Genomic DNA, 144,179 nt, shown 5'->3' with positions numbered 1-144,179 from the left:
ACAGCGACACAAGAAAAGCGAGGGTGCATGAAAGGCAGCCAAAGAGGCTGTGCTGGGTCCCTGGAGCCCTGTGACGGCCACACTGCAGTTCCTGGGTCCGTGCTCCGCTCCGGCCTCATACGCTCTTCTCCCCTTCCATGTGCTCCTTGGCTGGAGAGGGCTGCTTGTCCTGGCTGCCCTCGGGGCCGGCTTTGGCAGGAGGAGTGGGGCTGCTGGCGGCGGGCAGGAGGTTGGCGGACTGCAGCACGGCCTCCGAGTGCTCGCGCGCCTTCATGCGCAGCGCCGCCACGCTGGCCGTGCGGTTGCTTTGGCAGCCGTAGGTGGGCAGGAAGGACAGGCCCATGGGGTCTGGAACGCAGCACGAGCACAGAGGGCTCCCTGGGGAGGAAGCAGAGAAGGCACCGTCACTGCTGGGGAAGGTCTGTTCCCTCCATGGTCAGTCTGAAGAGGACAGGGATGGGGGTGACCTTTAGCGGTACATTGGCCTTTAGTGAGTACACAGGTGTCCTCTGGATCACTGGGGCTAGAAAACCTGTATCCTGATCTGCTGATCCTTCTGTCTGAAGGATCTTACACCCTGAGTCATCCAGGGTGACAAACAGTGCAAGAGGGAAGTAGAGGAAGAAGTGAGCAGTGAAGTTCAGATCACATATGAGATTTCCTCATAAGCAAGGCTCAGCTCATTCCCTCCTCTCATATCAAGCTGCTGTTCTGTGGCTGCCATCAGCCCCATGCTGGAGATGTCCCCTGCCCTCCACCTGCACACTGAGCTTGACCAATGTGGGCAGCAGCATCTGCTGAGTGAGCGTAGGGATTCTGTCACTTATCTTTGCCTGAAACATTACAGCAGAGAGAAGGGTGAAAACATTCCTCTTGTTATGATGAATCTTCTCCCATCTCACTGTAAAATGAGATGCCTTTCCTTGGCCAGGCCCCTGCCAACTACTGAAACCATGTCTACAAGGCCAGAGTCTGTTCTGCTTTTACCCATTCAATGTCTGTGCTGCTTAAGGGTGACACTCCATAGAGAACAGCCTCCAGAGGTGAGCCAAGGCTACCTAAAGTTGTTGCTGTGATACTGATTAAGAGTCCCATCAGGACAGATGGTCCAGAGCATCTCTGCTCCATCATCTGAGATACATGGCTGTTCCAAGCAGCCAAGAAAACACTGGAGAGAGAATGATGTGATTCCTCTCTCCAAAATCTTCTCTGCAACCCATTGGCAGAGGCAGTCCTCACTCCACCAGCTGCCTTCCTGAGATGGAACACTGCATCTTCCTCTGGTTTCTCTTTGATAATGCTGGAGCTTGGGCCAGTTCCCAAATAAGCACACCTGAAGTGTAGGTTGATCAAAAAAGCCACAACTTAAAGGCATCTATTGAATGATGGAAAATGTGTCAGAGGAGTAGGATGGGGAGGCAGGGTGGGATGGCTGAGCTGCTTCTTGAATTTACTCTCTGGTTAAAAAACCAGACACCATTAGTCACCATTTTTCCAGGGGTCTTAGAGGCCACACCAACTCCACATCCTCATGTACACCCCTGGCAGAAGCCTGTCATTTGCTGATATACTACCTTTCAACAAGAAACAGCCCAGCCACACACATCCTGACACAATGCAGTATCTTCCCCTGATCTTTCCAAGCCAAGGACTTGCTTTAATTTCTGCAGTTAATATTTGAGTTAAATGGCTCATGACTAAGTGATGGAACTAATAACCTACAGAGTTTTACACTTCTGTTCTTGGTAGCAACGGGTCAGCACCCATCTGCTAGGAATGAAGGCAGCCAGTTGTTTTTAAGATGTTGGCGAGACTTCTCCACAGCGATTGTCAGATTTGTGGTTGCCAGTCACATTCAGGAAAATATATTCTTTGCATTTCAGAAAACAGCATCTACAGAGAACAACTTATTAATATAAATAGAAAGAACCCTTTTCTCTTGCAATGCTTCTCTGATAAAGCACATGATCAGCAGACCAACATTTCCATGGGTCCAGGTATTTAAGCACAAAAAAGTTTCAACACTTGACTAAAATCCCTGCTTCTTTTGCTTTTAGCTCTAGGAAGCTCATTCTTGAATTCTGTGGCTGTTTTGAGCATGTCAGAAGGAGGGTTTATAATAATATCTACTCAGTAACACAACTTACAGTTTTTGACATCACCAGCCATGCTCATAAAGTAATTTTTTGCCCTGTAGAATCACAACCACTGTTTTAATGAGAGGGAGGAGAGGCCCTTCAGTGCCCCTGCAGTTTTCAGCAGGTCTTTTGCACCAAGTCCTGCATCTTCAGGTTCTGCTCAGAGACGGGGGAGACAGGAGGGCAGTGGGAGCATCAGCTGCGTTTGCACTGCTGCTTTTCAGCACAAACTGGATGAGACTTTCAAACACAGCTGTTCAGCTCCCAGGCTGAGGGGAGGGCTGGCCTGCAGTGCCTAATGCAGGACGGCACAGACACTGCTCAGTGGGAGGTGTGGAGGAGTGGAAAGCAGTCTCCCCCTTTTCAAAAAAGCAGGAATTGACTCCGTCCCCTAAGAATAATTTTCATTCCGTTGTTAGAGGAATAAAATATTTATCAGTATTCAGTACCAGCCTAAGCTCTTTTCTTAATAATTAGCCCTGATATTACCTAGTGGCTCTGCAACCTGAGGGTGCAGTTACCTGTGGTGGGAACTAAGCTATCTCTAGCAATAATTCACCCATAAACCATTCCTTTCATTTCCACTGAGGTTAAAATACTTGCAAACAGCTCACACATGGAAAAAACGTAAAGTAGAAAGCATCATTTGCTTCAGGGTCCAGCTAGAATAGAGGAGAATAGGATTTAGCCCTGTTCCTTTTTAATGTATGTTGTAAAGAAGGTTGACTCTACCTTACAATCATCTGAATCATCTGAAATGCACTGGACTTTGCCAGCACAAAGCCAAGACCAACAATGGGACACTCAGAAGCCCAGGGTCTGCATCTGCCCCTCACTCAGCTCACCATCTCCAGAAAAGTGATGCTGACCACGAAAGAGGCATCCATATATAGCAGGCAGCAGAGGTTTTTAACATCTTACTGCAGTAGCCCTGAGCCCACAGTGGGAAAGGAAGAAATTGTTCCTACTTATTTCGAATCTTCAGAGCACTTCAGGCATGCAGGTCCCATCAAAATCAGTGAGGGTTCAGCAGTTAGCCCTAGATCTTGATCCAGCTCCCACCAACATCTGTGACAATCTGAGATTAGTTTAACAGAATGTGTATCAAGTTGCTGCAGTACAGACAGGGTACTGTTTGCTTTCTTTCAGGAACTTACTGCCTCCTGTACACAAAATTAAAATACACAATTAGATTTCCATTAACTTACAGCAAATTCTGCTGGATTGATCTGAACCTCCTTCTATTCCTATATGAGATCATACTTTAAATGCCCAGCCTGAACATAAATACTTAATGTAATAAATACAGTCTGAAATATTTGATCCACTTGGCAGTTTAATTGATCTCTACTACAGAGACTGACAGGAAAAATTAAATTAGTTTTGTCTTGTCTCTGCCAACATCACATTTAAATTGTAACAATATTTGATCTACATTTTTCGTTGTGGACTCTTTTGTGCAGTTCCATGGTTCAGTTTCAAGTGAGAAGAGAGGGATAGGAGCGGGGCAGATGCTGATACATAAATATCAATATAAATTTTTAAACATGTATTTTGTATTTCAAGTCAAGGGCTTAAAGAATTTAATAGGTAGTCTTTCTAAAAAGAAAAACCCACATTCCTTTCCTTTTTTATTATTTGTGCATTTGATATGGGCACCTGAATCACGACCTGACATAGAGGGAAGGAGAGAAAAAAATCCCATTTAAAATCCTTATATATCAATGCATGCTGTTTAGTTTTCAGAGAAAATATTATGTTTGATTTAATTATCGTTATCTTCTCATAGCAGTCACATTGGTTTTCTTCAGTTCTAATCCCTTTCATAAGGATTGGAAGGTCAACAGCAACCTCAAGTTCATAGTGTTGATTACCAGTGGGAGCTGATTCAAAGGGAGCTCCCTCTTGAACTTCACAGATGACACCAACATTCTGTCTATTAAAGCCTAAGTCAAAAGCAGGAAACACAAAAGTGGCTTATCCAAATCTTCTTGAGCTCTGAATCAGGAAGTTCAGAACAAGAAAGGCATTAACTCAATGCCTGAAAAGGAGAAGCATCAGATGGTCCCAGTTTAATTTGGGGTAGCCTCAAGCCTATTAGAATTATACTAGACGGTTTCTCCTTCTACTGAGAAACTAGTGAAATTTGGGAGGTACCCTGTGCTGCCCAGAGGCTGGAAAAGCACTTCAGAGGTGACATCAGAGTCCAAATGTTATAATTTTACATCTCCTTGGCTATGACCCCTATATGTCCAGTGGAAACAGCAAAGAGCTGATGATCTGGTTCAGTTGCTCTGTCATCAGGACCCCCTTTGTCTAAATAACTCAACACTGGAACTGGAGGATCTCATCCTCCTTTATTTGTGCCAACCGTACTCTTCAAAAATAAAAAACAAATTCAGAAGCCAGGACTTGCCTGTTAGGGCAGGAAGCTGGCAGCAAAGCCCACAAAAAAGCTGGGAGGATAGAACCAGTCCTTTAAATACTGCCAGTTTGGCAATGTCATCAACAGGAACCCCTGCCCTTCTAAGGTCCACTAACCTAATCAAGATTTGTCCTGGAGGAACAAGACAGCACCCATTTCCTAACCATGGCTCTTAGGGCTCCAAGTACCTGTGTATTTCCTAGTACTTGTGAAAAAGACCAAAAATCTCTACCTGTGAGGCAGAGCAGTTCTAGATCTGGGGACCTTTGATATGGGAATCAAAATAATTTTCTCAAGGTGTGTGTGCATCTGCAGTAAACTAAAGAAATGTTTTAGATTCTATGAAGTTGGAGTGGCAGATAAACTGGGAAAAATGCCAAACAAACCCACTTAATATATTGGCTATGTTACATGAGAAAAGTCAGCAAGTCCATAATCAAGAATGACCCTGAAAATGAAGTTTTATTCCCATTCCCCAGTATTACGGTAAACAGCAGAGCTGCAATTCAGAAAACACCAGTTCAAGGGTGAGTTAGGTCCTTGAACACTTCTTTCGTAGTGTTAGCAATGGGAATTGCCCAATGGAACTGGGCAAATCCCCTTCATCTTTCCATATCAGAAATCAAAATGTAATGGAGGGGCAGGTCTAGTTATGTTTTAGGTTTTTTTCCTGGATACTGCAATTAAGCCTCCCTAATATGAACAGCAACCACAGTAGCAGCAAACCATAAAAGAGCCTAATCAACAGTGCCCTGCAATACCCATTTGGATGTGCGTAATGCAATCCTGCTTCTCTATCAGTGGTGTGGAGGTGCCGTGAAAACCAACTGAGCTATAACTTGCGCAGAGCGGAGCTGTGGGTGAATTATGAAAGTAATTCCCTGGCAAGTGTAATTATTTCTCTCCTCATACACTTCACTCATCATGGGGTCTGGGGAAATTTCAGCGGAACGTAGCAGACACACTCTTGGCCTCAGCCACCAGAATGGTAGAACACATCCGCTGGAAAACGGAGATTCTTGTTTACACCCATTAATAACATCTTCTGCATTAATGAATTGCATTCATGCTGTCATCCATTAAGAAGGTACTTTGAGGTCTCTCTCTGCACAGAACACTAGCTTCTCCAGATGACTCTATAGTTATACAGCCCATAAATAAAACAAGTATTTTCCCTTCATCTTTGAGGTCTGCAATAAAATCTACTAAATGGACTGCAGATGCCTGGCTTACAGTAAGTGTTTCATCTTGGAAGATCATGGAACTGTCGAAGTCACCACAATGAAGTAGCATAGTTGTCAAATCAGGGCAATTTCAGAGAGTAATGAACATCAAAAATTTCTTCCCTCTGAGTCAACCTTTTCCTGAGTATGGCCAGTGGTGAAGCACTAAACCCCCGAAGCAGGAAACACTGTATACCCCAGAAATTATGACCTTGTGCTAATTTTTCAAATGAGGAATTGTATTTCCGGACAGAATAGTACATAGGGAGATGATACAGTAGTTAACAGATGGTTGCTACTGAGTACAGCCTCCAGTGTACTCAACTTCAGAGAGACAGGAGACAGGAAAAGGTCTGTTGTATTACTGAACAGAGAATATTTGATAGAAGCAGAAAAAACTGTGCAGTGATAATATACTCTTCTCTGGAAAAGTCTATATTCTGAATAACAGTTTCTTTGCATAGTATAACCATCCCATTTTATTAACTGGGCATTCTGTGGTGCCAATATCCCCACTTTGATGGAAAAAAAATCTCAGTTTCAGAGACAGCAGAGTTCATGGGGCATGGTGCCTAGGGAAAATAGCTTTCTTCTCATTCATCAGAGCAGACCTGGTCTCATGCTCCAACAATATCCCCATATCTTGGAAACGGCACATGCAGGGTCCAGAATCACATAAGGCAATTCTAACAAGCACTTCACAGTCTTTCCAAAAGCAAAGTTGCAGGCTTAGTCCCTGCCCCAGATGAGGCTGTCTTGAGATTTCCTGTGTCTTGTAGACCAACCTCACCCTCAACTCTATCATCTTTATACTACAAATTAGATCCTAGAACTCTGTAGCACATTAAGAAGCACTTTATGTAGCTTTGGAAACCTGGTTTTGGGGCCAAGCAAAGTCAGAGAAAGAGAGGCATTAGTTTTTTTACTAAAGGTGGAGAACTCTTAGATGACAGAATGGAAATAGTCCCTGAGAGCATAAAATAATTATTAATTACTTACATCACCATCATCACTTGTTAGTCACTGTACTAATTTTAATTGTCTCCTTCTAAAGCATCAGTCAAATACTACTCATGGACACCAGAAAAGTGTTGGCTCACAAGTCCAACAAAGCACATCTTGTCTCCTCAAAAGAATAAGAAAACAACCTACACTTCCTAGTAGAACCTGATGTGCTCAGAGTGCTTGTTTTTTTGCAGGCAACTCTTATGGCTGCACTGAAGAATGTGATTTCCTTTACTGGCCGGGATCGTTCTCCCAATGGTGGGAATATATATCTATTTACAAGATCCACATAGAGGAGCTGCATTTGGTTTGACACTTGCATAGAAAAAATCAGAGTCATGCATCCTTTTGTAGTGAAATAATTCTTTGATTCTGGAACAACTGTTTTGCTTTCCAAAGCACAGAGAATTCCTGGTAGTTTCAAAGCATGACTGACACAAGACAGATACTGGGAAGACCTGTCTGTCATTTCACTTTTCAATAAAACCAGCAAAGTTTTGGAAAACCTTTCTACTTGCTGGATTTGTCCTTTTCCAAGCAATCCAAAATACAAGCAGCTCATAACTTTATGCCCTGTGCTGAGTTTTATGGGATTTGTTTGACATAAAGTCCTATGCCTCCAGACCGACTGTGGCAGGGTTCTGGCATAATTTCTGCAGCAAAATGCAAGTACATTTTCAAGGGAGAAGCTTCAGTCCCTTAATTAAGATGTATAAGGACATATGCTATTACCCACATGCACACAGCTCCTGTCTCAAATGGAAATGAAAAGGCAGAGCCAAACAAACTGAACTGAGCATGTGACAAAGACAGTCATGTTAAGGTTTTGTGAGGACTGTGTCTGCCCCTTTCCTTCCTTCCCACAAACCATTATCTTTTCCTCCAGACTGACACATGAGCCTGGTTGTGCTCTCAGATACACTGGTTTAAATGAACCATCATTAACCTGGAGTTTCCATACCAAAGAAAAAACAAGCTGTGCATTAGGCTGTGATACCTTTGGGCCACTCAGAAGCTCTAGAGATTGCCCTGGTCACCAGTTAACAGGACCAAAGCTCAGTGACTGCTGTGCACAGCCCTACCCAAGCCCAAGTGAATTTATCTTGGAGAAATGGGGAAAGAGGAACTTGTGGAGATGAGCCAAGGAAGGAGGACACAGTACTCCATGTATCAAGAAAGATGTTACAATTATTTTCTGCTTGTATATATCAGTTCTTCCCCCTTAACCCCAAAGCCAGAATGGGACATTACTCAGACCTAGCAGCACAGCTGGCAGCAGAAGAAAAAGAGCTCTCCTCAAAGCAGCAGCTCAGACTACCAGCTCCTTGCAAGGATAGCAATACACTGACAGGCACAGGCAGCTCCTGCTAGATGGAAAGGCAGATGCACAAATCTGTAACTGGATTTCATAAAATCAAAATATACCACCTTATCCAGTCCCCCTGCATGTACCTGGAGATTTCTAATGCCAGGTAGGAAATATAAAACAGACATTTCAGGAATGAACGTCATGTATAACTGACAACATTCACCAAGACAATATGCCAGCATCTGATAACTGACCATTCCTATACAAATTGTATAAATAAAAAATCTCTACATTTGGGACCAGTTTTTCAGGGACACCCTCTCTTAGTCAGGCAACTGACTATTCAATATCTACAAAAGATTCATGAATAGAGCTTTTTCTGCCCCTAGACTTTAAAACTCCAATCAAGCAAAAAAGAGCTAATTATTAGTTTCTCAATACATTGGCTAAGCTGTAAAATCAAAGAAAAGAGTATCAGAAAGCCTTCCAAATAAATAAAACTAAAAACAAACAAACAAACAAAAACAACAACAAGAAAACTCAATCCAAAACAAACAAAACCCAGTCAACTAAAAATATCAACCTCTTATGACAATTTTTAAATCTTTTTTTATTTCATTTTGCTTGGCTTTTGTTTATTTGAATAATTTTTTCTTAAAGTGTAGCGACGTGTAAACATGAAACAACTGAGATCACATGTCGATACATTTAGTTTTGAAAAAGTTTGACTTTTGAAAGTTGTAAGGACAAAACCTCCCTTGCTTCCATTTAAATTATTCACTGAACACAACCCTTTTTCCACACATTTCAACCTGTCTGGGACTACATTTATCAATGAACAATTTTCTTGCCTGAAAGATTTCAGCTGTATTTACTCCAGAGAGGCTGTTCCTGCCTGATGGAAAAAATCAAAATTCTCAACCCCCAAGATTTCACAAGCAATCAAGAGGACTCAGGCACTCCAAACAGCTGTTGCCCACTTACAGGTGACAATAAGCATTTTAGGGTTCAGGTCACACCTCTGTGTCCTTTCTTGATTCAAAATTCCAGGTCCCACACCTACCAAAACAGCAGTACCTGTGTGGTGTGCCTGGCTTCAGCTTTTTTCAAAAGAGAAGAAGGAAGTGGGTGCATGAGGCAGGACATTGAACTTAACACACAACTCAGGAATTCCAAACATTTGCTTCAAGGATATACCTTGGCAGTGCTGATTTAACTGGAAATACAGGCAGCATGAGGCATGCCAGAGAATATAGTGAGATGTATTAGAGGACGCTTTTCTTTATAGTGGGGGGTCTTTAACTGAAAAACTTTCCTCAGAAGTTATTGCAGCACATCAGGACACTGAGTAAATGTATGTGCCTCTTTGTGCTTGGCACTGCTATGAGGCTTTGCATCCCATAAATCTATAAATTGAATTCATCCTGCTTACACCCTTAGTCTTATAAATTGTTAGACTAAGAACAGCTAATGGATGAGTAGATAATTTATTTTTAAAAGATGCATACTACTGCTTTTTGGAAACTGAAAGTATATAGACCCTTCCTGAAGCCTAGATCCCAGGAATTATTTTGTATCCTCCCCTGTCCCCAGGAACATGCTTTATTCAAGCTCTCAAAGGGGACCTACTGTCCAAAAAGAGAAAGTGGATTGTGCAGAGATGCACTGCAAAGGAAACCACATGCAATGAGGGGATGAGGCATCAGTTATGGTGCCAGGTACTACATAATGCAAAAGGATGTATATCACTAATTTATTAGAATAAATTTGACTTTAAAAAAAGCATACAGCAAAAACTCTCAAGGAGCAAACCCTACCTGTCTTACTCCTTCAGAGAAACCCTGACCTCACAAAAAGTAACTGTCAGAGTAAAATGAAGGAGTTTTTTGCCACAAATTATGCTACAAGAAACAACAGGAGATTCACTTTGGTATGTGGAGCATTGGTCAGTGCAAATACTGCCAGTCAAACAGAAAGAGGGATCTGCCATTTCCCAAAGGTTTCCTCACACAGGGCAGTGGGACCATGCCACTTAGCTTGACAGGGATGCTCTTTGAGCTTACCCTTAAGCTAAATAAAGTAATTTACCTTTTAGAGAGGCGACATGGGATAAAGCTTGTGCATAGGTGGCTGTGTTGAGAAGAGTCCCCGGCAGGCAGGAAGGGAAGAAAGGTCCTGTAGGACCCACTGCTCGACTCAGGCTGACAGAGAAAAGAAAACAACTTCCTTACAAAACCAGAACCAGCAGACTCCATTTGTGCATGCACACAAACACGTTGGTGTCTCAGAACACAACTAGATGTGACCCAGACAGGACAACATCAGTTTCCTACAACAAACAACTCCTCAGCACCTCCACAGGGAACAGTGGATTGCACAAGAAACACCTCATTTCCTAAAGATGATACCTGTAGGCCAAGGCATAGCAGAAATCTGTATGCATGTACAAACATAGGAGACATTGTTGTCCCACAGATAGGCAGGCAGCTGATATCATCTATCACTCTTACCTCTGCTGGATCTCCAGACCCTCCTTTTTATTCCTGGTTTGATCTGCTGGAGAAGGGGAATTTAAATTCCTCGCAGGAGGTGCCACCTCAGCCATGGTTTCCTTAGAGCCCTCTTGGTCCGAAGCACCCCTCTCTGTTTTTCTCCATTTAGCCCTTCGATTTTGGAACCACACCTGGAGCAGGAGAGCAAAAAAAACATGTTTAGCCAAATGTGAAGGAGATTGTAAATTGTTACTCTAGTGAAATCTGGCATTTAGTGTCTTGGCTAAATCTTCCTCTTATTTCGTATGCCCATTGCTATTCAAGTTGAGCTTTAGGATTTCGTTTGTATCTGTAATATTCCTGCATCTGGAAAACAAGCCAGAAATGTCTAAAGACATTCAAAAGGCATGTCAACAAAAAAATTTAAAGCAATAGTTTTGATACTACTGTGCCAGTTAGCAAAGCAAAGCAAAGCATCACAAGCCTTTAGTGACACATTTAATTCTCTCTGATTTGTACACTTTAACACACCTAAAAGCCTTTTTATAAGGATGGTGTTGAATACATGTCTAAGTGTTCTGATGAAAACATATACAAGTCTTTACATCAGCTGCTGCTAGAATCAGAGAGGTTAGAAATTAAAAGGTGTGTATCTGGCCATCTCTTCCAGCCCGTTTTCTGACTGGCTTTTCTTCCTCTCATTTTCAGTCTGCTTTCAGAGGACTCAAAAGCTGATAGGTACTAATTTTGGAACATTATTCTGCAGTTCAATAATGTGGTCGTGCAACTGCCCCCACCTCAGGCACCACTGGGACCTCAGAATAGAGCACCAGTTTCCCAAACCTTATTTTTTCCCCCTATGCAAAACAAATATTCATATTCTTAATTCTATCACCTGACTATTAGTCTAAAAACTTTTTTTTTTTATTAACCTTGGAGCTAATATGCTGAAAGCACTACATTTGAGGCAGAAAATGCCAAGCATCTTTTGAGGTCAGGAAATCCACATTTTAATACATGAATTAAAGTATAGGAGAGATTGTTATTATTATTCTTCTCCTTCTCCAATTCCATTTTAGTTAGCTGCCTTTTAATTGCATGTATCAGCAAACATTGAATAATGATTTTATCTATATTCTAAATTTAGAGCAGTTAAATGCAAAGCAAAATGCAGACACTTTCTTGTGTCTTAATTGAATGAAGGTCACAGCTATAACAATATTTAATTGAGCTATTTTTCATTATCATATTTTAATGACTTTGCACTGACAGTTCGCCTGCTTCTGAGGAAAGAGCATGATGAAGTCGTTTATTTCCCTATTTAGTTATTGTTTGACAACATCATCTTCGATTAAGACTCTGCTTTATAGCACATTAATCATATTTGAATGAGCAAGGGGTATAAATGTAAACATATCTCCCATCCTCTGTGTTTCCCCATGTCCCTGCATGAAAGCAGGCTAAACAAATGCTTGCATCTATTGTCTGTTTGCATAATAGCCAACAACAAGGCTAAACACCAGTCCTCAGCAATCTAATTGTCACCACCCCTATCTCACCCTTGCACCTTTCAGGAAGAAGTTATGATCTTCCACTTCTGAATGCTCGATAATTGTCCCATTTATCTCAATTTGCAGTTCAGTCTTTAGGCACCAATAGCCAAAATGGCATTTTTTATTATTTTTTTAAGCCAGTACCTACAATGCAGTGGTAAAAGGAGATTTTCATTTCCAAATAATAATCAGTTTAATTTGTCCGCATATGACCAATGATTCATGTTCAGATTTAATAATCAGGATCACATAATCTGATTATAGGAGAAATAATTTGTTTACAATCCCCAATTTACTGTGGTGAATTCCATTATCTCTCTTCAGCCATTGGGTTTTAAGAGATACTAACATGACCCTAGGGAACAAAAGGCAAGCTATTATATTTCCTACAATTAGATCTTTGCATAGTCTTAACCCCAAGCACCTAAATAAAATAAAAAAAAAAATAGAAGAACAGCGTGCAGAAAAGCCCCATAAATAAAAATGAATGTATAATCGTGTTCAAAAAATGGTTTGCAACTCTGTGGTGGATGCCTGAAGAGTTACAGGGATCCATCTCTGACAACTGCAGGACTGCTTCCCTTAGCAGAGCATGTGCACATACATATAGACTGGATATGGAAACACAAGCATATGGAAAAAAATATAAAAATAAACAACAAGGAAAAAGGTGAGGAGAATGAAGAAAAAAAGGACTGGAAAAGTGTGGCTGTGGAAAGAAAGAATAATCATGGCCAATGGTATTTATTGGATCATATTAAATGTGTGGGAATTGCTCTGCAGGCTCTTTAGGTGCCTAAATGACGGGTTTAGAAAGAAGGCGAAAGGGAGAAAAGTTGAGGAGGTGCAGAAGCTTTGTTCCTGGCAGCTGGGCTCCCTGTAGCTGACTAACCCCACTGCTCGACAGTGGTCATAGCTGCTTTGGAGAATCACGTCTCAGCTCTTTTCTCTGCACCACGCCCCCCCTCCAAAAGCAAGGAAATGGATGTGCATTGATGTAATTTAGTACCTTGGAGACGCGGACAAATTAGTGTAGAACATTATCACTAGTTAATTATGAATGACCGATTAATCAACCTAATCTAATATTCCACATTATGTTGATGTTATTAAAGTGCATCATGAAAATGACAGATCGTCTTCATTTGCGTTCTTTGGCCAAATGTGCACTCTGCAGTCATGATGTCAAATAAGAAAAAAAAAAAATTTAAAAGTTTGCCAGTTTGAATATCCGAGTTAAGTAATTCCCCAGGATGTTTACCTGCACCCTGGCCTCCGTGAGGTTGATTTTCAGAGCCAGTTCTTCCCGAGTGAACACATCCGGGTAGTGGGTTTGAGCAAAAACGGCTTCCAGGGCCTCGAGCTGGTGGAGGGAAGGAGAGCAGAGATATGTGAGGGATCTGTGAGGGACCTGGCCACCCCACGGGGGTGTCTGCCAGGCATGGATGAGGAAAACGGGGCCACCGGGGCAGCGAGGATGGGGCTGGCATGGCACGGGGCACGCAGGGAGCAGGCAGGGAGCAGGCAGGGAGTGCTGCAGGCAAGCAGGGGGCAGTGGGTGCAGAGGCCGGGACAGACAGAAGCGGGCTCTCACCTGCTGCAAGGTGAACGTGGTGCGGTTGCGGCGCTGCTTCCTCCGCAGGAACCCGTCGTCGAAGTCGCCGGCGGAGTGACCTCCGAAGGGGGCAGCGCCTGCGGGGCACGGAGAGCCGCGTTAAGGGACCCAGTGCCCGGGGTGTGCACAGGGCCGGGACACGGGGCGGGCAGTGCTGCCCCATCCCCGCTGTGCCCGGGGTGTGCACAGGGCCGGGACACGGGGCGGGCAGTGCTGCCCCATCTCCGCTGTGCCCGGGGTGTGCACAGGGCCGGGGCACAGGGCGGGCAGTGCTGCCCCATCTCCGCTGTGCCCGGGGCACAGGGCGGGCAGTGCTGCCCCATCTCCGCTGTGCTCTGGGGCACAGGGCCGGGACACGGGGTGGGCACTGCTGCCCCATCTCCGCTGTGCCCGGGGTGTGCACAGGGCCGGGACACGGGGCGGGCACTGCTGCCCCATCTCCGCTGTGCTCTGGGGCACAGGGCCGGGACACGGGGCGGGCACTGCTGCCCCATCTCCACTGTGCCCGGGGTGTGCACAGGGCCAGGACACGGGGCGGGCACTGCTGCCCCATCTCCGCTGTGCCCGGAGTGTGCACAGGGCCGGGACACGGGGCGGGCAGTGCTGCCCCATCTCCGCTGTGCCCGTGGCTCCTGCGGCACCGCGCGGTTCTGCCGCCCGGAGCTCACCCCAGCCCAGGAAACACCATGTTTCGGGCCACCGAAAGGGACGAAGCTTGGACCCAGGCGTGTGGCCGGCAGCTGGCAAAGGCCCTGCCCGTCTGCCGAGGGAGCCCTGCCCGTCTGCCGAAGGAGCCCTGCCCGGACGGGAGGCAGTGACAGGTTCCGAACCGGCCCCGGCTGCTCGCCCTGGTTCCTGGGGCTGAGCTCGGTACAGCCCAGCACCGGCGGCTCGGAGTCCGAGTGGGGCTGGAGGAGGCCGCCCTGGGGCACCGGGGCTTTGCCCCCAGGCAGAGGGAGGCAGAGGGCAGATGGATGCCCACCGGGATGCCAACCACGTTCCACAGAGCAGACCCCAGCCTCTGTGCCTGCCCAGTCACACATCATCCGTGTGTGCCCTTGTTGAAATGTGTCACTGCCTTTCTGTTCGCTGACAAAACAGGCTACAAAAACCACAAACTAAACAAAACAGACCAAAAAAACCACTCAAAACTTAAACCAAGGGGAAAAAAAACCAACAAAAACCAACTCTAAACCAGGGACAGAAAGCAAAAAAAAAAAAAAAACCCAAACCAAAACCCACAGACGAACAAAACCAAATCAAAATAAACCCTCATGGAACAGAAAAGTAGGTGAGCCCCCAGACGCGCTGCTGAGTGTCCCTGTAACCCCACTCTGCCCCTGGAGTGCTCTGGGTACATGGGCTGGAGGTCACCGCTCATCTTGCAGCATCATTTGGAATATAGACACGGCCCCGAGACTCTCCTCGCACATGTGAGCCTGGGAGAGGCTCATCAGAGAATAAAACACTGTCCCTGTGACCCCCAGAACTCGGTCTCTTCCCTGCGGCACCGGGCCTCCCTGGCTGCCCAAACGCTGGCCGGACAGAGCGTTTCTGATCCGCTTCTTTGGTTCGGCGATGGGTGGGTGGGGGGATTTGGACAGAGGTGTATTTTTTCATGTAATTTTTTTCACTTGTGGTGCCCAACGCTGTTTTCACCCTTTGGCAGGACAGATGGCCCCGTTCCCCCGTCCTGCTGCTGCCCAAGCCAGGAGGGCCGGCCCCGGACACGGCCGGGAGAGGCTGCAGCCTGCGGGGCCGCTCCCGCCTCGGGCCGCCCAACGCAGGCACCGGCCCCACGCCGCCAACGGAGACACAAACACACCGCAAACAAACAAACAAACAAACAAACAAACAAGCAAAAACAACAGTAGGCTTCCAAAGCTGTCTGCCTAAAACTAGCAAACAAAGCCGCCTCAGAGCTCGGTGGCACCGGCGGGAGGGACCCTCGCACTGTCCTGCCCAGCCCCGCGCTCCTGTCCCGCCCGGAGGAAACTTTGAGGAGCGAATATTCCAGCCGGGATGCACAGACCGGCTTGGCTCTGGTGACCCTCGGAAGCCGCGCTTAACGAGGGGTTCACCCTCCCCCGAAGCGGGATGAAATGCTGGACGATGCCGCCGCAGGGAAAGCCCCTTTCTGGCCGTGCCAGGAGAGGGGTGCCCGGGCACGGCGGCTTTAGGGGCCCGGCTCGCTTTCCCCGCCGTGCAACACTGAGCGGGCACGGCCGGACAGCACCGGCGGCTCCGGGATGCTCCGAGCACTGCGAGCCGGAGGGAGCGGGGGCACACGGCCCTGGGCATCTGCGGGGGTGGGTGACACGGGGAAATCCCGAAGGCTGCCAGTTTTTAAAAAAGGAAATCAACAACAACAATAATAATAATAAAAATTTAAACGTCTCTGACCAATAACAAACGAGAAACATTCTCCCAAATATTTATTTTCCGTTTTTTTTTTTCTTCTGTAGTACCTCATTTTTCCCCATCCTCCCACAGAATGTTTGCAAAATAGCATTAAAGATTTATGCGGTCCCTTTGGCTGGAGGGAGAAGGCGTGACCACGTCCTGAAAGTGTCCCGATTACAGCCATGACACCAACATCTGTGCTGGGAGGGGAGAAAAGCATCTCTCTCTTAGCCTGAGGCTCAACTGCGGGATCGCTATCCACAGAGGGGAGGCAGGTGGCAAAATGACAGGGGTGGGGGTGTAAAACCAAACCTTTCCAGCAGGAATCAAATTATTATTAAAAAAAAAAAATCATGCAATCCTTCTTTCCTTTCTGTGGTAATAGAGGAGAACTAGGAGGGGGAAGGGGGATAGGGTTGTAAGGTTGTATTTTCTCAAGGAAAAGGATGCTATTTAGTTGTGTCTATAAATTTGCATCTTATCCTAGCACGTATCTGTACGCGACAGTCGCGGCGCAAGTTCGGTCATAGTTTTCTCCCTCCGTCCCTAGCGCACCCCTCGCCCACAGACACCTCGAAGTTCAGCTCTTGTACTTACACATCTCTGTGCGACAACACTCACCCTCTAGCTGCGGGGGGCAGTGGAAGTAGAACATGGTCCTGCGGCTGGGTGGGCGCCCGCTGCTCGCAGCTGCGAGCCCGACGGCGGCCGGGACCGGGGCCGGGGCCGGGGCCAGCCCGCGGGGCTCCCGCGCTCCCCCCGCACCGACGGAGCGGCACCAGCTCCCTGCTCGGGCACCGCCACGCACCGCCGAGCTGCCTCCTGCAGACCTGAAGACACAGAGGGAAAGAACAGAATAGGTGAAGAGCCGGAAGAAAATACCTGAAGAAACTCTTTGATAACCCTAAAGCCCATCCCAGAGCAAGAAGAGAACGTAGCGTCTAACCCTGTGCAATGAATTTAAAAAGCAAAAGGCAGAAAACTCCGTGGTTGATGTACAATAATCGGAATTCGCAAAACTTTGTTGATTTGGGGTTTTTTGTTTGTATGCCTGGAATAGCAGATTGTGCCCCTCTGTACCTCTCTGTGTTCTCCCATGTATCCATCCATCCATCCATCCATCCATCCATCCATCCATCCATCCATCCATCCATCCATCCATCCATCTATCTCCGTATCTATCTATCTATCTATCTATCTATCTATCTATCTATCTATCTGTCTGTCTGTCTGTCTGTCTATCTATAAAATATTTCTTTATGGAGCATAAAGAAAAATAATGTTTGTAGGCAAGATTGAACTGCTCAAAAGAAAATCTAAATTATTCTGCCTAAATGAAACAGCAATAAAACCTAAAAGCTGCCTTCTTTCCAAAGCATCCAACACACTGGGAGCCAATGTCCTCGGCAAGGCAAAAAACCCCAAACACCAATTCAAATTTATATGCAGTCATACTAAAAACAAACAAACAAACCAAAAATCCAGAAGGTACATTAATATAGCAATCCATACCTAAACCGAACAGAAGTAAAAATCACCGGTAAGGTTTGGGGTGTTTTGCTTTAGAATAAGGCGCTGTGAGTTGTTGGCTGCAGAGACAGAAGGGCTCTGTGGAGTTCTGGAAGTGGCCAGATGTCTTTATATCTGTCTACAGCATGCTCTGCCTCTCAGCACTTGCCTTTATAATCTCACGCATAATTGGCCTTAATCTGATTATTTCCAGCGCTGTCTACAGTGAGTAACTTGGATAGGTCTATTGGGCCCTACAAATGGCCCACGTGGTGTGCAGAGCAGGGGGGGTGGAGAGGATGAAAAGAAAAAAACCGTAATTTCTCAGCAAACGCCAGGAATGTGAACGGCAGCAACACAATCCCATTATTTTCCGAGCGCTGGCGCTCCGGGGCTCGCAGCCCCCTGCGTGTCCCCCCCCGGGCCGGGGTGCCCCGGGTGCGGGGCGGGGGGGCCCCGCCGCACCGAGCGCCGCCTAATTGCCGCCGGATGGGTTTTGGGGGGCCGCTCTGCACACGCCTCGCCTTTCCAAGCGATCGTACCACGGCAAAGTTTGATTTTGTTCGCAGCGAGGGGTCTCTGGATTTATGCTCGCTTCCCGTCTGCAAATGATATGCGGCGGGACCCTTCGCAATTACTTTTAAAATGCATCCGAGACAGGCTCAGCGGAGAGAGATGGCCCTTGCCTCAGCCCGGGTGAAAATTAGACTTTAAAGTACCCAGATGAAATTTTCAAGTCAGGGACGCGGGATTGGATCAAATCACATAAACTGCAAAAAAAGCAAGTATAATGGCGCATAATTGGTTCTGTAATAGCATTACACAAGGATAATAGCCTGTTATGGCCCCCTGCACATTAAGTGCTTCCCTGGCGTAAAGCCTTTATGATATTAAAGGGGGAATATAATGATATTTTGGTTATTAAATGCGTGTAATTAATTTATGCACCACTGAAAATAAAGTTGGTATTATGACCCACTCAAGATGCATCAGAAGATGTAAGTCAGACAACTGTTGATAAGTTCTGGTGTCTATGTTTCGTCTAGACTGCTGATTTTATTTTGGAACAATTGCTTCTCCGGCAGACTACACAAATTTAATATTTTATAAAGATTGTAATGTTCTGTGCAGGAAGGGTGAGCAAATCTACACAGGCTCTCTTAGATCTGATGGGAGTTTAAAGACATCACATTCATACCAGAGCAAAGGAGATGGATACAGGCAATACAGGTGCAGAAATAGTGATTTCGAAGCGATGATGTCTTTGGAAAGTTGATTCTGTACATATGATCTCATTAAATAAACACTAATAAGCCTTAGAAATATCACCTGCTCTGTCTTTTACATTAGGCATAGATGTGAAAATTCCCCTAATGTATACTCAAGCTGAAGTTATGTTTCCATCCTGTGAAGTAGTATTTTAGCAAAGCAAGGCAAAAATTAATTTTACTTGAGATACAAACTGATTTGATCTGATCCTATCTTATCCATTCCCTTATAATTTTAGTATAGTAGTAACAGAAGAAGGCTGACTTCATGTGTTTTATTATATGCTTACATGTCAACAGACACACTTTTAGGAGTATCTTTGTTTGACAACAAATATTTGCTCACTATCCAGGCAAGTCTCTAAGCAGTAAAGCACGCTATGAATTGAGATGGCTTTTACAGCACCATGCAAGATCAAAGACTAATGCTCTAAATCTGACTGCACTCGATAAAATACCAGCACAAGCTTTAGGTCAAGTAACCTTAAAAAGAAGGCCATAACCCAGAGGTGCTGCCTGGATCTCCCCTGCCAGTCTCTCCCTCCTGAGCTTAAAAATCCGCACAGGGCCAGTACTGCAGGATCCCTTTGCACAGAGACAGATGTGCCTTTTCCTTTTTCTCTGACGTCGGGAAGAGATGAGTGAGATAGTGTTTTATCATAAGAACCCCTAATAAAATAATAATAACTTCATTATGGCGCTCTCAGGCCTTTCTCTAGTGAGGGGGCTGCATTGCTGTTTTGGCTCCAAGATTCACTTTCCCCAGCAGCTTGAAGCCTGCAAGTTCAGCGTATTACAGGAGGGGGAGAAGGCGGAATGGAGCACGGGGAAGTGCTCCAAGTCGCTGCTTTTTAAATAGAAGCAGAAGAACGCTGAGCCGGTCGAGACTCAACTTTCTCCCAAGGACCAACAGCAGCAAAACAAGGAGATAACTAAGCAATATATAATCCCCCACCCCTCGCCAGCTCCGTGTCTGTTTAATTTTAATGCTCGAAACGCGGGGCTGACATAATTAAAAGTTAGCGCTGGGGCGTCCTGGGTGCTGCTCTCGCGCGGACGGAGCCCCGGGGCGGCGGCGCTTCAGCACCACGGAGAGCGCCCGGAGCTCCGCGTTCGTCCCTGCTCCGCGCCCGGAGCTCCCCGTTCGTCCCTGCTCCGCGCCCGGAGCTCCCCGTTCGTCCCTGCTCCGCGCATGGAGCTCCGCGCCCTGAGTTCCCCTCCCGGCCCCGGCCCCGGCCCCGGCCCCGGCCCCGGCCCCGCTCCGCCCGGCCCTCTCCGGGGAAAGGCTGTGGGCAGAGCTCGTCCTGCTGCAGACGCTTTCCTGGGAATCTGGGACCACAGAGGAAAAAAATATGCAGTAAGTTTTTGGGATCATCTCTAGTATTTCTCTGGTAGTTCCTCTGATCCAGCTACCAAAGGCAAGCGCTAAAGACAAGAATGAAATAACATACAGCATTAGAATATTTCAGGAAAAAAAATTACCTTTTCATGTAAAGTCCTTCAAGTCTCTGTCATAAACTCAATTTTTTATTACTATTATTATTACTGTTGTTATTGCTATGACTATTGTGATATCAGTGTTTGTTACTAGGTCTGCAAGAAAATGTCCAGGTAAGTATAATCCTGGATAGACACTTTGCTGATGGTGTCTGTCTTAGAGCAGAACTGCTCCTGTGCTGCACACACAGACCTCATCTTCCACCCATGAAAACAAAACCTAGTGCTGAACTGCTGAGCAAAACCACTGAAAGGACGTTTTTCTTGGAAGCACTGAGCTTTGAGGGGATCATTGGTGAAACTCAAGGAACAGCTCAGTTTGATGAAATGGCTCTCTTGCCTCTCCATGTCCAAATGCTTCCTTTCCCGTGATTCTCAATACCTGACCACAGAAAAAGGCTAGCAGCTAAAAGGTTATTTTACCCTAATTCATGTGCAGTAAAATGTATTTTCCAATTAACCAAATTTGCCGATTTGTCCCGCTTGGACACTCTTATAATTTATAATGTAAAAGTGTTCTTTCTTTATCTAAAGACCAAGGTGACTGCTTTTAATTTTCTGTAACCTCTTTACACTTGATGTTCACCAGACTCATAATGTTAATTGGCTTCATATACGGATCATCAGTTTAATGAAGGAATAAATCCTATGTTGCTTTATGTCCCTCTGTTTTAACAATGATTGCTTTAATGAAGAATGTGACGTGTTTGAAATCAAAGCTGCAGGAGACATTAGAGGATTTTTTTTTTATGATGACTGAAATGCTTATTTAAAGCTAAAACCATGAGGTTTTCATATTTCAAGAGCTTTTCTTGAAATAAATTTTCATGAAAAATACTGACACATTCTTCACCAGAGAACTCTTTCTTTGCAATTATGGGCAGAGACTGAGACTAGCACAGTCCTGTAATATAAATACCCCAATTAGGTTATGAAATTATCTCTAAGCTGATTTTATATCACTGCAGTTTTCATTCAGAGTTTGAGTAAAACTCCCAGTGAGTTATAAGTAGTTATGCCTACCTAAATAAGGAGTATTTTGGGTTAACTAATAAACCTCTTTGTCAACCTACTGTATTTTCACTGTTCATGGGTAGATGAAGAAATTTACAGGGGAGAAAGAATTGTCAATTCATACATAAAAAGCTCTAGATTGCTGTAGTCTATTTTTCCCCATGGGAATTTTAGGATTTCAGAAGCAAGTGTAAAATGTAATGAAACATGGGCTCACAGAGGTAAGGTGACTGCAAATCAGAGCCCCAGGTAGGTCAAAGCTGGAAAGCAGCAATTAGACCCAACTGCATGTGTTCTTTACAGTAGCTACAACAGGTTTAAAATGTACCAAGCAAATGCATTCTGGTAATTGAACTTTTATGTTCCTGGTCCCATTTATAATGGAAGCACGCCTTCCTTCTCTCTCTTCCCTCTGCCTTTAATGGAGACTTCATATACTGGTACGCATACACTGGTATATATTTTCTTCTCATTTAAGAGCTGTTGTTGACAGAAATTACATGACCCTTAGATAAAGGAACATGCAACATCAGAGAGGAAAGTCTCTAATCAAAGCCTGGGCAAGGGCTAAGCAACAAATTGAATTGGACAGAAATTTCATGACATGGCAAAAGAAGTGCATGAGACAGAAAGGGATATTAGCTTTAATTACTTACCACTGAGAAGTCATTCAGTATGCCAGGCCTGATCCTATGATAATCTCTTGTTCTGTTTATGTCCTGGCAAACGTTATTTAATCCAGGTCCCAAAAAGCTTCATGTAGGTACACACAGACCTTCACCACTGCCCTCTGTATAGTTGTCTTAGGCACAGTATGCATGTTTCTTTTCAGAGCTGGCCAGGACCCTCTGAACAGTCCATAAATCATTCTTGCCTCCCCTCTCAATGGAAAACAAGAAGGTACCCGGTGGCACCTCCAGTGGCACACTAGTCTACCAGGAGCCTTCCTCAGTATCTGCCACTCTCTGCCTGAAGCCAAGCCTTTAACAAACCTAACCTTAGCACAGGTGGGGTCTGTGCCAGGAGGAGGCAAAACAACACTGGTTTTCAGGGGGATTGTCTAGGATTTTTGTGAAGGTATCATTAAAAGGTGCTTCTTCACAGATAAAACAAGTCTTCCAACCAAGAGCTGTGAATAAAGACTTCCAAGAGAAGTCTGTGGCTTTTGAAGACACAGTTGCTTGGCCACAAACACTGGCTCAGCACATTCAGCAGAAAATTTGACGCAGATGAAGAGTTGATTACAGTGTGGATCACAGTAGAAAGTCTATACAGATTTTTAAATACAACACTGCTTTGTGCTGCTAACAATTCCATGTAACCTGATGGTTAACCAAGCAAGGTTTCTGAGAGCACATCTGAACCAGCATACTGGGGTTTAAGCCATAATGCCACTTTGTGCCACAAGGCCTGAATTTATAGCATCACCAAATCGGAGTTTCAGTCAAAGTTTAGTAATTTCTCAGTATCAGGTCATTTTCTCATGGAAAATCTGCAGCTTTTGTTTTTCACAAGAAGGCAGGCCATGATCTAGCTCTGAATAAGGGCGGTTAGTAAATGCATGAATCTAAAGCTATACACATCCTGTGACAACAGAAAGTTAGCAGTTCCCCCTTTTCAGGGAATGGCTTCTAGCAATAAACCCAATAGGAAGAAATCAAACATTTTATTATCTGCTTTAATGCGCAATTGTCTCATTCACCAAAGGTAAGGCAAATTCGCACCTACTAAGTACTCTCCTTGGAGGTGAGCTGCACTCCAGGGCAGGAGAGAAGCGGCCTAGGTGTGACATACTTTTGCACAAAGCCTTTGAAATGCACCCTCTGGATGTGGCAATGTTCTCACATTAGCCCCAGCACTCCATCTCAGTTCCTGGAAAGTTGCACCATCCTCTGGGATGTACCAGCAGTGAAGCTGCCTCTGAACATGAATGCATGTGCACGTGGGTGTAGGTAAGAGTGAACCCACAGCTACACGTGCATTTGCATGTGCAATCTGAAAGGAAGGGACTGGTGAAGTCTGGAGAGTTTGGTACCTGTGGGGAAGCCCTGGAATTTACCATAGACACCCAGCCACTCCTCTTTCCCGGAGACAAGCACCAGGACTATGAATAAATACTATCCTCCATGGGTCTTTCCTGCACGAAAAACAGGAACCATAGTAATTACCCTTGGCCGTCTGAAAGAAACACTGAGCATTCCTAGAAGATTGCCTCATACCAAACAGCATTTTCAAGCCTGCAGAGTGGTTAGAAATGAGCTTACAGCACTGCTGCACTCCAGTTTCCTCAGGGCAGGCACACAGAAGTTTTCTCTTCCTGCCCAGCCCATTCCCCTCCACACGCCAAAAAAAAGAAAAAAAGAAAAAACCAATAAAAAAAAACCAACAAAAAAACAACTTCAGATTCAGACCAATTTCCCAAGCCCATCCCTTACTTGTTCCAGGACATCCCCAGCATATCCTTTCTCCTGCTTCAGTGCCCAGAAGCACCTTCCCATCATCTTTATTTTGTGAAAGGAGCAGCAGAGAAATCTCTTAAAACAAACATTTCTACAAACAGGAGACCACTCTTGTGAATTTGTGCTCTCCCCCACAACATACTCAGACCCCACTGCCGTGCTGTCAGCACCAGGCTCAGTGCTCTCCCCACCCTAAGGGGCAGAGTGTGACTGCACATACCTCACATGCCTGGACCAATTTATTTCCAAACTCGGACCAAATGCTTTGTCATGGGGTTGAGCATAACCCTTCAGCTTTACCATGAGCAGGATTTTCTTTTTATTTTAGGATTTTTACTGTTTCAGTTGATGATGAAAATTATCCTTTATTCCAAAGCAAAACAAAACAAAACAAAAAAAGGCAACAAAAAGAAAGAGCCTACTGTGCTTAATTGTTATTCTAATTACAAGTTGTGGTGTAGTGTAAATTTTTTCCCTTGGCATTATTATGAACCTCATTTCCTTACAAAGTCCAGGATAAACAATTCCAATATATTTTGTTTTAATTATCAGGATTTAATGGGGCATAATAAGACTAAGTTGAGTGGTGCAGAAAAAAAAATAATTTAATGTGTGCAAAACTACCTAGTGCTCCTAGCTTGCCTGTGCATATTTCACCTATTGTAGGGCAGCACTATGTTAGCTAATAGTCACTGTGCCCATCATTTATTTATTAATTATACTTGCTTTCCAGCAGAAAATTTTCTTTTTTTTTTCCTGGTATCTGAAACAAGAAGAAACACATTAAGATATCCTAGAAAAACAATGGGCAGTTGTCTGGGTTGAAGCTGATACACAGCTGATGGTGCTGGAAGCATTTGTCATGCATGGACAGAAGATGTGATGTCAGACACAGAACCTGCCTCTGCCAGTCCACTCCAAATGCTGCCAGTAAAAACTTCTGGCTTCAGTTCTTAGGGCCTCTACCAAAAGGAGCAGAGATAAAACATCAGCTGAAGTCACCATTTTGAAACAACCTCGTCCAGACTCTCACTGTAGATGCAGCTTGCCATTCCCAAGGTGTGGTTCCTACAGAGTTATAACACTGCAGTACTTCTGCAGTGAAAAGGGAAAAGTGCAAAAGAGCAGCGTGGGAAATGAAGCAATAGAAGGAAATCCTCCATGGCCCTCTATGCTTCCCAAGGTCCCTTTGGCAATGGCACTGCATCCCATGGCTGGGTGTGGCTGATGCAGCAGTTAGAACCACCCTGCTACCACATTTACATTCCACTTTAGCAGGGCAGCCACATAGCAAGATCAAACGGCTTTACTTGAGGAATAACTGTTGGATCCTCCCTGAAGGGAAGCCTGTGTATTCTCCTTATCTGTTATATTTCTTGACACAGAGGACTTGATACAGTACCCACTGAAGCCATTGGGAATGTCGTCTCTTCTGGAAAATTATTTGATTCATGACCCTAGGAAAGAGGTTCAAATACAACATACAAACCACACCAATGCTACATTACATTTATTTAAAAATTCACATTTTATATTACAGATTAATTTAATATATCCCAAGTGTTTGGGTTTTAAATAAAATTAATTTATTACAGATATCAGTATTTACAATAAAAAATACATTTTTTTCTGTTTTTTAGGTCTCATTGGAGTAAAAAAATTCTCCATGAAGATTCTGCTCATGGGAGATGCCACATTCTGTGAGAGGTCAGACTCTTTCGAGGGTTAATGGAGACAAGAAACCGAACCAGACTTAAGATACATGAATTGACTGAGGAACAGCAATGGGCTGGTTACCAGCATGAAATTGTTGCAAGACTGAAAGATCTTAAGGGGTCCCATCCAAGCCATTGTTCCCCTATTCTTCACAGAAGGGAAGGGAATCAGCAAGTACATTCCACCAAACTCACCTCAGACACCTGACCAGGCCAGGCTCTAGCATACCCTCATGGACCTCCAAAGCTTCACAGGTTTCTTTCTTTTTGCTAAACCACGAGGGTTCTGACCCAAGCTTAGGATCCCACAGTACAGCAAATACACAAGGGCAGTGTCTGGTGCCACACATCCCAACAGCCCTTACAGAGACAGGCACTGGCCTCACCACAGAGTTGCAGCCCTGAGTTAGAAGCCAGGTATGCTGATTCCCAGACAAACACTGACCCGTGGGCTCCTTCAGACTGGCTAGCAAGTCCCATAGGGACTTATGAGGAGGTCTCTGCATTTGGTAGAGCTGCATAAAGCTCAGGGGAAGAAGTCCATTTCTTGGTAATGCATGATCTGCAAGCAGTAGAAACCTCTGAAATTATATCTGGGCAAATTCTTACCTTGAGAGCTCAAAGCAGGACTGCACATCCCCACTGGATCATGCAGCCGAAACTGATTAAGGCTGTGCTACTCAGACACCTGCATCCCATCCCATCCTGGACTGAGGCAGGAGGCCATGCCTGTTAAATCACTGGAAATTCTAAGCCTTGGTATACAGAACAAGACCTTAATTTGAACAGTCAACTTAATGTGTTTCAATTCTTCCACACAGCAAGTTCCTGATTTTAATAGTTTCCTTGGTGTACAGGCACTCAAAGAGCTCTTCATGGAGGTCTTAAAGTCTGCAGCTCTTCACAAGCCAGCCACCTTTCCACACAGCCATGGTGAGAGGAGAAGGATTTGAAGCACAGACCAGTTTCTGTCTCTCCTGCCTTGCGAACTGTATCTTCAGCAGCAAATGGGGAACTGAATACAGGTGCACACCAAATGCAAAGAAAAAAAATGTCTTGCTAATGACAACCACACCTTGTTGCCACCATGTCTTTATAATTTTTAAGGACAACATTCTGTTTGTCATCAAAGTAGAGGAGATTGAGGGACTTCAATTCATCTGGCACACAGCAGGGCATGCTGACATCTTGAGACAGTTTCAGTGTATAAACAATGGACTGAACTGTAGCATGGTTTGTCGCATTTAGACTTTCCCCCAAAGGGAAGATGCAGGATCCTCTGCAATAAAATGCATTGTATCCACTCGGGTGAATAATCCATCCTGACCAGCCAATAGCATGGAAGTCTACATAGAGCTCCCTCCGGTGACAGGCTGCTAAGGGGCTTGTGGCTGCGGCAGCGCGGGGTCTCCTGCTCTTGCTGGCACTGCTGCCTTCCAGGACGTCAGTGTCATGAGAAACACGGCTTGTTTCTGGTTCTGAAAGGAAGATCTGTGTTAGTATTTCACAAAGTTCATTTCCTAAGTACAGTATTCTGCAAGAAAGCCTATAAATAGATCTATAACAAAGTCTTCAGAGAAGATTTTAAAACGGTACCTAACCTGTGTATTCAATTGCCATTTCAGTCATACTTCCAAATCTGCCAAATCCTGTGTTTCACTTTGTTTTATGGAAAAGCCCCAGTTCAGCAAAAGTAGAAAAGAAAAATGCAAGATCTACCAAATATTCTGTGAACTCCACAGTCCTTCTTCAGGGCTGAATCTAGTCAGAATGGTATCAACTGTCTTCATACAGTCACTCTTACAACACACATTATTCTGGGCAGGGCTAATAGAGTGGAGATCACAGCCCTTTTCTCTCCAGTATTCTCCCAGGAATTCTAGCCATACACTTGCAAAACAGAATGTGCAGTAACTTGGTAATGTGTAAAGTAACATTGCAAAAAATATCCTATTCAGATCCTAAAAAGCTCACCACCAGGTTTACAGAACACTGCTAAAGAATTAAGCCTACTGAAATAGGACACTTTCTCAAAGTATCTTCTGAGAAGCCCTGAGGTCCATGCAGATCCATGGACACAAGCTGAAACACTCTGATATGCAGAACAATCTCTGTGGGCACTGACTACTAAACACGGGCAGGTCTAGAGAGTTTCTTCGTTAAGAAATTTCTCAATCCTGACAGAGTATCCCGTGGAGAGCTTGATGCTCATTAAATTAGATGTAGGATTTCACTATTAATTTTTATTTGGAAAACAAAAATAAGCAGGCCAACCTAATTTTTGTTTTTTAAAAAATCTTATTTTTAATCGATTTCACCATCTACTTCTTAATATTGTCCTCCCTAGCTTCTTTCTGATATGCAAATACAACCGTTTACCAGAAAAGCCTGGAAAGCCAGAACAGCGGATTTTTGCTCCTCCTTCAAGCTTTTGCTCTTTGCATTTATCAGGCCCTAAAATCCAGCCTTAGCTGATTTTACACCAAGGCCAGTGGGAGAGGTAAGACACTGTTTTGTATTTTAAGGCACGAGGGCGTTGTCTTTGATGAAAGCAGCCTTTAGCCACAATGCTAATTAGTCATTGAAGTTAAATAGGTGCTTAAAAGCCAAGCCAAGGACAGAGAAGTTCAAATTGCTTATTTAACAACCTCTTTCACTCTTAAAATCACACTTAATGACTCTACTTACAGATACTTTACCAGAATTTTGACAAACCATTCTTGGTCACTGAGTTTTTTTGAGTTTAAACCTAACATACAATTTTCACGCAAATTTCACCATCACAAACATAATAGAAGTAGTACTTAAAGAATAGAACTCCCACTCCTTTACAAACTAAATAAAACAGATTCTCCTTAAGATTAATGAATATTTCTGGCATACACAGTTTTTGTGAAGGGGAGGGGCAATTTAGGATGCTGGTGACCTACTAGCAAGTACTACCAAATCAAATTTCGATCACTGAGAAAGCTGAACTTCAGACCTGTTCAATACTGCATGAAAATAACTGAGGTTAGGTCTACATGAGGTAGCAGGAGGTAACAGAAGATGAACAGGCAATTTATATTCTAGAAATGCACTTACTTGCAGCAGAGGGTACAAAACTGTGAGACCTCCGTTTGTTACTGTTCGTGAAGAGGATAAGGAGGGCGTTTCTACTCTCCTGAAAAGCACCCTGGCTCTTGGCAAATGTAACCACGTCGTGTTCCACTCCATTATTGGAAACATATGTCGTTGTTATCCAAAAGCCATGGTTGGAGCTGCTATTTCCAACCCATTTGGAAACCTGGTGAAGACAGGGAAAAGAAAAAATATTGTTTCAATATTCTAATTACAGCATTGTGATTAAGCAACGTTTATATTAGGAAAAGAGAATAGGCAACAAGCTATGAGAGCATAAGGACATATATTATAACAGAAGTGAAATAACTGTATAGAGGAGACTCCATTGAGTTTAATATTTAAACCAGTAATTCGGCACTTAAAAATACAAAATAGCATATGCATTCCCCAAAGCTACATTTACAGAAAGATAATTAATTTCAGAGAATTTACCAGTGAACCCTTGAGTGTAGAAGTTAGTATTAAAATAAACTCTCTCTGACTTACAGAAATTTATTTTTCATAGTAATCTCAACACAGTAATATGAACTCTCCAGACTTTTCATACCATTAAGACTCATGTAAATCTAAAAACCATGGCATTTGAAGAAATTCACAATCAAGCAAATTTACTTGTCTAGTTGTTATAATTACACACTGACAGATAAGGCCAGGCCTTATCATTCTCTAGCAGGAATATCATGACTTGAGACAGAACTCAACCAATCATCCAAGCATCCATCCAGTCTGATCATAAAGCTTAGGCAATGAAAAACACTTTCCCAGAGTTCACTTTTAAACCATGTGTGGGTTCTTTTGTTATGGAAGTGCATTCACCTAGTCTTAAAATTTATGGAAACAAATGTTGAAGCTCACAAATACAGAAGTCTATGGGGGAAGTTGAATGACAGGCAATTCAACCATGATAAACTCCAGAAACACAATGCTGAAGCATACTGCTCTACAGAAATGTTGCCCGAATAAAAAGGAGAAATGAAAATCTAGTCTTAGTACACAACCAATGCCAATTGCTTTTAATCACAACGACATACTTGGCCTGACTTCCTCCCATCTTCTAGTTTTGGGTTACTCAATTCTCACCATGCTTGTGCTCCTAGCAGCTCAAAAACACTTCTTTAGCTCAGGTAGTACTAGGTGTACCTATAAGGATAGAGAGAAAGTTTCTCCCTCTGCTGCTGTCCTTCTCTTTGAATTGACCTCAAAACCCAGCTTAATGACAATGCTGTAGTTATAAGGTGACACTCTCAAAGTTTTAGAAATGAAATTAAGTCAGACTTCTCTGCTTACTTACTGTCTGTGTGACGTTGAAGACTTCCCAGCCTTCTCCGTAGAGTGACAATAATCTTGATGCAATGAGATGTTTTTTCTGTGGCTTATTTTTACTCTCCAAGAGCTCAAACACTTCCACCTAAGTAACAGCAATACCACAAAACCGATAAGAAATTAATTTGATTGTTCTTACAGCAGAAAAGGAGGATGAAGATTATGCAAGTTTCTCCTACAGCACAGCTGTAAAACCATACTGCAATTCTAAAAGAGGTAAAAAGGTGATTTTGGACAGTTTAAGAGAAAAATAGTCATTGCTATATACAATTACTTCTAGATGTGTTCAGAGGCAGGATACCATACTATAGAAACATATATCCTGACCATCCCTATCCTGTTTTGAACACCTAATACCATCGAAGTCTTCTGTTCTTCCTCATATTTGCAAAAAGTCCAATCCTGTTCTTGTCAGAAGAATAGATACATTTAATTTCCTTACCCACCCTGTTTTCCCATTAATCCCTTGCTGCTATTACTATTTCTCGGAGCAGCTCCAGCAGATAAATTTCAATTCGAATTTTGAAACAGTTCAATTCCCAGAAAAGGACAGTTTGATTTGGTGTAGGTCTGACATTGGTATCTTTAGGGAAAGCTCACTGCCATAGCACAAAGGACAGCGTACTGCCAAAGTCAAAACTTTCCATTTCTTCTTGGCATTCTGGAGGCAAAGAAAAAGTGAGAATGACAAAACAAAAATAACAATAAAGCAGGTTTGTGTGGTACGTAGTTGCACTCCTTATTTTCAGTATTAGCAAAAAAGATAGCAGAATTAAATGTTTAACTATTTCGCCACTTACTTTGCAGAAGTGTTGCACCTCGGACCTTCTGGACCGACGTGTCCTCTTGAGTTTGAAGACTCTGAACTCGGCTTTCAGCATCTGCTCGCCCTTCTCCATCGCGCTGATGTCGAAGTAGAAGTGGTGGTGGTCCACGTGAACTGGAAAAGACCGTTCTTTAGGAACCCCGCCAGCCGCGCCGGGGCCGCTCCCGCCCAGCCATCGGCGGGCGCTCAGCGCGGCTCGGCCCCGCCGGCCCGGGCCCACCTCGGTCCTCGAAGCTGCGCACCACGTCCCCCTGCAGCAGCCCCGGGGCGCGCGTGATCCCGTTGGCGTCCGCCACCTTGTTGAAGAGATCCACCATGAACTGGGGCGGCTTCTTGCGGGGCAGCACGTCGGGCGGCAGCTCCTCGATGTCGAACACTTCCCGCAGGCGCTGCAAGGCCGCCGCCAGCACCTCGTCCCGCGGGTCGGGGCGCAGGGGCAGCGCGTTCGCCGCCCGCAGGCTCAGCAGCCCGGCCAGGCACAGCCACAGGCACGGCGGGCGGGTCGCCATGGACGGCCCTCGGGGGCCCCGCGGCCGCGACCGCGCTGCGTGAGGGGGCAGCGGGCCTAGAGCGGGCCCGGCCCGGCCCGGCTGGGCGCGGCCCGGCGAGAGCGCGCAGCGCCCGCAGCCCCGAGGGCCAAAGGCCGCGGGCTGGGGCGGCCGCGCCGCGCCCGGGCCATCAGCGGCGCTTAAGGACTCAATGGGGCACGGCCGTGCGCTCGCTGGCATCGGAGCGGCCGCCGGGGAAGGGCCAGGTGTCAGCGAGGAACACTGCACTTGCGAAACCCCCGTCCTTTAAATCGGCCGTCTTCTTTTTCAGCCGAAAAAGGCTTTGATTTGGAGGCTGCTGAGCCCATGTGCTGTTTCCTGTCGTTTTAGCAGCAGTAAAAAGTATACTGGGACGTGGGCGTGAGCTTCTGTACTGCTTGCTTCTGTACTTCCCTGCCCGGGATGCCCGGTCCCTTCCCATCCCACAGCCTGAGGGATGCCCGGTCCCTTCCCATCCCACAGCCCGAGGGATTCTCGGTCCCTTCCCATCCCATAGCCCGAGGGATCCCCGGTCCCTTCCCATCCCACAGCCCGAGGGATGCCCGGTCCCTTCCCATCCTAGAGCCCAAGGGATGCCCGGGATGCCCGGTCCCTTCCCGTCTCACAGCCTGAGGAGTGCCCGGGATGCCCGGTCCCTTCTCATCCCACAGCCCGAGGGATCCCCGGTCCCTTCCCATCCCACAGCCCAAGGGATGTCCGGTCCCTTCCCCTCTCACAGCCTGAGGAATGCCCGGGATCCCCGGTCCCTTCCCATCCCACAGCCTGAGGAATGCCCGGGATCCCCGGTCCCTTCCCATCCCACAGCCCAAGGGATGCCCGGTCCCTTCCCATCCCACAGCCTGAGGAATGCCCGGGATCCCCGGTCCCTTCCCATCCCACAGCCCAAGGGATGCCCGGTCCCTTCCCATCCCACAGCCTGAGGAATGCCCGGGATGCCCGGTCCCTTCCCGTCTCACAGCCTGAGGAATGCCCGGGATGCCCGGTCCCTTCCCGTCTCACAGCCTGAGGAATCGCCGCTGGGGCGGCCCCGGTGCCGAGGGCTTGGCCGGGCTGCAGGACGGGGTTTGCAGTTCCCCGGACGGGGTTTGCAGTCCCCCGGGCTCAAACTCCGGTCCTACAGCTGCCAGGGCTTTAAGGACAGAGTCCGGGGTTCTGCTAGTGCAGTGCTGCAAGAACAGCCAGGCTTCGATGTATTCAGGGATAGGGGCAGAAGTACACATTCCAAAGAGCTGTTTTAAGGGTTAACTATTTCCCAGAGTCAACCAGCTTTCAATGATTTGCCTTTTTTCCACCCATTGGTTGATGAAGGAGATTCCACACCCCCCATCCCCAAAGAAATACTAAAAGGAAAAACCACCCAAACGAACCCACCCCAGCCCTAAGGATAGTCGTCCTTTTCAAGACAAGTCTTCAACTTATAGAGGCAAATAGATCTTCCTGATGGAAGTCTGAAAGTGCAGTGCCTGTTCTGCTCGTGCCGCACTGCGCTGGGTTCTCTTTCCAGGATGGAAAGTACTGGGAGGTATTTTGTGGGGCAGATAAGACTGTCTGCTGGCTCCTCAGCGTAGTCACACGATGTTAGACAGTAATTTCATGATTATAAGCCGCACCATTTTGACTAAAATTTTGGTCCGAACCCAAAGTGTGGCTTATAATCAGGTGTGGCTTATGTATGGACAAAGAATGAAAAGTTGTTGACACCCAGAGATGCGGAGAATAAGGAGAATAAGGTAGGGACAAAGAGGCCACAGCTTCACACAGTCCCAAATTTTTGCCCCAAGTACAAAAGACTAGTGGAGGAAAATGAGAAGCAGTGATGGGTTAATCAGACTAGGGTAAAGAGCACTGATACTGCACATAAAGCTTCAGTCAACTTTGATCCTCAAAATTCTCCAGTTGTCTTCTGAGGGTTGAAGGTATCTCAGCTCATGCCTAAAAACAGTGCTGGATAAAATAATACCCATTCATCCACCTGCCTGAGAACTTAGAAAGGGACTAGTACGATAGGAGAAATCATCACTAGACTGTTTCAGTCAAGCCTAAAAAGCTCTGCTTCCACTCCACTGCTTCTTCACATGCTTATCCTCACAAACCCTACCCTGCCCTTGGGTCTCTTCATACTCCCAGTATCCTCCCTAGGCATATACCTTCGTTTCTATTCTCATGGTGCTGCTTCCAGACATTAATGTCTGGGAACACATAGCTAGGGTTCCCAAAGAACCTTAACTCTGCCCCAGAGGCAAAGATTTATGAAAAAAATCCTCCTGCTTAATATAAGCTGGGACCACAAACAACGAAATGCCTCTATCGTAGTGCAACTGCAGAAATTTCAGCCTACAGTTAGCCAAACATAACCCACTGAGTGCTGTGTTCTTTTATTTTCATATTTCTGATTAGGCAAACAACATAATGAAAGCCTCTCTCCCTATTCTTTTGTAAGACTGCATGACTCACCACTTATGTAAGCCTTATGCAGGAGTTGGTCATAGCTCCTCTGATGATTCTAAGTCCCGGTTTGCAATTAGTGCAAGGCTTCAACCTCCCTGTTCTGTACAATAAAAATAGGTTCTCTCAGCTTACGTGTTGTGAGCAGTGTGGTTTTGGGAACCCAGGAAAAGCTGTGAATCTGAAGGGAACTATGATAGATAGTTAACTTAAAATTTTAGATGGATTCTCCAGAGTTCAGCATTGGCATTGCTTTCCCTTTTCTCAAATGACTGGAAAAACAGCTTGTTGGGCCTGAAGAGCTCACAATCATTTGGCTTTCAGGTATAGGCTACGGGTAAGAATGGGGGTATTTATTATACAGCCTGCACATCATCTTTGATGCCATTGTGGTGAATATAGAATAGCAATATTGAAAAAGCATGGCTATTGCATGGTATCATTAGTGGGCAGAGCGAACTTCGGAGCCTTTATTGTGCATTTCAGAACTTCATCAAGTTTGGACTGAAGGGCAAGTCCAGCCCTGTCATTCAGAAAGGAAGAGCTCAGGTCAGAAGACACCCTCCCTTCTCTCATTTGTGTCACATTAGCATGAACAAGATGAGCCCGTGGGTAGAGCTGTGGAAGCTGCTTCTTTCTTAACACAACTGCCTGACACTTCCCAAGTTTTCTGTGCTGGTTCTGTAGTTCCTAATTTAATGACTCACTACAGGTCTGTTCTCTCTGGGGAAAAGATGACTTTTCTGCTCTGTGAATGAAACAGTGATGCTCTTCTGTCTTTCCCGGGTTTTTTAGGCAGGGAGCAAGAACACCAGGTGTTTCACTCAGTTCCATAGCAGCTTAGGCTCATTTACAAAAGAAAAGAGGAATGGTCCTGGCATAAAACATGTCAGACTCCTATTTACTTTTAGTGGTAGGAGAGGTAGCAAAACCACGGCCACCAGAACAAGTTAAGAATTACTAAGGAAGGCTTCATCTACTGAAGGCACCACTGTACCACATCAGCAATACTGTGTGAAGTAGGAGTGGTGACATCAGCCCAGAGCCTAGAATAGCAATCCCTTGAGGGCTGGGTAGATGGAGAGAGCCACTGAGTTAGTAAGCATTTAGTATATTCAGCATTTAGCCTGACTGTTGGAACATGGACATTATAAATGGCCCTAAGTAGCAGAGTGTTTTTACCACGTATTTAATATATAAATACCTCTCCCAGAGGAGATAAACTCCCCAGCGCAGACTCGCCAGCACATCCTGACTCCTAGACATGTGCTCTATGCAAGCCCTTCAGCAACTGCACTCTCAGCAATTTTCTATGATAGTTTTTGTGATTTAGAGTTGCTGAATTAATGATCTAGACAATAAAATGCCATTTACCTGATTTTCTAACCTGGATGTCTTTGTACTGTGCTATCATTTATTAAAGTGTTTCTGAAGGACCTGGAAGATGCACTGCTTCCCTCTAAAGACTGTATCCATCAGATGGAGAAACCATGGAGTGCAGGAATTTGAGTATTGCATCCAAAGCTATCCAGAGGTTTACAGCAGGAAATTCCAGATACCCCTGCTCCTAAAAGACCAAGCAGGCAGATTACTCCACATTTTAAATCATCTCAGTGACTACGTCACCCAAGGTAAAACACGAGGGAAAATTAGGAAGAAATTTAGTAATTTCTCATCCCATACATTGGAAATAAGCCAAATTTGGATAAAGTTGCTATAGGGTCTGTTAATATTTAAACTTTTCACCATCTTTATATATCTTTTGAGAAGGCACAGCCACTAGCAGCACAAGAGACATTGCATCATTCTTCCTTGCTGAATCACTGAGATACAGCTGTTCTACTGTTCCTTAACACCTCCTCCCTTCAAGAGAGAAAACTACGTAAGCTGTAATGGCTGGGTTTTACATATGAATCACAGCAGTATGCAAAAAGAACTCAAGTTAGATATTATCCCACCATTAATTAATCATCTATCCAGTTCCTTATTTCAAAAATACAATTAGAATAGAAGAAAAAGAATAACATTCAAGTTTGTCCCTTCTGTTATAGTCTATTGAAAGGCAGAGAATTGCAGTAGTAGAAGACAATAAAATTTAGCCAAGTTTAGCAATTTTGGAATCAAAAGCAAACCTGACCCTATGACTTGAGTACAATTGTATATGGGTGACTGTCACCTGAAGCCAAAACTTGCAGATGTAAAACCTGATTTCTTTACAGTTTTATTTGGCATTTATTATCTGTAACAGACTCAGTTCTCCCCATAGTGCAGCTCTTTGAGAGGAGACTGAGCCACAGACAGAAGTTAGGCATTTAAAAATACCATCATTTTTAATGATAATCACCATTTCTAATCAGTCTATCCATTCAGCATCTTACATTTCTTTTGTAGTGGGTGATTATAGTCCAGAAAAGTCGAAGGCCTACAACCTTTAGCTAAGTCTTTTTCCTCTATGTCAAAATTTAGTTCTATACCAGAGATGTTTTGGTTGCCTATACATCTTCAGCAAAAAAAATGAACACAGGAGAGTAAGCACCAGGAATAATGTAAAAGGAGGATGGGAGGACAAGGGAAAACATCTTCATGAACAAGGTTTTTTTATCTCTCCCTTTACAAATATGGTTTGAAACCAGAAGGAACAACTATGATGTTTCAACTTCTGCTGTTAAAGTAACAAATCAGCAAGTTTTACCTAAGCAGTGTACACAGTTCCCACAACTGATTACAGTGCAATCAAAGTTCCTGCTATTTAGCTTTCTAGATTTTTACTCAAGTGCATTTGTCTGCTCAGCTGTATGGATGGCAGGTCACATCCCACAGTAGCCTGGTGCCCAGCTTTTAGCATCTTTGCAGGGAAGAAATTTTGCTTTTTTAAATTTAAAGTTTATAATCACTGCTCTTTGGTGACATGTCTTTCCTTAGTAAGATTTAGTGTTTTTTTTCCCAGCTTGATTCCTAAATTCACATCTGTATTTTTATTTTTCTTTATCCCCATTTTTTACTGAGATAAGAAAACAAAAGATAAGAAAACACGCATTCCACATGAGTGGATTTTGGAATCATGTACAAATAAAGTAGCAACTACCAACTACTGCATTAAGTATCTGGAAACTGAGACAGCTAAAATACAAAATTTGTTTGACTATGCAACACTGTTAGTGAGGAACTGCTTCAGACATCTGTGAAGATGTGAAAGGAATTCACTTTACACAGGTAAAGCTAAACAAACTAAAATCAGATGTTTTATGGAATAAAGTAGAATTTTTCTGAAATAACTCTTCTACATTAAAATGTATAGTAGCTATATTATGTTCTAGAAAAACTTTTACCTATAAATCTAACATGCTATTTAATCTCAAATACTTTTGAGATTAACTACTTACAAATATTTTTTGAGTATTACATTAGTACTAATTCAGTCCTTGAAGATTTTCCACAAATGCAAATACTGGAAAAAGGCTAGTTAGGATGCATCCTTTTAAATTGTATGAATAATGGAATTATAATTACAGAGAATATGAATCATTTGGTCAGTGCACAGCATACAGGAGAAGATGCCTCCCTGTTCACTATTCCCAGTGCCCAATAACTTCTAGAACACACTTTTGTTTTTCCTTTTTTAATAAGTTCAAAAAAGCCAAGAATTTATAAAAAGTACATGCAAATCTATTTACATTAACAGATCAAGAAGCTGCAAACTCTCCTTATTATACAGGAACTATGTCTTTGAAATTAGGAGCATAAATAAAACACCAAAACTAACAGATAAGGTGACAACAGCAGTTGTTCTGACTGCTGAATTCCTGGTTTATTCCTGGGAAAGGCAGAAATGCATGAGACACAAAAGAGACACACAAACCAATTCAAATTCCCTACAGCTTTGAAGAAGACAGAAAAATTTGTTAGTTTTTCACTCTTTTTCTGACCCATTTCAAGTCACATCAACAGCAGTTGCAGCCCGAGTTCCTTGTTTCACTTTTTTTGGAAAGAGGGAGTGTAAGTGAATATACATGGGATAAGAGAAAGAGATGTTAGGAAAAGTCCCATCTTCAAGTGATAGTAGGAGAACAAACATTATTGAATTGTCTGCCTTGTACAATTCTACCTTCTGAGAAGCCAAGAAGTATCACTTCTTGCAAATCTCTCCAGGTCCCTTATCACTGAGCAAAAACAGGAAGAGAAGCCATTGGAAGTCTCTTAAAGGTTATTTTTTGCAAAAAGAAAGTTTGCTTTCTTGCTTCACCATTCATATTTGAATAATTGTATTTCCACTTAAAGTACAAAGATAATTTCACAGTGAACAAAAAAGCTTAAAGTAGCTCAGTTCCATAGGTTAGGGATAGGAAGGTCATTAGGCATATTTAACTACTAATATTACTGCAACAAAGTGGTTTTCTCCTCAAAATCTGCCCACATTTTCCACGTTAAAATTTCCTTGTGTAGCACACGAGTACCTTGAAGACAGACCCAATGCTGTACTTAGATTTGCTACAAATAGCTGGTATTAGCACTTACCCAACTTCAGGAAACATTAAGTTTTCCTGACCTATAGAAGAGGAATGATATGTAACTTCTATATATGCTCTAACTATGCCCAAAATGGTGAGTAAAATACAGTGACACCCTTCTCCCTCTCAGCAAACACCCCAGTCTGTGTTAAAGTATAAAATTTTAAGTGCTAGGAGGTAACTGGCCATAAATCACAGTGAAACACATGAACATTTAATGAGATTTCAGTTATAAGTCCACAACCTGTGACAAACACAACAGTTACTGTTGCCTCAGTTTTAAGAAATACTGTAGAGCAAGCATTTGCCAGGTGTATGGGACTGCAACTGGATTGCTGATTGTGGTGTTAATGGGTGTTCTGGAATTTAGTAAGTTTTCCATAATTATCAATTGTCAGTTAACTCAATATCCTGCCATGCTTTTCATTTTTTGTGATTAAACCTCCATGGCATTAGAATTATTTCCCAAGTTAGTTAAATGTTACAACAAAATTCTCACTACTGATGAAAGTTACATAAAATGATTCTGATGCACTTGTCCATACAAGTGAATACCTTATGCTAACTACTATAATCTTCTCCCCACTCCATTTTTTTCTTTTTTGATGGCACCCTGTGTGCCCTATGACCGTTCAAGTAATAAACAGAAAATCAAGGAAGTAGTTTTCTGGAATTTCACAGAAATCAAAGTCTTACAACCCATGGCAACATCCATGGCTCTTACTGCAATAAAAGGTCAGCACACATTCTTCATCCCATCTATATAAAGATTTCTTTTGAAGAAAAGGTGCTGATATTTTGTATTGTTTCATCTATGAGGTAGATGGCACTTTAATATAAATACTATAAATCAGAAATTAAGTTAGCTTTAAGCCTGCGACAAGTCCTGCACTACTGACTGTTCAAGGCATTAATTAATGCAGGAATACAAAATACTTTCAAAGTCACACAATGTTCCTCCTTTGAGAGGAGAACGGTGGTCACAAGAGAGGGGTCTTCACTGACCAAGGGTCACCGGAATTCTGGCTTTAGCCTCCAGACCCCTTCCCCGTTCGGGCTCCGATGGAAGGTGCAGATATTGCGGAGCAGTTCCCTGAAGACACAGGAGTGCTCTGCAGGCAGTTTGGACTCAAACTCCTGCAGCAGTTCCCGAGTGCTGGCCTCGCCGTCCACGCGGGCCTGGAATGCCAGGAAGTTCCGCAGGTCCACAAGCAGTTCGTCATATTCTGTCGAACCCTGGACTGGGGCGGGTGCTGGCTGATGATTCTCACCATCCTCATTCCTTGTCTGTTGGGGTAAAACAAGGTGGTTTCTTGCCCTCATGCGAGCTAATAAAGATGAAGAGTCCAGAGCACCAGATGACGATTCTCCAGATTTTCCATTGAAGTGCTCACTGGAACCACACTTCTTTATATTTTGTTTCTTTATTGTATCTCCATCCTGCAAATAAACATACAGACTATGGAGAAAGTTGCATTTTGAGACCCATAATCTAGTAAACAAAATCTGCCTGTTGTTTAGAATTAAATAACAAACACTACCACTCAGAACTTGGTCATCTGAAATACACAATAAAGAGGAGATGTGTTCTGGTATCAACTTTAGAACTTAGGAAGCGAAAGAAAAGCATTGCTGGTCTTGAGACAGATAAGCAAAGCATGGTGTTAATTTGTGACTGCTGTATCTAACTAGACTTCATCAAAACAAAAAATTAAATTCACAGGTAACTAAAAATTCTAGAATTCTTCATAATCATACAAAAAACGTGTATGACACATCTACAGTATAAGTAAATTCCAGAATTCTAGATAATCATACAACAAATGTGTTTGACACATCTACAGTGTAAGTCAAATGTATCACATAAATTGTAACACTTCACACATATCAGCTATTAAAACAGAAATGTTAGCTTGTGTTTCTTACCTTATGCTTCTTTGCAGGTGATGCACAAGTGGAATGTGAAGAAAGCAGCATGGAGTTTCTTTTTTGACCAAACCGGCTCCTAAAACCCATGAAAGAATTAACTCCATGAAACATCCTTCTCAAAATGACTAGGATAGTTTTTGCAAAGACAGATGGGTTTGTGTTTTAGGGTTCTCAAGAGCCCTCTGCTAAGTTCTCTTCTACTGTGCAACAATAATGCTTTCTTTGTACTTCAGAAAGGACTACCTACACTTGTAATACGCTTTTATGTCTATATTAAATATAAAATATGACTTTGATACATGTTACTGCAAATACCAAGACAAAAAATGCAAATCTTTACCATCCTAAGCAACTCCTCTGTTCTTGGGAAAGCAGATGAGAAATCAACTCACTTTATTCCTGATGGTGCACCTGAAAGACCACTTGTGCCTGTCCAGGTTGGCACACCAGAAGTAGCTCCTAAACACTGCTGACGAGAGAGTCTTAAGGCTCTCAAGGCATCCTGGGCCACTCTGCTCGCTTCTGCTTCCTCCAGCACATGATCTGCATTGGAAGCGTCCATAATGGCATCATGCTTCATAACACTGTGTACCCCTAAAACCAGAGGATACAAAAGGTGAGGGAGGACATCTCTAAATTTATGTGAAAATCAAACACTTTTTAAGTGAATGCAACAATGGCATTTTTCCTTCTTCAGGGTGATTATATTAAGCACATCAGTATAGTAATTTCTAATGAGAACCCCCTTCTTTATCAGTTAAGTAATCAATCTGACAGCAAATCACTTCTGGTGTGCTGATGAGGTCATTATTCACAACAGACCTGGCAATTATGTGGGAAAATTGATCATTTCCATTGTTATGGACAGGACAGACAGAAGTGAAACCCTCGTGTAAATGAAGGTTGATTACATCCTGGAAATATCCAGGAGAAACACTGCATATACTTCTATATCCAGAAATGCAGATCTCTCTGAACAGTTTGTGCCAAGGAAATTAGCACATTTGTAACTGGAATTAAAGTTAACTGGAATTAAATTTAAATTAAATTTAAACAATGAATTTTAAGTTCCACTAAAATGTGGATAAATAAACATGTTTTGTATTGTAGCTCTAACCATCAGAGTAACAGATCTGCTCTTTCCTCATTCGCATATGTTTTATATACCTCTGTTTAATCAGCAGCCAAACAACAACTGTTACCTGATTTTTTGAAAAGTTTCTGCAAGACATAGTCATCATTTTTCTTTGAGTCTTGCTCTTCATTGTTCTCCCTCCTGTATTGCTTTTGTTTCACTAGATGAGGAATACGCTTTCCTTCAAATTTGGCATCTTTGTGATGTTTCTTCTTAGACTTATCTTTGTGGCTCTCATGTGACAGCATATCCACCTTGTGCTTTGTTTTTGAGATACACTTGTAATGATTATTATCAATCTGCCCATCTTCAGTTTTAGCATCCTGCTTTTCCCAAGAGCCAGCTGCATCACAAGTAGGGCTAAGATCTGTCCTGGCATCTGCATGAGCTGCTCCATGTCCTTCACCAGCCACCACAGCAGCCAGACATTCAGCATTCCCTGAAGACTCTGAACTGCATGGCATCGACTGGGACATGCATTTGTCATCGCTTTCCAAGCACTCCTCCTTGCTTTTATTGAATGAATTTAAATCAGTAGCAGCTTGTGCATTAACTTTTGCATAGCTATCTTGGTCAAAGGCTTCCAAATGTCCCTTGGTTTCCTCATTTGTCTCTATTGCTTTAGAAGAAGAATCTTTCATGTGTGTGGTGGAATAGGAATTGGAGGACTTGACCTTCTTGTGTGAGTTGCTTTCTGCAAGGTGGGTATCATGTTTAGAAGTGCCATTATCAGGTGGCTTTGGGACTTGAACATCTGAACCAGTACCTGAGGGATGAATGAAATTAGCATTTAATTAACAATTAAGACATTCTTTTCTTCCAAACAAATAGAAAAAGAAAACATGTACCTGCAAAAATTGCACTTGTTTCTGTCCCCTGAGAGACATCTGGGCTGTTCAGAGTAAATAGTTCATAAAGGTCATTGGATTTGAAGAAGCGATTCTGCTTAGGGTCTTTCAGCACTCTGTTTGTTAAAAACTGTTTGAAGATTTGTCTAAAAAAGAAAAAAAAAAGTATTTTGTGCATGAAACAATGTCTAGCTATGTTTAAGTACTGAGTACAGTACTTAAACAGAAAACTATAAGCACAAACATTACCCTGCAGAACAATTAAACAGTGGGAAGACAATGTTAGTTTCCAAAAGACCATCTTGAGTTAGTAACTTTCAAACAACCAAGTAAATCGTTAAACACAGGGATTTATTATTTTGCAACAATCCCATAACACAACAGGTAACCACCATCCTGAGATGTCCTATGAGGCATCCCTTAACTAAGCAATAAATAACTTCACAGCTAGAACTTTTTTGTCCATTAAAATTGAAAAGCTTGCATATGTAACAATAAAACAACCAGAAAGCTCCTGAAAGAAAACCAGGAGCTTATTAAAATGACAACATTGCATGGGTTCAGTTGATTAGAGGGACCAAAAGCAGCAGAGTAGCTCAGTCTGACAGTGATGACTGGATAACGCCACTGAAAAAGGGAATCAGACTTGTGGCTGAGAAGAAAAGAGTCCACCTGCAGACAACCAAAAGGAACAAATCTGTAGCAGAACAAAGCTGCAAGAAATCTTCTAGTATTAGTAAAACTGCTTCTGTGTCACATTTGTACTACATAGTGCCTAGAGCAAAAACTGTTTTATTCTGTACAAAAAATACATCCCTTAATGAAACTGAAAATCAGTTTTCTCAAACAGTTTTTATTACACTTTTGGTTCTACTGACATTAAGCATAGAAACTATTTTTTAACCCAGTGGTCAAAAGCTAAGTTTTCATATACAGGCAAGAAAACACAGGAAAACAGAAAAGACAACTTCTTAAATTTCAAGGTCCACTGCACTGTTCTGGAAAGAAAAGAATTTCTGATGGCTGTCGTGGCTGTTGAGAGTCCAATTCCTTGATGCATTCAGGGTTGTTCAAACAGAAGTGTGCCAGAGGGATGCAAACCAAACAGTGGATGCTTTGTGTTCATGTGGCAAAACAGACTAAAAAAGGGCATTCAGTAAGTGTGGGCATTTCATTATTTAGAGTTTTTTGTTCATCTGAATTTTCCAAGAGGGTATTTTAGTTCTGAAGAGTGAAGTCTACACACAGGATTCCCATGTACAATCATCTGGAATTCATGTGAGTGAAGCTAACTACTGAGAAAACTGAATGGGAAAGCAAACCAAAAAGACTCCATTGATTCTGAAATACAAGCACTTTAAAGGCTTTAGCTACATTTTGGAATAAATAACATGAATATGACTGGTAGTTATTGGGATTTAATTCTTTCACTTTGGAATGAATTGGGAATAAAATCAAATTGGGTTTGCACAGTACTAAATAGATATATGTACCACATACATCTTGATACATCCCAAGGAGAACATAAAGAACTTGATGATTTGAATCTGCATTTCAGACTTGTTGAGTCTCATATTCTGAATAAGGTGCTCACTGTTTTCTGTCTATGCCTCATACTCCGTTTCACAGTGAATTCCGGATGTGCTGGACACAGCTGCTGAACAGACTGATAAGGTACACTTAGCACATGGGACTTGCAGCTAGGGATGGAGCAGTACAGCTGGAAGTCTAGTATGAGAAAAGAGTTCTCCATTTCTCAGAAGAAACTTTTAAAAGCTTTCCATAATGTGCCTATCATCACCAAGGTTGGGCATTACAACCAATGTGTGCACAGGTATGTCTCTGTTACACCACCTTGGATTTGCTACAAACATTCTCCTGAGCATGCAGCTGTATCCAAGAAATCCTTCTGACTGACCTGTGGTATATCTTCTCCTCAATAGTGCCTGCAGTCAGCAGCCTATACACAGTCACCTCTTTCTTTTGGCCTATCCTCCAAGCACGTTCCCGAGCCTGGAATACAAAAGGTTTGGTTACCAGTCATGAGCCTCTCAAATGTGTTTGACAGAGAGCTAATGGTAACTCTTTTTCAAACTTAGTTTGGACATTTAACAAATACTTCAAGAAGTGGTATTTCTAGAGAATGAGATACTTAACTCAGCAGGAGAAGAAAAGATCTAGAAAGTCTTCAATGGTACCAAGAAATCTATGCAAAAATTGTCAACAGATTATGTTAAAATTTTAACTTTAACCTAGAATATGTACTTTATATAGACTTATTCCAGAAGGAAATTTCACAACAGAGCTTTAATACACACCTTTCCTTTGAACTTTTCTTCTTTAACTTAAAGAAATCTTTCCTACAAACATCTTGAATCAACCACTAATACAGAGCACTCTTAAGTTAGACACTTGCAGATATCTGAGCTACATAGGATTTCTATTAAAAATGTTTTTCCTCTCAAACTTATAAGCACCATAAAACTGCTACATGATTTGATAAACCAGTTTTATCACACCATGAAACTGTGAACAACTTCAGAAAGCTTACAGCAGTTCTCTAAGATCACAGCTACATATCATTATCTAGTGAGAAAGCCAATTTGAGCAGCATTTTTTCTTTTCTCACCCTGCAATTGTCACCACCAACAGTCCTGCCTGTTCTACAGCTAGCACAGCTGTACTTTCCCTTCAGAAACATCAAGTTTATTTATTTTAAAAACACAGGCCATTTGAACTGTTTGACTTCACTGTAACTGACTGCATGAATCAACAATACTGAAGAGTGGTAAGGTATAACAGCATATAGGGGATGTGGTGGGAACCACTTAAATTGGCTTTGCCACAAGCGTAATCATAAAGTGGAGCTGCACCTTAAGTGATCATTGCTGGGAACAGCAACTTAGGAAAGAGCAACATAGTGCTTTAACACTACTTGAGGAGATAAATGTCATTTTGTCTTCAGTTCTATTTCAACTTAGCTGGTAAATGGAATGTAATAAATCAAACTCACCTGTGTGTCTACACTGGGATTCCAGTCAGGATCATAAATAATAACCCGGTCAGCACCAACCAAGTTAACTCCAATGCCACCAACACGGGTTGTTAGAAGAAAAAGAAATATGGATTTGTCCTGTGACACAAGAGAGAATTTACTAGAGCAAGAATTACCAAAATGTAACATTAAAATATAATTATTGCCTGGATCATTTATCAGCATTATATGCAAAGGATGCCAAGAGAAGGAATACATTTCCCTGTCCATCTAGGTATTTCTTTTGACAAATAAACGTAGTCTGATCTGAATTTCATTTACTGTTATTCAATAAAACTGCTTTTCCCCCTCCTCAAACTTGTTTCTTTCCTTAGCAGAAAACCCAATTTAAGTGTGAAATAAGAGATTATTTTTCCCCTCTCTCACAGAGACAGGAGTTTTATTTCACTGAGCTCCCCAGTTTTGTGTCTCCAACCTGAAGTAGTAGATTTACAAACAGAATAAAAAGGAATGGAAGAACTCAATCATACTCATTAATATGTATTCATGTGTGGGATGGAACATCTCACCTCATTGTATTTTGTTACAAGAGGCTGTCTGGAAGCTACTGCTGTGGTGCCATCCATCCTGAGGTAGGAATAGTTTCTGTATCTCACAAAGACTTCAAGTATCTGCATCATCTGTGGTGATGGAAAAGATTTCATGAAATCAGACATGAAGAGAGAGCATCTGTGTGATGAACCTGTAAGAATTTCTGGTACTAACTGCAGTGTCAGTCAAAAAATGATGATCATGAAAGACTTGAAACTTTCTTAAATGACAGAAAACCATCTTATCTAAGTGGGGAAAAAATTATTTCACAGCTGAATGCAGTGGAATATTTGTGCTTGGTTTGGAAAGCCTGGGGCCATAGCTTTAAGACAATTAAAGAGACTGACTGCAGCATCCCAAGGAAATCCACAGAAGGAATACAAAACTGTAACTGCATAGGGAAAACAAATGAAGGTCACTGCCTGTGCCACTGTCCCGAAGGGAGTGATTCTGAGGATCAGACATGCACAGGCACTGCACAGAGCATGTAAACTGACCAACCCTGCACCTACCCAGCAGGAACAGCCCGGTAGCACATGGGCACAGCTGATACAGCTTGGACCCAGTATATTGAAACTGGGCCACTGCCACAATGCTGTGTCATTCCAGTAAAACTTACTGAGTTTGGGAACTGATTATTCCAAAGACATCGGTCATTCCAGTAACTTTTTCAGTAAGATACTAATTTTATGAGAAAAACACTACAAAAGGTGGCTCTACCTAAAAGTTTTTTGGAACTCACGTTTTAAGTAATAGTAACAGCTAAAACTAAAAACAATTAGCTCATCTTACCTGTCTTGACTGAGTAAAAAACAGCACTCTGTGACCTTGCTTATGCCAAATTTTCAGCAAGGATTCTACCACTATCATTTTTCCAGAACGTTTCCAATATCCAAACTGATTTGGATCCTCCGCTTCAGCATCAGGCACACTCTTTAAAATTCTGGGACTATCAGCAACAAAGTCAGGGTGGTTGCAAATCTTCCTCAAAGTTGATAGTCCTAAGAGAATCTAAAGAATACAAGAGAAAAATATTTCTATTTTCATGAGAAATGCTTGTATCTATATGGGTTGTGGGCAAGAAAAATAAACAGCAATAGATAATCTACTCACCATCAATGCTTGTTTTTAACAATGTTTTGATGCTAATACTTGTTTAAGGGAAAGTTTTAGGAAAAATCAGTACAACAGAAAGCAATTGAAATTTTATGTACTTGTGAGCCTATTCTGGTGACAATGTTAGGGGAATTCTGCAACAATTTCCATACTATCAAAAACAGTCCCTCCCTAGTTGTAAGGTCATAGTTTTCTTACTCAAAAGGAAAAATTCCACCAATTTGTTCCTCGAAATTATCATGTCTTTCCTTCCAACTCCTACAATATTAGCAGATTACTTAAGACAGTCCTTGAGGACAGTCAGTATAGCCACCATAATGCATGATAACAAAGAATATATGAGTTAACATATTTGAACAAGCATACAAAACTGAAATTACCACTTTTGATGCCATGTTAGAAGGGTTTTATATAGTTATTCATTCAATAGTATTAGAAGTGTTCTTTATACTTCTGAATATTCTGAAAAAAGGAATTGCTTGAAATTCATCTTTTTAATTTGAAACTTGAAAATGAATAGCTTGAAACAGTGAATCCCTCAGTCTTTTAGCACTACAAGCTGGATGAGCCTGCTCATAATTTATAGTTTGTCTTTACAATGTTTTTCAGCTGGGATTTGCTGTTGTCATCACAGAATATCTAATAAAAGCATTGAAATTTACTGTTCAAAATTTTCAGATAACTGTAACTTCTGTGAGAAATTTCTGCATATAGTCTTGTATAAGCCATTTCTAAAACAACAAGCTCCTTAAAGTAATTTTCACTGGGATAACTAAAATGGCTAAGCACTTGAAAAAACTTGCCCACTATTCCTTTGTGAGATCTGGAAAATTAAAAAAAGTCAAAACAGTAATAAATATTCTTTGTATGAGGCTGCAATATATATGGCTGTGCTGACCATACAACTGACTAGAGCCACTGGATATGAGGGAGAATGGATTTCACAGTCCACAAGACAAGAAAATACAGCAAATTACACATTGCAGCCAACACATAATATCTCTTCTCCTAAAAAGAAGGGCTGAAATGGAAGGGAGACGCATCCATCACATGCATAAAAATGTCAAATGAACCAATGTGTGCAACACAGGAGTCACAGGGAATAGCAGATTCTACACAGCCAGCAACTGCAACTGTACCCCAATTGTGCCTTTCACTTGGCCACAGCAATTTCAACACTTACATTGCGAGATTGACGCAGAAGGTGTTGAGGAGTGACTAGTAAGACAGTAACAAGGATGTTTGCTATTTGTTCTGCTTTCTGTTAATACTGTGAAATCAACTGTTGCATAACAAAGTTATCACACCTGAACTGTACTCTCAGGACCAACTATGCTTTTCCTTTGCTTCACTTCGGCAATTAGTTAAAAGCATGTTACCTACCTGCTACCTACAACAGGTCATCCAAAAAGCCAGAATTTGTTCCCAAGATCACAAACATACTGTGAAGCTCATTCTATTCCCACTTTTATCTGGTCATGTCACTACATATGGATCAGTAACTCAAATATATTTCATCGAACATTTCTGAGAAAAAAAAAAACCAACAGACAACTACAAAAGCTGAACAGAGATCAGTGTGTTTGCTTCCCTTACTGCTCAGAATCCAGCTAGAAGAATGCAAAGGCCAGTCCATGACTTTATCCATCAAACCCTTCCTGTCACCATCCTTATTAATGCCCACCTGCATGTCTCCATTGAGAATCTGGTACACTTCTTTAGAGTTGATGTAATTTTGATAGATTTGACGCTGCTCCTCTGTCAAACGGCAAAAGAGGACCTACAAAACAAAGCAACCATTCAAACCCAACCTGTGTGAATTTTACAGTTTTACCATGTGCTACAGTGAAACTTCAGAGATGTCTGGCATACTGAAATTCTAAGTTAAAAGACACTGCATAGAAATCACTAGAAATAAAAAAAAAGAATTTTTAGAGAACGAACATGGTCATTACAATGAGTTTCTTGAGGTTTTATGTGCTCTTTCACAGTACTTAGATTTTCCCCTCAAATCACTTTAGTTTTGGAAGTGCTGCCATTTTCCAGTTTTAATGAGGTAACCGTGCAATGTTAGTATTCTTTCAAAGCTTTGTTTACTATAAACTCTTTCCATTGTGTGTCTGTCACATCCCTTACAACTTGCAAATTCTTAGAAGTTTAGCAGACATGATCTGTCCTGTCTTTAGACCTTAAGCATGAAATATAATGACTTTTCAGGTGCTCTGATGGGTTAAAATGGAACAAATTCACTTCCTTACATCCTGCAAGGCACCCAAGTTTGATTTATGCTGTAAATCAAACTGATCTAGTGCCCTGTGACTGACAAGAGCAAAAATCAATTTAGTTTAAACTATGATCACATTTTTTAGATTAAGGAGTCCAGACTCTTTAATATCTAGACATTAAAACATTGGTTAAAAATAGTATATAGAAATTCAAAAATTGGTTTAAAAAGATCATTAGACTGCAAATACACAGTATGACCTACTTCTTTATTATGTACATTTTAGCACTGTCTTACAAAGACTAACATGTCCACTTCTCTTTTAGAGGGAGAAGACAAGAAAGGAATCAGGACAGAACATGAAAGCCTGAAGCACTGAAACCTGAAGAAGCAGCAAATAATTACTAGAAGTGAGTATTTGTAAGAATTTCAGTTCACTAATACTTTCAACCTCCTCTATTTTGAATGAAAACGTTTCCTAAAGAAACACACCACCTTGCAGTAAAACAAACAGGTTTCACACCACCAGGTTAATATTTTGAAAATTTATTGTAAGGTATAGGCCAGCTAGCTTGCAATATGAACAAGTGCCAGCAAGTATTTCTCTACTATTTGCTTTATTAATTCATTTGATAAATTAATCTTTCTGTGACAGGAAACAATGCCGAATTGCTTCCTGATGTACAAAAGGAAACAGACAGACAACTCATTTCAATGCACTTGAGGCCTAAGGGGACAGTATTAAGTAGCCCTAACTGTACTTCATCTATCCTTTACTTTTTAGATAAGTGAGCTCATACAGACCCTGCCAAGACAGCAGTAATTTAATACTCAGTAAAATGGTGAAAGTACATGAATCTTGAAAGCTCTGCACCTTATCCTTAGTTAAACCAGCATTTTATCTGCTACTAGCACAAATTACTTCCAAATTTTCAAGAAAGACTGAGTTTTGGGGAGGGAGAGGACTCAGACCTAGTAGTGAAAATAAGCAAACCTGTTCATTTTTATCTGGAAGTGAAAGGCTCATTTTTACATCAGCCTTCATTCTTCGCAGCAAGTAGGGGTTTATGGTGTCCCGTAACACACAGGCACATTTGTAAGCAGTTTTTACCTGAAAATAGGAAGAAAAGGCACAAGTTGCATTTTGATTCTTGATATTAATTTTAGCAACCAGTAAAATCAATAAATAAATAAAACATTAAAATTAGATGGCTTATTTTACATGGATCTATAGTCAGATGTTAAACACAACATGAGTTGCAGTAACATTCAAGTTAGCAACAATAAAACTGAATGAGTAAGGCTTCTTCAGATACCCTAGACTTCTTTTTAAAAGAGACCAAAAGTAAGATACTTAATTTAGAAATCAAAGAAAGAAGTGAGTGTAAATCTGTACAAAACCAAGATCTTCATGAAAAAGTGCTAATACATACACAGAAGATCAAAAAAAGAAGCCTGCAGCAATGGTGGTTACCAGACAATAAATGAAGATTAGTACTCACTTGAGACTTTAAAAAAAAAGAAAATCCCCACGATCACACAAACTAAAGGTCACTCTGGCCCTAAATGGAGTATATGGTTCTATAAGGGGTAAGGGATGTGTGAGAGAGGTATTAACTGTAATAATGGCTAAAAATACCTTCATTTGTCATAAAGCAAAGAAAACAATATAATAAATTATTGATATATAAAAACAACTGAAAGGCCAATGTAGTAAATTACTAATATTTATACAAGAGAAGTACTTAAACTTGAAAACTTCAGCAATGCATGCATGCAAAACATTACAAACAGTAGTTAAAAGGATACAAGTTTAATAGCATTTATATGAAACAGTCTACAGATTATGAGGCAATTTATTTACTATCTAGTTAAAAACAGAAAAATATTTAACCTGTCATCAATACTGAGAACCACAACTGCAAAGACTAATAGACACTTATTCAAAAAAATTTCCCAAGTAATTTTTTGCTTTCAAAATTACTTCATATACTTCAAGACTTCCAACACCTAATTTAACCTTTTAAAATAAAAACTGTTTTCAAACCGGGTTTAAGGATTCCTCTTACTGTTTAATTTGCTAAAGCTGGACAGCAAACAGGAAAGTTCTATTTAAATACACCAAAATGTGTGATCAATCACCTCCCACTCCAATTTGTTTATCACATATCAAAGAATATTTTCTTAATGACTTAAACTTTAGGGCTTTTGACAGGAAAACCACGTAAATAAGCTGCACTCCTGTATAAATGGAATGGTCTCAGTTGAATGATTTTTTTACTCAGTCAGCACTAATACACACACAACTATTCTTTTGGTTAGTATCTAGAACAGATAGCATTAAGTATATTTACAAATCACACTAGAAACAATAGTAACAGTTGGAACGGTTTCCTTCAAGCAAAATGATATTTTGGATGCATTTACCTGGATAGGAGAGGCATTGCAATATCCTCCCATGGTTATTGGGACAGAAAACTGCTCCATAAACACAGGCAGTGTTCCCAATTTTCCTGGGAATATAAAGTCAAAGAGGGACCAGAGCTCCTTTAGGTTATTTTGCATAGGGGAGCCAGACAAGATGATTCGATGCGGTGTGCGGAACTATTAATAAAAACCACAAAACCAAAAGAAAGTTATTTTCATGGTTCCTGGTGTATCCTGCCTTCTGCCTCAGAGGATATTCAACTTCACCATCAATAAATTCTCATGTCAAAATATGTGGCCTCACACTCATGAAAAAAACAGATTTCTGCAGTTCACTGTTCATAAACTGCTGGTAGAAAATTCACACCAGCAATCTGACATTTGTCAGTACTGATAAATTACTATGCAATTTGAAATTTCTATTTTTTTTCCTCTACCATACACCATACTTGTGTAAATTTACCCATGTAAATTCATTAAAAATGTTAAATACTTAAGTTAAATAGTCAAATACAGACCACTGTGATTTATGTTTTTATTCTTTATTAATGACCAAACATATATTTTTATTATAGGCTATTAGATATTGGAACCTCCCTCCAGAGCACTTGAATTTATTTTTTATAAAGTACCTGCTTGCACGCAAGTGTGACTGCAGCATTTGGATTTCGGATTTTGTGACCTTCATCCAGAATGACATAATGCCAATCATAGGTGTGGATGTTGTCCTGCATCAGTCGAATGTATGAGTAAGATGTAATTAAAATCCCATGGCATGAAGCAATTTCATGAATTAGTTTCACCTAAAAACAAAAGGTGCATGTTGTCAGTGAGACAGAATCCTCAGACCTACACACACAGAGATTTGCTGTCCAAGGTACATATAAAAAGTATTATAAAAGCAGATCTATAATTTACTTTGCAAAGAAAATAAGTATATGTAAGATTTTGATTATATGATTCTTAGCTCATCTGTCAAAGAATTAAGCACTTGAATACTGTGTTATAGCAAAGCAGAATTTACCAAACGCCTGGTCAGAAGGAAACAGTGTTTTTCATTTTCAATTTTTTAAATGCAATTTCTGAAAAAACAAACATTGGATTTGATTACAGTAATGGGTATCTTCAAGTTCTCTGACATTCGCTTCACAGACCCAGCTTTGCGTGCTGCAAGCAAGATCATGAATGTTTGAGGAAACTTAAGTGAAATACTGAAAAACATATACAAAATTCTATTTGTTTAATCCTAAATTCTGTCTAATCTTTCTTGTTTATAGGATTAACAGAGTTGCTATCAGTCTTCAAATTTTGTGCTTCTCTTGTAAGCTTTAACCTTCCCCCCAGTTTTTACTAGCCTTTATAGCTGGAAGTTATGCAGCGCGGGAACAGTCTATATCACTTTTGACAGTGTCCAGGACTCATCTTTATTGCATTTATCCCCCATGTATAAATCTAAAAGACTTAAATGGCAGATGATGAGCAGGTAAAAACAAAGTACAATTGTCACCAAATTTGCTAAAGGAAAGACAAACCTTTTATTACTAGAAGTGCTTTTAATTAAAAAAAAAGAACTCATACAAAAAAATTAAAATACAAAAGGGAAAAACTCATGTCAAAAAATTAGATGGTGTCAATATTCGTGATCTTTTACTGTAAAATTACTTACACACACCCCAAGATTCAAAAACCTCTTTTGAGTCCAACTGTTCAAGAATATCTGCTTTCTGATTATCATCTCCTGATGAAACCACAACATATTATTTAATGTTGGTATCATGAGTCTCAAGAGAATATGCAATCTTTAGAATAATTTGTTTTATAGACAGAGTAGGATTTCTCGGCAGGTGTGGACATCCAAAGCTTAATTCTACCTGGTACATTACCCATAGTCTGCAACTTTTCTCGAGTCTCAGCAATGGTCTGTCATAGAATATTGTAGACATTTCTACCCAAACACTTAAGACAAATCATCTCGGGTGATTTAAAATTAAAAGCTTGTAAAATATGTAACCTCTCCTAATTTTTGCAATTAATAGGGTATGTCTGCAATTAGCCTGACTTACAGAATGCTACACTCTTGTCATTAAAAGATGTTTTGTGAAAGTGCTGCTGTTATTATGGAGGCTCAAGAGACCAATCCCTCCTAGAGGGCAAACAGTGGACTGGTAGAAAACAACAGCCATAAATCACGCTGTCAGGTAGCAGAGAGAACAGAAGTGAAACACAGGCACATGAAGGCCATTCATTGTAAACACACCAAGGCAGACTCCTAGTCAGGATTTACTGAACCTGTAATTAATTAAAGTTTCCTTCCAGCTAAATTTTTAATAAACAAGGATTTGTGCTGACAATGAAGAAATAGAACAACACAATTTTATCAACCCACACTACAACACTAAGTCTCATTTTACTGCATTGGGTACTTTTTCAAGGTTGCCTTCACTTCAGGTGCAGCTTTTGGAATAATTCTAAATATTTTCAAACATGGTAACAGATCTAATATTGGATACAAATCCACACCTCTTGAGGGTGTGGTGTTTCATAATTTAAGATATTTTACAATGTATTCTTTAGTCCACAGTTCTTGTTTTTTTACATTAAGGCAGGCCTAAATTTTAGTTTTTCTCTGGAAACACACTTCAATGAAATATTTCAAGTCATGCACTGTTACACTAAATTTAAAAAAAAGCGTGCTTGAGAGACACAAATCCTACTAATAGCAGATTATACAGCAGTTACCTAATTTCCAAATTCTGCACTCTACCCTTTAGCTGATGCTAATGAATAGAGGAACACATGAATAGATTACCTAATTATGAACTTGCATTTTTGTTCAGCACAGTACTTCAGGCCTTTACAATTCAGAGACAGTATTTTCTCCCAGCTTTGGGTGAGTAAACTGATGGTGTTGCCTTGTCTTCACTGGAGCACAAGATGTACAAAGAGGATGAATTTTGGCAAGCACCATTTCTTAAGGCTAAAAGGTTTACGATTTATTCTGAGGACATATCTCTAAGCAAATGTTTTTTCCCTGTTGGAATCTCAATGTACCTACAAATTTGTTTTTGAAGGTACAAAAACGGGATAATATTTTTTTCTGAAATCTTATGCATTATGTATTTAAAATAGTAATTTTCTTAGACATAAATGTGCATGTTAAGACTGAAGTTAAGGAAATAGACCAGTGATAACTACAAAATTCACTAAACTTTTGAGGCAAGGATGAAGTCAGTGATAGTATCTAGTCACTTATCCAACCATACATCATTTGTGAATCAAAAGTGCATTCTTCAGCAGGCTTATCACCATCTCATAACCAACCATTAGGCCTGAGGATCCATAAATTCAACATATAAAACCTCTTTATTATTTCCCTGCCCCAACAAAAAAACCTAAATGGCACCATGAAGAGGTTTCAAAAGAACACATTATAATGTTTAATAATGTAAAAGTTGCAATAAAAAGAGCTAAGGCACTTATTACATATTTAACAAGAATGCTACTTCTTGGAGCACAATACTAATTTTATCTGAGTTTGGTCCTTAACTCAGAAATAGAGCCTTTGGCTAAAATACAGGTTCCATATGCAATCATGCCAATAACTGTAACCTCTGAAATTCATTTTCTTTACATGTAGATTATGTACTCTACTGTGAGGCTAGAAGGTCTAAAATTATCCATGTGTAAAGTCATCTTCAAGTAGATGGTTTCAAAGTTGCAAGCATCATGAACCTCACAATTACTTTCTAAGGTTGCATTGTGTGTCCTGCATTTGACCAGAACAAGGAATGCAAAGTTACAGATTTACAAATGGTATGTGACACATCAGAAGGAATTGATAACCTCAGTGATACCTGCTCTAAAGATCAAGAAATTAAAAGTTCAGCCTTGAACTTGAAAAATACAGACTCCTTCCATAAATAATATGTTATAGAAGATAACCAAGATGTTGCCTCTTACATCCTATGATTTACAAATGCTCATGTGCCAACAGAAGTTTTAAAACAACCGGACAATTTCTGCACAAAAGGCATTTTTCCAACACTACTAAAGCTTTTTCTCCTTACCTTCTGTTCTATACCAGAAATAAAAAGCACTTGTGATACACCACATTAGATTTACTTCCTTTTCCTCTCTCATGCTTAGAAGTCTCAGAGCACTCGATGTTTACAGATCAGATTTGAGTGAAAAACACAGTAGGAGCTCAATAGCATAAGACAGCACCACAGTACATTTAGCCACAAATGCTGTATCTTGTTCAAACTGAAAGCTGACTTCACAGGGAAGACTATCACTTAAATCTGGTTCCACCTACTGCTCCAACTTAAGCATGTCTATCATCACAGAAGAGCTAAATAATCTTCTGTAATGGCAAACAATAATTAAAAAAAAGAGCAAGTTTTACATTTCATCTGAATGCCTTAAACAAGCTCAAAAGTCTTGGAAATCCCTTCAATTTGCTGCTGTGTTTTCCTTTCATAATCTAAAATACCAATCTGCTTTCCCTTACAGATAGCTGAAGGTGTTTATTCAGAGTCCAAGAAATTTACACTTCCCTCCTTTACTGTCAAAATTTTCTGCCATTGTTATTTGAGAAAAGGAATAATGTAGTCTCTCTTTTGAAGCTTTAACATATGCTAAAATCTACACAAATATGATAGCAGTGAGATGTCTCAATGACTGAGCTGAAACAGGCTGACAAGATTTGCAGCCAATCTGGTGCTCACAATTCAGATTGTTATTTCACACTTATTGTGAAAATCCTGCAACTGTTTGCAAAAAAAACCAAGAGATTGGTAAAAAGGTAAGAATCAGAGAGTCTTTCACTTACCACATTGCTCAAAGTGCATCTGTAACCCTAGAGAAGTGTCACTAACTGAACAGATGTGGGAAGTATTGCCTATAATCAATTTATGGTGAAACAATCAGAACAGATGTCTTTTCTACTCTTCACTGTCAAGTGAAATACTTCTGTGGGCAACTCTGAAGCACTGGGAGGCAGGCTCTTGCATCAGTGCTTATGCATCCCAGAAGGTACACCAGAAAATGCCTCTTCATAAAAGCATAGGATTTCACCAATTTTGAAAGATTTAGTATTTGCAAAGATTTCAGGATTCTTGACAATGTTATGGTAAAAATTACATACATCCATCTCACCTAAAACATCAACTAAAATTTTACCAAATGAAACTTCAGCTGTTGTCTGTTTCTGCTATGAAATACTGTCTTGCCTTATGGGACATCTGTCACTGCTTAACCCTTTTTCTCCAAAATTCTCATCCAATAGTTTTACAATTAATCTTTGTTCCTTAGAAATCACCCACCCCTCTTCCACAGACCTGTAGAGAACAAGCTGCAATACTGGGTTTTACCACAACCTGCTGGCCAAGCACTACAGGATAAGGTAGTCCTCAAAATCCATTAAAATCTTCACTGTCTGATGTTCAGTAAGTGTGGAGGACAATAATGGTTCAGAAAATTGTAACCTCTTCAGAGGCTGAAATAATCTTTCCAACTCCAAAGTTGATGAAGTTCAGTTCCCCAATTCTCTCCTGGAGCTGTCCAGCACAAAACTCTTCTCATTTACTTTGTGATAAACTGTGACACACAAATAGAACAGGTGAATCCTGGAACTGTCAGTTAATTCCAAACAGGCCTGTGCAAAGCTGAGACTACAGCTGAGAAGGGAGTTGGTTTTTGGCTAAGCAAAATTAATCTCAAACAACATATGCAGTCTAACCACTATTTATTTATTTATTTATTTAACTTACTTATTCTTTCATGCCTTATGCCAGAGCTTAAGGGAAGAATGGTCCCTGGATGAGTATTATAAAATTAAGATATGCAAAAGTGGTCTTCTGCAATGCCATAGATTATCAGCAGATGGAATTGTTCTAAGACCAGAACTAAAGTATTCATGGAAAGAATGTATATTGAAAAGAAATTCTAGGCAGGAGCAAATCACCTGTCCTGTATTTTATGTGACATATTTTCATGTATAAGTGTTACTTATGCTAATTTATTAGTTACAAACTTTTATTGCAGATACAAGGGGAAGCAGAATAGGAAACTTGGATTTTTTTTCCCTTACTTTAGCTTGTTCTTCTCTGATTAAGAGGCATCTAGGAATAAAATGTGCATGAAGTTAAGACCTTATCAGCAGTGACACGTGTTTAAAGCACTGTTGCAGCTCTTAGAAGATGAGGCATTAGGTTCAGTTCTGTAAATCTGCTTGGTAGTGCTTATATCTTTAATTTTAAATTGTTGAATATGCATTTGAAGGATGACAATGGGAAGGTGAAATCTTGAAAACCTTTCTGTTCCTGCAGATGGAAACATTTGAGTCAGTCTGTCAACTCCATTAATTAAGAAACAGCCCAAAATAAGCATCCATGATTTAATTTAGGAAGACATGCGACCATGTTATTGAGGTCAACAGACTTTTAGGGCTTGAAAACACACCAAGTTAATTGAACAACAGGAAGCTATTAGCACATTAGAATGTGATACTCCTTTTTTGCCATGTACAGTAACTGCATCAATTACTTCAGAATATGTTTAATCAAGTGCAATTAAGCACCATGTAATCCTAATGTTATTACAAGAAATTCAATAAATATTTAAAGAGAAATTTAAAAATGCTTTGCTGAATCCTGAAAATCCATTTAAAGATCTGAAATATAAGGCTAGGGGAAAATAAAAATCTAAGTATTCCTTGTTTTGTTCCTGCAAGGTACCAAAGTTAGAAACTTCACACAAGTCAGGCTTTCCAACAAATGAGACTAAGTGACACCAATTGACAGTAACCAACTGAAGAGAAATTGCCCATCCATGCAAAACACATTAAATATCAGATCAATGACATAGTGATGCAAAGAAATGCAAGAAGAGAATTCACAAGTGCTACAAGCATTTATCTGGTGTACAAGCAGTCTAGTCAAACTCCTAGCACAGCACAAGGAAAACTCAAGCAAGAAACCTGTTACTATGTTTAATTTGTTCAGACAAGTCTCTATCATAACTAATACACATGTATTCCATGTCATCCCCCTTTTAGTCCAGTTTACTACCAAATCTACACAAGACAATCAACTTTTTGTTCTTTTAATACATTCAGAGAAAGGGTACAAGCTCTTTGCTACACAGAAGCATTAAGTAACAGGGGATTTTTTTTCCGCTAGTGACCAAAAAAAAAACCAAAAAACAAAAAACAAAAATCCTCAGGAATTGCAACATGGATATCAATCATTACCTTACTCTTTGTATAAGAACCAGTTTCATGGAGCACAGCAACTCTAAATGGAGGCCACCAAGTGTGGAATTCTTTTACCCACTGATGCAACACAGTAGCTGGACAAACAATCACTGTTGGACCCAATCCTTGATACCTAAAATAGAGTATTCAAGGAAAAAAAACCTTAATGCGAATTAAATAATCTGTATTAAGTAGTTCATTAAAATATACACATATTAAAAAGACATATTTTATGGTTTAAGTGGAATATGACAGCTATGGAAATTAATTGACAATTTGTTATCCTGTAAGTCTGTTTTTTAAAGGAAGATGAAGAGGTACTGCTAAAAGAATCTACTCACTGAACAGTTAAATGGATGCATCTATCAAGCTAAACAGGATTAGAAAAGCTCCAAACAATAAGGCATAAGGGAACTTCCTCCTGTGATATTACAAATCAGGTTTTAGAGACTGCTGTTTCTATAAGCGAAAAGAAATCATTAACAAGCAATTATTTTATTACTTCTGTTATACAGAATGTGTAGCTAGAGTCTCACAAATGGACTTACACACAGGTGTTCTGCTTCATGTTGGCAATACACTGTACTCTCATCACCACAGTTTATTGGTAAGACAAGGACTCTAAAGTGGCAGACTATCATCTATGGAAGTTGAGATTTGAGCTTGGCTCAAACTGTCTCATAAGTTCCTTATTTGTAATTATATTACTGTTTCTGACAATTGCTAAAGAGGTCTGAAACAAAGTCTTTCTGTATATCAGACAGAGTTGCTTTTGGGTTAAGAAGGGAAAAATCCCTTGCACACCAGCCAAATAAAAAATACTACTGCCACAAATAAATACCAGCAATCCTGTAAGAAATATATTTAGTGGTTACTTGCAGTTATTTTTCAGCTATATTTGCTCTTTTAAAAATGGAACAAAATGACTTTGCAAACAAAGGCAGTAGCTTCAGTTATCATAAACTGATCTGTCTATGTACTATGCAAGTGATAATAAATAAACAATACAAAAGACCTCAGTATAGGTTCAGGATCACGCACTGATAGCAGTAAGGGATTTTTCAGACACCAGCAATACCCAGCTTTAAAAAAACACAACCTCTTAATGACTTCAGCAACTGCTGACATAAAGAAACAATATTTTTATTAGGACTTTATACATATGCATAACCTGGATGTTGCTTACTATGAACAAATACTATAACACAACCTTACATGTTCTAATTAAAAAACTCCCTGCAATCCAAAGGGAAGTAAGAACTTGAAGACATGAAAAATAGCTTCAACTATGCTATGAATCCAAATAATCACAGCTACCGCTCTTAAAAATACCTACAGTAAAAAAGCCAACTTCCCCAGAACATACTAGTTTCTCACTCTTCATGGGTAGTAACAAAATACATCTGTTTATTCCCCTGGTCTGTATGACATAAGCTCACATGTAAGGTTTATCCAGATTTTTTTCCACCCCTCAGTTTACACAAAGAGTTCACACCTCCTTGGATCAATTTTCAGAAACTCCACTCCCCCTCTGCTTGGTTGTGTGAAAACTCTTCTGTGTCTAGTCTGACTCTAACCACTTTTCACTAGTCAACATTTTATTATTCTCTTGAGAGCTTTTATTTATTTATATAAAAGAGTCATCTAGCTTCTTCCAGTCTGAGCTGTTTCACAAAACTAAACAAATCATATACTCCTGCTTGCTACACTTAGGAGTCATCCTTCATTCTCCTAATCACTGCAACACTGCAAGATTTGCTCTGCTGCCCATCCAATTTATATTTGCTTTCCTGGAACAAAGGTGACATTTAAAACATTCAAAACCAAAGTCTTACTAGTGCCTTGTACCAAGATAATAATACTGCCCTGTTCCTACACCAAGTATATTGTCATATTGTATTCTGTCCCTTTTTCATAGCTCTATTGTACTAATAGCTTATGGTCAATATCATGTATGGTCAATATATCCAAATCTCTTTCTTCTGCGGCTGCTTCTGGTTTGTAAAGCCCCAATTCACAAGTACCCTTTATTTGTTGCTATTTAATTGTTGGATGCAATTACAATTGCACTACTCCCAAGAAAAAGGAAACTGCATTCAAGCTACAATCTTTAAACGCTCAAAAAACATGGAAACATGGAAACACAGGAAAACATGTTTCATTATAACCAAATGCTGCTGAGGATTGGCAAACCATGTTTTCAAGCTGAAACAGTAAATAAACCCTAGTGAAAATAAAGAACAAGGTAGCAAGAGCAACACACTTTTTCTGGGGCAATAGATTTTTATTTACCTAAGCACCATGGAAATTAATCTCTGCCACTCAGAGCAGAGATTGGGCTGTTTGTGTTTATGTCTCAGTATCCTGAAGAGCACAGCAAATAACCAGTGTATAAACTTTCAGTCAGTTTCTCATCTGATGTCTGAAATAAATGAAGACAAGTGTGTAGTGAAAGGTTTTTGTTACACACAAGGTAAGGAGACCCAAGCTAGGCTGGGTCTGACAGTGCTGACAACACAACTTTGTCCCCTCTTAGTGCTGCCTTCACATGAGGTTGCCCAGGAAGTCTCCTGCCCGTCAGACTACACTCTTTCTACTGGTCACCAGCATTGCTGCCTTCTCAGCCCAGGGGAGGAAAACACTGGAATATGGAAGATGAAGTTGTTTAGACTGTCTGCCTTACAGCACACAAGCAAAATCACAGCAAGCTTCACCTATACATTACACCTTGCCTCCTCCCACGGGATTACTGTCATGATGGACTCAAGGACATGCACCAGTCAAAACTGATGAAACCCAACACAGCACCTTACATCCAGAAAGAACACTCCAACTGAGGTGGGCACGTCGATTTTGGCCTTTTCAAAGTTTTACTGTAGTTTTGCAATATTTAACATGTCAAGAGATGTCCCTGAAGGATTTCTATCAACTCAGTCTCCCAAGTGGGGTAGGGAATATGAAATAATTTGTACAGTAGCATTCTTAACCAGGTAGCCATATTAAAGTAAATCATCTGGCCTGAGAGAAGGACTTTAAGTCGGGTTTTTTTGGTTTTTTTTTTTATATTAAGCCTATAGTAAGGAAGTAACCAGAGAGAAAACAGGAATATTTTCTTTTTAAAGCATTATTTTACAATTAATATACAAGCTGAACAAAATAGAGCATACCTTTATATCAAGGTAATTATTTTTTCGTATAGTACTATGATAGTTGCTAAATTTCATGTTTATGAAACAGAAGTAAAAAAATCACAAGTACTATTCACGTGTGCATTGGTAAATCTGAGGACACAAACAAGTATCTTGCCCGTAATTCCACTTATGAAGTGGAAATTTTAAAGCATTGTTCAGTAAAAAAAACCCATAAAATATCTTATAAGAAATGGCCAGTCACACTAGCACATGTTTTGAAATGTAGCAACAACAAAAAACCAAAAGCAGATGGAAATTCCTCTGTATGTTACTGCTAATTTTTGGCACGGATAATTCCCTGCCCATCAGAAACTCTAACTTTCATTGCAAATCAGCTTGCTACTTCCTGTAAAACATTTACCTGGTGGCTTGCCAGAACAAATATTTTAATGTAAAATTTAATAAATGGAACTAAAGGTATTACATCTAATTTAAAATTCCATATTGTGTAAACTATTGATATTAATGTAATTGAGTTTGTAAACAATCCATTTGTGGAAGGTAACCTTAGACACTGTATTGACCCAAAATATCTAGCGTGGCTCATCTGCAAAATGAAGCATCAATGCCTGGAATTCATTAAAAGTGTTACATGTTTAATTTTTCCTGCCCTACAGCTCCATTGTCTCGTAAAATTTTTCCTTTGATGTCCCCCACTAAAAGAATTAAAGGAATATTGTAATTGAAATGTCATTAATAATTCACAGGACCCTCCTCCACCAGTAATACATCTGATGAAATATTAATTGAGCTCCACAGACTGACAGTCTGCAGAGAAGCACTTGCCTGTAATTTGAACCACGAGTCCTCATATTGCTGTAGCTCAGACCTGCCAAGAAGGCAATTATCTGAATGGTCTTGCCCAATCCCATCTCATCTCCCAGAATTCCTCCTGCCTGCTGGCAGTGCAATTCCCAAAGCCACCTAACACCTGTCTGCTGGTACCTAAAACAAGGAAAAAGAAGATGGCAAATGTTTGATAATACAGATCATAACAGAAAGTACTCATGAATTAATCATTTGGCAAGGTTCTCATACCAGTTACTGTAACATGCTGGATGTGTGTTTTACATGAGTGCTGTATTTACTAGGTCATACATTTTTGATGCACTCAGACATTACATGTGACTTTTGTTCTTTATGCAACACTAAAACATTTCTAATTAAACCGACAGTCATTGTAATTAGAGGGTATTTTATTTCATATATATTTTAAGTGCTAAAAGCAACTTGGAAAGTTACTCTTATGAAGCATTATCTTTGAATGAAAAGACAACATGCAAGGGTCAAGTAAATAATATTATTTGGAATATACTCCTTGAACTGAAGGAAAAGATTGACTTGTAAGGGGTACAGACTTCATACTCCACTACAAAAAATGATCACATCTGCCAAACCATGCTTTTTTAACATAAATTTATTTAATAACATTTAGTTTATTTCAATGAAGAAGAAGAACAAGGCTAAGCAATAGAAACTATTGCAGTGCATGGGATACAGTACAGCATCATGTGAGAACATCAGGGCAGTCACTGGAAATCGTACAAGTTACAATGTAAAATATATTCCACTTAAAAGAAGTGGACTAGAAAGCAAGATTTATGGCAGCAAGCTAAAAAGGTGAAGATGAGATGCTGGGCTGAGAATCACTTTAGGACATACCTTTTAATAACTATATGAAATAAGGAGACCAGTAGGAATAACATATCATGTATGGGGGTTAAATTGAAAACAAAATAAATAAATGAAAAACCATATATTTGAATCATATTATAAAAATTCAAATGTTTCAGCACCTCAGTGCATTGTAACATACAGGAAAGAAAGGTTACTGATAATCTTCTTGATGGTCTGCATTTCTGGAGCGCAGAACACAGCAAAGAACAAAACACTTTTTTAAAAATATGGATTGTTCATTTTAGGTGATTTCTTGTGTGCACTTCAAAATCTTTTTCCATCCTTGAACAAATAATATTTAGGACTACTGACAGCTAACGACACTAGTGTCTACAAAGTACTATTAAAAATCAATTTGTGATGAGCTTGGTATGGATTTAGAGAACGCTAAATGGAGACAAACAAATGGCTTGAGTAGTTAAAAAAAGATGATCAAAGAACACATCTAATGGTTCAGACATCACACTATTTGCTGGTGTCTCAAAAGCATTATGCCACGAAGCCCTTAAGAAACCCTTTTATTAGAAATTAATTCACCTTAAAATGCAGCAATCTATAAAACAACTATGAAATGGCTCGCAGGATTAGCTATAATTGGATTAAGATGCTATCATTACTACATTTTATGAAGACAAAACATCTTCTGACAAACATTAGAGAATTGAAGATAACCCTAATTCCAGTCAGAAGGTGCTCCCCCAGTTAAATGTTCAGCATGTCTCTTCAGAAGACAGCCATTCAATAGCTTCCTAATAGAAATTTGTATTATTTTTTAGGATTACATACAGAGCTTTAAAATTAGATGAATTTATAAGCATATTTCTCCCTCTCCCTCTTTCTCCTGAGAAAGTTTCAGAGCAGACAGTTAAGCTTGTGAAAAATTCTGCTCCATGGTTATATATAAATATGAAAGATGCAGGTGCTTTCTTTGTACAAGTACACAAACATGAAATACCTGTAACTATTCAAAAGTTAAAGGAATGCACCTTCCTCCACTGTTGTGATTACATGGAAAGATAATTCTTTCCAACTCTACACTTTTATTGCACCAATTTTTATGGTGTTTTTCTTTTGTTTGTTTGTTTTTTTAATCCAAAAATATTCTGGAAGTAAATAAAAGTCCCGCTGGCCTTCCAAAATAGTTATATTGTAATGTATTTCACATGAGCAGTCATGCTGTGATGCATCCTTCAAAATTCCCCACAGTAGATAACAAAGTTCAGCTGCATTGTTGCAGAGACAAAATTGTGTTTCAGATTTATCAGGGAAATCACACACTGGAAGCAAATAATGATGAAGGTTGTTTTCTTTTTCCTAGAGAGCATTCTCTCAGGTTTAGTGCAGATAGAGTAAGGTGATGTTTGCAGGTGTGCTCAGTTTTGCTCCACAGCAGCATCAATGTTCTTCCTGCTCAATGTTTAGCAAAGCAGACAAGTGTGCACAGAAGAAACAGACTCCACTTTAACAGGCTTACCAAAGAACACACCTGAGGGTCTCCTATTTCCAGCATGAGCCAACTTCTTTGGAATTTAACTATGCAGGAAGATTCCTTAAAGTACAGGCTATACATGCCCTTGGGCCAATATACTTCCATGTTTTGTATTAAACTTGCTCAGAACTCAACAGTTTAATGCCTATTGACTATGGGCTTTCCTACACTGGAGATCTCAGCATTTAAGTTACAAGTCAGACAAATCATTCAACTCAATTGATCTTTCTAACCACTTAAGAAGTTTTGCCAACTGACTCATGCTTGCAGGGATACCCTTCATTAGTGAGGCTTGCATCTTCAAGATTAATTTTTAGTGACTGCTCTATTTCATTTCCCTTCGGGTTGCTCAGACCACACATCCGTCCTCAAGACGAATACTTGTGCAGTACCTTCATAAACAACTGGAGACCACATATTGGCTCTGCATGGTCCCAGCAACCAAGCCATTAATTCAACCCCATTTCAGAGCTAGTGCTTTCCTTCTGAGGGCTACAGGACAACAGTAATAATTTCTTTGAGGTCAAGACTAAGTGGTTCTCTTGGAAGGGATACCACACACGCCCATTATAAACCAGGGCTTTCTACTACCGTAAGATTTCAAGAGAGTTTGCTTTTGAAAGACAAGATGTTTTTCCTGCTGTGTGAAATATTGCCAACAAAACTGAATTCAAGCCCATTATGTATGAAATTTAAGGGAGAGATTATGGATAAAATTAACTGGTCAGCTGCTAACTTGTAATTTTTACATTTTTTTTGAGATGAACGTGAAAGCACTATGGGCACCATGTTTTAAAAAACTGAAACAGAAACCAGTTATGTTGAAATCTGTAATTAAGCATTAAATAACTAAAGAATGAGTTGCTGAGTGTTTCCATCTACCAAAGGAATTAAGAATTCACTCTCTATATTTTAAAACTTCACCTGGCAAAATGTTCAAGATTATTTCATAACATGAATTACAGGTAGTTACTTTTAAAAAGTTTTCAGTAGTTACTTAAAAGAAAAATTTCTCCATATTTTTACTGGCAGAAAATTTCACTCTACTCAATCAGAGAAATGCCATACTTCTTGTTTTCTTTTATCACATCTTGCCAACATCTTATGTTTCAAAGTAAACTTATTCTTCCACTTCACACCTGAATTAGGAGCAAGCATATATCAATAAAAGAATGCATTTATAAAAATAGACAAGGAGAGCTTCATAGTTTAGCTAACACACATTTACAATATCCACATCAGCCACTTATCACCTGTATATTCATATAATTGCATTTTATGTTCACAGTAAGTTAATTTCATTGAAGTTGGATGCTGAAATCTTTTTTAAAGAAAGAATCCTACTGAAACAATTGAGGCAAAAGTTGAGACATCATTCACTGAAGTAAAATTTATAGCAAAGGGCATCTGGAACTCACCATGACTATTACTACTAATAATATTAACAGCATACAGTGGCATAATATTTAAATAAAGTACACAATACATACTTAAAGAGCTTTTTGAAGAGAAATCCTGGTACTTTGAAACCCTCTTCAAATTCTACATCACTTTCTTCAGAAAGTTCCTCAGCTGTTTGATGTTCTTTCTCCTTCAAGCGTTCTTTTTGCCACTTCCTGGAGGGACACAAGGAGTCAACATTCAATTATAGCATGGAAAAGATACCATATGAACATGACACTGAATTTCAATCAGGTAAAAAACCCAACAAAAATTATTTTCATGATTGAAAATACTAATCCTTTGGAGGAGAGAATTATGCAAGTAAATGTCCGAAATATCTGATAAATTAAGGTATATTATAAAAGGCACATGTTTTATAGCTAGTTACAATTTTCTATAGACAAAAATACTAATATAATAGAATCAACAGTTAAGAACACCAAAAACCTGACAACTTTAAACTCCTAAATCTACCTCCTCTTACCCCTCACCCTTGCCAAAATATTGATAAAGTTTAGGCATTCCAAAGCTATTTTACTAATTTAACCAAACACTTAAATTTAACTTCCTTCCTGTACAGAAATGTGAAGCAGTGTATAATCTTATTCAGAAGACTCAGTTGGAAGCATCACCATCTTCAGGGTGACATGCTCTAAATATGTAAAGCAGTTATTACGAAGAGAATGAGTTTTATGAGGCTTTGAAATTACAGTGTGATTTGTGGTTTGTAGTCTTATTTGGACTCCAGGCAGCTTAGAGAATTACCTTCCTGTCCCATCATTCCCCCACTGCTGAAAAGGTACCAAAGGATCTTCAACATTCCAACAAAATTATGAACTTGTGTTTCAGTGACCCAAACCCTTCTGCCTCTAATGGTACAGTATACTCTAGCTGGCTATGTACTACTCCACCAACAGCACTTCACTGACAATTTGGGTTTTTCTGGAACTCTTTCCTGAAGATGCCATTAACTGCAGGCACACTGAATGTGGTGGAAAAACTGACAAAATCCATACAAAACCTGGCAAGGTACACAACAGATTAAAAACATCCATATGCTACTGCTCTGAATGTAGTGCAAAAGCAAACTTCCACTTAATGGTCTCTGTATCTCTGACAAATTTGTTTAAAACCACTTGTTAGGAACCAGAGAGCAGGGAAGAAGTTCAGCGCTTCATGTACAAGTAACACAATCATACAATCCTCATGAAAGAAAGTTAATTATGTGAGGTTTCTAGATGGACTTTTCAGCAGCACCTTTTGAGAAAATACTTCAAGTTTGCCTTTAGGAACTAGTCACAAACTTGGTATTGTTCTATTAACTCAAAATATTCAACACCATCTCCAAATACACACAAGTTGCAATCACTGCCAAGAATGAAAGCACTGGAAAACGAAGACAACACAATGCTGGTTGGTTTAGAGACTCAGTTTCACTGAAGCATATTTTGATCTCCTAAGTCAAGATGTCTCCAGAAGCAAAAATAACGATTGAGAGAAAAAAGAGTATATATGAGTTAAAAATTAGATGAACCAAGACAGTCTTCAATTTGCTCTTTAAAACTGCTGATTTGCTAATGTTTATATCCGATTCTTATTTCGTTACATGAAACCATGAATCCAGCTAAGTTGTAAAAAAGAACTTACTAAAAATACATGAAGTGTCAGTGTTTTCCTCTTTTATAAACCTATCCTAACAGGAATGGAAATCTCTATCTTAGACTAGCAGTCTGCTAAATTACAAAGTGACACTCATGGTCTGGAGCCTAGCAGGCAGATATGATACATTCTAGAGTTACAGCATAAGAATGCATTTAAGTTTCTTCAGTACTACAATGCTATGCTATCAGGCACAGAGGGTCTTACTTTTTGGAGTTCCAGAAAAAGGAATTCAAATCGAAAATTCTGACAGTCATTGCTTCAGACTGCATCACTACTGGAACTGAGACATGCTAGCACTGGATTATTTCATCTGACTGGGTTATGACAGGACTCAAACTAAGGAAGGAAACTCCTACTTTCCACACTAAAATCAAAACAACTACAGATTACCAAGCTTCCAAAGAGACATCTAGATGAACAATTCATACTAAACCCAAGCAGGGCAATAATTTGTACAGGAGTTTGCTATTAATTTTGTACTCCAACACGCACCACCAGCAGCGCTGGAGCGGCAGCCTCCCCTGGGAAGGAGCAGATTGCCCTCTAGTGTGCACTGGGAAAAGTGACCCAGAAACAAGGGGAAACTCCGAGGTTTACTCCGAGCTGTTCAGGAATGTAGGAACTTCACCTCCATATAACTACTACATTTTCTTCAAGAAGTGTAATCGATACTGGGATTTGTCCTAAAATTACATATGGAAAATATATACATCTAGATTTGAACTAATAAACCCTGTACTTAATTTTCCTAAAAAAACGTTTCCTTTTTACATGTTCTGTTACTTCACTGAAGTACTACACCTCTTCCAAATGTCTAGAGGTTTTTAGCCACCAATTACCAGTTTAAAGAAATAGCAGCAACTTCTTACCACAAGTAACTTTCCAAGTTTGAAGAAGCTATTCAGTTTCTGAAAGGTTGTGAACTTTATGTAATAACACACCATTAAGACACTCTACACTGAAAAATCATTACTTTATTTAGAAAGGTGTAAACATCCAAATGGGTGAAGCCATGGGAGAACAAACACTATTCAGTCTGTTGGTTAATCTAGCCTTGTACCTTTCCCTGGAAGTCAGACTTTGGAGAGAGAAGTCGTGGCCATCAGCTTTGACTTCAAAACACAGTAACTTACTGTCCATTTAGTCAAAATATTCCTTACACACATCAGTTAAGCATCATAACTATGCCCAAACAATCAGAAAATACAGGTTTTCCTATATTGCCAAAGTCTCTTTAAAACAGAAGCATGACCTTTGAGAAATCTGTCTTATATTGTCCATTGTCACTGATATAAATGTACAGTAAATTCACGAATACAAGCCGCACTGACTATAAGCCGCATCTCTGGGTGTTGGCAAATATTTTGGTTTTTGTCCATAGATAAGCCGCACACGAATATAAGCCGCTCTGTCGTTCGCAGCGAGGACCCGCGTGCAATTATTAACAGAACGGCGGGAGGGCGGGGTTTACTGGCTGAGCTAAGGCTGTGCAGGCTCGGCCCGCTAGGGGCCGCTGACGGGGCCAGGTGGTCCAGCACGGTGCTGCAGCTCGGGGCCGGCCGCCGCTGCCCCTGGGCTCGGTCACCCCGGGTCGGCGCTGCCCTGCGGTGGCAGGCAGGGACGGAGCTTCCCCCGCTCCTACGGCAGCGGCGGCGGGCGGGGACGGAGCTTTCCCGCGCCCGTGGCGCCGGCGGCGGGCAGGGACGGAGTTTCCCCGCTCCTGCCGCGGCGGCGGCGGGCGGGGACAAAGCACCCCGTCGGCTCCCCGAGCCGCGGCAATGGCGGCGCCGGCTTCCCCCCCCCTCCCCGGGCCACGGCAATGGCGGCGCCGGCTTCCCCCCCCCTCCCCGGGCCGCAGCAATGGCGGCGCCGGCTTCCCCCCCCTCCCCGGGCCGCGGTAGGGGCGGCCCGGGTCCCCCCTCTCCTCCCCGGGCCGCGGTAGGGGCGGCCCGGGTCCCCCCTCTCCTCCCCGGGCCGCGGTAGGGGCGGCCCGGGTCCCCCCTCTCCTCCCCGGGCCGCGGTAGGGCCGGCCCGGGTCCCCCCTCTCCTCCCCGAGCTGCAGCAATGGCGGCGCCGGGCCCCCCCCCCGTCTCTCCCCTGGGCTGTGGCAGAGGAGGAAAGAGAGCTCTCCCGCCTCTCTCCCCGCCCCCCGTTCTGCCTACACGGAGCCAGGCTCCACCCGCGGTGCAACAAAGTAGCGATTTGTAACAATCGCAAAATGCCGACTTTGCAGCTGCTCGGCTCAGCACTCTGGCAGGCACTTCTGAGGTTGTATTAGCCGCTCCTGATTATTAGCCGCATTTCCGGTTTAGGAGCAAAATCTTAGTCAAATTGGTGCGGCTTGTATTCGTGAAATTACTGTAATCTTATTCCTGAAAGTGAAGTATGAAAGCCATATATCATACAATTAAATTTCTTCTTAATATAAGAATGTATTCAGATACTAAGCCCATTTCCCACTTATTGCAATACCCTAGAAAGAAATTCTGCACCCAAAACAGTAATGTGCACAATTTAACTTTTTTTTTAAAAAAAATGCAGTCAGGAACCAAGCTGAGTATTTAATATAGTTTGCATTTGTAAAGTACAATATGTTTCATATTTTATACAGCTAAGAATCCCTTACAGATTATTCTAATTTGCTAAATTGACGCATTCAGTATTGCTTTTTTGATCTAACTTTTTATGGTCTATATGGGTGGATTTAATTGGTATGTCCTAACAGATGAAATACATGCAGTTAGTACCACAAGCCTCCATAAGTAAATTAAGACTGATATAGACAATTACACACTTGAGTTTAGAATGAAAGGTGTACTCAGTGAGTGAGAGAAAATACATCTTCATTTGTGTCCAGGCTTTATCACGTTAAAGAGCAGTAAGAATGCTTTAAGAAAGTATCTTTCAGGAAATGTAGTATTTAATCCTTTTTAAATTTATAACTTTGAAACACGGAGAGATTCAGATACATGTGTAACTCAGATACATCAAAGAAAGCTAGCACATGAAAACTGAGCTATGAAAACCAATTTAATTTAACACGATTTTTTTCTTTATGAATCAACTGTTTCATATACTGACAGTCAAAATTTCCTGCTACACAACTGCCTGGGTATCACTTGACAAGAAAAGAAGCAGCTTTCCTAGCCTTGCCTCTGTGCACTTGACAGCAATAAAGTCAAACAACTGTACTCCACAAACTATACAGAATGCACAAGAAGACATAGATATGATCTCCCATATTATGACATGTAATCCCTTTCTTGAAGCAGCAGGCAGATACATTCAGACAACTGGCAGGGGAATAGCGTACTTTCCATTGTCACACTTTGCTGTGAGTGACTGGGCCAACCTCTGGAAGTAGCCTTTAGAAGGACAGGAAGAGTCAGCTGCTCTCCTGCCTGACATTTCCTACAGACAAGAGCTCCTGTTCTGACAACAGTCTCTTGTTCTAGAGATGCTCTGCACTCATGCAGTTAGCTAATTATCATGCTTTAACAACATCAGTGTAGTTTCCCCTTGACACAGACCAATCTCTTGAAGTCCCATCTCTGAAAAGTTTTAATGTTAAGGAAACTCATTTTCAGTCTCTAAGATGTAGGACTGAATTCATTGCCAAGCACAAGACTAGATGTTCAGAAGAATAAAGTAATCCTGAAGGACTTTCCTCTGCCTCTCTCACGGGTAAAATATACCATAATCTCACCCATTCGTTTGCATTCAAAAGTAAAACTGACATGAAACAAGATATAAATGTAAGCAAATGACAGCATTTCTACAGCATTCTTAATATGTTTCTTAATTCACTACATTTTATTTTCTCATGGCATTTCCCATAATGAAGATTACCTGGGGGTGTCAGCATAAAAACATCAATGTGGACAGCTGCAGCTTAACAGCCACAATAACTGTAGCTATGAAATTTTTAAGAGATGTAGTGTTTTGGTAGCAATTACAGTTATTGATATTTCTAAAATTCATTTAGGCTTTTATTGTAACTTCAGTAACCAAAAGAAATGTAGTCTATGAGATGACTTTGCTAAGGATAAATTGTCACAATCTTAACGTTATTAAAAAACGTTTTTGAATGAATTTAAACTGTGAGTCATATTAAAACTTTCAATCAAAATAAATTACTCTTGATGAAAACACTGAATTAAAAATGATTTAATATTGGTCTACTTTCAATGTGAAGAATACAGTTTTATTCAATAAACCAGTAAATATTTTACTGATTAAGAACAACTAGTTTTTGATAATGCATCCCATAGAAAACATATTTCTTTCTGACCCTTTGGACATTGCTCAGATTAGCCTCTTGCCGAAATTTCTACTCAAGAGCAATAAACTATGCTTTGATTTTGAAAAGCAACATCCTGGGATTGCAAATTGCCTTATATCAGTTCCTGATCTGCCTTTGTAACCTGGGATGTGAAATGAAGTTGGGCTCCTCCTACATGAGATTTCCTACAACTCAGAGCACTCCTGCTATCAGAAGATACTTCTTCCTCCACAGCAACCCAGGCTCTCACCACAGGAGAGATGGTGTTTATACCTTTACTTCTTGATTCCTTCTCTGGCACAGCACCATTCATATCCATAAGATTTTACATTTCCATAGAAGTGTAAAATTTGAGTCTCCCAAGCATTAATCAAGTTCCTATGCTAGGCTTTACCACTACATCAGTCACCCTTCACTGTCCTAATGTATGTTCTTCCTTTCATTCTAAAGAAGTTGCTTTCAAGTTCCATGATTTTCTAGAAGACTATAAAACTACGTGAAGGATATTCAGTAAAGGTAACTAATTAAAAGTACACATGCCATCAACAAGTTAAAGTTTATTGTATGAAGCTCAACCCCTATACTAGATAAGAGACAACATGCCTGTGACACCAACACATATGTTATATAAATTTCATAAATCAGAGATTAGCACGGGTGATCCACAAATAAGGACCTATAATCACAAGAAAAATTTAACAAGAAAGCTCTTGTAATGAAGCTCTATGTCTGAATCCTTCTGGAAGGCTACCTAAGAGCCTTCTGACTACATCATTTCTCTTACTTCAACACATTCCCTAGCAGTCCATTATAGCTACTGTCCTTTGCACGTACAACACACTAATTTATTAGTATTACTAATAAAAATGTCTAGGACTAACCTTAGTCTCTGTTTATAATAGTCCACATCTCCATCATCTCTCCATCGTCTCACTTTGTGTTTCCCTGGTGTAGGCTCTTCTTCCTCAGAGCTTGGAACAAAGTCAGCATCACTTTCAGCTTCTTTAAAACCCTTCTTCACCAAGTGTTTTCTTTTTCTTGATAAACTCTTCAGTTCATAATCAGAATCATTCTCAGCAAGAGAAGATGCCTGTTCTTCTTCCTCTTCTGCTGCTTCTGGATCAAAGAGCTCCTCATCAGGTACATACTCAGATTCCTCACTATCATCCTCTTGCCTGAGCTTCTTGGCCTCAAGATATTTCTTTTCCTTTGGAATCCTGGCCTTTGAATGAATCTGAAGGGCATGCTTCTGAAGCTCTCTCAAGTGTTTTTTTAAGCGCTTATCTGTTTTTGACAGGGCTTTACCACTTTTTTCCTTTGTGGCAGCTGCAGGAGCCACACACTGAACATTTTTGGCTTGTGCTTTCTTCTTGGCTCCTTTGAGACGGGGTAACTTCTTTCTTTCATATGACAGCTTAGCTTGGTCTGCTAAGTACTTCTCAAAATCAGATGCTTCATTTAGTCTTAACTGGCGTGCCTTCTTCTCTGGTTTCTGAGGTATTTTAGTTCCAAATGGAGTCATCTGACCCGTTCGAATGAGCTCTGCCCACTCTGTTTCCTGAGCAGGCATAAGCATACTGCCAAGGGATGATGGACCAGGCTCTACAACAGAAGTCAGAACATACAGCATGCCTTTAACACCTTCTGTGTAACTAAAGCACAGCAACAAGGGCATTACATGTACTATCAAGGTGCAAATACTTCTGAAACAACACATACCAGCAAAAACTACCATGAAACTACAATTCCCAATGATACATGAATTCTTATGTTCCACCTATGAGGTCAACTCCACCCATATCACACCATGTTCAGTACAAGAAACCACCATGTTTCCATCCCAGCAGCACTGCCCATTTCAATTTTACTACTGATTTTTCAGTCCTACTCATAAGCTTGAAATCTGGCATTTTGATCACCACACCAGGACAGACACAAATCTCACATAACACAGACTGTCCTACATATGCTTCAAAAAAACCCAACCAAAATACCAAAAAACTATAAAACCAAATCAAAAAACCCAAAACTTGTCTTCCTAGCCTACAATACTAATAGGAAGATGACAACTTTTAAAGTCAGATTGGCTGCACAGCACTCCACCATAAAAGAGCACTTTTAGGTGCACTCACAGTTACTATACACAAACTGCAACTGGTGTTTGAAACCAAAGAGAAAGAAAAGCTCTTGAATTCAGGAAGCTGAAGGGGAATTCTAGCTGAAATCTATTATTAGGGCCCAGAATTTCAAAATAAGTTTATCAGAATTGCCAGCACATTTTAAATATCCCATTTTAAAGCACTGTATCTATCATGTTTAATGAGTAATGACAGTGCATCAGGCATGAAAATCCCTCCATCTCCACCCCCTCCTACTGGAACTGCTCCATTTTGTCTGTTGGCCTCCACTCACTTTAGTTATATTTCAACATACTGGGTGCCTGAGTTTTGCTGCATGAACTTTCCAAAGAAAACAGGATTTAAGATGCTTTTCTACTGAGAAAAGTTAACTGAGGCTTTGATTCCTTTAAGTTTTGTTGAATCAGGAGAGAAGCATGAGCTTTGTGAGATGGGAATCAACTCCAGCCACATGCACAAGGGTCAAACATCACTAAGAGTTTCTCATCTCTGCAAGTAACAATATAACCCAAAGGTGATGTGCAGACACCTATGGGACCCAAACTTGCCCTGCAGAATACTGCAGGCTACTGACTGTGACCAAGCTTAGTTTGCAGAGCACAGAGAGAAAGAACACCTAGTAAAATACTGAGACAACATACACCCTGCTCTGGAAGAAACCTTAGTTTTGATTTTAAAAAAATCACACTGCAGCCTGAAAAGAAGCAGCACTTCCCCCTTCCATTTCTAGTGATACTTCCCAACAGTAAGAAAAACCAATTTTGTTAATGCTGATTGATAGCATCCAGCATATAAAATGTAATTCAATCATGATGGTAGTCATCTTTATCAAATTAGCTGTGAAAAAAATGTTAGGATTTCCAATTTATTAAGCCCAATACTCTAATGTGCCTCAGCCATCCCTACACAGCTGAACACAGATTAACATCCATTTTTTAAAACTTCCCACATGAGTATGCCAAGATTTGAAAATCTGCAGGTGTACAGATTAAGTGTTCTTAACTCTCTTTGAAAGCCAAACACTGAAATTTATTTCCTTACTGTCAAAAATCGTACAAAATAGCTTCAAACAAAAAGAAAGGCATTGCATCAAAGTAGAACAGAACTTTCAGCCTTTTCCTATACATACCTTCATCTTCCTCACATTCAATCTCATTGGTTTCATCAGCAAACTCTGTTAAACCAAGTATTCCTTGAAGACGTTTTTGCTTTGCTTTTATCTTCTTCAGCTGTTGCTCCTTCAAGAATCATACAAGTAATTTAATTTTTAATTCACCTTATAAATTTGTTAACCTTTTAAACAACACTTAAATCAACATATTTGCAGTATTTTCAACCAGAATCTCATATTGAAATGTTTACAGTACCACACTTGAGGAAAAACAAAAAGTGCAAAAAAAGTGTCACCACAATACCTGTAGGGCTCCAACCCACAGGAGACACACAATTTTGGGTGTATGATTATCTTACCATATGTGTATAGTAAGATTGGGCTGTTTACACACACAAAACTCACTTGCACACTGCATTTTTATGTACATTTCTTAAGGCCATTTTATGTGTTCATTCTAGTGAAGGGAGACCATCAAAGCAGACTGCTGAGATGCACAGAGAACACCAAGAGATTTATTCATGATTACAAGACTAGGTTCATGATTACCATACCGCAAATATCAACTGTAGGATTTACTAAGATTTATTCATCACCCCAGAAGTTTTGGAATGTTTTGCTACAAAGGAACTGAAATTGCAAATCAGTCCAACATCCTGATAGGTGTTTGTACATGGTTAGTTCAGGAGTGGTCACGGCTAATTTAACAGCGACAGCTGTTATGACTTCAAAAGACCAATGTTACGGATTATGTAAGAAGTACAGTTTATTACTGCTGTGAAAATCATTCTTAGTTAATAATTCCTCTGTTACACCTTTTTTCTGATGTAATATCCTCAACAGTATATCTAGTTGTGATGGTATGATTCCTTGATGTTGCTAACTTTCATCTGTGAAACAAAACATTGCAAGCAGTAACACAAAGACACAAGCAACCTTCACATTGTAACTCTTTGCTTTGGAAGTATTTCCTTACCTAAAAAGGCACATACTTCAGTAAAAATCAAATCCATTGCAAAATTATGGCTTATAATTTTCAAAAGGAGATTTTTTTCTTTCACTTCAAAGATGGTTAATAAAAAACTTGCAAGGAGGTCTGAACTTCCCCTGCAACTAACACATGTGCAAATCTAAATCTCTTCAAGCGTATGAAAACATGCAGAATAGTGGTAATTCTTTAACATATTTCTTCCTCCCACTCTGAACTACTTTTTTCTAGTCCTTTGCCATTGCTCTGTACTGTCCCCATCATTCTCTTAATTGGCTAAATTATAAGCACAGTATTATCCAGGTTGCTGAAATTATCAAGGTTAAAAAACTACAAGTGAATGAGTCAGTGGCAAATGACCTAAGACAGGCTTCTGAGGGTAAAGGACAGTAAGATTCACAGTCAGGTTTATCATTAGAGAAAGTATATAGGGTGAATTTCCAGCAGACAGAGAGCTGATCAAGATGTTACATTTGTGAGCAGTAGAAGTTTCTCTTTTCTCGAATCTCCTATTCACAGCTGTGAAGGTCTGTTGCCTACATTACCCTGATGCCAGCTGGATTGCTCTACAGCTCCCTTAGCTCTGCTCTAGCAGAAAAAAGCTGCAGCAGTTTCTGACATATCAATGAGTTAAAGAGGCTCATGGAGAGCAACTATGTATATTGACAAGATACAGATAACGAAAGAGGGTTAAGGAAAAGAACACAGGGAAGGAAAAACCATGAGACCTGAGATTTAGTTAAACTACTGAATCATCCCTTAACAAGGCCTTGTCAATTCTCCAAATACTACTGTGAGGGTTTTAATTAAATTAATGCAAATCAATCTTCTGAACAGGTCCTGGAACTTCAGTTTTATATCTTGTTCCAAAACTCAGAATACAAAAAAAACCCAAACAAAAGCCAAAAAAACAAAAACCCAACACTTTAAATTCTTTAAATTACTATGAAACCATTTCAAAGGAAAGGAACAATTCTAGACTGACTCTGAACTATATAATTAAGAATTGTATCACAAAAGCCAAACCTTAAGACAAAGTACAATCTAAGCAGTGTAAACAGGAAATTACTGCAATCCAATTACCTTGTTATATTTTTGCCGTTTTACAGAATCTAGTTTTCTGCTAATATTTTTGTTGTCAGCAGCTTGAGGTGAAAGTTCCTCAATAATTTTATTTATATGTCTCAGAGATGTTGTACATGATCTGAAAAAATAATAAGATTGCAATGAACTGGTAAATTCTAGAGAGAAAAATAACACATTCTCAATTCAGACAATTTAAAAATTCCAGGAGATTTAACATAACACCTAAAAAGGTCTAAAGGTAATGTTCTGAACAAGCACAATATGTTTAAAATACACTGGAAATACTAAGCACTTTAAAAAGTTGTACATCATAAAATATTTTTAAACTAAATTTTGCTAATAGTAGAATTACAGAAGAACAAAAACTGAACAACCACTGTAATATTTAGTACTCAAATGTTACAAGTCTGATGATAACAAGCAAGAGTGGTTGTTTTCATTACTCAAGGTAAACAAAAGACAAACCAAAAACACCATTATGTAACAAAACCTGTATTTTCTACCTTTTACGCAAAAAGTAGATTACAAGACAAAAATGAAATTTCACAGACAGAATAGTTCAAAGAATTAAGAGCACATCAACATTAAACTTCTTTTACTCACACACATTTTTCATGTTTCCATATAAAATATGAAATTCAAGTAAAACTACATGCCAGAACCTAATATGTTTCTGCTGTTGAATTCATTTGCAAGGAAGAAGGATCTGCCCCACCATCAAAAGCAACAAACCTAGGTTTCTTAATTCATATATCAGAATACTTCATAAGGATACACAAATTAGAATCTCAAAGTATTATGAAAAAAGTCAAAGACAACTGTTAATGGACCTGCAAAGCAACCACTATTCCTCATATATGCAAAGCAAAGCACTAAGGAAGTCTGCCCTGTTGCCAGGGAGGAAATTTTTGGGCCACATTTACCTCCAGCTCTAATCTGAGTTCTACCACTGTTATCCTTCCTAGGAGCTACATTCTACCAGCTCCCCAGCAATCACTGCCATCCTCACTTCTCCATCCTCTTTTAACATTTCTGAACCATCCCCTTTCTTTCTCACTCTCCAGTTGTGCTGCTTTGCAGTACACCATCCTCCTGCACATCCCCTAATTTTGGCTCTTGGCCCTGGAGTCTCTTGACACTCTCTTCTTCCAAAAAATCTTTAATTAACAGGACTTTGGAATTTAAACAGGATTTAACTTCAAACATTTTTATTCTCTCTTTTTTGCTTAAATTTGCGTGCCTATTATTGAATCATGCAGCTTCTACCATGAACTCTGTGCCAACTACTCAAAAAACATTTCTTGTCTGATTTTTTCTCCAGTCATGCATTCACTGTCCTACAGGATTTTAAACAAATCTATCATTCTTTACTCATGTCTAAGTTTTGTTAGTTCTCTGCTCAAAGTCAGCTAAACCTGTTAATTTACTCAAAAATCAACTTTCAGATTCTCACATTGCATCCTGTGCAGACAAGGTTCTGCAAATCTGCATAAACCATTTGCATTCCCTCTTGTAAATCTCATTTTATGACTTGAAGTGAAAGGTACCCGAAAAATCATAGGGTGCTTCTCAAAGGAACACAGGAAAACATAAACTAATTAACAGTGCTGTCCACCACTCTTTCAATAACCACATATTTTAATTGTAATGGTTATGCTGCTCTGTTCTTTCTCTCAATACCACCTTACTCATCATGTTCTGCTCCACAACACCTGAAATTAGATTTCAGTATTGCAAACTTACTTAATTTCACATCTCCACACCCAAACTGAAGAATTAATGAAGTGCATATAATTGAGACCTACAGCATTCTTGAGCACTGAAAAACCACCATTAATGCAATACAGTTAAACATACACAGGTAGAATGATTTACCTGCCATAGTTCTCACAGTAACTCTACAATGAGACCAGAAACAGAAAGGGAGGTCAAAATTTGAAAGATTATGGGCTCCTATTCCTCAAAGTCTTCTGCTATCAATAGCATCAATGTTACTTAAGAATTTGATTCTTCTAAGGTATCATTAAGCACTTCTAACGATCACTTGTCATAGGGCTGCTTTGGTGGTAGGACATTTATGAGATGGAGTCATCCAAGTTACAGAAGGAACATAACTTGAAGCAGATGACCCCACAGAACACACAGAATTAAGGAAGTGACACTTTTTCTGATGGCAACTTTGAACAACAGAGTATAATGCCACTCTCCACTGCCCAGAAAACAGATGTATCTTGGTGAGGTATGAGACAAAGCAGAAAAAGGAGGTGTCCTCTACCCTGCTGCCTTGATGCATGACTAGATTAGACAAATAAGAGCAATGAAGCATTGTCTGATGTGAAAAATATTTTCATTTTTAAAAGGTGACTCCAAAGAGCACATGTGATCAAGGACTTTCAAAACATCTTTTCCTCTTTAAGATTTTAAAACCATGAGACACCAAGTCTCATTAGATTGTCAGCAGCAGAAAGGAACAGTGAGAAAAACCACAATTTACCTTAAATCCTCCAGTACTGACTCATACTCTTTTGATGCATTAGCTATTTTTGCAGCTTTATTTGCTTCGTTAATTGCATTGTCTACTTGCTGAAGAACTCCTTGCTCCAACACGTCCTGGTCATAGACATCAACTCCTAAATCTTTGAGCTCAGCAGCATGTGCACTACATGAGACAGACTGAATCTGTTGCCTGTTGATCTGCAAAAGGGGATGCACTCTTCTGGGTGCCTCCAAAGGAACAGCCGTGGAAGTGGAAGGCTGGCAGTCAGAGTTGGAAATTCCAATACTATTACCCACACCATTGTCACAAATGCCATTTTCTTGTTCAGGTCCCAAGTTCTCGTCATTAAGCAGGCAATCACTGCTTGAAGTAGCGGCAGACTCTTGTTCTTGGATACTGTCTGGTAGATGACTCTTGTGTGTTGGCATCTTCTGCTCAAAAGCAACAAAGAAGCACATTATCACAAAAACATCCACACATACAAAGCTCCTCATGAAGACTGTGCCCCCCAGAAAGTAAGCAAATCAATAAGTATATTTATGATAAATTCTTGTTCCAAAACATCAATCACCACTGCAGAGGCATTGCCACACCAACTTCCACAATCAAGAGTGGCCAAAACCTGTCAGAAACAATTATGCTTGACCCTCCTGGAAGATGTTGATATGAAGACAAATAACACAACGTGTAAAAATTACTCTCCTTGCCAGACAGTGAACTCAGTCTTGTGTGTAAATGGTCATGCTCCAGGAGACTGTGACATAACAAAAACATAGGCAACTTAAAATACCCAAATCTCAAAAATAAAACTTTTGGAAACAGTTTAAGACTTGCCACTGAAATGCATGTAGTTGGCCGTAAGCTTTAGCTTGACAATTCAACTTTAAAGTGGAGCATAAAGCACCTCAGTTCTCAGGAAAATAATGACTTAGTAAGGCAAGCCTGGAACTGGTGTGGTTCAGCAACCTCTCCGAGCACGGCAGCCCACGGATCTCTGCCCCACCTCATGGATCCCAGTCCCAGCTCACGGATCCCAGTCCCAGCTCACGGATCCCAGTCCCAGCTCACAGACCCCAGTCCCAGCTCACAGATCCCAGTCCCAGCTCACGGATCCCAATCCCAGCTCACAGATCCCAGTCCCAGCTCACGGATCCCAGTCCCAGCTCACGGATCTCAGTCCCAGCTCACAGATCCCAGTCCCAGCTCACAGACCCCAGTCCCAGCTCACAGATCCCAGTCCCAGCTCACGGATCCCAATCCCAGCTCACAGATCCCAGTCCCAGCTCACGGATCTCAGTCCCAGCTCACGGATCCCAGTCCCAGCTCACAGATCCCAGTCCCAGCTCACGGATCCCAGTCCCAGCTCACAGATCCCAGTCCCATCTCACAGTTTTCTCCCCCCGGCTCGGAACACGCCCGCACAGGGCTTGCTCCTGCATTCAGGCAGCAGGTACCATAGCACACCCCGGGCCCTCCGAGGATCCCCAGGGTCTCTGCCCCGCCTGCCCCGAGCGGTGCTGGGGTACAGGTGCTGCTTCTCCCACCTCTGTGTGCAGCGAGCGCTGGGCCGGGCCGGGCCCGCCACCGAGTGCAGTCGGCGCCGCGGCGGGGGCAGAGTGCGGGGCTCCGGGGGGCTCCGGGCCGGGCCGCAGCGGTCCCACCGGGCTGTGCGAGCCGCGGCCCCGCAGCCACACTGCCGGGCCGGGCCGGGCCGAGCCAGGCCGCGCCGCTCTCCCGGCACAGCTCCGGCACTGCGCCTGAGCGGCACCGCGCGCCCCGCGCGTCACTTCCGCAGCGGCGGGGACCGAGCGGCGGGGACTGCGCGGGGGGAACAGTGTGGGGACAGCGCGGGGGGACAGCGCGGGGACAGCGCGGAGTACGGGGAGGGCCCGGGGCCTGCCTGGGGCTCTGATGGGGACAGTGCAGGGATAAAATCGGTACCGAGGCTCCCGCCGCTTCCTCTGCCTATTTACCCCATCCTGCTGTCTCCCCATCTCCGCGTCGTGGAATTCCCGCATCCAGCTCTCCCTGCTTTGGGCAGCAGAACTGAGTTTACTTGCCGGCAACTTTGGTCCAACTGTGAGAGGATAAATATATAGCAGAACACAGAGATATTAATGAACAAATCCCAAAAATGTTGGTGGCTTTTTTCCGGCTTTATTCTGAACTAGAATTTCAGGTCTTTGACTGAAGATGTTCCTTGTTTTCCATCACCTTATTCCTGCCTTGTAATGTCTCAGGAAAACACAGGATGGTTCCCTAACACCTTTAGGACCTGGACCTGAAAGGTCATCAAGCAAATAAAGCTGTGCTATGTTGATATAGCACATATGCTCGTTTGATATGCTCGTTTCTTTGCTCTGAATTACGCTATTACTGCAAGTATCCTTTAGTGGCTACAAGGAGGAAGCTTTTTAAAATCTTCATTGCCGTGTTCTAAGTATGAGTGATGTTTTGTAACTGCTGAAACCATTTAAAATGTGAAGTGCAAAGTGTTTCAGCAGACTGAGAATGGCAGCAGCCAGGGACATTTAAGGATGGAGCAAAGTCAAGTTGTCAAAACTGAACTATGACATGGAAGGGTAGGCTCAATTTTCCAGAAGCTAATTAATGAAGGTCAAAAGATAAGTTGTCCTGGAAGCAGAAAAAAGGGCTTTGTATTAGCTAGGAGAGAAGTTACAAATGACAGGCTACTTCTTTCCTAAGCACAGGAGGAAATGGAAGATTTTTCTGCATGTTAGCAGACTTCTATGGGTTAAGAGATCACTAATGCCAGAGGTGGTCACTACAAAGATCAGAAGAAGGGCTATAATCCAACATTAAATATTATTGTGTCAAAGCAGGAACTTGCAAAACAAAACAGTTATGCTATATCCTGACTGAGTTCAAGGATCCCAGGCAGAGCTTGCTCCCTGTTGTGCTCTGTATATAAGGACATATAGGGACTAAAAATGGTCTTTCTGAATCCATGATATAAAAATACAGGAGTTCCTTTCGGTGGCTCATCAATGACATCTGTACATGAAACACCACACTCTGGGAATGACATATCAATAAAAAACAAATAGTACAACTGGTCTGGGCAAACTGGGTCAGGCTCACAGGTTGTGTGAATGGAGGCTGTTCCACTGAAGTCTGCAGAGCCAGATCCTCCAGCAGCTGAAAATCTGTATGGCTCCATTTAAGCCAAAGCAGGGAGAAGATCCCACAGGCCTTTAAAACTCTTGTTCTGTGATGGTCTACTCTTGGTGCATTTACAGCACTATGCCTTTCTTTAACTTTTCAACCTTGACACACACTTTTACCCAAGCAGCGGAAATCTGTAATTTCCCTCTGTACTCAGGCTCACCTATTGCCTGGAAGGGTCCATTGCAAAGGCTGTAAAAATACAAAATCTGTATTATAAGGCAGAATGTCTTTGAAGTTATATTTTCATTGCAGTCATTTTCACACAGAAAATTAACTGCTAATGAACCAAAAGTTCAGTTCTGGTTTTGGCTACATATGCATATGGCTTCTGATATTTTCACATAGCATATATGCATGCATGTTTATCTTTTGCTGAAGTATTTAATTGTACTTATGCCCATTTTGTTTTCCTGCTTTTTATTTTTATGTATGTAGATAACTGCTTGCCACAGTGCAACTACTCTACTAAACCACTGTCAGTGTGGTTTCGTGGACAGGACAAGTTCTGTTTGTTTGATTAGTTTTTTTTTTTTTAATATTGTAACACAGCCACAGTCTTCATTCCCCCTGTATGCAAGGATTAGTGATGACAACTGTTACTGGAGCTGGTGTTGGCAAGTTTTGATATGCAGATACTATGCTGTTTTACTTGAACTAGCAAGATTGGGAAGTTAAACTGTGTATTTTCCCATAGGATCAGCCTTGTGGGGTTTCTGGGAAAGATCCTGGCAGACCATGTGAAGCAGCAGCTCAAAGCTCAGCTGCTGGATCTGGAGGGATGTGAAAAAACTCAGAGACTCCCATGGAATCTCAAATACAATAACAGCTTGGAAGGGAAGCAATTTGTTTCTGTGACTCTGAATTGTGTAATGAAAAATTAGTTAATGTAAATTATGGTCAGTGATTAAGAGGGAAAGGGACAGTGATTTAATTTTTAGTCCATAATTTTTTTCAGTTTCCTGCTCTAAAATTATCCCTATAACTATGGTAAACACATCCCAGGGATGCACCCAGTATAAGCAGTAACAATCTACTGTGTCTAAGTGCTGGCTCTTAGCAGGAGATGATCCTCTCAAGCCCTTTGAGCTTGAATGTGCTGTTAAGGTGTGACCTGCTGGCAGTTGACTAGTTCTTCATTCTTGCTTTTCCCTTGAAAACCTTTCCTCCACAGATTTTGATATGTGTTTTGACAAACTGGGGGTTAAGGAAGGACTTTGTGACTGAATATATTTATGGATTTTGTTCTGAGGAAATGCTGTATGTGGATTATGACTGATCACAATGCAACAACCACATAGAAAGGCTTGGACTGATGTCTTAGAAAAAAATAATCCAAATCAGTACATATTCAGTTAAGTGACTAGAGGATTTGAGCATCGTTGAGCTCTCATCACACCAGTGTTTACATGCATTAAGGTGACCTGAGATGGCTGAGCCTCAGGCATGTGACTGCCACTTTTCTTTGTGGAGCAGTCCCAGTGGATGCAGCACTTTGCTAAATATTTAAAGATGTTCCTTTGTCCCAAAGTGCTTAGGCCTAACACTTTCATTTATTCATAGAGCTTAAGCCCAGACAGAACCATTAGATCATTCTTTCTGACCTCCTGTGTGGCACTAAAAATACTCAGTAACTTCTACATCAGACCTGAGTCTTGGAGATGAGGTGGCACAGATGGCTTGGCAGGGTATCATATTTAGGTTTAAATACATTGAACAGTAGAAAATCCACTACATATCTTGGTAGATTGTTCCATGGGCTGATCCTTCTAGCTATCCTTCATGGAGCCTGAAACACACTAGATTTAAAAAAGAAGTCATGTGCTTAAAATTGAGAGGCTGGTCTTAAACACTGAGGAAGGAAAGGCTTCAATGGAATTTTAGAATAAACCACAACTTTGTAAAATCTTGAGGTTGAATTTCAGAAGAATAAACTTTGCCCTACCTGCTTAGAGTTCTGAAATGGGATGGACACCAGAGGTTTCACCTAAAACTTCCCTAAGCACTTATGTGCTTCCTTGTGCTATTGCTGTTCCTAGAAAGACTGCTTTTGTGGCTGAGCTGATCAGCTGGCTACACTTGACCTGCCTGAGGCCAACTCAGAAGCTGAAAATCCCAACATTATTCTAGAGGGGTCAGTTAGTCAGGTATGGAGTGTCCTAGTGCCCACAGGCAGCACTGTTCTGCTAAAAAAACAGATGGCAATAGCAGATTTTAATGCATGTCAGTTTAGCTTCTCTATTTTTCAATCCTTTCCTGATGAAGTATCAGCTGTGGGTCTGAGCCAACACCCTAGGAGATTTCTGTGCTGGTGGTGAAAATGCTATACACTGAGGCACACTGACACTTTTAAAACAAAATGCCAAAACAGTGAAGTTGTGATGAGAATAGATAATAAATGATTTAAGGGCTGCATTACTTCTCAGGAGGGCACAGAATTGCTGGCAGCATTGGCAGAAATGGGAATTCCATCCACAGTAATAAAGCATCTGTATCTCTTTGTACCAACGAGTTGAGTGGCAAGTATCTCTCAGAGCCATGGCAGTGTAATAAAGCCAATATATCAACCTAAGAGAGATGCTAAGCTCTTTGAAAATAATTGTGTAGTTGGCAAGCAATAACTGTTACTCTTTATATTGCAGAGAAATAAAATTGGTTTTTTTTCCCTTCCCTCACTCTCCCTTCTGTGGTGCATTTAAGAAATTAAATGCAGAAATCTACTCCTAATGCACTACTAGGTTGGAAAACTAATGACTGCAAATGGGAACAAATTCCAGAAGTGAAGGTTTCTCCCACTGCTTTTCTGTGGTTAGACTGCTCACCTTTGTATTTCCAACAAATATTGCTATACAACAGCTTGCATGTAAGGAAGTTCTTGATAGTACCAGTGTTTTAGGAAAGCTCTGTGTTTGTGGTTATTCGGGTTGTACTTTTCTCCAAAGGAATTAAAAAGTGACTTTCTAGTGAATCTGCTGCAGCTTGTTAGAGGCCTTTTTCTGAGTCTGCAGCCAGATCGTTGCTTCACGTGTGTCTTTGCTATATATCTTTCATAGGTGTGTGTGCACAAGGTTTTTTAAGGCCCAGTATAAAAAGGAGAAAAAAATTTCTGGACATTCTAAGAACTGAGCACACATGTAATAGGCTGTTGGCATCCATCTCCTGCAGGCAAAGAGCGAAGACAAACCTGGGTCTTTATTGTCTTTTCATACCAGCCTTTCACATTTCACATACTTCATAGCTGTTCACTGAAAAGCTTAGGACAAGGCTCTGGATCTTGCATCCCAGAACCAGGATCTTCCACTGCTGTCTTACCCTGGCAGCCAAAGGCTGCTGCTTTTCACCTGCTGCTGGTTTGTGTAGGTCTCCTTGCAATGACTACTAGCACCTATGATGGTCCCTAGAGCTCACTGGCTGAGTCCTGCTCAGACCATGTGTGAACTGTCAATAGTGCCAGGAAGAGAAGCATAATAAATATTTGAGTACTTGGGAATCTTTCACCTCCTCAAAAACTGAGCTGTCAGAGACCTGGTGGTGGCCACCTGCCGGCTTTGACACTAGAGGGAGGCATCGCCTAAAAGAAATCACAAATGCTCCCACAATAACACAATTTAAAACGATTTATATGTCTTGGAAGGGATCAAAACATTGATTTCTTTTTAAAGCCTCTGTTTTTATTGGAATACATTATGGGAGGCCCCATTTGTTGGTGGGGAGGCTCTTGGCCAGAGTGAAATCCAACCCTCCTGATGAGGTAGGCAGATTCAGCCTGCGCTGCTGTGCTTTGTCTTAGCTGGGCTCCCCTGGGACAGCGCTTTGCTCCGGGCCTGGAGCTAGTGCAGCCTCTATAAATAGCCCATTGCTGAATTGTTGTGTGACCAGATTTTGGAGGGTGTGCCAAAGGATAAAGAATTGTGTTGTTTTAGTTCAGACTGGCACACTCAAACTGTCTGACCTCATTCTGTTCTCAGGGCAGAGGTCAGGAAGATGAAATGTCAGTGCTTCACTCTGTATTCATTTCTCCCTAATTTCAAGTCTATAATCAAAGTAATAGGGATTGAGTTCATGGGGTGGCTATGTAGGAATGTTTGCTGTCCCTGCTGTTCCCTCTCCCTCTTTACTCCATTAGCTTGTCCTGTTGCAGCATGGATCCTGTGCCATAAAAATGGGAGGTAATGCACAGCTCCCTGATTCATGGTAGACTTCAATGCCTGTAAACTGCATTTTTCTACATTGCACAAAAAGACTACAGAAGAATGGGAATAGTTATTTTTGGACTCCACAGCAGTTGGCAGTAACTCAGAGTTGCATAAAGCTTATATTGTACTGAGCAGAGAGCTCAGAAAGATAACGGGGTGAAAGAAAAGGCCCAGGAGCTCTGGGTATCCTCCCCAAATCTTTCAATGTGTCTTGTTCAGCAGAGATGCTTATTTATTCTCCTAGAATTTTATCTGCCTTGACTCAATTGGGGAGCACAACTACACCTAATAGCAAAGGTGGAAAATGTGGTCTGAGGTATTCTTTTCCAATCAGGTCAGGGAATAGAACTCTGCTGAGGGAGGAAGAGATGCAGAGCTGAGATGTGCAGGTGGAGACAGAAACAAATGTGAGAAGGAGATGTGTAGATGGGGACCAGAGAGGAAACAACAAATGTGAAGAGTGAGGGAAGGCCTGTTGTGAAATCTGGGGACCAGAATTAATTGCTGAGCAGGACACTGAACAGATATATGGGTGGCTGCTTTGAGTGAACTTAAATCTTTGTATTTTGAGATGTAGCACATATGCTGATGAATTCAGGTGCTCAAGGATCACTGAGATGGAGGTCTTGAGAGACAGGTCTATTGTTAGAAGGTGCAAGTTACAGACACTTCAAATGGATGACAGGAATTTAAAAGAATAATAAAATGCCAAAGAAACTGTGTTTAGAGTTACTTAAACTGTTCCATTAATTTTTCCTTTAACAAGTTCCTCTTGTCCTTTTGGCAGCACTTAAAGTGTTCTGAGTCTCTGCTGGAGTAGGACTTGGTACTCTATTCCTATTGCATCATGCTACTCCATCTCAGCCCTAGCCTATTCCTAATAAAGGAACTTTCACAGTGTCTGTCTGCAGTTTCATTCTGTTGAATCCCTTGGATACCTCATCATCTGTGTTTCTCACCAAAGGCCTTGTGATATGGTTTGTTAAACAGCTAAAAGAAAATTGCTTTGTGAAAGCTGCTGATTTAGTTCCTTTTGCCTTTCAGAACATAATCCAGCACATTTGTAGTTATTATAGCAGATTTCTGTTTAGAGCAAGGAAGATTTCTCAAGGTGCTTTTTAAAACTTCCTGGTTTGTGCTGCAAATTGTTAATCAGTCCATGACAGCATAAATAAAATTAGAGGGTTTAATTAAAACTAATGAATGAGTGAATGGAGAATACACAGCATGTTTCACTTGTAGTGCACTGGTGCTGTGAATAATTAAAATGTCACAGAGTAGGAGATGTCTTAGTAAAATTGTTAGAGCTGCAAAAATAGAGGCCCCCAGACTTTGGTAGTTTGGGAAGGTTTTACTCTTTAAATTGTTGAAATACATTTATTTAAGTTGGGGGAAAATAAAAAGATATATACAACTCTGATTTTTTTTAGGATGGAGTCAAAGTTGGAAGCTTGGTGCCAAACAAAGCCTACTACATTTTGAATAGGTTTGCGTGTCTCTGAAGATCTATCTATGTTCATACCATATTAATCCTACTACCATATCACCCAGGGGATAGATTTCCTCTTTTGACTCATCAATGACTCTATTCTTGCAAAGTAAACTTATTATTATAGGCTATTACATTGTTGTTACTTGTTAATGTTCCATCTACTCAAATCACAAACATTATTTTGATTTAAACCCAAACCTGAACCGCAGGCTGAATTGGATTTGCCTCTGGCTGAGATTTGGTTTATATGACGTGGTCAGACACCAGGCCAAGAAAATAATTTTAACTGAACTGTTTTAAATAGATCCAGGGGGCATGAGGTGAGAATTAGAAAGATGAGATGAAGAAGTCGATCAGACTGTTGTAAAGCTTGGGATTACATACTAAATCCTGAGTATAAATTCTCAGAATGGTATAAAAATGCCTTTCCTCTTTCTGCTTTCCAGTGGCTTGCTGTTGGCTGTGGTACAATGTCCTTTGCCCCCTCTCTGTGACTTATTGTGAGGTTGTTGTTCTCCTTTGCATCTCTGGACTTTTCCCCAGATCTGTTCTGCTGACCTGTGTCATCTCCTGAGGCCAGGAGCCTGTTGGAACATGAAATAGGATCTGGATAAATGTTATGACTGCTGATATTGCTGATGAAATAGTAATGCCCCTGCAACCTGCTTTCTGTGTCAGAATGACCCAAGGTGAGCATCAGTGAGGGATCTGACTCAGTGTAGGGGTTTGACTGTGTGTGTTGGGAGGTTTAAGAGGCACCATACCTCCATCCAATGCCTCCAGAGGCTGTGATCTAATGGTAGGAAGTACTGCATGCAAGTTAGACTGGGGTGAAAAGATTAAAATCATCCATGAGGTGTCTATGCTGTTGTATAATACTAGCTCTGTATCATGAAATTTCTTATGATGGCTGAATAAATACAGAGAATTTCCATCAATTAAGCCTGGTAGGTCAAGATGATAAGAGCAGTGCAAGCTTCCAAGTGGCACTATGGAGTCTTCCATGTCTGGACTGGGTGTACAAAGCCTCACTACTGACAATATACACAAAATATTCCCTCTCATTGTTGGCTGCCTGTTTGGCAGAAGATCTGACCAGATTATGACAATGGTCCCCCTGAGCCTTAAATATTTACAGAGGAAGAAATAGATTTTGCCAGGAACTCAAATGATTTCCTAATGTCATATGGAATATAGTTTAAAAGTATGTCATGGCTCTAACCTGTCCACCATTGGCTTAATGCTTTGGCATCAAGAGTCATATGGAAAAAGGAGTCTCAGAAATCAGAAGAAAAGATTTCGAAGAATATGGTGGGTTTTTGCTAAAAGTTTTCTTTTCCCATATATGTTTTTGGGCTATTTTGGTCCAAAATTCAAATATTTTGGAAAAAGAACACTGAGAGATCAACTAAGAAAGAGCTTAATTCTCCCTGCATATCACTTTGAATGTGTTTGAGGGAAATTATACTAAAGAAAATGTGGGCCTTTCAATTATGCCCTAAATCCCAAATATCTGTACATTGTCAAAACAGACTAGATTTTATTTTATGGCTCAGGCTATGGCATTAAGAGCCTTGGTTATTTGGTTTAAAAAATAAGAATTAATAACCAATAATTTGAGTTAATTAGGTATGCTCAATTCCTTTCATAAATTATACTGATTTATGTGAGCTCTTCAACTTTAATGTTTACATTAACAACTCAAATTAACAATAATCACAAGTGCAATCGAGAAAATATCTTCCCACTGGTTACTTTTAGAATTCGCATTCAATTAAAGTGTTTGGTACTCTTTTTCAATCAACCAGGGCTTGGATCCTGCTCCTGGTGACATCACTGTAAATCTGGGGTGAGGTTTTTATGAAGTTAATGGCATTACTCCAGATTTACATAGATCTTGCCAAAAGCAAAATAGAGTCCATCAACTAAAGCATTCCCTTATCTTCAAAGGGAATTGGTTTCATCTGTAATAAAATATCTCAGGGCAGCCTAGGCTAAGCCTTGTTACTTGGCTTCACTGAGCTGCTTTGTGCGAATGAACTTTTTTTAGATTTGAGCCTAAAAGGTTGAAATCTATAAGCAACCTTCCCTAGACTACACTAGAGCAGATCCAGGATCTATAGAACCTCTGCTAAGATGCTTTTCATTATGACAATATGAAGTTAAGGTTGCAAAAGTTGGTTGGGCTTTTCATAAGAGCACATGTAAAAACTTGTTTTTCCTAAATTCCAGAGGCTGACAAATATGATCAGAATGTTGCTAGAAACAGGCAGACACGAGATATTTGGGACCCTGTCCATGCTGGTCTGTTTTTGCAAGGGATAGTTCTAATTAGCTATATTGTCTTGCTATATATATAAAATAATTTTTTCCCAAATATAGATCAATCAGTTACCTTATTGGTTTATTTTCTCAGTTAGTTTTCAAGAGCTCAAGAGGAAGAACTTCAGATCAAGATTTCTCAATGAATAGTCTTGTGTTTTTAACTTAGATTTTTGAGTTTAATGTTTGCTACAGTGTAGTGTATACAGTGTATGCTTTTAGAGTGTAGGAGCTCTGGCTTGCATTTTCCCACGTGGTTGGGCAGCAATACCTTTGCTTAGGTACCTGCAAAAGGTATTGCTGTGCTTTCCTTCAGGACACAGTAGGAACTGTGAGCCAGTAAGTCCTGCATTAAAATACATGTCCTTGCTCAATCTATTCAGGATGTTGCCACACTTCTTCTCCAATCCTGTATCTTGCTGCAAGAATAAGACAACTAATCAAGAATTAGTTGACAGAGCCCAAGTTTTTTTCTAGTGCAGGCTTTGCATCCTTTCCATGCATGGGCGTGTTGGCGTGGTGCACTACGGTCAGGTGGGATGTGTGATACCCCTGGAAATATCTGTCTTACTGTGCATCAGTACCAGTGTGGGGAGCGTGCCCTCCCAGAACTGCTGGGTGAGGGGAGATGGCTGCACCCTGCAATACACCAGTCAGGCTGGAGAAAAGACCTTTGGGGATGGGCTACTGACACAATACAGCCTTGTCAGCGTTCAGTTTGCTTTCCAGATGAGCAGGCTGACTTAGCAGATCTAGGAACTGATAGCTCCTGCATCAGAAGGAAGCTTGCAAGAATTTTTTCAACATATACATGCAAAACCATGAAATGAACAGGAGAGAATTCCTTTGATTGTATGGGATCCACGTATCACTGTTAGGAAAACCTTTGTGTTCTCTTTGTATAAAGCTGTGCTGTTTTGTAGTCCTTCTCTCTGTAAAGTTGCTGGAGACAACATTTGCTTATAAGTGGAAGCATTACAGCAGTGTCAAACCCCCAAATTTAGACTAAATATCAAAGAACTTAATGACTGCTAAATTTATTACAGTTAAGTCAGCCTAAAGAACATCAGAAGGCCTGTAGCACAGGTTACATACAACCATGATATACCCAAACATGTGAGGAATAATCCTAGATTCTTGTATCTGAAAGACAAAGAAAAAGAATGGTAAGGAAAGTCAAACACTGGGGCAGAGGTCCAGAGGAGTTCAGGTATCTCCATCCTTAGTATGTAATTGGAATTGCCCTTGTTGCACCTTGTGTATTGCTGCTTACAGTATTCATTTGATTTTAGACTGTTTATGCCAGCAGGCCATAGAGTCATGCAACTGTGAATCAACTCCAATAACTAGAGTAGGATCAATACCTAATTCTATAAAGAAATCCATTTAAAAAGGGGTGAAGACCAAAGCTGGGATTAATAGAGTCTTCCAGTGTACACCTCCAATTGCTCGTCACAGAGTTGTCAGTATCCCTGATATAATTTGCACTGCCTCAAAAACACAAACCTCAGCAAGTACAGAAAGTGAAAGCAGTTTTGGAATGATCTGTGCTAGAGTGATTCCCTCCACAATTGGCCTAAGCTAGCCCAAACTGATGCTTTTTATACAATTGATTATAAATAGAAGCCAAAATTTTGTCAGACCAATAGTGCAAACTTAACATATTGGCCCCTTGGTGTCATTTGAAGAAAATTAATGCAGGGGGCCAAAGAGACAGAGTCTGCAATATGTAATGCTCCAGAGACATAGCTGAGATTTTGTTCCTAGTGTAGCAGAAATAAATGCTCTTGGCAAGTCATAGGGGAGAAATAAGACATGTGCATAAGTAAGATTAATCAGTAAAGGCAGCATCTATCTCATGAGTCATATCTGACATCAAAAAAGCCAAGGTTGTTGCATGTTAAATTTGTGCTACTACAGGAAAGGAAAATAACAAAGGATCTCTTGTGCAAATTGTGCTGTAGGTTTGGATAACTGGGAAGAACCAAGGAGAATGGGGGCAGGGGAAGGAGTGGGGGCTTCTCTTTCCTCTTTCAATAGAAAACTAAGTGTGAAATCATGGCCAAGTAAAATCACTGACAGTGCTGCTGCGGCTTTTAGCAGGGTCAGGTCCTGCACATGGTTTGTACATACTGAGTTACAGTGGAAGGGCAGAACTTCTCAGCCTTTTCTTAGGTAAACTCTCACAGAACTAAGAAGGAGTGACAACAGGCTAAAGAGCCTCTCTCTGCTGAAAATGCTAGATCTGTTAAATCAGAGGCAAGAGAATTTTTCCTCAGTGAAGGTCAAATGGGCTTTTGTGAGCCACTATTGTGTGACTGAATAAGGAGAGGCTGGGGAGAAAGAAGCAGAGGGTGCCTGAGTGTGCAGCTGTGGCCCCCAGGCTGCAGGTTCCCAGCTCACCTTGCCTTCCCACAGTAGGTGAGAAGTGACCTGATGCAGAAGTGCCTGTTTTTGTGTGCACTGAGCAGTGATGGCTCAGCGTGTGCTGCTTTGCCTCCCCGTGCAGCAAACCACTCTGCTGGCTGGCTGTCCTTTCTGCAAGGACAGGGAGGTGTGAAGGACAGAAAAGGGTTTTCTAAAGCACTGTTCTCTGTCTCACTCCTAGATTTCCTGGCACAGTCAAACTTTTGCTCTGTGTCAAGGACAGCTCTCGACCAGAAGAATGCACCAGGTCCAGAAGAAAGCACCAGGTCCAGAAGAAAGCACATCAGCAGAACCAAAAGGCATTCTTTCAGCACGTGAAACAGAGATGCCTAGTTGTGCTTTTTTAAAAGACTATGTTGAATGGGACAGATAAAAGTTCTTTATCTGATTACTGCTTTTTTTTCCCCACTGGTATCTTCTCCCTCAGTTTACTGTGTCTTATTTTCAGAGTTTAGGGAAATTGTCAGCACAAGGCATCCTCACTGGCAATAAGAAAGAGGGCAATGCTTTCAGCACAGAAGAGATGACTGTCAGTCGATGGAAGGACTGCACTTCCTCCTGGAGAATCACATTTCGAGCTTCTGCCTGGATCATGCAGCTCAGTGGTGCTCCCACATGGGCCCCAGCCTTCAAGGCACAATCTGGCTCTATTAGTTTTGTGGCAGTGGTTGTCCAGGCAGATTCCCCCAGGACTGAAATAAGAGACCTCCTGTGCTGAAAACACTGTCCAGATTGAGCTAAAGTGGGCTCTGCAATTAAGGTCTGTAATGGCTTCTGTCCCAGGGGAAATGACTGCAGGGTTCAGGATGTGCTGAACAAAGGCTGGCCAAGCAGCTGAAGTGGCCACAGGGGTGTTAAGTGTTGAGAATACTGGGCACCAGGGCAGGAGGGTGGGTGGATAGGGGTCCCCATTTCATTTGTGTGATATGTAAAGCACTGTGGAAGAACATTTGTTGCTGCAGTATCAAAAACAAGCTGTTATGATAGAGGTTTGTCTTGCCCTCTATGATTATAACACTGATCTGCTCCTCTCTGGCAGAGGGAAGCCTAACACTTCAGGACATTTTCCCTTTTTGTTCAAATATATTTTTCACTTGCCAGTTTCCCCAGAATGGGAAAACAAAATGATACCCTAATACAGTTTAGAGATCAACGACTGCACAGGCAAAATAGGACTCAGTAGAATAAAATCAGAAGGGAAAGCATACCCTGCATGCACCACAAACTCATCGTGTGAAGCATTCCAAAAGGGTTTTGGATACTGATGCCAGTAAGGAAGAAACCATCACACACACGGTCCTACAAGATGGGGAAGAGCTGGAAGGTGCAGCAGGGCTGGCAGATGAGCCAGTGGCAGTGCCAGCAGGCTGAGCAGCCCCAGCCAGCTGGCCAGCCTGAGGCTGGGGACCTGCTCATGTTTTGGCTGTGACAGAGTGCCAGGCTCGCTCCCCGAGTGTGCATTTACAAGGCACCAGTGCCCAGTTTATTTGGACACAAGAGGATGCTTTGTGAGCACTGCACCCAAACTGGCAAGCAGATAGAGAGCTTTATGAAAGCAGCAAGCCTTGAGGAGAGCTCTTGTGTGTGTGGGAGCTGCTGGTGTAGGAATGTGCTAGCTGTCTGCTGCTCGCTGATTCATATTAAGTATTTTAAATAGAAAATGCATACAAAAGGGATTGGCTGCCAAATGCATTGCTAGATAGAGGATGTAAAGATGAGGTTGTGTATCAGTCATTTAAAGGTTAAAATCATGCTGTAACTGGCTATGCTGTTCCAGGAACTTCCAAATACACATTATATTGGCAAGACAACCTGTCATGTTCAGAACATGCAGTTAAAGCTCTTTTGTCTTCTAGTAATGAGGATGAAAATGTGATAAATATGGTAGGTCTGGATTGAAAAATCACCATCACCCAGCCCTGCCTTGCCAAGTTGTGAGAAGAAAGTCCCACTCATATGGTTAACACATGGATTTGTGCAGAGAAGGGACCTGTTAGATACCCTGAAGTTTATTTCTTAGTCTTTGCAGAACCACTCTGTGCTCCTTGGAGGGAGCAAATGTATGAGTGTGAGTGCTGATAAACTTTCCTGCTCCTGGAGTCCCTGCATAGTGCAAGTGCCTTGGGACAGAGTACTTGCCCTGGGTTAGAAAGTTCGGTGACTTTTGCCTCCCTGTTTTCTGGTCTAGCTTTGTGTTGTCTCATAGCAGAGACATCCTCTGCTCTGCAGCTGTCATAACACTTGCAAACCACCCACTCTTCACAGGAGCAATTACATGAAACCCAACCCCTTGCCGTGTGTGCAAGCTGATCTCTCCCACTGCCCCAGCTCAGGCTCCAGAATCCCTTTGTTTGCAGCACTGTCACCTCTACAGCAATCGCAGCGGACCAGCTTCATTATTTTCCAATTTGTGCTCTGGGCTCTGAGACCTCAGACCTGCTGGCCTTCTCCCAGTGGAATTCCACTTAGGCAGTCAGACAGGGTGCTTTTTGCTGGACATTCCCTTGCCTGGAACTTACAGGCTGATTTATCTTTCTCCTAATTGTGTCAAGTTATTTGCAACCATAACTTTTGCTTCTGATTTGTCTCCCCTCTACCCCATAGCAGAAATTTGCTGTGGAGTTTACTTTATTTGTGCTGATTTGTTTTAATACTTGTTGCAATTTACCATGGCTTACCTTTCTACTCCTGCACTGCCACATCCCTACTGTGTTCTGTGCCAGTTTGAATGGGGATCAATCATGTGGAAGAGCCCTGACAAAAGAGGACCCATGAAATCCAGTTAGTTTTGTATTGTTTCCTGCGCTTCCAAATCAGGAAATTTGCTAAGGTGGCCAGGCCTTTGGGGTTGCATTTGTTGCCACTGTCAGATTTACTTTCTCATCCAGTGTTTGATTTGAGCTGAGAGGTTCTGATTGGAATCTGGATTTTGGTTGCTCTGAAGTTTAACACTTGTACCCATGCCAAAATTAGCTCCCCTCCTGAAAAAAAAAAAAAAAGTTTAAAAAAATTGCAAATACAACTATTAACATATTTATTTCTAGAAGAAATATATGCTAAATATTTATGATTGACCAGAACAGCTTTGATGTTTCTCTGGAAACTTCCATTTTAGCTCAAACCAAAACACAGTCAGCACTGTTTATTTAATTCCTTAATATCACAGATAGTTAATCAACAATTATGACCCATAAGTTTCATTTTTCCAACTTTGTACAGCTTCTGCAAAAAGTCTTTGGAAAACTACTGGAACTGGAAATGCTCCAGAGACCACATGTGATAGAAGTGGTCCTCCTGTGACTCACAGGAGGAACTGCTGGGACAGTTCAGAACCTTTCTCGTGTCCAGTCAGGACCTGAATCTCTGGCTTTGCTCTGGGAATCTGATCTTGGTTACCTGCAGCAGTATCTCTGCTGTGGGGCTCTGTGCCTCTCAAGTTTGTACCACAGCCAGGTCCCTCTGAATTTGCTGGAGGTGGACACTGAGTGAGACCTTTTAACCTGTTTGACTTCTAAGGAGCTTTTCCAGGAGAGCACCAGCGTCATGGAGTTTGCTGGTGACACGCTGGTGCCAGGGGTCAGCCTCCCTGGCAAAAGGACAGCATTAATTTAGTTTGTGTGCACTCATGGTGTTTCTAATAAACACAACTGGCAATTAGGCAAAAGGTAGTGAAAAGGTACTTAAGATTTCTTTCCTGTTTCTGTGGCCAAAAGTGTTAGTCAGCTCTAATGAAAGTGTTCCCCAGGGAGATGTGTTTTGCAGCTAAAAGTAGGATTCATAGGCCAGTCCTTGAAATCTAAAATTGGCCATCTAAATAGAGATAGCCTAAAGATAAAACCAGCTTGGAGTAGGAATCCTCAGAAACATAATTCTTCAGTCAAAAATACTTCCTGGATAAAGCAGTCATCTATGGGGCTGCTGACAGAGTGTCACAGAAATAAGGCACAGATGACCGAACCCTCTGCTGTCCCTTCTGTGCAGATACACCCAGGACAAGCTGCTGTGTGCATGGAGAGAAAGAGGCTGAAGGCCTGATGAATTTACTCTGTGCCATGCACAGACAACCACCAGGTGCCAGTTTAACACTGGTTTCACCAGTGTGGGACGCTGCTCATTTGTGGGAGGGACCTTTGGGCGAGGGGTCAGCGTTTGTCTAAAACCAGAACCAGAAAACACTGGTAACTTGGTTGTGCCATGAAATCACCAGACCAAGAGGAAAACGGCATTAAAATAAGAACTGGGACTGCTGTACTGTCCTTCCCTCAGCATTGGCCCTTGGATCACTGGTTCAAGCCAGATTTTCTGTCGGACACGTGTAAGAGCTGTCTCTGGACGGGTCTGTGTGTGCCATGGTTGGAGTGTCCCTGTCCCTGCAGGGCTGTGTGTGCTGGGCACATCCTGCACTGCAGAGCCGGGACCTGCCCTCGGTTTGGGTCTAAAAAGCGAGAAGTTGGCAATCCAGGCACTCTTCTGGCCAATAGATGGTGCTCTCCAGCTGATTTTCTGTCTTGAGTTGGAGTTTGGCAACAGTTTCAACAAGTCCTTTCTTATTGTTAGCTGCAGTAAATCTTTGCTGGACTGGGTTGAACTTCCCAATTATGAAACTCAGAGCAGGCTTTTGGAAACCCTTCAGAACAGGCCTGATTGACTAGGCAGATTTTTTTCCATTTGCAATTAAGATTTTATATAAACTTAAACAATGGCAAACCAACAAAATGCATCGTGCTGCATGTACGGTGTGCTGCTGGCAGCCTGACAGCTTGTGACTCTTAAATTATACAGTGATGACCCAGTGCCAAATAGGAACAGAGCATATTCATAAACATGCTATCAACTAGGAACACAGCATGCTTTTAAACTCCCTGAAGCCTTGAATAATTGCATTGTGACAAACTAATACAGCCAGGTGGTGGGTAGGTCAGAGCAGGATAGCTCCCTCCTGGCACTTGGGACCCTTGTATTGGACACAGAGTTTCATAGCTGATTTAAACTCCTTGGCAGCTCTGCTGTTGTGCACCCCTCTGCTGCTGACTGGATGTTTGCAGCAGTAATGCAACTGCTTCTCAGTTTTACCTTATTTTGTTAAGTTTTCTTTGACAGTATTTTGTTCAACACATTTTTGTTGAGAACTGTGTGTCTCTTGCTCTTGATCCTGGTTGTGTCATCCCATCTCGTTACTTCTGCCAACTCTGCTGTTTGTTGGGTCCATCTGTGACCTGATGCAGCTCACTAATGTTGGTGAAAATTATCAGTGGGGAGTGTCAGGACCCTTTCACTCTTTCAGCAAAAATAAGCCCAGGAATCAGTTTAGTTCTCTGAGGGAACTGCTGTCAGAACCTTCAGGAATGATGTTCACTCTGAGCTTGACAGCAGAATTCCACCTGACACAGGAGCAGTGCCTAGTTTTGCACATGGTTGTGTGACACAGCCCAGGTGTAGGTTTTGTGCCTCCTTGGTGTTAAGCACACCACTATGTGCTTCAAACAGCTAACTGTTGTCTGTGTATGTCCCCCTTAGGAAAGGAACATTTTAAAGGACTCACAGCTGCCTATGGGAGGGCAGTATATCACAAGGAGAGATGCATTCCTTCAAAGACAATGCTCTGCAAATGCTACATCTGAGATTAACTTCCCAGCCATCTCTTGATTTACTTATAATCAAGGGCATGTGAGCTGCAACTTCCTTCCTTTGCTCTTCCTTGTCAGAAGGACCTGTTTAATGCAAACCTAGGAAGTATGACAGGACATTTCTTTATGCATTGCTGGTGGTTTACGTGGACAGCACTCACTTGAGTCATTCTGTTGGAGGTGTGGAGCAGATCCTCCTGTGTTAGCTCAAGAGAAAGGATCCAATGTGTTCAATCTGGCAGCAGTTTCGTATTAACTCCCCTTCCCCCCAAAGTGTTATCACAACCATCTAATGCGTTTTTATGGATATAAAATCTTCCCCTGATTACTGAACTGAAGGGAACATGACAGCAATTTGTTCCAGTTAATAACCAGGAGGCTTAACTTGAAATAAGTTGGAATGAAAGCAAGATTAAACCAGATGCAGAGCTAACAGAGTTGCGAATTATTGAAGAAGTGCTTGAGGTTTCTTGTGCTGATTTTTCTTAAAAACTAATGTACGTTGAAAGCACTCTTCAAATCCATGGTGCTTTCTTCTTCCACTGTGAAAGCACAATTGTGCACTGCTGAGAACAGGGAAAAGCCTTGCTTTAACAGCATGGGTGAGAGCTCATGGAGATGGTTGGATTGCACCATTATATTTCTGCACCAGGCTTTTCAGTGGCTGTTATAAGCCAGATAAACACACACTGCTGCTTCCCCGCCTCCACTTCCCCCATCTCAAGAGTCAATAAAGAAATAACCAATAAGGAATAGTCAATCTTGGGTTTTGCAAGACTGTTTCTGGTTCTTATGCCTGTGTTAAATTATGAACTCAGTTGAAGCACATAGATTTATACCTTAATTTCCAAATGTTTGCAAAAGTAATAAATCACAAGGAAGTCCAATGGCTATTGTTGATTTTTTTTTTTCTCCAGGATGTTGTCTAGTTGTTTTCATGGCCAGACTGTTTGCATCTACCTGATTGCTTGGTGATGTCCTAGAAGTAATTTGAATGATTCAAGGACCAAGAATATGAGTTTATTGAGGTGAAGAGTGAAAATTTTCTACACTGTCAGGTCTTGCTTGTGTTGTGGTTTCTATGTTCGGGAACATTACTAACATACCCAGAAAGAACGTAAAGCACGGATCCTTACATGGCCAAGCCTGCTCTTGGTGCAATTGCACATTGGAGTTTCCATTAACTGCAGCTGAGCATTGGTCTGAGCACGAGGCTGGTTGGTCACTACCTAGAATCAAGAGAATCTGGGGAGGCTCAGATCATCTGCTCAGAGGCAGATGTTAGCAGCAGTGTGTAGGTCCAGAAGCCAGAGGGTGTTGACAGCTGACTTGGGGTTGCATCTAACAGCAGGATTTTTCTAAAGTATTGGATTGATGCCAGAAAGGGAACCCCAGCTCTGGTTGCCTTCGCAGCAGTGCTTAGCTCTGTGTATATTTGCTGTTACCTTACAAGTTCACTGGTGCTGCTGTTCTGTGTCAGAAAGTTTAATACATCCCAGAGCACCCCATCAGTGTCTGGGTACTGGAGGCTGTGTGTCCACTTTGCAGTGTTTATTTCTGTGAAGCTGAGTGGGTGGTAGCCATAAGAAAGAGCCTGCACTGACATCAGGGTGGTTTTGTGTTTTTCTGACATACTTCTTTCTCATGTCTAATTCAACAGTCTAAAAGCTCCTCTTGCTGGTTTAGGAGGCATGAGGGCACATCCATCTTCTCATGAACCTCGGTCTTGACAGGAATTCACATGATGGCTGACACAGACTGGCCAAGAAGGCTACAGAGCTCTGCTTTCCAGAAAGCTGTGTGTAAGCAACAGCGGCAGATGATTTAAAACCAGCAATTTATTTTCTGCCACTGCATCTCCACTGAGAGTAATGGAGCTACTTGTCTTGCCAGCCCAACCACAATTTGTCCTGGTGGGATCTAGCCAGCATAGAGCACTCCTGGTCTCCATGGACTCTGCTAGCTCAGATCCTGTCTCAACTCACAAGGTTTTATTGCTATCAACAGATTCAGACATTTTGTTTAATCATCAATTTTTATTGCTAGGCAGGTGGGAATGGTCAGGATTACTTGGTTGCTATGGATCTTCCATTTGCCAATTATTTGGAAGAATTATACATATTAGTAAGCCTGCAAAAACAATAGTTAAACAGAGCTTGCTTTCTTCCAGCTCATTAAACCATTTAGCATTGCATTACTCTCCAGTTCACATAATATATATAATAATCTGTCCATTTCTGTTTGTCAAGAACTAAACTTTTACTGAAACACAAACCAACCATGGCTTATTCATCATTAGCAGCAAAGGCTATTGCATTTATTTAACAAGAGGAACATAAATCTAGGTGGAAGTGCTTTAGGAGTGCTGTGGGAAAAGAGCTTTTACAGTAAGGCCATCTTCTACTGTACATTTGAAGTAGTGGCTCAAGAAATAGGTATCAAACAAAAGGAGTTCACTGTCCCTCAGATCCTGAGAAGTCCCAGCTGCTCCAGGCAAGACCATGAGTAGAAGTGTGATCCTTTCACTCATGTAGTGGCTGTTTCTGCTGCTCCCTGTGCAGTGTGGTGTGGAGGCAAAGACAGAAAGAGTGGGAAGTGAGAGAGACATGGCGTTTATCTGTGGGCATTCTGCATGGTGGGGGAGACGTTTTCTGCAGTGTGTGTGTAAATTGGCTTTACCTTACTTGAGAAAAGTCACATTTTAAGAAAGGGTGCAAGAACTCTTCATTGCAATTTTTCATTTTTAAACCTGCAGTATTAAACCACCCAATGAACCACTGACTTTCCAGGGCTACAGACAAAGGAAAAAGTTAAAAAAACATGTTAGGGCAGGAAAAAAAATACACATCTCTTTCTTACCCCAAGTATCTGGAAGTTTGGCTGTTGGCAAGAAATAAACTGGAAAATGACATCCATGTCCACTGGACGTCTGGATATAATTGAGAGTGTCCATCCACGTTTTGGGAAAGAAACCAAAAGATTTATAATACTGATAGAAGCTGCCCATGCTAATAGGAAATTAGATTTGTTGGTGGGATTTGCCTGTTGTGATAAGAATGGCCTCATCAAAGAGGTGTGGTAATTCTGTGTGACTCATTTGATTAAATTGTTATTCTCTTTTCATTTGGTCTGCCTCAGCTGGATCATTCTGAGCATCTAAACAACCAAGCACATTGACTTGACAGCCTTTGCTGTAGTTGTACTTCAAAGTTGTTTGGAAATCATTTGCATGAGGGTTTGTATTTAAGGTAGAGTTGAGAGCAGAAATAAAATGTGAGTGACCTGCAGTTGAGAGCAGACTGGGATGAGAGCTGTGTCCAGGGAAAGGTCTCTGATCCTGACATCTGTGGCACAAGCAGAGACCATCAAGTGCCCTGAACTGTTGAGGGAGTCTGTGCTCTCCTTCAGTACCGTGACTCAGATTAGTGCTAGACACAGAAACCACCAGGAGGTGTGAAGAAATCGTCAGTCATATATCCTAGCTATATGCCCTAGAGGTAGGGAAGGATAAGGGAAGGTGCAGCCCAGAGTGCCTCTGTTTCAAGGCCATTAGGAGACAGCTGGGAGGTTAGTGTGGTCTGTTGGAGAAGGGGAGCATGAGGAACCAAATCTATGCAGGGAATATTTTGAAGTGCAATGCTTCTTCTTGATTGCCTCCATGCTTCCTGCCTCTTCCTCAGGGTCAATTCTACTGGCATTGTTTTCCAAGAGAAAAATCTAGAGTTCAAGAAAACATTTTCCAACAGTAGGATACTGAATAGGTACCACAGTGGCCCAGCTGCCTCTGCAACTTGACCCAAAAAACCAGAGTCAGAGTTAAATGTATCACCGTAAATTTTTTGGCTCAAGCTCAACTTTTCTCTTACTTTTCTAAAAGGGAAACAGGTCATTGTTCAGAAGGCAGCGACTAAGTCACCAGCCTTGTTTTTTTACATTCAGTCCAGCATCCACGGAAAGCATTACCTGATCTAGCTCCATGGTGGCTGAAAAAATACAGAGGCTTTTTAAAATGCAGAATATGGTGTCTCATATGTTTCAAGCTGCAATTTTTCTGGTACAACAGAAATACTCTGTAGGGACAAGTAAGCTGTGTAATTTTTAAGTAAGATTAATCAATGTCCTTTGCTCCTACTCACTGAGCCATTCTTCACCTTCAGAAACACCATGAGGTTGCAATCTGCTCCTCGATTTATCCTGTGGCTGGCTCATGACAAGTCTCCAAACCTGCAGTACATCATCAGCTCTGGCAGCATGTGGGTAAACATCCTCTGAGAAACTAAAGCATGGGGCTGAAGGAAATGCCCTGTGTTTTTGTTGCTGGGGGAACCAGAGAGATGTTTAATCTTCCACTTCCTACATGGAGAAGTGGTCAGCTGTGACCCAATGCTACTGTCATCTGGAAGATTTGAGACTGTTTCTAAGTCTGGTGTCTGAACTGGAAGTGGAAGGGGTGCTATGCAAACTGGATCTTCTTTGGCTTTAGCAAGATCAGGATTAGGATAACTGAACTGGAGATCCCAGATCAGAGGATGCCAGATGGGAATGTAGCTCTTCTCTGCAGCTGTCTTCAAGGTATCTACAGTGTGACCTCTGGGAGAGGGCCTTGGCTGATTTGTACGAGGTGTCTGTGAATCCAAAACAGTGTTAGAAAGGCCAGGCAGGCCTGGCTGAAATGTTGCCAGAGTTGGTAGTAGGGTTGCTTCTCTTGCAATCACTTAGAGAGGCATCCTGTGTGATTTAACTTCACAATGTGATGTTGGCATGGCTGAGCTGTATGTCATGTTCAGAAAAAAGATGTAGTTTTGAGTGAGAGAGCAAGACACACTTTAGACCTGGGCTGATGGGCTCAGGAGTTGTTTCCATTGCCACATGTCTGCAGTTGCCTGGCATGGAGTAACCACTCAAGACTTACTGGAGGTTGCAGAGGTCAGAAGCTGCTGGGAAGGGTCTGGGCTGCCCTGGGTGGTGGTGTGAGAGCCAGGCATGCATGTGCTCACGCACACGTGCTGGCCAGCATGCGGCAGAGGTTCCCAAAGGGCTGCGCAAAAAATAACTTCAAAAAGGAAACGGTGTTGTTGAGAATATTTTCAGAATGCAAAATAAACTCTGATCCAAGAGAAGGTATTGCTTTGGAAGGAAGCCAGAAAGCAAGTACAGCCCTGACCTGCAATGACCACAGCTTCTCTCTTCTGACCCTGCCTGCCTTCTGGCCTTCTCAGGGAGTACAGAACTGATTGAAGGGAAGGCCAGCAGGTTCTCTTCTTATTTTTCCTTATGGTGAAAAGATCAGATGGTCAGGATACTGGGACTGAGCAGTGTCTTGGCTTGGTGAGTAAAAAGCCTGGCAAAAAAATCCCACCCTGCACTTACAGGCTTCCTCTTTTAGGGAGGGAGGAGGAATGCTATAGAAAAATGTGCTCACTTAACAAGAGCAAAACATGTAACATCTGTCACTTCTCCAAATAAAAATTCACTGTACTCATTCAAGGATCTGGTTATTTTAGTAAGAAAGCCATTTTTATTAAATTACATCAAAGATTCACAAAAAAAGAAGAAGTGTTACAGGATTCATTTAAGATTTTTTCCTAGGAGTAAACCAGTCTGTAAATATTATGTATGCAACTTCAATGTGCTTATGTTATTAGAGTCAAAGTAATGATGTGTGTTTGTAGACAGACTGATGCACCATTCTTTGTGGTTAATGGGATTCTCCCTCTTGAGGGAAAAAGGCTTAGACAACACCTTAGCTCTTTTAATTAAGAGTGGAGGGGTAAAAAGGCAAGATAAGAAACACCTCATTGGAAACAATCAACTTGGTGGAAAACTACAACACTCTAGTAGCACCTCTCAACCCCTTGAGCTGCTTGCAGAGACTCCGTCTGAAGTCATAAACAGTGTTCCAGGTGTGATGGTGCATATTCTGTCTGTCTGAGTCCCTCCTCTGCTGCTCTTCTGAAGGGTGGCCTTCAGTGGAGAGCATCCAATTTCCACAAAAGATAATGCTCCTTCAGCTGTGCCCAGTAGTGGGTGCTCCATCTTCCAAGGCTCTTAGAATTAACTCTCCAGTGCTCACACTAGAAGAGATGGGAGGTGACTTTTCAGAAAACCTGAACTTAGGCTTGCATATTTCAGCCTTGACTGCTTTTGTATTTCCAAACAGATCTCAGGAGCAGGACAGGGCTGTGCTTAGTGCTCAGAGAGAGACATGTAGTTAGGAAGGGTGTTGGAAATACTTCCAGTGGGTATGTGAAACAGTTGTTTTGATAAGACACCTTTAAAAAATAATCTCAATAATGAGCAGTTTTGTCTTGATGACAGCACAGGTGGGTCAGGCAGAGTGTTTTGTTATCTGTGTTCTGGGAGTTAATGACTTCAGAGCCCTGACAAACAGCACACACCCAATTTTATTGGAACTAATTAACCACCAATGCAGCAGTGTGTTCAAAATTATGTATTCCTCTCACTGCGCTCCAAGAGCTGCCCTTGCTTCACATCTGTGTCTGATTATGCCTCTTGAACTCTAAGGCAGCTGTCTTACAGGTTCATTTTCTGTAGGAACTCAGGAAATTACTCAGGAAAGCCACTGACACTACCTACCACTTACTGCCAGATCTCTTTCACTGCTCATGTGAAGAAGCCTATTACCGGGAACTGCTGGCACGCAGCGTGGTCCATGGCAGCCCAGCAATTAGAGTGGAATTCGGGAAGAATGATTGCAGGAGGCTCTAAATGTTACCAATTGATGCGTGTTCTTTTGGCTTATGGAGGACTCCCCAAAGACTCCGGCCCTTCCCTCCCACCGACAAATAATAAGGGATTCTACAAATCACATTGAGATCACAATGGCATTGATTAGGTGTAAGGGAGATAATATATGAAGGAGGATGTAAAGTGATACTTACTTGCAGATCATTAGTGTAGTGAGGGACTTGATTGTTGTAATATTGACTCAAAATGTTGGCATGGGTTTTTCTGCATGAAGCAGCCTTTGAAATACTGAGAAAATGACTGCTTCTCTTTTTATTCCATTTTAATATAGAAAAAGATAAGTGATTTGGTGAAACTGAAACCTGAAACTCATTCGTTGTCTGGTTATTTTCCTGATAAAAATGAATTGAAGGACAAAAAGTGGTTTCTTAAGTGCTTTCAACAAATATACAGTAATTTGTTCCAAAAGAGGCATGTAGCCCACCAGAGTTGACTTGAATGAGAATTTAGCGTTTCTGATGGTGTTGGTTAACTCATCCCTTTAAATCTCAGTGTAGTGCTTTGGGCTATGATTTCATCTGATTTCAATGCTAAGCAAGAGTCAATCATGCCAGAACTTGTATAGGAAGCAGACAAGAGCAGGTGTTTCATGAAATGGTGTTGGTTTATTGAGATATTTTATTCATTAAATCAAAGTCCCAGCAAAGTTCCACAGTGACTGTGCTACTGAAGTTGCTTGGTGGTGGTTTAAACACCAAAGTCTCTTCTGGTAATTGTACGTCCTTGCCAAATGAGCTTTGATAACTTTTCTCATGTGTTTTCTTCTTGATTTTGGCACTCCATAGCTATGACAGTGCTCTGTGATGCAGAAGAGAAACAGCACTCTAGCAGTGTAACCCTCCAGGCTGAGAAGGTGTCTGGAGACATGTCATTTCTTACTGCAATGTGTGATGTTTAGCTGCAGAGATTGATACGTGTGTCAGAACAGGATCTGCTTTTCTGGCTCATTCTACCTCTGACTTTCTTTCCCTTTTGGCACATTGCAGTGCATATCTCTGTGTTAAAAATTGCTGCAGTCTTGGGCTGGAACAAGGTGAGTTAGGGCTGTACTTCAGGGACAGCAGGGGAAAGCTGATGTTTGCATGACTGCCTTTGCAGATCGTCCTTAGCATGATCACAACTGGAGAGAGGTGTCAGGGGATGGGAAGTGATGCACACACACCTCTGCAGAGGAGCAGGTGAAGGTTTCAGGCTATGAAAGGCAAGAAAAGAAAGAGGTAAGTCCTTGGAAGTGTCTGATGACTTTCCTGATCAGAGGCTGTGTAGATCAGAGGAAGGCAAGTACAAATGCACAAAGAAGAGGTCCAGAAAAGAGTGTTGTTAGTTGACCTGTGTGTAATAGATGCTAAAAGTGGCTCTACTGTTTGGGCTTGAAAGTGTGTGTTTAAATCCTTCTCTCACTTCTTTAGTGGTGCAGGGGCTCTAGCAGGAATAGCTCCTCCTGCCCTGTATGGAGCCCTGTGTCCCACACCTTGGCTGTGTGTGTGGTTATGGTCATTCCTACAGAGACAGGAGACTCCTGCCCCCTGTCTGATGTGCTGAGCCCTGCTGGGGCCAAGTAAAGGGAGAAATGCAGCAAAAAAAGATTTTGTGGATCCAGTAACAGTTATCTGGCTGTTAAAGCTTTCCAAGATTTCCTGGAAGCTAGAGAGCTGTAATCAACCAAGTCTGAGCACTGGACAAATGCACTGCAGTGTTTGGGTTGGTTTCTTTTTTCTCTCTCTCTTTTAATTTAAAAATTATTTGTTGGAGGAACAGACTAAATTAAATCAAATTGCCAAAAGACCACAGGGGAGCTCTACAAGGTCTTTCTTAAACTGAGTACATAAACTTTAGCTCCCATTGGTTGGGCAGCTTTGGAGTCTTTAATCTTTGTTGCTGTTTATTTTCCATAGCTGTCACTCTCTGTAATTCTAATTATTGGTTTTGTTAGTGGAGTCATGAAATGCCCTGCTGGCTCAGAGGCTGATGCATGGGAACCTTAAATTGACTGACTGAGTCGTGACAAGTGCATATCACTCCAGTCTCCACAAACTCCTCTGCAGGACTTGAAACAGCCTTAACAATTATTTGGCCAGCTGAAAAGGAGACAGTACCAAAATTAATAAAACGTGTTTCTCTAAAGCAATTTCCTTTGCCTTTCCCTGTCCTACTTCCCTACTCTATTTCACCTTTTGTCCCTTTAGAAGTTAATTTTAAAATTAAAGAATGCATGCTACATGATACAGCTTTGGGTTTTTAAGTGAGCCTAGAGCCAAAATCAGAGAGGCAGTGGGAATTCAGTTTAACCTCAGCATGGAGCAAGCACAGACACTGCGCAGTCACCAGGTGAGCTGAAGAGGTAGTGTGACACAGAGATCCCAAAGGTTGCTGCAGGACCTGGGTCTGCCAGCTCAGTAACATGTGACGTGCCCTCCTCTGCAGGCTGTGCACCTTGCAGTGCACACCAAGACTGTCCAGAGGGTGCTGCTTTTCTGGTGGTTTTTTAAGCTCCAGGCAAATAAAAATATTTCCGATTCCTTTCAGAGCTCCCTTCAGAGAAGCAATCTTATCTAAAACAGCATTTTACATTTCCTTGCAGGCTTGCAAGAGAGGTTGAAGACTAAGTGTGGTGCCAGGGCAGTGGGAGTTGCATGAGATCTTCTTGGGATGACATCCTTTATTGCTGACCCAGTAGAGAGGATGAAGACAGGATGGTGTTGACCTCATATGTGAGGGTTCAGCAAAGCTGCATTGAATGATGGTGACAAAGGGTGAAGGGGTTTGAACTCAGGTGATCGCAGGATCACAGCTTCACTGTGACATTGACATTGATCCCAGCACTCAGTGTGGACATACTGTTGATTTAGGAGCCCAGCCTTTGCTTTCAGCTGTGGTAGGGGTTGGTATGTGCCTGTGTATTGACTTCTGCTAATTCTACCAAGTCCCATAGTCTTACACTGTTTGCTGCCTGTGTTAATGGTGTGCTGCCAAATTTAGGATGCTCCTACTAGTCCAGGAATTAGTACTAGTGTAACAGGCATGTAATTATCACATGGAGCTGCTGTGACTGCAAGCAGGCAGAGCCAGAGATGTAAATCTGAATATTTCCTCCATGGGCAGTTATTTGCCTTATGTATTATTGTGACACATCAAAATACTCAGTGTACTGATATGTCCAAATGCAAATGAATTCTTGCATTTCTGTACCTCACCTCTTGGCCACAGCATGAAGATATTTGCTAGGCTCAGTCCATCATACTGAAACTGCCTGGGTTGTCCTGACTGTGTCCCCAGGTACAGCTGCTCACCCCCATCAGTGACTGTAGCCTGCCAGTTTTGCACCTCACTGCAAGCTTAGCCACTGGCTCCAATAAACTATCACCCATTCCTGGTGCAGGACAGTTTAGGAGAGGGGACTTTTCAACAACCAATGTCTTCATCCAGCTCACAGTCCTGCGTCAGGACAAGCAAGATCCCACATTTACTCCTGCTCTGGTGGCTGTATGAAGTAAGCTTGTTAGTTACTTTTCAACACTACCAGAGCATTTAGGGATTCTCTAGGAATCTGAGGATAAACCAACAGAATTCTGGAAATCTGCAAAGAGTTTTTACCTGAGATTAGTTATTTTGCTTACTTATGTGATGGACATGAATAGCCCCAGGCAAGCTGTGATGAAGAGCAGGCTGGACAAACAACTAATGCTGCTAATATTGACCCAGAGCTCCATTTAGCTTTGCAACCCCCTTTAAAAGGAAGCAATCAAAAGAAATCACTGTGAGATCCTGAGGGCTGCTTGTTTGTTTTTTCACATGCTGCTCAGCTTGGGAGGTGAAAATACCCGTCAGTTTGATTTCCTCTCTCTCAGATGTTGGTCGGTTCTTGATGGCTTTGCATTTTCAGTGCTTGAAGGGCAATGCTGAAAAACACCTCTAAAAGGTCATGAAAAACATTCTGATTGAAGAAAGTTTGGGAAACTTTTAAAAGTTTTTTTTTTATTTCTGATTTTTTAATTTTTATTTTGCCAGGTCACACTGCTGAGCATTGTTTCAAGATTTTTTCTTTAATAACTGGGCTATTCCTACATGTGATTATCACTCATCACCTCTAGTGATGCACAGATTGTCTATCAGGTAATTTTCCAGTCTGAAATCTACCAAGTGGACTTTGGGAAGCAATTGGAGTGCAGTGATGTTTTCTAGACAATGGTATATAAATGCCATTTCCAAGTGTGACTGCTGTTATTATTCCCAGATGTTCCAGCCCTTTATTTGCCTAAATATAGCTGTTGGTGAGGAGTTTTAGGCTTTCAGGGCAGAAGGTCAGCTTGAAAGGGACTCAGAGTTGTAAAGTAAGCAATTTCTGGATTTTCAGCCTTATCAGCTCTCACTTTGAGTGTGATGGGAAAGCCTTTAAGCTGCTTTTGTCAAGCTTGGGAGATAAAACTGACATTTCTGGGGTCTATCTCATAGAAAAAAATGCTAAGGTGTGTGTCAGTTTGGGTCACAAGTTCTATTGGTGTAAATTTGTCCCATGGTATTGACAAAGTAGAGCTAATGTGATTTCCTCTGTATACTCCTGGCAGCATCAGTAGAAGAATTTCAGCTTTAAATGGGAAGTGTCAGAAATACAGTCACCCCCAACTTGCTATGTGGGGAAGGAGCAAGTGAAGAGATTATGCCTTCTCTGGAGCCACAGCACTGACATCCTTCATTTGAAGAAAGGAGCCTGGGTTGCCATGGGGTCAGCAGCAGAACTCTGGATTTCAGTGAGTTTGAGGGAAAGCTACACCCAATCTGATGGGCTGCAGCTTGATCCTGTGTCTCACTTCAGTATTTATGTACTGAAGGCTCTTTGTTTAATGGCAAATATTGTCCTTTTCCCATCATGACTGTCATGTAGCCATCTGTGTTAGCTAGGCTTGCACCTTTTATGTGTCATAAAAAATGTGCATATTGTAGTTTGATATGCTGGAGCATAATGAAAAGGTACGTGCAGTGAGCAAAACTGTAGGTTGTGATCTTGTCATTAGAGAAGGCAGTGGAAGAGGCCCCAGTCTTGGCCAAAGACCTCATTCTGACTCCTACATTGGAAGGGCACTGACTTCATCCTTCTTATGTACATTATTAAATCTGAACCTATGCTTTTATTTTACCCTTTGTTGTCTTATCCACTTTTCAAGATTCTTTTTTCTTTCTCATTTAGTAGTCATTCTCTAGTTTATTTTAAAACTTCTTTTTCTAGAACTGTAACTGGACGCTTCCTACTTGACTCTACCTCTTCCTCTTGCATCTCCCTGTGAAAAAAGGCAACTTTTCACCTATAAACCAAGAAGAGTTAACCAGGAGCATCTGGCAGGATCACATACTTTTCAGTCAAAAGGTTATGACAAACTCTCTATTTTCTACAGAAAGTACACATTTTTCATATGCTCTAAAAATGTCACTTACTCAAAGACCTGACTTCAGTCCAGAAAAAGAATTCTGACAATTTTTTTCAACAACCCCAATTTTTCTTCATCAAGAATTTTCAACCAGTCCTAATTTTTCTTCATAAGGATTTTATTTTCTCCTCCACCCTTTCTCTTTCTACAGCCTCTTGAGCAAAATAAGATCCCTATAAACATTTGAGCACTAGATGAACTTTCCAACCTATGGTATTTGCGTGGATTAAAAATAAGGTGAAATAAGTTTGCTGGTGCCCTATTTTTGACAACTCTGGCCTAGACGCTTCCTTTATAGGTCAGTAAAAGCCTTGTAATATGTTTGTAGAGTCAGCAGAAAAAGCTGGCTTTCCTCAGAGCCTGAACCAGCACAGTTGTGAAGCTTTCTGAAGTCACTGAGATAAAGACCAGGCCCTGAGAGAGAGCACGAAAAATACACTTAAATGCACAGCTCTGGCCCTTGGATACATCAAAATATTTCTAACAAAGTGGTAGAGGGGAAAAATAGACTCCTGCACCTCCAGGCCACACCAGGCAGCTCAGCATTGCTCTGGGCTGTAAATGCTGCTGCCAGGGATGAATTCTGGTGTGTGCCCATCACAGCAGGACATGCAACAGCCAGATCTGAAGCCCAGCCACCTGAGCAGTGTGCCAGGCTGGGGAGTGAGGACAGGCTGTGCAGCTCTTTCTCCACAACACAGGGCAAGGTTCCTCCACCTCTTCTCTACCTGCGAGCAGTCGACAGGTACCTACATCTGTGAATATTTTTAGGTCAGTAGCTTCCTTCTAGCTGCTATCTAAGAACCCCAGGTTTGATCACTGTGTGGGATATGCCTGTAACACTTGCAGGCTATTGTGTAGTTTTCAGTCTGTCTTTCTTTATCTTGCTTGAACAGCTTAATCTGGTCTCACCACGTTTCTTTTTCCAGCCTGGGCTTTTTCTTGCTTGCAGGGTATTGTTGCACAAGGGGCTGGTAGGAGAATAAAGCCCAAGCTGGAGAAATGTGTATAGTCTATATTAAATAGACTTACTCCCCAGGAGAAAATCAGTCCCTAGTCAGTAAAAACAGTTTCTAGGGTACATAAGATGAAAAGAATTTCTCTGTGAGAAGATTTCTGGTAATTTAATTACTACTAACTACCATCCAGCACTGCCAGCGGAAATGGCTGCAGTTTTCAGCTGACTTGCTGTAAAGACTGAATGGGGCATGATGGTAAATTTAATATATTCTGCCTTAGTGATTAGCATTTGTGTTCAACTTTGCAGCCTTTAATGAGAGCTCTGTGGCTGTGTGTGCTCTAGCAGCACTGGTTTCCATGACAGCTTCTGTGTCGGCTATTTTTCACACATGCTTTATGACTTATTGTACAGCACGTGTTGTTTAGTTTCACAGCCCGTGCTGCAGTTTTCAGGAAACCTGTGACTCTTTAACATCTACATAGCAGGGAGCAATTGCCAGCCGTGAGGAGTGAGGGAACAATGAGCAATCCATATAGGAAAGGTGGGGAAAGCACGCTGGTATGTTAAAAATTTGGATTTGTCACACCAGAATGCAGCTGGCAGGAGTGACAGGCACAGGAGCACATGTGAGGCCTTGGACTGGAAGGAGCTGATTGTTAATGATGGTTTACTGCTGCTTTGTGAAGTCTCCAGCATGAGATTTTGAATCTCTGTCACATTCTCTGAACCCCTTGCCCGGCACTGCCCGAGGCTCTCTCTTGTGCATGCCTTCTTTGTTCCCATGCCCTGTGTGTCCTCTATGAACAGCTTCTCACTCGTGCCAGAAAGACATTTCTAAAATTACCCAGGAGGAGCTGTGCCAGGCGGGTACTTCTGTGCACGCTGGCTGAGTCTTGCTACCCACATGAGTTCTCACCATGTCCATGCTGGGAAACCTCTCCTGGGAGCAGGAAGGCGCCAAGCCATACTCCTCTTCCCCCCAGCACATGGGCAGCTTGGGAAGGGCATGGCTTTGGGGGGATTCCCGTGCTGAGAGCCTCCCAGGGCAGGTGGGGCTGGTGGGGATGTGAGGCTGCATCTCTGCAGCCTCTGTCAGGGTCTGAGCAGGCACAGGCTGAGCTGTGTCATCACAGCTGAGCACATCACTTGCTCTGCAAGGATGACGTACCAGAAGATGGAGGTCGATCAGAATTTGCCTCAACAGAATCTGGGAAAGTAAAAAGGCAAGCCTGCAATGAGGCAGCGAGCCTGGTGTACGTGCTGTGCCTGAAATAGAGCAACCAGAATTGGAAACTGTCCTGTGGCCAAGTCCCTCAGAAAGGAGCTTTCCAGAGTGGTGGGATGTGCAGTGGCCCTGGCTGGGCTGGAAGGGAAAGCCTGCCTCTGATGCTGCCTCCCTCAAGTAGCGCCCGACAATGAATTCTGCAGCAGGAAATAGGTGGGAGATTAACAAAGGGTTTGTTGCTGAGCGGATTGTGTGGCCCCGTCAAAAGGAGCTGTAATTCCCACCCAGCCTGATTATTTTTGCCATGGACTAGCCCTGTTGCTTGCTTCCCCTTTCAAATAAGGTTAACACCTTCAAAAATTCGGAACTTGCTAGAGACTTGGAGTCTGCTGGAGAGAGTGGTTTCCGCCTCCCCTGGGGATTTCTGCACAGTGTTAGGAGTTGGCAGGGTTCAAAGTTGGAAGGGATCCTGGTCTTTAGACTGAGAGGGGGACAAAGACAACTGACAAAGAGCAGCATTCCAGCCAGGGATGGGCTCATTTGTCATTGCCAGGTGCCTATTAGATCTTGCAGTCCCTGGGAGAAAATTTGTTAAAATATGAAAAGCTTTCTGGTGTCTGAAGATCAGTGGAGCCTGGTGCAGGAGATTTTGCCTGACTGACTTCAGATAACTTAAAAATGTAGAAGTTACAGCATAAATCACTTAAAACCCAAGAGCCAGTCAGGAACTGTTTTGTACCCAAAACTGTGTCCTATTCCCTGGCAGCCATAAAGCCTCGGTTTTGTGTTCCCATGCTGCTAGACTTGTGGCTCTCCTCCACCAGAGGAGAGGTACAAATTCTGTGCAGCTGTTTGTGCTTAAACATGGTCATTGACATGTCCTGGGTCTTCCAGTGAGCCTGCAGCCTGTGCTGCCTCTGGCTCCGTGAGAAATCCATGCCCTCCTGTAAAACTTTCATCCCAGGTTTGGAGATCCTGAGGGTAAAGTGAGTCCCATAGGCACTGAAATACACGTAACTTATGCTAAATCTTTTTAAAATGTGGTCAGAGCCCTTCTCCTTATGCTTCATTTCACTGTGCCTTATCCACTTGGCAGTTGCATTGCAGTCACAAACTCTGTGTGGCAAACCCTCCAGGACAGATGAGCCAGGGAAACTCTAATCACCATTCCTGCACTCAGGTTGGGAGCCCAAAATCGTGCATGGCTGCAGCTCCACCCAGACAGAGCTGTTTATTTTTGAAGCAGCTGGGAGATGCTGTGAGAGAGGTGGCTAAAATTCAACTGGGATTATTTTTAATACCCTGTGTCTAGTGGGAAATTAAGAGTTCCATTTGATTAGAGCTGCTTTTTCCATTCCAAATGTGTTTGCTTATATTGCCTGAAGTCCTGCCATTTTCTCTACCTTCCCATCCATTTCCACTCTTCTCTTTTGGCTGCCCCTCACAATGCTCAGTTTGGGGCCAGGACCTTGTGGCAGGTCCAGTGTGGCTGCTCAGCAGGAGGACCCAGCCCCACTCCACTCCATACTCCTGTGAGCAATCTTTATGACTTGTTCCCCATCTGCTGTGCAGGATGAAATCTGCCTTCTAGCAGGTAATTCATCATTGTACTTGGTGACAACACAAAGCTCTCCTGTCGAGGTATCCGAGTGTGTCCCCTGGCTGAGATAGCTCTTTACACAAAGCTTGGGGAATTAATCTGAGTTACAGTTCTTGTACTGGGCTGCAGCTTTGCTCTGAAGGCTGCCAGGCTCCAGAGTCAGTAAGTGTGGAGTCAGCAAGTGGGCTGTGCTGGATGGTGGAGGATCCATGTTTGCCTCCTCACTCTGCCTCTGGCCTGCCCAGGATTTGGGCTGACTCACTTTGGCTACCCTTGGCCTTTGGTTCTCCAGCTGTAGAGTGAGACTGACAACACTGCCCTGCCCCTTAGGGATGCTGAGGAGACAGAGACATTAATGCTGGCATTGCTTGCTATTACTTTCTATACCTACTGTTAAGGAAAGCCAAGTAAATAGTAGTTGGGAGTTGATGGACAGCCAGATTTTCCCTTCACTCACACCTCCACCTTCTGAAACCACTGGGATGTCACCACAACCTGATACTTGTAAACCCTTGAGTGTGTGTGCATGTGTGTGCGTGTGTGTGACACCACAGCATCTCTCTCACTGGATTCAAACCAGATGTTGAGATGACAATTTGATCCCCTCCTGCTCTGGCTGAGCTGAGTGGGTGGAATCTGGGCTGTAGCTCACAGTGGAGTGTCCAGCCAAGAATGTCCAGGCCTTTCTCTGACATAACAGGACCCCCTGGAAGTTTGGAAACGTTGCTGTATTGATGTGCAGCTGGAGAAGCCAAAGCCCCTGGAGCAGAGCAGCCATGCTCAGAACTGGACAAGCTGGGGCATGGTCTGTAAGCCTCTCTTCCCTGGCCTGACCACCAGATGGAGATGTCCCTCCCAGAGCTGTGAAAAATGCAGGTATTCATGAAAATACATTTCACACTGCCTTCTGCCAGTGAAAGTGCAGACATTCTTCCCAGTGCTTTCACAAGTCACATCTAGACAGTGGTATGGAAAAGGGGTTCTTGGTTTAGTAACAGGTCATAAGGAGCAGCTTTTAGAATTCCTCATTTTGAACCATCTTCGTTTACCTAGCACCGTCTCTCCCAAGTACAGGACAAGTACAGTAGCCTGGTTCAGAGACCCTGAGCATTCACTTTCTACTGCTTGAGGATGCTCTGCAACTCACAAGTTGCCCAGAGGTGACCACACTGGCTACAGCACTCGTGGAGCTCTAACAGAGTGCTCACACTCTGTGGCACAGGATTCATGACATCTCCAAGGCCCAGAACAGCTCCTTTTCAGCCAGCTCCACCCTACAGCTTGCTTCACTTTGCCTCAGAATCAAGGATCATAAATATGAATTTGTCTCTGCCCCAATACTTAATTTTGCTTAGGCAAGAATTTTTGAGTTTGAAGGGGCGAAGAAGAAGGCAAAAGTATTGCTTTGTGACCTCAGCTGTGCCTGGTGGTTGTTGTATCTCACTACTTCAGTGTACAGTTGACCTTGCTGCTTCTCCCTGGGCTCATTCTTCAAGTAGAAGGATATTAATGACTTCACTTCAATCCAGTTCTCCCTTCCCCATTTCCCTCCTTTTTCCTAAGAACTGACAATGAGATCAGACAAAAACTCTGAATCAGTGTCCAGTCATACACTGGTATGTCTGGTGCTAATATTTTGCTGAGCTTCAAGCTGAGATGGTTGAAACTGCTCTGAGTCATTGCAAGAGGACCTGCAGCTCTGATCCTTTTAGGAGCAAATGCTGGAGATCCATTTGCCTCTTGATGCCCGACAGTAGGCACTGGTAAATGTGCAAATTCTGTCTGTTCCTGGGAGGGTGAATCTTTTGGGCACTGAATGACAGATGTGAGAAGTATGCAGGATACAGGTTAGGTTAGCTAACCTCCATAGCTGCTGGCCTGCAGCCTGCTGGGATCCAGTTCTGAGTACTCTTATCCCACAGAGGAATTGCAACAAGGGTATGGGCTTCCAATACCTCATTTGGCTACACATCCAGTATCAACATCTTATTTTATAGAAACCAGAAAAATAAATATATTTGCTCCAGAAGTACAAATCCCAAGGTCTTATACACCCTTTGAAGTACAGAAGGTCCAGGACACACAGTTTTGCTGTTTTGATCTCATCCAGAGCAGAGTACAGGCACCTGACTGTGCCTCACACACATTGTCAGCCACCAGATTCAACACAGCCTGTTCCCGTCATGAAGGGACAAAGTGTGAGTAAATAAAGCAAGGAAGGATAGAAAAGGTTGGGAAGGTGCTGTTTCAGGGAATATAAGCATTCAGGAATGTGTTTGGGTTTTAGCATTAATTTTGCTCTTAAGAGAAGGAGAGACCTCTCTAAAAGTGATGTCTGAGTTGAAATTAGGGACCAGGGCTGTGCAGGCCATTTCTGCAGGGTGGATGGGTGTTAGTGGAGGTACACACAATGTCCCACATGGCTGGGTCGCTGCCAGCATGGAGCTGGCTTTCATTGACTTGTTATCTGAAGATCTTTTGAAGTCATTGACAGGTGGATGTGATGGACACCCCATCAAATCTTCTCTCCTACTAGTTATCTTTTTGCTGTGTGCTCATGAAGGGTGGATTTGTCAAAGGAGAGAAGGTGGCTCCAGGGGCTGCAGCTGTCCCCTCTCCCAGCTCTCCTGACTTATTAATGCAATGCTCATCCTGGAAGACCAGTCATACAGTAGCATACTTTCCCCATAGCCAACTAAAGACAGGACACATGCTCGAAATATCTGTTCTTCTCCTTTCTTGGAAATGGTGTGTTACTCACAGCCTTAAAATACTAGCTGGAAAGTTGCTAGGGTTGTTTTTCCCTCTATTTTTTTTTCCTGTTGACAATGCCCACTGGCAAAAATCCATCAAATAACAGATGAGGTGATGAATGCAGCTGGAGTTCAGCTCCAGGACTTTAGTTCCCCCGTGTTTGCCTTTGGGTCCTAGGGGTACATGCGTGTCTGTAGGAGGAGTAATATTCTATAGAAGCAGTAATATCTCCCCAGCTTCTGAGGGATCTCAAAGTGCTTTGAAGCCTGAAAATAACAGAAAACTATTATGTTCAGGAATTACTTTCACATTACTTTTACTGTTGAAAGGCAGCCCCACCACTGGGACACAGCAGGGCAGCCTATTTATTGTCAAGGTTGTGCAGCAAAGCAGGGTACAAAGGGAACTGAATCACCAGCAGGAATGTGGAATGGACTAGACAGCACTTCCCTAATTCTTACATGGCCAGGATATCAGTGTTGGTGTCATGCTACTCACACATCAAAATAAGTGCTTAAGACTTTATTGTCCAAAAGTAGATGCTTGAGGTGGTACAAATGCCCAAATGTTAAGCAGGATCATGTAGGTTTGAAGAAGAATGGGGTTTTGCTCTTGGTTTGTGATACAATTGGTGTACTTTAGCTTCACAAGAAGAGTTATTCAGAAATTATTTGGGAAAACACACTTGCTGCTCAGATGTCAAATCCCTGCACATCCATCCCTGGACATTTCCAGAAAAGGAGTCGTGTGGAAGACATGAATAGATGTGAATATGCAATGTTCCTGTTAATTCTCAAATCTTGTATTGAGCTCAAAACCCAAGACAAGGCATTCTAGAACTTGACAGCATGACAGAGTGCCTCCCTAAGCTCCTGCCTGCTGAGGAAGCACCGATCACTAGAGAAAAAGACTTTGTGACAGGTTTTAGGTGTAAGGAAGGAGCCATGGTCAGGGCAGCAGAGAGAGGGACTGGAGTTCAGTGCTCGAAGAGATCAGCTTTGCTGCTGACCTCTGAGGCGGCTCTGAGCAAGCCACCTGTCTTTTCTTGTGCCTCATGTGTCCCCCCATCCCAAAATGTTAATGACTTCATCTCTAAAATGTTTTGAGATTGAAGTATGAGCAGAGTATTGTTATTCACTTGCTGGTGGCTCCAGACTTTCAGAACAATCTCTTAATATAAACATCCACCTCATTAAGCTGAAAAGAAACTCTCTCACACTTTTCCCGCTGGGTAACAAACCATTACACTGGTTGGGTTTTAAGGTAAAAATTAATTATTTCCTTCCTGTTCTGAAGGAGGTTCTACTTCCGGAATCTGGAAAATTCTTTTCTTAAACATTCCATGTAAATATAATTCTTTTAAAAAATAATGCACATGGCTTAAGTCATCATAAGCACAATGGTTATTGTATATAAAAGAATTGGGGCTCCATTTTATAACTAGGTAAGGGCTATATTTAAGAAAGTGTATAAATCACATTCAAATTTGCTGATGTTAAAAATGTCAGGTGCCCCCAGGGAAGGTGAAGAGGGTGTTCTAAGGGCCAGGAGTGACTGGAGAGAAGTCTCATAGAAGTATTGAAATACAATATGGAATACATTTTATTAAAAATAATAAAAAATGTAACATTGTTTCATTGTTTCCTGCCCTTGTGATCCCAAAGACTTATATTGTCCTGATCTGTACTGTAGTCCCAGAGGACTTTCAAAGATCTTTCATAGGAAGCAAACTTTTACTTATTGCCTGCAGTATTATGAAGATTTTTGGGGTGTGGGAAGGACATTGCTGGTAGTACATTTTCTGGAAGCTCCACCTGGCCATTCTGGACACCTCTGTGGTGCAGAAAGCCCTTTTCTTCTGAAGGCCAGGGCACCTCAGATAAAATGTCATGGCAAGGTGACAGGGAATGTCAAAATGGTATCATAATGTGAAATTCATGCAGAAAGAGAGAGCACACTGTGGGAGCCTGGTTCAGAGGGAGCTGTTGATGGGATTCTCCATCAGAAAGCAATCAGATCTGTCCCAGGAGAATGTGAGTTAAGATCAAAAGTCAAATGTCTGTGTGAGGAGGGGACAGTTTTATGTGTGTCCTTTAGTTCTGAGGTGTTGTGGATCTGAGTGGTGCAGACATTCATTGTGCAGACCAGCTCTGCAGCTCATCACTCTGAAACCTCCTGGGTTTGTTTCTGGAGGGCTGTACAGACACTGGTGCTGGCCAGAATGGCTGAAGTGATTCAGCATTGTCTGGGAACAAAAGGACCCCAAGGAAATAGCTGATGGCTCCCAGTGGATCCCCTGCTTGTGCAGTGTGCAGGGGTGTGGGATGGGAGGGCTGCTGGGCAGCCTGCCACAGCCTGAGAGGGGATCAGAGCATCCATTAGCAACTGAAACCCTGTGCCATGTCTCCTGGGGGTGTGAATGGCCTCTCTGTGTGAGCCCAGAGTGCCACAGGCTCTGTCTGCCAACAAGGTACAGCTTTTGCTTGAAGCTTTTTTTTCACCCGTGCTCCTAAGTCACCCTGCTCTCCAAAAGTTACACTGGAAAAAAGGTACTCAACTTTCTGCTCAGCTTGAACATCCCATTGCAGTAATTTCTGTGTATTTGAACTACATTAAATAGTACTTGATGCCAGACTGGTTCTGTCCTGTCTAGGTCAGCATACATGTCTCCTGGAGTGTCTCACAGAGGTGTGCCCTCCTGCCATCCAGTGCAGCTTAAAAGGCTCAGTCTTTCAGAGATGCTTTGGGTTTATTTCACTTCTAAGCAGCCAGCTGCAAAAACAGCATCTGGGATTATAGTCATAAAGCATCAGTGGAATTAAATTGTTAGAAACACTCCACTCTTTAAATAGAAAATTCCACAATTATCTGATGTGCAGTTGGCATAATTTCTTAAAAGGATGAACTTTGCCCCAAAATCATGAACAAGACTAGAGCATATGAAACTTCCAGTTTGGAGTGAATCCAACTTAGGCTGTAACCAAACCTGAAATAAGTTTTTGTGCAAGTAACTCTTACTCACCCAAGGAGCTCTGTTCACTTCAGTGGCATTGCTAATGTGATTATGGGCTGCAAAATTGAGTGTCATATATATGATTTGTAATTTGTGGAGAGAGGCCCCTGGAAAAATTTCATCTTATTTAACTTCAATTAAGTCTGGCAAGACCTTTTTGCTTCAATGAAAAGACCAGACCACAGAGGCAATTGGTGAAATAATCATGGGCATTCCCTACCACACATCGTTGCATGTTAACAACACTTTGCTACATGCATCACTAATCTTTGGGTGGTGGGCTGGAGAGGGGCCTGGAAAAAACAATCAGGGATTTCAATCAAGAGGCACTTAGCATGGAGGAAAGAGTGGGTCTTCAGTTTATGCAATATACAGCAATTTTGTGTAAGTTTGATAGATATTTTATGCCTCAGGATCTATAATTCTTTAGCATTTCCAGGCAATTAGCAGGTCTCATGTAAATCATAGTAGAATTTTTTGAAAATTCCGAGCAGTTGGCTGCAGGAGAAGACACCTTCAAGGTTGCAGCAGCAGAGACATACAGAGCATCCACATCTCCCTCCCCTGCAGCTGCCTCCTGCACAGAATCAGCTGTTTGCTGGAACCTACAGGATGAGGAGGGTGTCCCTGGCACTCCCCTGGGCTGGCCTTTCTGAAGGAATTCTCAAGCCTGGTCTGCTGGTGCTTGATTTTCTTCCAAGTCACACACTGTGAGGTGTCTGCTGGGAGCCCATGGCCTCTGGCAAAGCTGAAGAGCTTGGGGGTGCTGAGTCACAGGCACCCATGGATGCAGCTGGAGTGGACACTGCTGTGCTCAGCTGTTTGTGTTGTCCCTCCCTTGGAGGCTGCTTCCAGCATCTGGTGAAGCCCTTAACACACCAGGCAGGCACAGTTTCACCAGTGGTTAAGCCACCCAGGCTGCAGTGGCAGCAGCCTCTGAGAGAACAGTAAAGGGAGAGGTGAGGACAAAAATCAGTCACCCCAACCCATATGTGGCTGTTTCTGAGTCTTCCCTCTCTCATCACAGGCATCAGGATGGGGGAGGATGTACAGATGCCTCACTAAGGTTATTATCTGCATCTAGAGATTGTGAGTACATAGAAAAGCATCTTCTAAGGTTTTTTTTGCTGGGCTGGAATGAAGGGGGTTAGGTGCTCAGCATAATTTGCATTTCAAAAAGCACCAGCTGTGGTTTTTTTGGAGACAAAATCAAGTTTATTACTTGTAGGTGAGGACATCTACAAGTTCTATATTAGCACAAACTGCAATGACCAGGCTTTATCTTTCTCCCTGACAGCATAGAGTTCAGTGACTAAGTCCCAGGAATCTGACTAGACAAATCTGTGAGACCAAAGTCTGGGAGAGGCAAAGGATCTGGGGTCTAACTCTTTAAAAACGAACTAAATCTACAAAAGTGTTTGTCTGCAGACAGATTTGGCATGGATCTGTTGTACACCCATTTTCCCTGGAATCTGGCTCTTTGAGTAGTGGTTGTGAAGATAAGTGGAGGGGGAAGGTTCAAGAGAAGCTGTGTAATAATGAGGGTATTTGTAATCATGTGATGAGGCTTTCTGCCCTCTGAAGGTCCAACAGGAAAGCTGTGACTCTGTATTGTCTCTTGCCTATCAATACAAAGTGCCATTTTTTCCTGTTGCAGCTCAGCATTACAGGTGTCTGACCTGGGGCAGTCTTGATTCCAGTTGCTGGGATATAGATTTCACATGAGAATGTAGCTCTAAAGAAGTATTGACTTAGAGGCACTAGTGAAAATGAATTAAAATGGCATTCTTAGACAAACACAACAGAACAGCCCTGTGGTACTTTTCATTCTCCTCTACTGTTTGCTTAGGATAACAGGAATATTATGGAGAGCAGATTGTCTCCCCATCATCATATTGTGTCTGCATTTCTGCTGTAAACCCCATCTTGACCTTTCCTTTCTGAGGCTGTAGTTTCCTGAGAGCTGGATTAAGTTGCCCTGGCTGTATGCCACTGTTTCTGTCCCAAACATTTCTTCGTTCTCCCTTTCCTTTGTACCAACACAGCCCTTTGGATGTCCCCATGGAGGAGTGGATTGGGGAACTGGTCAGGATTAAATATTATATAATTGTTCCTGGGCTAAAAACCTCCTCTCTGCTTTCACCAAAACTTTCCTCCATCCAAGTTCAACACCTTAGATAGACACTGTGTAAAAATTGGATGTTTTTTCTCAAGGGGAATCTGAATATATCACTGTTAGTTTTTGTTCCAAATTTGGGGAAAGAGACTAGATAACTCATTTGTTTCCCATAGAACGTTAGGAAAAATGGGGAATGAAAAATCTCAAAGCAGATGAAGGGTGCAGTCTGCAAGGGGTTTAGATGTGCTGTAGCCCACATTCTGCAGTGGCTGGGAGGCACCAGGGCCACAGGCAAAGCAGCACTGAATTGACCTGGAGCAGAATGCTGCTGCTCCTTAGCTGGCCAGGACAAAATGTTTTCATTTCAATTTAAGCAGCCCAAAGTGGAATAGTCAGCTCTCAGTTAACTGCGGGTGGATTATCTGTGTTGAAAAAGAACCTTTTTAAACATTGAATCATGTGAACAGCTAGATCTGGAAATGAAGTTTGTGGTTTTCCTTGGCCAGCGAGAGGCCTTGGTGCTGTAAAACACACTGGCTTGCTGAACTGTGAAATGGTTCAGTGTGTCTTCTGATAACCCACAACTGCAGAGCTCTGTGCATCATGGCAAAGAACCACAGATCTGTTTACTCTGGTGTGAAACCCCACCTATGGGAATGGGGAGGCTGAGAGAATTTCAGGTCCTCTTAAAATACATAAATGAGCCGTGATAACACATAGAATAGAATAGAATACAAGGGGAACTCCAAAACAGGAACTTAAACATTTACGTCAGAAGGAAGATGAATATTGGAATTGTTTTAAAATATCCCAGTTTTTGGAGGGTGGAGCAGAAAGGTTATCTCAGTCTGATTTTGATCATCGGGGATACCAGTAATAATTCATGATCCGAGGAGAACAATGTGACTTTTGAACTGTCTGAATGAAGGTTCAGATGCACACAGAAGTTAGTGTGTGATGGTGCAGCAGTTTGTGCCAGCTCTACTGCAGGGACTGTGCGTGTGTCTTTAGTCCTAAGTGGAAAATGTGATATAATTTCAGTTAGCTTATTCCCCTAGAGAAAGAGGATATTGAGCTAAAATTAACAGATTCATAGCTCATTGCCAGAAGGGACCATTATGATAATCGATCTGACCTCATACATAACAAAGGTCACAGAAGCTCTCCCAGAAATTCCTTCAACCAGGCTATAAATTGTACGTTTTTTCTTTTTATTTTTTTCTTTTTTTTTTTTAAAGACTTTAGCAAAGACTTTATGTGATGAAGAATTTACAATGTTTAGTTTTTTCCTACTTGGATAATAGTAAAGTCTGCAAATTCTTAACAGAGGAATTAAATTTATTTTTATGTTTCTTTTGATTTTTAATTTAAATTAAACTTTCAGATAGAAACATTTAGCTCTGTCTCTAATTTTTATTTATAGGACATAAAATATTTTTGAATAGCACTGAAAATATATATATTTCATCATGTTTGCATCAAGTAAACTGTTTTGTTGTGGTTGATGGTGGAGCCATAGCAGATTTACAGTGACTTACACTGATGTTAAAATAAATGCGTAATAAACACATACATATAAAGTCCCTGGTTGCTAAAATGGCTACAAGAAGTGAATTACTGAGCCAGTTCACGGGATTCTTGTAATGCAATTGGCTGGAAGAGGAAAGTGAGGCAGAGGAAGAAATTGCCCTTTCTGGACAAGTCAGGTTCACATGCAAAAGGTAAATCTTCCACTACTACTGGGTGCAAGGGTGTTGTAAAATAAACAAAGGTTGTGAAACTAAGAAATCAAAAGTTGTAGCAAATTGCTGAAAAAAGTGCAGCAACTTGCAAAGACAAATGCGTAGCACTGGTTTTGTGTTTGTTTATTGTCCTATTTTATAGCACACGAGGCCAAATGTGCATGGACCAGGTCAGTACTACTGTATCAGAGATAATTCTCATCAGTAACTTTTATATCGACAGCAGTCTCTGGACTTTGAAGAGTTTGTCACCAAAACTCCCCAAACCCAAACAAACCCCAGAGTTACATGTGAAAAGGTGTTGTAGGTTGAAATGACAGGGCAGCACCCCCACAGCTGGACTGACACACGGACCCTGAGCAAGGTGGCCAAAGCCTGGAGGACCTTGGTGGCTGCACCTACCTGGACTCTGCTTTCCCGTGAGCTCATGGTGTGATGTTGGGCATGATGGCCAGTTCCTGCATGGCAGGGTGCTGCTTTGGTGGCAGAGAGCCTTCTGTGGCTCAGGAAGGGGTCACAGACCTGCCACAGTGCCTCAGAGCTCTGTGTGACCTGGGAGACAGCAACAACCTGCAGAGAGCAGTGTTTGGCCAGAGTTATGGTGCTGGGGATTCCTGAGATGAGCAAGGTGGTCTCTTTTTGTTTTGCTGAAGTCACAGAGAAGAGTGCAAAATGCCCACAGCAGAGTTCTCAGCAAGATTTCATGGGGCAGGGATCGTTCTTACAAAATGCTGTGTTGTGCCTAGCAGAATGGAGCTCCTGTCTCAGATGGGGCTGTAGCCACAAGCCTAATCTGAGTAATAACAGCTTGGGCTATGAATTCATTGGAATCTGTGATTGGTGCTGAACAGAGATGCTTTCACCTTTCCTCTGACTTGTCTCCTCCCCGAAGACTGAGAGGACAGCAAGGGCTCATCACAGTAAAATCTCATTTCTGACCACAGGACATCAGATGTGCTCTCTCCCCGCCCCTGAAAAATAAGGCACTGGAAAATGACCCAGCATTAAACACCATCACAGTGCTGGAAGCCTTTTCCCACTCCCAATTTTACGACCTTAATTAACACAGGCCAATCCATAAATCAGATCAACACCAGGAGATAGTAATGAATCATGTGGAAGGCAGCTTTAATAGGAGCCTAATCCCCAAAGAAGTGGACAGTACCGGCATTTTAAGTGCACGTGTGAGGTTGAAAGGGAACAGATGTCCAGCTGGGGCTGCTGCTGGCAAGGGTAAGTCTGCAGGGCTGTTGCATTTCCAGAGAGAAACCTGTTTTGACATCTTAATGGCAAGAGTGTCTGGCAGCAGACGATGGAGTGGTGATAAATGCTGCTCCCCTCCCCGGGTGATTGCTGGGCAAGCTGGGGATGCTCTCAGGTTCAGCATATCTGGCAGAGCGCCGTCACCACCTCGCCGGGGTGCTGGGCAGGTCGGGGCAGGAGGGAAGGAAAGCTGTAGGAGTGACTGTCTGGAGAGCATGAGAAACTGAAAGGGAAATGGAGATGGAAAGGAAGAATTTCAGGCTTTCCCACCATGACTTCAACTGGTAACTTGCCAGCAGGCCAGCACAGAGTGCGCACAGAGGAGCAGACAGACACTGCCTTCTGTAACACAGCCCAGGAATGACAGCAGGATTGGCAGGCCCCAGCACCAGCTGGCCCTTGCTGACAAGCTCCCTGTGTGTGGGGTGGCTGGTCTTCCTGCAGGGCCTTATGTGGCTATCCCAGCTGGGAAAGCCAGCAGCCCACAGTTAGGATATCAGGGCTGCTTTCAGTGAGTTTCCTGCTCCCAAACTTGGGTATCTGCTGGTTAAGTGTGGTTCTGCTTTGAAAAGTGATACAGGGAAGCTGTGCTTCGGTTACTACTGCACAGAAAGCCAAATTCACATGCATCCCCCCTACCAGGAAGATGCCCACCTGCCCTATGAATCCAGCTGGAAGCTGAGAATGAAGCTGACACCTTACACACAAAGAGTGCCTTCATCCTAAACAGACAGATGTCATGCCAGTGCCCAGGCAGGAGCAGCCTCCAGGTCACCTCCTCCTGGGCTAGCTAACTCCTTAGCACAATTTTACATGTTTGGTTGTGGGGCTGAATGAAACAGCAGAGTGGAAATGTATTCTGGAGAGAACTGCCGCAGCTCTGCTTTTCCTGAGAGGCAGATCAGATTTTGTGGAGAATCATCACCCCTTTAATGAAGGGTAATTGATGAGCCTGAACAGGAATCTCAGAGTGCAAGCTCTTCCAGTTCTGGGACTGTAAGACCCTTCTGTGTGATCCTTCACACAGATGCCTCTGTCCTGCTGAAGGAGAGGCCATGAGGAGCTCTTTCCATTGTAATCAGCATCTTGGTGCTCTGTTCAGCAGACTTGGAGGGTGTCCAGCTGCTGCTCTTCCTGGGCTGTAGTCATTGATATAGCTGGTGCAATGGAAAGGAAGCCTTGTTAAACTGGGGACCATTCCAGTATTCCATCAGGGCCTTCACAGTATTCTGCTTATCTGCAGTATTTCCCTTCCATAGCTGTGCTACTCTTGGGGCAAGCAGGGGTGGAAAAGGCAGAAGATTGTGCACAGTGTATTGTGAGAGCATTGAGCTGGGACATCCTCAGGTCTTCACAAGGGCCTGTTGTGACCTCACTCTGTGGAGCATCTGTGACTTCTTTAGAGCATGAATCTCACTGATAGCTGGAAGATGAATATCCCCTAGGGCTGGAGTAGCAAGTGATTTTTGATGCCATTGCTTAGCTAAGCAGTTATTGAGTGTAGTAAAAAGACACGCTGAGGAAAAAAAATGATATATTTTAATTGCATCAAAATTCAGATCTATCTGCAACAGAATTCTCTTGATTTAATTTGCCCATATGAAAACATTTTCACCTTTTTATTTAATTGCAAGTGTAGGTTCTTTCAAATTAAAATTTCCATTTTGAAAACAAACTCTGACCTAAATATAATTAAAACAGTCAACATGAAATGTTTAAGCATTTTCAGAATTAGATATTTAATTTTAAACATCTTTATCACAATATTTAAAGAAAATGTTATCTTTTTCTGAGTCCAACTTATTTAACCTAATTTTTCCAGTATCTGTGAAGCTCCTTGAAAGATATGGCCTGGTCTAAAATAAGAGAGTTTAGCATTGGAGCCTCCTTACTCTCAATAATATGAAGCAGAATATGTAAATGTTTATAGACCCCATGTGGTAGAATACTTTGGATTCCAAGTTTGTTGCCTTGTAAGGCTTTGGGAAGTTACAAATGCAATAATGAAGCTAAAGACCCAGGCGTTGTGGACACCTCAGTGCAACTTTCAGCCACTGGTTCTCTCCCTGTATTCTCTGTGGTGAATATTGGCATCACAAATTGTCAGAATATCTCACAGCCTGCTGACCCAGAGGCAAAGCCATGCAGCTGTCCCTGCAGTCATCCCTTAGGGCTGAAGGCAGCTGCTCCAGCCACCCCAGCAGTCACAGGAGCTGGGAGCACAGCACACCAACTACCTGTGCTTGGAACTCCACCCTCTAGGTCTGTATTTCAACCCCCAGCAGTGTCTGCACTGCCAAGGTCCTTCTCCTGCCCAAATTCTCTACCCATTGCCCTGTGGCGCCAGGTATCCACAGAGGAATATTGCTGCAGGGGTGGCTGGGTGGGCAGAGCTCTATTTTTCTTTTTGCTCTTGTTCCTGTGGTTTGTCTCCAAAGATTGCGTGTGTTTCCACCCTAAGGCAGTCTTCAAGTACTCTGTGTTTAGGAAGAGGGTAAAGGACCTATTTTGGTTTATAACACATAACTTTTATTCCTCCCCAGAGTCTCATAAACGAATTTCTCATTGAGTTTCTCCCAAAATAGATCCTGCTCTCTCAGCTACCCAAAAGCAATCCGTGAATTTCTTTCTTCTCCTCAGATTGTGGGTTTTCTTTCAGTTCAGCCCCATGGGTATCAGGAAAGCTCACGGAGTACTTGCAAAGCCCTGCCAACCAAAACTAGATTTATTATAGATTGATTTAAGAGTTGCCTGAATGACTTGGAAATTCAGGGACAGGAACTGTACAAACACTTGGCAAAGACACACACAGGAGGGTTTCCTCATCTGCAGATCTGATCAGGCAGGGAGAAGCAGATTTTTGTAAGAACTATAGTGAGAAGTGGAAAAGCCTGAGTGGGAAACATTTATAGCTGGGCTGGGTTTGGTTTGAGGGGATACACTCATGATGCCTGAAGCCTCATATAGGTTTCCTTTCCTGGCCTCTCCTGTCTGCAACTGGTAGCTTTGCTTAGCAAGACTCACACTGCAATATGTTTCCTTTGTTTGTTTGTTTGTTTGTTTTTTTCCCCAACTTTAGCCCTGGCATCCAATCTAAGGTAGTCACTGAGTCTGTGAGACAAGAAAAAAGAAAAAAAGCAGCATCTCCAGAAAGATGCTGTCAGAGGTGGCCAGCTATCAATTATCTGAATAGACTGCAGAGGAAGCACTTGTGCCCTCCTCTGGCTCTTGGAGACCTTTCACACATGTCAGGTATGATATTTTGGTTTTGAGAAGCTTCCTTAAGGAGAATTCCTGCCTACCTTAAAGATCCATCACTGTCTGATAGAGCTAGGTGGGAGATCTACCATTTGGAGAATTAATTTATCATTTCCCCATGTTTTTTATAGCCTATGTGGTCACACACAGTTCATAGTTTTTTTCAGGTTCATCCATCTCAAGTGGGGTGAGGGTCAGGCAGTACTCAAACAGGGGTACCAGTCCAGCATGGCAAAGGGATGGAGCAAGACAAGACAGAGCCAAGCATTTTCTGATAGATAGAGATCTTCCTTTCAAACCTGGCTGAAAAAATGTATCATGGACATGTCCTGCAAGTGTAGAGGGAGCAGAGTACATGTGACTCAAACTCAGAGCAGTCTAGAAGTCCCTGGCTAGAGGCTGTTGCCCTGGAGTCTTTGTCACTGGTTTGGGAGGGTGGAGAAGGATGGCATATTCCCTTTGGAGACCCTGGAAAAAGGGCATGTCAGTGCTGTGTGCTGAGAGGAACTGGATGGGCTGGATGCAGCAAAGAGCAGAGCTTAAGGCCTGTGGGATGTCCAAGAACATATTTCTTGTCTACAGTCCTGCAGGTCTGTAATTTCTGCCCTGCAACTTTGCAGTGTAAAACATAGTCCAAGCAGAAATGTGCACTCAGTATCCTTGCATTAATTTGACTTTGGGTGGAGGGAGTCCTCCATGCTAACAATGGCTAGGGCTGGGTAGCAGATGTGCTCACTGCTTGTTTAGACAGCCTTGCTCATGGAGCATTACACGAGTGCAGCACTGGCCAGGGCTCCGTGGTGTGCTGCAGATGGAAAGTGGGACCCTGGCTCTGTGCCCAGGACTGCAGGGATGGACTGGGGAGGTGCAGCACACAGAGACATCAGGGGCCATGCCAGTGGCTCCATCCTGCTGTGCCAGCAGCCCAGGCTAGAATGGGCAGTGCAGGAATGGACTCTGCTTTCAGCAGAGCAAGCAATGGCATGAAGTGTGCAAACCCATGGTGGAGCATGGGGACAAAAACCTACTGCCTGCTGCCTGCTGAGGGCTCAAGGGCATGGTAAGATGACACAGCTCACGAAAGTGGCATTTTTCTTATTGTGTTTCCCCTACAGAGTCCAGATTATTTGTGTAGTTTGGAAGGCAATGGCCCTACTGCTGCAGACTAAGCACTCACCAGCTCTCCTGTCTCTGCAGCCAAATTGCATCCATCCAGGAAGCCAAGCTCAGCTCTGGGGCCAGGAGAGCTGGCTGTGATCTGAGTGCCAGAAATGCTGCCTACAGGACTGGCTGGGAGGGAGCTGTGCACCCCAGCTGCCTGTGCCTGGTCCTCTGTGCAGATCCAAGCCAAGGCACGTTTTCACCAGAGTAAGAGCAAATTCTTAGCTCTGGTGTTTATACTGGTATGGGACATTGGCTCCTTTGGAAATAAGCCATGAATTCCTAACAGCTGTAAGTAAGAGTTAACTGCACATTTGCTGTTTCACAACCAAAAGACATGTGGGAAGTGAGGCTGCAGCTTTATTCACCCCTGAGGGCCAGGATGGGGCAACTTGCATGGGCACACTCTCAAATACATTTGGGACTACAGGAATGACTCTCTGAGTTTTTCTGCTCTCCTCTCCAATGATGTCTTTCTTGCCCAGCCAAATTTCCCACTGGTTTCAGAAGAGGACTCTTCAGCCATTTATATTAAATCATTTCCCATTATCAACAGGAATTATTCATTGCTGTATTAGGAGGGAAGATATAAACAGCAGATAAATCTGCCACTCCAAAATGTTTCTACGATAACATATCAAACATTAATTTGGTCCCTAGGCCAGTTTTTTTTAGAAGAAAGAAAAAAAAATGGAATACTGTATTTACAAAAGAGGCTTCTGATGTATAGCATACATTTATCACTAGTGTATTTTTTCCAACGGCAATGGGATTTTCAACAGCAGTAGGATATGTTTTAATAATTAAAGGGATTTAGCTTCTCTGCACAGACAGCCAGCTTCTGTTCTCACTTACAGACTACAAATCATGCATAACTTTAGTGATGTTGATGCCATTAGCTCGGTGCAAACCCAAGGTATGTGAGACTTGCGGCAGCGCTTTTGTGGTTTGGTGTGTGGCCATTTCTGGGTGCTTTCCAGTGTTAGCTCCAGCAGAAATCTTGCAGTGCCAAGGGGGAGCCAAGCTTGCTGTTATTTCTAGGCCTCTGTGCAAAGTACAGATTCTGGGATAAGCAACAAAGCTGAAACTTTGGTTTTCCCTAAGGGATCTAATCTGTGAAAGAGGTTTAAGCTTAGAATTCGAGTCTGGCATTTCTGTATGGCCACCCCATAGCATGGGAAAGTCAGATGTAAGTTTTGGTTCACCCTCTTGGCAAAGCACAGATTTTGGGAGGCACCTTCCAAAACTTGGCAACATTTAGATCTGGAGGTTTGATCCACGCATGAGTGTGACTGCTCAGTTCAATTGGATGTCACCACTATCTTCCCTCTCTGGAGGCATCCTTTGCTCTTCTAACTTTTCCTGACTCCTTTCAAACTCCAGACAGAGACCTTGCTTGTCTTTGCCTCCCTAGTTCACCCTCAGCAGCCCCCCAAAAGATGACATCCCATTCTGCATCAGCCCTGGAATCAGCTGATATGCTCTTTGTGGCATTGCTTTGTGCATATGGATTCCTGTCTTAAAAATTATCTGTTTTACCAGAGGATACATAATTATCCTAATTTCTAGTACATGGTGCTTGACTAATTCCCCAAAGCAGTGTCAGTCATATATTTTCTGCATTTTGAAGTGATTTCCAGCTAGTCTGACTGTGGTGGTTCCCATCATTTCTATGTGTGTGTAGTTAGCTCCTGACTTCCACTCCCGAGGCTCCTGTGGAAATTAGTTCCAGAGGGTAATGATGTGTTTAGTAATGAGACTCACACCACAGGGAAGAAATGAAATCAGGTCACTGGTGCATCCATCCAGGATGTTCCTGCCATTTACTTTCCTCCAAAAATAAGTCTCAACACAGGTATCAACTCAGATTCTTGAGTTCAGGAATGTGCATTCCTGAGAGAGTTTCCTCGCAGATCAGCTATGAAAGGAGGTAGGTTATAAATAAGGCATTTCAGAAAATATTCATTGCAAATGGGCAATTTCATAATCTTCATCCTCCTTGCACCCCACAGAAAAACGCAAGGCAAGGCAAAAGAAGAAAAGAAAAGAAAAGAAGAGAAAAAAAGAAAAGAAAAGAAAGGAAAAGAAAGGAAAAGAAAAGAAAAGAAAAGAAAAGAAAAGAAAAGAAAAGAAAAGAAAAGAAAAGAAAAGAAAAGAAAAGAAAAGAAAAGAAAAGAAAAGAAAAGAAAAGAAAAGAAAAGAAAAGAAAAAAAAAAGAAAAGAAAAGAAAAATCAGGGATTTTCCTTAGATGTTTCCTGCCTATTTCTCACAACTAGAAGACTTTTGTAACATGACTGCTTGTGCCAAAGGGCAAGCCAAGAAGGACACAGGCTGGTGTGTGGATTTGTTTCAGGCTACAGTGTCGTGTCTTCCAGCCCTGCCACAGAGGAAGGCGTGAGGGCTGGCAAATATCAGAGCAGAGAGTAGGAAAGTAGTGAATCATTGCATGACCTTGTGCAGGAGCCAAATTAAGCAAAGTTTACAATCCCCATTTTGGCTGAGGGATAATTTTTTTTCAGTAGAAAAAAAAAGCTATTGATCCATCCATTCAACCAGAGATATGGAGAGCAGTTATTCTTAGGAGAGCTCCATCTGCTTTCACATTCTTCCTATCCCCTCCTTCGAGCCCATGGCCCTTCTCCAGCGTGGCTTGAAACTGAGATCTTTAAAGCTAAGCTTTTTGCGTAGCCTGTGGGTATAGGTGGATTAATTCAGAGATCCAAGGCAGGACCTCCCAGCCCTGCTATTGACTCCTAGGCAGTTAACACATTTAACACTCCAGGGCCAGCTTTGCACTGCCAGAGAGCTGCCATGACTTTCCTTGAGTGGCAGCTGATTTTAGGCTAAGGAATAAAAAACTGATATTTTTGCTGCCCTGGGAATTTGTCACTTGAACTCTGTTGTCACATGAACTGCCCTGTTTATATCCTTATGTTTTGTGCTTATGACTTTTTATAACTGCAGAGAAAATACCCAGAGCCTATTTCCCACCCTGGTCATAGCAGAAGAGTGACTTTGTGGTGATCCTGCCCTTTCTCTCTAGCAGGAGGATCCCGTGTGTTTGATTTGCTGCTGTTCTCCTGCTGGAGAGACCACAAGAGCCCCACTGGGAGGGCTGCTTTCCCTGCTGGAGCAGCAGTGCAGTGTGTGTGGGGCTGTAAATAAAGCAGCCTGGAGCTGCCGTGGGGCTCACAGCCACAGTGGCCATTGTTGTGCCTGTGGTGAAATTGCCCTTGGTTCTTTTGTGCTGAGCAGAATATGATGTGAGCCAACACAAATGGCTCTCACATGTTTTCATTGGTGTAAATGAGGCATTCAAGTATAAAATGAGGCAGTTGCAAGCTGATCAGCTTGAGAGCTGAGGCAGAAAGCTCTGGATAAGGGTAATGGCTTTGGACAAGGGTAATAGCTTTGGACAAAATAATGTGTGCCTCACTGATGAGCCCTAGAAAGGCTCATGCTGATTTGTGAAACAGATCTTTAAATTATCTTCTGTATTAGAAAACCTTTTAAATGAAGGTAAAAGCTTTCTGTCAAAAATGGAGTTTTTTCACCAGAAATAAATAGGGTGTAATTGCAGGCTTTGTTTCTCTCAAAGAGCTTTTAAAAAAATGATTTCATTTCCATGTGGAAGTGTTACTTCTGCTCAGAAAGTAATGCTTGCGTATAGTTCTACTGCTTTGCTCCAACTGGCAAAGTTAGAATTAAAAAAATTATCTGGTTTCCAACTGACTAGAGTTTAAGGACAATTAGAGGATGGGGAACAAAGCAAGTCTTTGTTTTCTCACCCTTCCCCCTGCTTGTGCCCATTTTTTTTCTAATTTTCCTACAGGGAAGCCATTATTTCTTGATGGGGAAATCTGGAATGAAGTTTTCTTGGAAGTTATCTTTTTCCTAGAGAATAGAATTTAGTTTGTAGGATCTCAGAGATTCAGATTGAGATTCTGGACCCCCATCTCCTCTTAGGATACGTTTCATTCCAGACCTGACTAAGGTACCTTTTCCCACTGAGATTCTTTCATTCAATTGACTCAAAAGTGACCAGCAAGAATTTCAGTCAAACATTGTGTTACCTGCTTGTTTATTCAAGGAACCAGAATGGGTTGAGAAAGGTTTTTCACCTTGACAAAAAGGGAAGAGAGGAAAAGTTAGGTAATGGGAATTCAGTACATGGGAATGTACTTTGGGTAGCACTGGATGCTTTCAGCAGGCTCAGACACCCTCTCTCATGAAGTCTGTCCAGCTCCTCACTGGACAAAGCAGGCAAAGTGCCTTTAGGGGCTGCCCTGAGATAATGGCTGTTGGCAGGATTTACTGGTGTGGATGCTGCATGAGCTTCTGGTGAGTTACCTGTCTGCCCAACCCACTGCCATGAGACCTGTCTGATAAAACCTTATTATTCTGCCAAATGGAAGCTCACTCCTCAGTGCCCTTTCCTTTTGCTATTACACCCTGCTCGTACAGAGTGGTCTGGCCTTCACAAATATTGTGTTATACAAGTTGGTGTTTTGTTTACGGCAGCCTTCCCCCCTTACTCTGGCTAATTAACAGTGCAGTGAACTTCAGGCTGCTGGTTCATGTAACACACAACTGAACTGATGAATCCTGTACTGATGAATCATGTATATCTAGCAAAAAAATGTTTATCTCTTTCCCAATATTTTTTCTTTTAAAAATCTGTCTCAAACTCTGAAAATTCAGAATGCCTTTGTTTCAGAAATTTGAAAAGTTTTTGGGAGAAAAAATGCTCTGTTCCCCCAGATGCTATGAATAACTATGTGCCTCCCTTATACATGCCACTTTCTAGCAACTTCTTAAAACAATATATTTTGGCAAATACTTTAAATTGGTTAAATCACAAGGTTTTGAAGAAAAAAAATTTAAATATAGGCATTTTTCCAAAAATGTTGTTTAATTCCGAGGGAAAAAGTTTTGATGTCAATAACCCACAGTAACAGCTGTCATGCTATACTTGTTTGCAGCTCTCTTCCTTAAGGGAATGTCAGAAGGAAAACTAGACAAGTTTGGAGAACTAGGATCCAGAATACCTGAACTGAAGATCTGTCTGTGTCTCAGTGTTGCAAAACTCACATTTCACATGTTATAAATCTGGACTGGAATTTAAGCCTCTGCCTACTCCAGTCTCAACAGCAAGGAGACCATTAAAGCACTTGGAAAAGTCTGATATATAAATTCAGTAGGAAATGGTCTGAGATTTCTCCATACTTAGAAGTGTTTGGTCAAGGGCTAAAATGACCCACAGACCACCTTTAAGAACCACTTTTGACTGCCCTGTCTAATTGCCCCTAGCACATGTTCATCTTAACTCTTGCCTATTTTTTATTGTGGTTGTTGTGGCCCCTGAAAGGAGCTTCCCCCCATCAGCAGCAAGGTGATACAGCAGGACCAGGAGATGACACAAAGGCAGCTTCCTTTTATGTATGTGTGCACTGTAAATTCAGGACCTGAAGTTACTGTCAAGTTCTTTTCCCCTTGAGGGCAAAACCATAAGATGAGTAATAAAATATTGCTGAGAATATGAACCTACAGCTCTCACTGTGACATGTGGGACACCTAATTAGAACTTCATGACATCAAGACCAATATAACTTCCATGCTCTGGCTAACTGTGTAGATTGTTTGAGTGTTTTGTAATTATTTGTATTGCTTCCTCTGCTTCCCTGCTGCTTGTAGGCTCTGTGGCAATCATTGCTGAGGGATCTGCATCCAGCCAGAGTCCCAAGATTGCTCATGCTGTCCATTACCCTCACATGGTCATGAATTCCACAGTGACCTCAGCCACCCCTCTCACTGCCAGAGAAAAGAGCCACCTTCCCAGTCTAGAATGGTTTTATTTAATCTGAAGAGTCAAACAGGAGGAAAAATGCTGGATTTCCTTTTTCCCCCAGAGCTGTCTGTGACCTTCATTGTACTTGATCAAGGTTCACATTCTTATCTGGGAGCATGGTGCAGTTCCAGGTTATGGCAGGTGGATATCGGCTACATGCCTATAAACAATTATGCTTCATGGCTTTATTAATATGACTGGTTTAACTTTGTTTTTCCCATATGTCTCAAGGCCTGACTGTAAGAGAGTACAGCAAATGTAGGATCTGTAACACACATGTCCAATGAAGAGTTTTAATTATTTCCATTTGTTATTTTGGTGCAAACTTTTACTGCATTTGGATTTACAGTAATTTCACGAATACAAGCCGCACCAATTTGACTAAGATTTTGCTCCTAAACCGGAAATGCGGCTAATAATCAGGAGCGGCTAATACAACCTCAGAAGTGCCTGCCAGAGTGCTGAGCCGAGCAGCTGCAAAGTCGGCATTTTGCGATTGTTACAAATCGCTACTTTGTTGCACCGCGGGTGGAGCCTGGCTCCCTGTAGGCAGCACGGGGGGCGGGGAGAGAGGCGGGAGAGCTCTCTTTCCTCCTCTGCCACAGCCCAGGGGAGAGACGGGGGGGGCCCGGCGCCGCCATTGCCGCGGCCCGGGGAGGAGAGGGGGGACCCGGGCCGCCCCTACCGCGGCCCGGGGAGGGGGGGGGAAGCCCGCACCACCATTGCTGCGGCCCGGGGAGGGGGGGAGAAGCCGGCGCCGCCATTGCTGCGGCCCGGGGAGGGGGGGGGAAGCCGGCGCCGCCCCTACCGCGGCCCGGGGAGGGGGGGGGAAGCCGGCGCCGCCATTGCTGCGGCCCGGGGAGGGGGGGGGAAGCGCCCGCCGCCATTGCTGCGGCTCGGGGAGCCGACAGGAGCCCCGCGCAAGCCATTGCTGCGGCCCGGGGAGCCGACGGGAGCCCCGCGCAGCCATTGCCGCGGCTCGGGGAGCCGACGGGGTGCTTTGTCCCAGCCCGCCGCCGCCCCGGCAGGAGCGGGGAAACTCCGTCCCTGCCCGCCGCCGGCGCCACGGGCGCGGGAAAGCTCCGTCCCCGCCCGCCGCCGCTGCCGTAGGAGCAGGGGAAGCTCCGTCCCTGCCTGCCACCGCGGGGCAGCGCCGACCCGGGGTGACCGAGCCCAGTGGCAGCGGCGGCCGGCCCCGAGCGGCAGCACCGGGCTGGACCACCTGGCCCCGTCAGCGGCCCCTAGCGGGCCGAGCCTGCACAGCCTTAGCTCAGCCAGTAAACCCCGCCCTCCCGCGGTTCTGTTACTAATTGCACGCGGGTCCTCGCTGCGAACGACAGAGCGGCTTATATTCGTGTGCGGCTTATCTATGGACAAAAACCAAAATATTTGCCAACACCCAGAGATGCGGCTTATAGTCAGTGCGGCTTGTATTCGTGAATTTACTGTAATTAAAAAAAAAAAAAATCTCCTCTTCCTCCCCTATTTCAATAATGAAAATACCTTTGCATAAAGTTTTCATTATCCTTGTGCTCTAGAAGCTGCTTAACCATTTTGGTCAAACTTTCAAATGATTTTGGGAAAATAACTGAGCCTGAAAGATTTCAATCATTAAAATTAATGTTTCAGAACCTGTGGTATATTTTACTAGGAGTTTACACCTGGAAGCTTATACAGTCTTACCAGTAGAATTTGCTTGCTTTTTCTGGGTGCAAGGAGATTTTTCATTTGCATTTAGAGCAGTCACTCTCTGTTTACTCTCCATATGCAGGGTTCCAAAGGGTAATATGTCTGGGGCAACACTCTTGACAGCTCACCACCCTCAGCCAAACTAATTAATTCACCCTGAGGTAATATTCTCTTACTACATCAGGTTGCAGGCAGTGAACTGGGAAATAAATTTTGGCTACATTCTGTAGGGAAGTGACACGTTCTGGTGTAGTTTCCTGCTTGTACATCTGCTTATCCCCAGAGAATACAGTTGAAAATCTACTTGGGTGCAAATTGATTTGAATAGGCCTCCCAGTCTGCAGCTTTCTACATCATCTTGGTTTTTGCCCTGTGCATTGTGTGAGCTGCTGGCTTGGGGGAGCCATACCCAGGTGTAGGGGAAAGGAAGAAGCAAACAACCTTCTGTAAAGGTGAATTGCATTTCTGTGGCAGGAAGTGTGCCCAAGTTTAAACAAAGTTGAAGGAACTGTGCTTGGGATGACAGAAGGGGCTGAAAGAAGCTGTGGAGTAGAGTTGCTACAGTGTTGTAGACTCTCACTTTGATTTTGGCCCTCGGGAGACAAAACCTGCCTGGAATTACCAGTTCCATCTATGATGGAAATGAGATCTGCAGTCGTAAGCCCCTCCATCCCAATCATGTCTTTGACCTCATTAGAGACAAGTGTGGTCTTCAGGACAAAGGAAAATTACTTTATAAGCACCAGGGTTGGAATGTGGCCCTGTAGCCCTGAATTACCCTTGCTGCACAGCTGTAGGAGTCCAAGGAGGTAAAATGTATTGTGTGTCTCTGTTAACATTCTTTAGGAGCAGTTTCATTTCATAGTGACATCCTGTAGACAGGAGGAAAGGACGTTTATTAGCACTAAAACCTGGTTGTTATATGACTGAAAATGTTTTGGCTCCACTGGAGTTTAAACTTGTCTGACTGAGAAGTGTTCAGATTTAATATAACTGACTCAAATGTGCAGTCTAAGTTCTGTGCGAAATTCTCTTGTGGGATAAGGATCTTGGTTTATAGGGTCTGAAGAATGATTCTAAACACTCTCCAGCTCCAAAGACGATGTAGAGGTGCCAGTTTCTGCATAGATCAGATTAGTGCAAGTGTTGGAAATGCAATCAATGTCAAATTTGATAAATTATCCACCTAGAGGTTCTGCTGGTAATTATTAGCAAGAGCCATGCTTTAGTGATATTTCTTTCAGGAGCTGCAGAACATTTAATTTCATTCATAGTATAGCAGTGATGAAGTGAACAAATAGAAAATAGAAAGGAATGCAGAGGAACTAAGCAAAGGATTGTTCATAAAATGTTTCCCTTGGTTTCTCTACTTTTGTCATACGTGTTAGATGTTTTAAGACCAGAAGGAATCACTGTTATCACCTAATCTGGCTCTTTCAGTCTTGAAGTTCATGCTGTGCATTCAGTACCAATTGAAGATCTCCTTATTTTTGGAAGAGCAGGGAATTTGACCCTATTTTTAAAAATCTCTTGTGGCTGAATTTTCATGAGCCCCTTTTAAAAGTTAAAGCCCCTAAGGCCAGACAGAGTTTTGTTTCCTTCGGCATAAATCAGAGCAGCCTCAGTGGAACCAGTAGTTACTCCATATTTTCATTTGGGGAAATTTATGAGCAGAAAGAATGGAACTAAACTCTGAATTGCTCTGTTACGTGACCACGTCTCCCTCTTATGCCTGATCTCAGTGACTGCAATCCCAATGACACCGAAAACAATTTGCTTTCCCCTCAAAAAATGCTTTGAGCATTTTGCTGGTGGCTGTGGTTCTCACTGCACCCAGAACACGGTCACTTACATATGTTTGTTATGTGTCCAGTTGTGCTCATGAATTGCCTTTAGTTCTGATCAGGAATCATTACAATCAACGGATGTTGCTTCTTTGTGGAGACTGAGCAACCATTGTGTGGTGGGAAACTGAACAGAAGGCACCTTGCATGGAAAAGCATTCATCCAGAAAAACGTTGGTTTTGCTTTAGAGAACATGTAAAGCCAGGGCAGAAGGAGGATCAGGATTCTTGGCTACTGAAGGAAATGTTTTCTTTTTTGTTCAGCACAATCTATTTTTTAACTGACAGCTCTCAGAGAAAGGAGAGCAGCGCAGGGTGACGCAAACACTCATCTGCACTCCGCTGGGGGAGAAACAGCTCATTACTGCGGGCAAAGCTGGAGCTCAGGCTTACTTATTTTTGACTTTAAGTTCCTCAGTTGTGGGAAACAGTTTTTTCATTCCTGTACTTTTAACAAAATCTGCACATTGTTATTTGCTTCACTCTGATGAGGGTCTGGATTGATGTTGCGATGTGATGTTTGCCAAATTTGTAACATTCTTTTAAATATATTTATTCTTCTTTCTACGAGGGCAAAGGATCTTATTTTGAATCCCCAAAGGCTTTCCCAACATATGGAGGATGAATAAATACTCAAAATGTCTACAACTGCTGTTACTGCTGCAGCTGCCAGCTTTAGAGAAGAACAAAGTACATGCTCACATGTGCGCACGCGTGTAAGAGTGAGAGGCAGAGGCAGAAATAGTGTGGGCACTCGGGGTCAGGAGCCTTCTCTAATAAGGAACACATTTTACAGACAGCAAGAGAATTATTTTTACTGTGTGCATTTACAAGTCCTCAGGCAGGGAATTTTTTTTTTTTTTGTGGGGATGTTTTTAAGGCTAATTATTTACAGCATGCAGGGCTTGAACCTGCAGATCTTAATTTGGCAAAACTCCTGTTCACTTCGAGGGGTGCCCTGCATGGTGCACCCGGTGGAGGGCAGGGAGGGATGGGTGATGGGCACAGCCTGGCTCTGAGGGCTGCAGAAGCTCCTCTGACTTCAGTGACAACTGAGCTTCTCTCATGGTGGATTTTACAACAGTGTGGAGCTGTGGGGGTGACACAACGCTGGGGCAAAGTGGCCAAAAAGAGTGGTTTGAAGGAGAATTTTTTGCCATCGTTCTCACACAACTTGCCTGATTTTTAACTCAACTTTTTGATCTCACGCTTTAAAACAACCTTTTATGGGAAATACCACAAAAATGTTATGGTGTTCCCACACTAGCCACACTGGGTTTCAATATTTAAGTGTTTAGATATTAACACTGTCATTCTGAATGGTAAAAAAAAAAAAAAAAATAAAAAAGGACAAGCAATGTCTATTAAATTTCTGTCCAATACTAGCTGTTTTTCATTGAGAAACAGAATTCAATCAGCTCTTTCAACCAAGGAGATTTAAGAGCCACAGCAGGGCAAGAGGAAGACTGAAAGCACAACTGGAGATAATATTTCTGAGTCAGGAACTGTTTCTTTTTGTAGTGCATTGAGCATGCTTGGCATGAGTGGATCTTCTCCAAACTGGATGCTGCTAGGCAATTGTAATGATGGGGATGTTGATTGTACCAGTCATTTTACAGGCCTTTGCTAAATACTCTTTGACATCTGATAGCAGCTGGGTGCTTTCAGCTTTCAAGGAGCTTTTAATGGCACAATTTTCATTGGCATTGCTTGTGCAAACCACCTGCAAATGAATATATTGCTCTCCATGGATAATCAGCATATGCAGAATTTGTATCCACCAGTAAGAAGACCCAGGTGACCTCTCTGCCCAATCACAGCTAATCAAGCCAGGTTGTTTTCCTGTAGTCATTAACATTTAAAATAACGCTCTTTCAATCAAGCTGGGGAAATAGATTTAACCCACTCCATGATTTCATCATTCCCAGTCATTTTAGTTACTGTCACTTGTAAAGCACAGATAAATACATGGTTTTCAGGAAGAGAAAGAGCTCAGTTCTTAGAGTGTAGTTCTCTTGGAGCTTGAAGGGAGCTGGATAGCTGGGGAAGCCCAATGATTCTTTCTATTTCCTCGGAGCAGAAATTGCAGGAAATGTCAGTGAATAGCGTCTCTCCCTTGAAAGAAGCTGCCAAAGGTTTCATTCAGTTCTGCATTATAAAACAGAGTTTACCTACTTTCCAAATTCCACATTTGAATTTTGTAGCTTGGTTGTGTTTTGTTTTTGGTGTTTTTTTGTTTTGTTTTGTTTTAAGTTTTATTATAAATCTGTTGAGTCTTCCATCTCCCTTTGTTTAGTCGGTCAGAGATATGAGACCTGGAGGTGACCTCTCTCCCACACAGCAGAGGCTGGATGGAGGGCAGATCCTTAGGACACAGGTGCTGGGTTTTCAGAGGATGTTAGGCAGCCCACAGAGTAACCAGGCTCCCTCTGTGGGCTGTCAGATACCCAGGGCAGCCTGATTTCTCTACAAAAGTCGCCAGGGATGACAGGATGCTCCCATGACACAGGGTCAGGCTCCCACTGCTTGCATCCATGTTTCTATTGATCTAAGAGGGCTGTCTTGAAGGTTGAGGTTTCTTCAAGTTGTGGGTACCACTTAAAACTATTTCTCTCACATGGGAGCTGTAGTTCTGAAAGCAGAAGGTCTTTCTGTCTGGGGTGGTGGCTACAGAGATCTTCTGTTCCTGGGCTGCTGAGAGCTGCTGAAAACCTGGTGGGACAAAGATTCCCAGGGCTTAGAGTTCTTAGGTCTGAGGCACAAAACCCTCATACTGATGTTCTTCTGTTGTGACTCAGGCTCATTTTGTCCTGAGTATCAGATCCTAAATGTCCTAAGAACTTTAAAGTCCTTCTGGGAAATTAAAACTGGGACATATGTGAGTTCCTTGAATTCCAAAGGTGACGGTCAAAATGATGCCTGAGCCCCTCTCTCAGTCCCCTTACTCTGCCCTGAGCCAGAGTAGACAATGCCAGGGAAGATTACAATAACCCCAGGGTGGATCTCTGGATATCTCTGGATGCTGCTGTTTCTCTGCCAGTTTAATTTTGTTATTTTTAGATCTGGCTGAAAGATGATCTCAGTAAATGTACCTGCCAGAGTACAGAGCACAAAGTCATTTAAATGTGTGGAAAAAGCTGTGTGTTGTGATTTTCTTTCTTCTGAACACCAGATATATGTCCTTAGTCTTTCTATTAACCCCTGCACCTTCTTTTTTTCATAACCTTACTATTCTAAATTTAAAAATTTGAATTAATGAAGGCACAGGTTATGACACTTTCATGTGATATTCTTGTCCCTTTTTGCTCGTTTCCATTTCTGCTCTTGTATCACTTACAGATTTTAAGCAATGTTAAAATGTTCCTTCACCAGTGGCAAATTTTGTATCCCTGAGTACACCACACTTATAATCTTTCTTATCTAAAGAACTATTTGAAAATCCCATTATGTAGTTCTAGAAGTGGGAAGTGAAAGCACATGTCTGGGGTCCCAGGGTGATTAATAAACCACTGCATCACCCTGCTCCTCTAACAATGTTGATCCCAACCAATTTGTGCTCTTACTTCAAAGCTGAAAGAACAGCAGCTTTCTTTCCTTCAGTTCCCAGGGATGCAGATTCATGGTGAAAGGGTTTCTGTTGTAAGGCCTCTCTTTGGTTTGGATCTGCATATCCAAGGTCTGAGGGTTAAGTGAACACAAAATCAATTGCTTTGAGGTCAAAAGAGAGAATTTCTTCTGGTTCTGACCTGGAGCTATAAATTGATCCAGTCTTACTCAG

General features: G+C 42.1%; 2 protein-coding genes across 2 annotated transcripts; both read right to left on the bottom strand.

The window, feature by feature from the left end:
* Positions 1–26,684: 26,684 nt before the first annotated feature.
* On the bottom strand, positions 26,685–31,406 carry LOC116999404 (bone morphogenetic protein 7-like). Its single transcript, XM_042779525.1, has 8 exons — positions 31,118–31,406; positions 30,872–31,011; positions 30,040–30,156; positions 28,710–28,911; positions 28,602–28,608; positions 27,435–27,452; positions 27,154–27,159; positions 26,685–27,090 (listed from the first exon to the last, which is right to left on the bottom strand). Exons 1-8 carry the CDS (start codon positions 31,404–31,406, stop codon positions 26,685–26,687), a joined length of 1,185 nt encoding a protein of 394 aa, XP_042635459.1.
* Positions 31,407–37,493: 6,087 nt separating this feature from the next.
* ERCC6 (ERCC excision repair 6, chromatin remodeling factor) lies at positions 37,494–80,950 on the bottom strand. Its single transcript, XM_033066148.1, has 20 exons — positions 80,480–80,950; positions 77,983–78,103; positions 75,930–76,038; positions 73,544–74,264; positions 66,766–66,891; positions 62,896–63,054; positions 58,916–59,051; positions 52,296–52,466; positions 51,664–51,840; positions 50,231–50,347; positions 48,697–48,792; positions 46,689–46,907; positions 45,875–45,985; positions 45,324–45,443; positions 44,229–44,323; positions 42,311–42,456; positions 41,530–42,228; positions 40,720–40,921; positions 40,325–40,403; positions 37,494–39,838 (listed from the first exon to the last, which is right to left on the bottom strand). The coding sequence occupies exons 1-20, from the start codon at positions 80,938–80,940 to the stop codon at positions 39,410–39,412; spliced, it is 4,494 nt and encodes a 1,497-aa protein (XP_032922039.1). The 5' UTR covers positions 80,941–80,950; the 3' UTR covers positions 37,494–39,409.
* Positions 80,951–144,179: the final 63,229 nt, after the last annotated feature.

This window comes from Catharus ustulatus, chromosome 8, assembly GCF_009819885.2.
Source record: "Catharus ustulatus isolate bCatUst1 chromosome 8, bCatUst1.pri.v2, whole genome shotgun sequence".
Lineage (NCBI taxonomy): Eukaryota > Metazoa > Chordata > Aves > Passeriformes > Turdidae > Catharus > Catharus ustulatus.
Note: the sequence above shows the minus strand (reverse complement) of the source record. Positions and strands in the feature narration are given on the sequence as shown.

What these genes read in the sequence shown, in the direction of transcription:
- LOC116999404 (XM_042779525.1), bottom strand. Translation starts at nt 31,406, where the DNA reads ATGGCGACCCGCCCGCCGTGCCTGTGGCTGTGCCTGGCCGGGCTGCTG. An exon ending in GCGCAGCTTCGAGGACCGAG is followed by an intron (nt 31,012 to 31,117) that starts GTGGGCCCGGGC and finishes GGTCTTTTCCAG; the next exon opens with TTCACGTGGACCACCACCAC. An exon ending in TCTTCAACGTCACACAGACA is followed by an intron (nt 28,912 to 30,039) that starts GTAAGTAAGCAG and finishes TGTCTTCACCAG; the next exon opens with GTTTCCAAATGGGTTGGAAA.
- ERCC6 (XM_033066148.1), bottom strand. Translation starts at nt 80,940, where the DNA reads ATGTGCTTCTTTGTTGCTTTTGAGCAGAAGATGCCAACACACAAGAGT. An exon ending in GCAATGCCTCTCCTATCCAG is followed by an intron (nt 50,348 to 51,663) that starts GTAAATGCATCC and finishes TCCTATTTTCAG; the next exon opens with GTAAAAACTGCTTACAAATG. An exon ending in TTTTTACTCAGTCAAGACAG is followed by an intron (nt 45,986 to 46,688) that starts GTAAGATGAGCT and finishes CCATCACCACAG; the next exon opens with ATGATGCAGATACTTGAAGT.